Here is a 144,179-nt window from a genome sequence, read left to right on the forward strand (position 1 = left end):
TGTAAAGAGACTATCACAAACTGTTGAAACAACTCAGCCGTAGGTTATCCTTCGTTTATTCTCAACCAGAAACAAGCTTGATCTTCCTACTAATAACCTTCGTCGTTATATTTTTCTCAACAAAAAAAAAAAACTTTCGAAGTTCTATTAACAAGTACCTCTAAAACTTTATACATGCACCCAACTAAAGAAATAAGTTTATATTCATTTAACCGTTGTGGCTATCTTTATTAGGAATTAAAACCATGAATATTGTTCAATTGGACTCTCACCAATCTAGAATAATCATGAAACTCATTAGTAAACTACAAAAAATCAGCTTAAAACCCTTCCAAAATTCCTTCAAGAAACCAAAATCCCTCAACTTTTAAAATTCCTTCGAGAAAAAAAGGGAAAATCAACAAAATTGCACCATTACTTTCAGTCGTTTGAAATTGTAGATTTTCCGAACTTGGCGAGACAAAACTTTTAGATTGAAAATGCGATTTAAAATGTTGGAAAACTGTTGTTTTTGGATTTCCAAACTGTTGTATTTGGATTTCCAAATTCTATTATCTACCGAAGTTGTTACTAGGTTGAGTCACGACCAGGTCGCTCTCTTTAAAACGTTTCGTGGCACTACCCAAAATTGTGCAAGGTAGACTATCAACCACGCCGCCTCCAGGATAAAACAAGTCCAGTTACAACTGTGCGGTTAACTACTGCACCGTAGAAAACCGTTCGAGAATTACACCTTCAAATATGGTACTAAGACCACTCTTTAATACTGAAACCACTTTAATATGGTATTATTACCATTCTATTATGGTGCTAAGATCACTCAAATATGATGTTTCCACCATTCTAACCTTTAAGTTCTCCAAACTATCAATATGGTACTATGACCACTCAAATATGGTGTTACCACCATTTCTCCTCAAATAGAAAAATATTGTTATAATATTTATATACCGTTAAGATCATTCTTGATTCCGACGGGACATTATTATTCCAAATAGGGACTATGATCTTAAAAGTACTCTTTATTCCGAAGAGACATATATTACTTAAGGGACTATGTTTTTAAGACCATTCTTAATTCCGAAGGGACTTTAAACCGAAAAAGGGACTATGATCTTAATAACATTCTTAATTCCGAAGGGACAGAAAGGAGTAGAAAAAGGAGAAGAACTTGTTAAACAAGTCGAAGGAGGGAGAAGAGAGGAAAGACTCGTCAACACAAGTCAAGAAAGGGAGAAGAGAGAAAGAGTTCCCGACAACTCAATGAAACTCTTTGGGAACAAGTAATACATTACTTTGTCAATTCACAACTAATAAGTGAGAAACTTTGGGAACAAGTAATACATTACTGTCATTAAGTAATTCACATATTAGATCTAGTACAAAAATATCTCAATTGAGTACCAAAATATATTTCAGATCAAAGCACTAAAATATATTAGATTGCCTACCCAAATATTTCAGATTGTGTTCCAAAATATTCTAGATTGTGTTCCAAAAATATTTTAGAAAAACTTGGGGACTAAGAAAACACTTTATAATAATGATTAAATTAATTATTTAATTTATCATTTCCAAATAATAAAATATATATCAATATATATTTTTCTCTAGTGCTTAGGTACCCCATTAATTAGAGGTACACCCCCACTATATAAATACTACTAATGTGTGTGTTTCACCTGATGTGAGACTTCCACTTTTTTCAATTCACACAGCACTAGTTCTACCCAACATGAGAATTTGTGTTTAGTCTTTTTACTCAATTTCCACACATGTTCCAACAAAAACCATATCACATACTCCCTCCACTTTTTCAATTCTACCACCTCCACTTTGGATACCCATAGTCGAATAGTTCCTTCGTTTGAACGACACCACCCGATAGAAATACTTGGAATTAACTTCTCCTTCAACCAACAAACTTGAGTTTTTTTTTTCTTTTCCGGTTGAATGTTGCATTACAGTCATGATAGCGAAGAGAATTGTGCAGATGGTGTACATTCTGCAATTTCGGGTTCATTAGCAATTCGTGGCACTCCTATAATGAAGACTTCGTTCCTTCTAAACAAAACTGCCCCCACTCTGATAATTTTTTCAAAGAAAGATTCAATGCATTGAAAATACGCCCTCTATTTTTTGTTTTCAAAAAGCATTTTAATGTTCCAAAGTTCAGAACAAAATTGTTCAAAAACGAGTGATGATTTTAATGCAACGCAGTACTCCCTCCGTTTCAAAATACATGTCCATTTTTTGCAATGTGCACTATTCACTTGACTTACTTTAACCATATTTTTTAACTAATCTATAAATACAAATATTAGCGTGTGAGATGTTGTTTGATTTGTCTCGACAAATATTTTCAAAATATTTAATTTTTATAATTTTTTACTTTAGATAATTAAAGATATTAACATTCAAAATTGTGCATTGGCATGCGTGAAGTGGTTGACTTGGACATGTATTTTGAAACGGAGGGAGTATTTTTTATTGAATGGATTTTGGGTAAGGTTTTATAAAAAAATATTGGAAAAAAAAGGACTGTTGCTTTTCAGAATCGGGTGAAAAAATTATACTAGATGGGATATATTTTTTTTTTAATATTAAATAGTTTTCAAATAAACTTACATGTGTGACATGATAACCCTTAAAAAAATGTTTGACGTGATTTATAAAAGGCTCTTGTAAGCATTCTAAAAGAAGAAATTATTTCATAAAAAAAGTTAAAAATTTTAATTTCGAATGCCTTGATTACATTAATTTTCAAAAAAAATTTACTTCTTAAAGGTCTTAAAGAGTACCCGAGACATTCATTAACATTTCCCTTTATAAAATGCATCGTCAAACCAAACACCAAAACTCTTGAAAGGTACTTCCTCTATTTTACAATGAGTGTTAGCTAAACACCAAACACACTTTCCTTTTTTTAATACTCTCTCCGTTTTAAAATTACCGTTGTTTTATAAAAAAAGTTGTTTTAAAATGAATGTCACTTTAGATTTCTAATGTAATAGTAATATCTTTTTTTTCTTCAATTGTACCATTCAATTAATACGGTATACACTACTTTCAAAGTATTATTTTTATTTTAATGAAAAATAAACTAATACTCCCTCCGTCTCATAATACTTGACACAGTTGACCTTATTACGCATGCCAATGCATAATTTCGAGCTTAAATATCTTGAATAATATATTAGAAAAAATTATGAAAATTTGATATTTTGAAAATACTCATCGAGACAAATTTAACGACATCTTATATGATATTATTTATCTTTGTATATTAGTTGAAAAATATGATCAAAGTAAGTTAGGTCAAAATTATATATTTTCAAATGGATCATCTATTGCGGGACGGAGAGAATAGTTGAATATGATAAAGAAACAAACCCTAAATTCACTCATTGGTATGTTTTCATTTCATCAACCGAGAAAAACAAGCTCTAGGCATTGATAATGATGACCGTGAGGCTTTCTTTAGGGGTTCTACTCCCCATATAAGCTGGGAATAGTGAAATAAAAATTATACGTACAATGAATCGAATAGTATATTGAGAAATGATATTTTGATAACCACTTTTTGACAATTTTTGAACAACTTTCTCTCTCATACTCACATGATGTTGTTATTCTCTCTCTTCCTTTTTCTCTCTCCATTGTTTTTGACCAATAAGAAATGAGAAAAACAAGGTTGTCAACAAAATTGTCATCAAATGGATGTCAAAATATCATTACTCATAGTATATTCCATCAAGTATATTATTGGTAGAAGATATGATGTTCTTAATATTAAATATAATTGACAATATTTATATTCAATTGAACATTTTTATATGGATTCAAATTTGGACTTCACAGTTCATATTTGTGTGCGAAAATTTTAGTGTACTTGTTAATTTTTGTTTTTATCAAGTAGTTTAGTTGATAAAAATTCATCTTTTAAGTTAATATCTGAAGTGTTTGGAGTTTGGAAGCATTTGTAATCTTAATTGAGTTTTTTTTTTTTGTCAACTAGTCCGATGGCTAGAATTAACATTTTTCAAGGTCAATAAGTGAGGTGTTCGGGGTTCAATCATCGGCCCCTGCATACAACAATGTATGTCCATACCAATTGAGCGCTATGCTCACGGGGACCCTAATCTAGTATTATATTCATACTATCATAGTACTACTCAATTTGTAATATAAATTTGAAAAATATAAATGAATATTTTAAAAAGAAAACATTTTAAAAAGGATGAAAATCATTTTCTAAAAAGAGATGTGAGGTTTAAAAAAAGAGAGAGAAGGATTAATTTGCGCCCTTGTTTGTTTGTAACTCCAATGATAGCAAAGTCAAAATCTGTATTCTGTTCCCACTCTCACTCTCCGATGCATAAGAAATGGAATAACGAAAATCTTTTCATAATCTTCTCAGCTACTGAAATAGAACTGCAGTGTCGGATCAAAACTCCATTTGTCAGTCTTCATTAGTATCTCTCTCTGCCTGCAGAAGACAGATTCATCCAAAACTAGAAACACAAATTCAACCTTTTATTTCCTTTCAAAAAATAAAATAAAAACACACCAAAAGACAAATTTTAATTAAATACTCTATACTATACTGTGAAGCTGTTGCTATAGATAGAGTAGATGCTGCTGCTATAGCATTATTATTATATAAATAAAAAAGTTAGAAACCCCATGCCATGATGCTGGGTGCTGCTACTATTTCCCTGGAGAGTGGTATTTCCGAAGCAAAAGCAGAAAGACAAATACCGCAGGTTCTATCATCTCTCACTATTATTATATTATTATTATTTTTAAGGGTTAAGCTCTTCTTTTTTCACTCAACTGTCTTGTCTGACTGTCTTTTCTCAAGTGCTCTATCTAACCCTTCCTTCCCCACTTCCTTTAAAAACAAATTTTGCAGGCTTTTCTGTCAGAATCCTTTCTCTCTCTCTCTCTCTCTATCTCACCACCACTCCATTTCTTTTTCATTTGATGTTTGTTTATTACTCTTACACTACAGTATAATTAGTATTTTTTTTGTCTCTAGCCATTTAGAAATGAGTTAAAAATAAATTGATTTGGATTTCAAATCAATCTTTGAATAAGAGTTATATTTTTAAATATACGTAAATTTATTATGTTTTGGTTATAAAACATAAAAATGAGTTGCTTTCATCCTCCCAAAATTTGATCTAGTTTTTGGTCTTTAGTGACAAGTTTATATTCTTAATATATTTAAATTATCTCTATTTATTATGTTCAACTCATGTTTATCCACATCATGTTCAAGAAATATCAAGAAAATGTTCAAATTATATCTTTAGTAGAGGTCAAAATCGAAACAAAATATTTTGTGAATGTGAGAAAAGTCCGTTTTTATTTTAGGGATTTAAACAAAAGTTTGTATATTTTTAAGGACAAAAACTTATTTAATCCTAAAATTAAAAACTATAAATTATAGTTTCAAAGTAGAGTTAATTGTAAATGAACATTAATTACTCGAAAACAACCAAATATGCTAGAATCAATAACACGACTTAATTTTGACAATTCTAAAAGTAGAATAAAATATACACAAAGCACGGTAGTAATATTTATTTCCTTGTCATGGAAGTATCATATAATAAATAAAATTCTAAATAATTATATTTCCTTTAAAATATGCACCGTGAATCATTGAGATTTTTTTTATTTCTTACATTGTTCAACTTGACACATAAACACAAAACAACTTCATTGAGTGATAGAGGAAACATATGAAATTTTAAAAAAGAATACTAATGAGTGTCTTAGAGATGTTGTTTAAGCAGTTGCTAAAAGTGTTTAATTATTACGTAATCAAAAGTAAAAACTTTATATTTCGAAGACGAAATTACGTATTTTGTAGCCAAGGTCTTGAAGGTATCAGTTAGCAAACTCAATTTTAAAAACCGAAAAATAATGTATTCTAATTTAGAAATAAAATGTCTAAAACCACAAATAAAAGAAAATACAGTAGATGTCAAAAAATGATTTAAACATTAATTTCTGTCTTACAGGTATCTGCCAAAGATATAAAGGAACCTACAGAGCTTCTGTACAAAAAGGAGGTTTTCCCATACACAGTACTTGGTTTTTACACATCCACCACAGTCACCTAACCAAGTACTAGTACTAGTAATTTACACTTTACAAAAAGCATCACCACCAATCTTAATACCTGCACTTCACTGCACTATCTCTCTCCATGGACTTTGATACGAAACAATGGAGAAACCAACAGCATGAGTCAGAGAAACAACATTCCACAAAGATGCCAAAACTTCTTCACCCTGCTCATCAACACCACCAACAATCACCTGCACTTCCTTTGTTTGTACCTCAACCCAACACCAAAGTCACCAACTTGTCAGATTCAGCATTAGCTTCCAACAACAGATTTCCTAGTAAGTTATTTTGAGTTAGCTTAACGCATTAGTTACTTACTTACTACAAGTACTTTTTTGTTTCAAGTGTGCTTTCAAAGTTACTACTACTACATCTTTCTTCTTTTGGATCCAACACTTTAACAAGTTCTTACATTATTAGGAATGGGAATGGGAAGCCATTTCAGCTTATCTCAGTGGCAAGAACTTGAGTTACAGGCTTTGATATTTAGATACATGTTGGTTGGTGCTTCTGTTCCTCCTGAACTTCTTCAACCTATCAAGAAAAGTCTTCTTCATTCATCTCCTTATTTTCTTCATCATTATCAACCTACAGCATGTAAGTTTCATTCTACTTGGTTTCTTACACGGTTTTCCATATCACATACTCCAAAACAAAACCAAAAAACACACTTTCTTTTCTTCGTGTTTTGGGATATGATATAATTGAATATTCCCCCAGTAACATTATTTTTACTTGGATGAGATAAAAACAACAAAGTGTAGTACATTATTTTAAAAATGTTTTTGTTGTTGTTTTTATTAGTGTTGCAAAGTGGGTACTGGGGAAGAGGAGCAATGGATCCAGAGCCAGGTCGTTGCCGGAGAACAGACGGTAAAAAGTGGCGGTGTGCGAGGGATGTGGTGGCTGGACAAAAGTACTGTGAAAGACACATGCATCGTGGTAGAAACCGTTCAAGAAAGCCTGTGGAACTTCCCACACCAACTAGTAATGGCGGTGGATCTTCATCTTTCTCTGCTTTGTCTTCTATTTCTTCACAGCCTCTTGTTACTTCCTCCTCATTCAAATCTCCTTTTGATCTTCACTTTAATCAACGGTAATCTTCTTCTCTTCTCTTCTCTCTCTTAATTTACTAATTAAATGACAATGGTTTGCTAGTAGTAGCCTAATGAGTAATTACTTGTAGTATTTTTTTATTTTTGATTTGAAGTTTAATAATGACTTGTAACAAAATACTACTAGTAGCTTTGGGTACCGACGGTTCAATTATTTGCACCCGTATCCGTCCGTTTTTACCCGTGAAAACCGATTTTTTAACTATATTTAGACCCGTTGACCAAACCGGCCCTCCCGTTTGCATCTCGGTTTCTACGGATTGTTCGGTTTCCGGGCGGGTCGGGAAATCTTGTCATACTATTGTTTAGGTTGCCACTTGGTTCAAGTTTGAAATTATGCCGTTAGTAGATTATACATAAATTTCATTTAAATCTTTAATAAGATCGGTGGTTCTTCTTCAACTTGCATCTAATTATGTTGATTTGATATAAGCTTTGTTTTTGAGAAGATTGAGTCATTGTAATTTGTGTATGAAGATCATTTAATCCAGTGGGACATCATTTGCCAGAACAACTTTTTTTTCTGTCTTTTGTCATCTTTTTAAGATGGGTTCATTGACCTTCAAAAAGTAAGTTTGAATTTGATGCATAACCAAATAATGGAAGGTGTAATTAGTTCAACATTGTGACAGGACTTGACTGATACCAAACTGAGATACGGACCCCCAATGAGGGAGCATGGCCAATATGTTTCATACTTGGCAAATAATGAAGCCTTTGGATTTGGTTCAAATAATCCCCAACCGTTTCTTTCTAAAACTAAATTTAGAAATCATCAATCATGCCGTCCATATGATTTTTAATCTTTATGGACACTCTTGATTGAAACTTAAGTCCAATGTCGTACTACAATAGTATGAAGTACTAGTAGTAATTATAAGTGGGTCATACATAATTAACTTTAAGGCTTAAATGCACTTTTGACCCCTATGTTTCAAATAGTTGCGATTTTGACCCCCTAAGAAAAAAAATGGATATTTTGACCCCCTATGTTTTGGCCCTCTTTTGATTTGCTGATTTTGACCATCAACGTCCATGTGTCAAGTCACTTAGCTGAGGTGGCATCAGGGGCGGATCCAGACTTTAGATACATGTGGAGCTAAAATTTCAAAAAAAACAATAATGCAAAATTTATTCACGTCGAGTTATACTAAAACCGTACCACTCGCGGATAAAACAAAAAGGAACAAAAATCCGGTGCCGTATATAGGCGGAACACCGTAAATAATCAAAAGGCTAAATTAATTCAATGGTCCCTCAACTAAATTCCAGTTTTCATTTTAGTCCCATAAGTCTTAAAATCATCAATTTGGTCCCCCAACTTTTGCTCCGTTATTCAATTTGGTCCCGGAAGAGCAAAATTCCAAACCAAAACAACCCACCTCTCCCAACTAGACCTGAAGCTAAATTATATTTGGTGGTTAATTAAAATACAGCAGCAACCAAAAAAGCTTTGGCAGTACACTAAAACCCAACCAATTATGATGCAAGGATATAAAAAGGCAGTCTGTTAGATTAAAACAAAAGCTTAACAGCTGGTCCCTTAGAAACTAAAACCATGCATACCCCTGCCTCACAAAAATGCACCAACGCAATTCCTAAAAACACCAACAGAGCTGCCACACACACAACATATCAGCTCTCTGCTAAAAAACCAGGAACTCCACCAAAGTAGCAACAGCCTTGTATTGTAACAGTACCGAACCATCATTATGGGGAAAAGCATGTGGAGCTATAGTCCCACATAGCTCTCATATACATCCGCCCCTGGGTGGCATACATGTGTGTAATTATTATTTAAAAATTAAAAGAAAATAATTCTGAAAATTAAAAAAAAAAATAAAAAAAGGATGGCAAAAATAGAGAAAGCACGTGACCCTCTTTCTCTTCTTCTCCAACGGTAGGATCTTCGCCAAACATCCTCCGCCACCTTCTTTGGTTTACCATGTAACAATACAAAATTCTCCCACCTTCTTTGGTACCAACAGTATGCAATTTTCTTTTGATCTTTTGTTTCTTCAAAGTTAATAAAATTTGCTTTCGATCACTAGCCGGCATTCTCGCCACTTTTTTCAAGAAACTAACAGAATGTTTACATGCTGCTCTCTTCTTCCTCTTAACTTGCGGTTGTGTAGAAGATTCATCATGTTGAGCCTCTTCCGATCTCTGCACACTAGCAGCACCATGAATAGAGTTGGATGTAAACACCTTCCCGCTGTGATAACCAATCTAAGCTCCATGGTCCAGGTTTAGTATGCTCCACCAGAACAGCCTCGGTTTCCTGAAGCTTGCTGGCCAACTGAATCGGAACTTCATCATCAGCATGATTCACGGATTTCTGAGCTTCACCCTCAAACTGCTGTTCTTCAATCACATGCGGACCAAATACCTTCCCACCACATTTTGACGCAACCAAATCCTCTTCCAGCAGTGAAACAACCTTCTTTCCTCCATGCTCACTCCATTATTTGTGCAAATCTGTAACCAAATCATCCAATTTGTAACCAAATAGTCACGTGATGTTTCTATATATTCCATCCTTTTTTTATTTTTTTAATTGCCAGAATTATTTTCTTTTAATTTTTAAATAATAATTACACACATGTATGCCACCTCAGCTTAGTGACTTGACACATGGGCGTTGACTGGTCAAAATCAGCAAATCAAAAGAGGGCCAAAACATAGGGGGTCAAAATATCCATTTTTTTTCTTAGGGGGCCAAAATCGCAACTATTTGAAACATAGAGGGCCAAAAGTGCATTTAAGCCTAACTTTAATTATAAGTGGGTCATAATTCACCATACAAATTGGTTTTATTTTTATAGAATTGAGGCTTAAATTAATTTTTATGATGGTACAAAGTGTGTCTTAAATTTGCTGGACGCCCATTATTAGTACTTTTCAACAACTCTAACCATGCAAGTCCTTTTTATAGAGTTGAGTTATTATCGTATTAAGATGGTTTACACATGATAGAAAAATTCTATTAAGATACTCCCTCCGGTCACATTTATAAACAAAAAAACACTTTTTAGATTCATTCAATTCTTAATGTATTTGGCCAATATATAGGTCAAATACGTTATGTATTCAATGAATCTAAAAAGTGCATTTTTGCTTATAAATGTGACCGGAATACTAAAATCAAATTTCAAGAGGCACATTTGTTTTTATTATAGTATAATTTGTTGGACACTGTTTTCATATGATGTCCTTGGCCTTGCTTGATATTTATGCTGTCTCATTACTGGGCCCCATGCAGCTCCACTGGGACCAAAATTGAAGAGAAGAGCTTATCTGAAAGCGATGATCATGTGGATGGGGATGGAAGACCAGGTGGGCAAATGCTAAGGCATTTTTTTGACGATTGGCCACGATCACTGCAAGAGTCTGACAATGCTGAAAACAATGGTGGGTCATCCTCCACATGTCTCTCAATTTCAATGCCAGGAAATAACAACATTTCTTCTTCAGATGTGTCATTGAAACTGTCCACTGGCTATGCAGAAGAACCATGTCCAAGAAATGAGAATGTGGGCCTAGTACAAACTGAGCAGCAACAGCAACAACAACAGCAACAACAACAACTTCAATTGAATTGGATCGGAGGATGGAATTCAGGTAATCAAGTGTCTTCAATGGGAGGACCACTTGCTGAGGCACTTAGATCATCTACTTCAACTTCTTCACCTACTAGTGTTTTACATCAGTTGCCACGTTGTTCTGGTTCTGAAACCAGCTACATTAGCACCTAAGTTTAGTAATTGGTGCTTTAATTAACTTGTGTTGTTTTGGGGGTTTGTTTCCACTTTTGGAGAAATGTTGGACCACTGGCACGTTTTGTATCAATCTTTTGAACTGTGTTTCTTGACTAGTTGTTGGGAAGGAAAAGGATAATGGATGGCTTTGTTCATCAACATTTCATTATGATTGTAGTTAATTTAATTTAATTCATTTCTCAAAGGACAGTGGTACATACCCCAAACCTAGCTAGTGAGCACGCCACACAATATCTAAAAAAATGTCACAACATCCTTGTTTTATTAAACTTAAAATCCACCCCTTAATTTCATTCTCATGTCCTAAGACTTAAATCCTACAATATATGTTTTTGATTAAGACAATAACGTGACTAAAATAAATACACATTGTTGTTTCACATAGATTTAGTAATGCTAGTGTCCGGTCTCTGTGAGCTTAACAAGTAATGCTAGTGTCCAAAAAGAGACTCGAACCAACCAATTTAGACCTAATTTAGAACCGTCAACCCCGGAAATTCAAATATTCCAATCAGAGAGTTGAATCCTCTGCATCACACTTTCCATACACTCTACTCTATCTTCCTGTACCTTTCTCGAATTTTACTCTTTGACGCTACTCTCACTCCTACCTCCCTTTGTATTGTGCAAGAAAGCATCCAAATTCCAACAACAGTGGCCTATATTTTTGGAAAATTGCTTTCTCCATTTCAAAACTGTCCATTCCCTTATCTTAGCGGGAGTTAACTCATGTTTGACATTTTTCACGCGGACACTTTTAAGACCAGTTAACCCGACTTAAAAAGTGATCGAGCCGATCTTAAACATGTCAGCTTAAGTTAACTCACGTTGTAAAATGCCTGGCGTTTAAAAGAGAGAAGAACATTTTTCATATTTTTGTCAACAATGCAGTGTCAAGCAGTCGAATGAATGAAGACCGATTGTTTTCTCTTTTGCATAGACTTCATCAGCAGAGACCTGTCTATGCAAATTTCAAAAACATGTCTAATCCTAACATCAGTTTTAGTATATTTCAATAACATAAAATAGTTTTATTTCAATATTAAATTGTACATATAAGTTTAATTAAAAAAAATAAATAGTGCCTACGCTCATACAGTAGTAATTTGAATTTGATAAAGGATAATTAAAAAGAGGCTAAAATATGGTATTGGTCCCTGCAAAATGGGCCAGTTTTGGTTTTAGTCCCTGCAAATTTTTTTTTTATAGTTTTTGGTCGCTGCAAAAATAGGCCAGTTTTGGTTTTAGTCCCTGCAATTTTTTTTTTTATAGTTTTTGGTCCCTGCAAAAATAGGCCAGTTTTGGTTTTAGTCCCTGCAAATTTTTTTTTATAGTTTTTGGTCCCTGCAAAAATTTTTGTTTTTGGAAATAGTCTCTGACCCCAATTATGTGATGATTTGTCACTTTTGTGCATATGTGGCATATGTGTTTACTTAATAAAAAGAATATTATTTTTTATAATTTATATAACAATAATTATTTTTTTATTTATAAAAGTGACAAATCATCACATAACTGGGGTCAGGGACTATTTCCAAAAACAAATTTTTTTGCAAGGACCAAAAACTATAAAAAAAAATTGCAGGGACTAAAACCAAAACTGACCTATTTTTGCAGGGACCAAAAACTATAAAAAAAATTTGCAGGGACTAAAACCAAAACTGACCTATTTTGCAGGGACCAATACCATATTTTAGCCTTAAAAAGATAAACAAAATCCTGAAAGTGTTTATTGTTTTAGTCTAAAAGTAAGGACTTGTAACTCCTCCGATTTTATTTAACTTGACATGTGAAGTTATTTTAATGGTCTTACTTTTATATACAAATGAGTTATAATTACTAGAATATCCTTTACTACAATAATTATCCCATTAAATTTGTATTGAAATTATGCACTCAACTGGAAAAATACTTTACTTATTTTTTTTTTTTTTAAATGAGAATTGTTTTTTCTTTTCAATAAGACATGAGGAAGTACAGAAATGAATGAATTTATTTATCATTATTCAGTGCGCTGCTGCTACACCCGTGGCAAATGGCAAAGGTTCCACCATTTAGACTAAGGCAACTATTTTCACCGTGTACAATTACTTCATTATCACGGCTCCATTGCCATAATTCAACTTTTAACTCTGAACGGAGATATCATATATAAGGCCTTCAGCAAAATTTTCTAGGGTAAATTAAGGTCAATGCACTTATGCAGATCACATTATTATGTGCACAGAAACGGTAGATCTGAAGTTTTGTACCGTACTTTTGATGTTTCACATTCTTCACACGCCATGCAACTTGTGCATGTTAAACCCTAAAATGTGTAAACAGAAAAGCCTTGTGTGCTATACATAATTTACCTAGCAAGGCATACACATGCACAAACACTTGGACGTTGGTCTGCTGCACCACTAAAGATTAAGTTAACTAGCGCTCCACACATTTTGGTTGAGTTCTGCTTTAGAGCTTCAGAGCCTGTTAATCACCATAAGTTGGTTGGCTAGTTTTCATTGACTGCATCAATGCCATTATGCATTTCTTATACTTATCAAAGAATTGTTATCAGGGTTCAACTTCAACTGACTGTTGAATTGTCTCTGATTCAACTCCAACTGACAGTTCAACTGGCTCTGATTCAACCCCATCTACAAGAGCATATACCACTGCTGTTCTACAAGGTGCATAAACGAGGAAGGAACGAGGCCGGTCATCATACCATCCTTCCTGTAAAATCATCCAAGAGAATCCAAAGAGTTTGTTAATTCCACCGGGAGAACCCAAAATGGTAAAACCATGTCCCCAAGAATGTAAAAAAAAGATACTCCCTCCGTTTCAAAATGAGTGTCGCTTTAGCCAATTGCACACAAATTAAGAAATGGAATGAAATAATCACTAGACATAACACTTTTACTAAACTGCCCTTACTTTATAAGAAAAAGACAAACTTAAAGTTGCATTGAAAATTGTGAGAGAAAAGTTGGAGAGGGTAAATTGGAAGAATAAAAATAAAGTTGTATTGGAAATGTAAAGCGACATTCATTTTGAAACAAATTTTTTTGGCTAAAGTGACACTCATTTTGAAACGGAGGGAGTAACAAAATAGAAACACAAACAATACAAGCACGCTTGTGTGTCCACACCTTGAACATTTTCACAAAGAAACAAGTTTAGAGAAGTCCCTTACCGAAGTGAAGTACTCAGCAGTATGATTGAGCCTATTGAAGCCACCAAACAAGGACTCATCTGAATCCAAGACAATCTGTGAAAAGGAAAGGCATAATCCACCAATAAGAGGTTAAACATATTCCCAAATATTGGAACAGAAAAGTAAAGTATAATCAGTATTGATTATCTCATGTTGCACACATTAACATTCACCGTCAGTAGAAGTCTCGTATCAAAAGATGAAAAGAACATATGCTCTCTAAAGCAAATGAATTCAATAATAATATACTTCCACAATAAGAAAGAAGATTAAAATTGGTTCACTTGAGGGTTTAGTAATTGGAAATTACTTGATCCAAATATCACACTTTCCTGGATCAGGGTATGGGTTAGGAGACTAATCAGACACGTGATGAAAATGATGTTTCTTAGGATAAAATTGCGTATCATAGCTTTGCATAATTGTAAAGGACTTTTATTGTTACTACTTTAGTCTTGCCAGAGTAATAATACATAGATAGTACCTTATATTTCCCTGGCTTTAAACAGCCAACTTTGTAATCTGAATAACTGTTGGTCCAGTGAAAATTGAATACAAAGACCAGGTTGTCCCTTTCGAAGATTATAACTCTGTCGCCTTCATTTTTCCTTGAAATATATTGGTGCTCAGAAATCATGAACTGCACCAAAGGTAGGCACACTTAATTTTCCTTAACTGCTTAGTTATTAAAAACCAAAAAATAATATTAACCCCTATCTCATTTGTGAGAAAAAAACCTAGGTTGAATACTATCTGCAAAATAAAAAAAATAAAAAAATAAGTTGCATAACACTGCAGATAGAGCTTGTCTTGAAATGAGTAGAAATCAAGACTGATTTCACAAAGTGTGTATTATTGTTATTCAAAACCAACTTCCTACAAGTTATCTCTAAATCAATGATGAGCAACAAACTTCAAATGACAAGCAGATAGGCATTTCATTGACATATAAAATAGTAGATAACAAAATTTGAAAACTTACACCATATCTTTCTTCTAGGTGCTGCATAGCTCGATCAAATTCTTGCATTCCATGATATCTTAGATATTCTGCATCACCCTGATTAAGAAACATAGATGATCATTTTTGTAGCCTTTGAACTAATGCCTTGGTAAGTTTTTCATTTATTTTTTCCTAGAAGCCTTAGAAATTCTGATGGCTTATGATGTATACATGTACCTCACTGCTGAATGTCAAAGCAATGCAGATAATAAACAACATAGTTTAATAGCTATGATGCATAGGTACGGGTGCGGTACCCGGTACGGGTACTGGTACGTAATACGGCAAATTTGAAAAAATGAAGGTACGGGTACGTTGGTATAAAACATCAAAAAAAAGATTTTTCAAGTGAATTACTACACTTCTATCATCATGTTACTTGAGAGTTTTATTTTTTTCATGCATCCCCTTTACTATTTTCATCAAAAGCAAGATAATTTTGGTTATTTTTTCAAAGCCCTTACGTTTTTGTTGCACAAACTACGACGAAATAACTAAGTAAAAATAGGTACGGTTCGGTACTAAGTTACGAGTACCATACGCGTACCCGGTACGGGTGCGTACCCGGTACCAGTACTTCTCCATGTTTGGAGTACCCATGCTTCAGAGTTTAATAGTTTCATCCTATATCTCTCAGATTTTATCAGGCAAAAGCTCGTCATAATCATTTTGTATTTTTAGTTCTATATTCAAGCATCTTGTCATACATTGTGTTGTATGCTAGTTTCCATCTGTCTCACTCCACATGTCCATATGCTAGCAAGTAGCAACTTCATTTGAGTTTCATGGCATGTGAAACTTTTCAACATTTCATCTGTCCAGTCATCTAAATTACAGACACCACAAACTTAAATGCATCTGCAATACCTAGTCATATGTGCTATAGTTTCCATGTTTGGAGTACCCATGCTTCAGAGTTTAATAGTTTCATCCTATATCTCTCAGATTTTATCAGGCAAAAGCTCGTCATAATCATTTTGTATTTTTAGTTCTATATTCAAGCATCTTGTCATACATTGTGTTGTATGCTAGTTTCCATCTGTCTCACTCCACATGTCCATATGCTAGCAAGTAGCAACTTCATTTGAGTTTCATGGCATGTGAAACTTTTCAACATTTCATCTGTCCAGTCATCTAAATTACAGACACCACAAACTTAAATGCATCTGCAATACCTAGTCATATGTGCTATAGTTTGTTTGTTACTCTGTATTTCAACAATTCATATATCATCTTTCTTTAGTAACTCCAAACTAAAATTGCAAAGTGAATTTCTGGAAATATGAAACATGCATATATTGCAATAACAATGAAATCCATGCTGATTTGGTAATTTAGGTAAGATAACAAGAGCAACCAACATCATCAACCATGCTGCAGAAAGAGATCACACTTTTGCTTATTCTCAACAGAAAGGCTAATCCTTGTGGTAATATATGTTTACTCAATATATATCATAGTCTACATCTAGCTCAGAGAAATTAAATTAGTGCAATCATATTCAGAAAGACGAAGGAGTTGGCGAGGGATTTCTTTTGAATAAACAATTATTTGCAAAAAAAGATTCTTTTTGGTGTAAAATGTCAGGGTGTGCAGTCCATTTTAAACGGTTACATATCCATGTCAAAACAAAATCAGGTTAATTAAAATAGGTTTTGTAAACCAGTCCATTTTAAACGGATGGGTATTTAGTTGGGTTATTGTCTTACATACGGATAGATATCTATATCCTCTGTCACTCTCAACTTAGCTTCTTTTTTTGATCGTTCCATTTTCCTCTACCGTTCACAACATCGATTGTCACAGCAATAAATCTCTGCCACGTTCTGTAGTGGTGCTACTGAAGTGGTTCATAGAGAGCAACAGAGATCGGGGATGCTGGAAAATAGAAATCTGACATAGTCTTGGAATTTTTTGAAGCTCAGGTAGCCACGTTGTGGCGGCCGTCAACCAGATCTGCGACTGCGGCTTCGTGGTGGCTCATGGTGCTCCTCATGGTTCGGATATGGATGATGTGGGTTCACAGATCTGCAATGATTTACTATCACTGCCCTTTGAAATGGCTGCAAAAGACTGCCATAAACGACGATCAGTTCGTATGGGTGCTGTGGCAATGATTAGCAATGAGCCTGGAATTCCTTTTGTTGAGCTTAACAGTAGAATTCCATCTGTTTTCATAGCAGTAAGCCACTAACTATCAAATAGCACTAGACATGATTTTCATTGTGTTTGATGTATCTTTGATGAATAGGACTTAGCCTCTTCATGTTGACATTCATTCTGATGGCAGAACAAACTTGATCTCATATTTTGTATTGGTTAAAAACCAGATTTGGAACTGGAACCGGATTCAGCACTGGTTTGAACCCAAATTGAGATGAGAAATGTGTTATTGGTTTAAAAATCCAATCCACCAAGTGGCTATCAAATGGATATGGATAGGTTTTTATGAAATTAGTTATTTTGCACAGCCCTATAAAAAATTGTCTTCAATAGTAAGGGATTGGGTTATATAAAGGGTCAATCACAGTTACATGCATGTTAAATGGCCAGGGAGAATATTGACTTAATTTACAACACAAAACTGGAAAACCTATTACACATTCTCTGGTTCCTTTGAGACACTTTTGTTTGATGATTTTACCATTATATCCTCCGAATAAGGATCGGAAAAATGTTAGTATATGGCACTCATTCTTCAAATCTACTTGAATCATGTATGCAAATGATATCTACAGTAAGCTTTATAATCAATCAGCAGTAAGATCAAACGTGTTTCACCACCAAGTAGTTCTCAACTAACTGAAACCCCATGACAACAAACGTTGGATATAAAGTAGTACTTGCACAAGTTGTGAATGAAGGAACCAGAAACTTACCAAGTCAAATCTACGCCTGCATTTATCATAACTGTTGTTATTCCCAGGAACTACTGTGCCATTAGGAAGATGTTGATCACCCCTTGGAAAATCGATCCACTCTGAACAGAACAATAATAAATTATCAAACTTAATTTATCATTGATTTGGTAACAGCAAATCCAACAACTTCTCAAATTGTCAAATAATTATGATTTTTCTAATAAATAATAAAAAGAATTAAGTCAAATAAACTTACCAGGATGGCCGAATTCATTCCCCATAAAATTTAAATACCCTTCACCACCAAGGCCCATAGTAATAAGCCTAATCATTTTGTGTAATGCAATTCCACGATCAATTAGAGGAGTAGATGGTCTGTCTAAAGCCATGAAGTCATACATATCCTGAAGCAGCCAACAGAGCATAAGTAAAATGTAAATGTCCAATGACAAACTACAGCAATTACCATTTATTAAACAAAAGCAATAATCCTTAATGATTTCACAGAAGCTAAAGAACCTAACGAATTCAAGAAACAGCGAGAGAATCAATGGATGCCTAAGTTCAACAACACTCATCTACATACTTAGAGGCTGATTGCAAATGCGTACGAGAAGTTTCCACAAGATTTATAGAAGTCAAGAAAATTTGATTTATATGCTACAAAAAATAACTTCACTGCAACATAAGTTCCCAATCTCTTCTTAAAAAAAAAAAGAGAGATAGCTATGATCCAGAATAAGTTCTTCTAGCATAATTGAAACACACAATATATTCAAGAGCTACGCACCTTGTCCATCAACCAAAATGCTAGTGTCTTGTCACCAACCAAGGCTTGGTCATGACTTTCAGCATAAACCACACATTTTTCTAGCCACCTTCTGTTTGTCAGTGTGTGGACTATATCACCCATTCTCCAATCTTCATCTTTTTTCCTACATAAAAAACGATATGGCTGAAATTACGGCAAGAGTTTTGAACGGATATAGGATTTGATTTGCATAATAGTTTCCAACAAAAAGACATAATTCGATGCAGGCTTCAATTGATGGTTGCAACGTTGAGATACAGAAAATGTTGTATCTCCGGATGCAAAAAATTAGATAACACACTACCAAGCTCTGTGCATTGAAGGAATACTTACATGCAATATATTCAAACAGAATTATTCTTCATTTACATTTGGACGTCACCTTAAACTTTGGAGGTTATGTTATATAAGAATATTCACCATTAGGCATATAAGAGCCCAAACTTCTTAGCAATAACATATTCTATATGTATGCTCGTAACCAACAAAACAAAAACCCATGCTATATCTGATTTGCTTATACTAAGGGCAGCCCGGCACTAAAGCTCCCGCATACGCAGGGTTCGGGAAGGGGTCCCACCACTTTAGTGTAATGTACGCAGTGTTACCCTGTTTTTTTACACGAGGCTGTTTCCAGCCTTTCAGTCACGTGACAACAACTTTACCGTTGTGCCAAGGCCTCCCCTTTTGAACATATATAATATTTCTGGGCTCATCAATGCAGATTGGAAAGACATTAGAACTTCATATCTAATTATGATTTATCTGAGATTCTAAACTTGATGCAAATTGATAAAAAAAAATGAACGTAATGTACTCCTTTAGGTTAGAGTACTTCAGTGATTTAGTTTTCTGATTCTCTTGCAATAAATGAACAATTCAATACTACAAACTATGCAAGAAGGTTTAATATCTTAAGACACCAAAAGAGAATCTAATATTTGTAATCCAAAGATGATAAAAGACCCTAGATAAACTATAAGTCTAATAAAAAATATAATTCTAGCAAATCATAAATACATATAAAAAACTAGATAAATCCTAATAAAAAATAATCTAATAATATGTTTTTCTATTCTGCATTGCCCATTCACAAATGTTTTAGCATTAACATTATTTGTAGTCCAATGGCAATGAAGGATCAAATAAATACGAGCCCATCTCTAGTCTTTCTTTTGGGTTACTTTTTTAATTTTTATTTCTATCATTTTGTTGCACCATGTCGTGGTTCGTTCATGTTTTGATATAACGATAGAAAAATCGATAGCTAGAAATTCCATTTTACACAAATGCACTATATTTGTAATCATAAGACATCCCACGGACAGGATTATTTGAAAGAAACCATGATATGATGTATTCGCACTGCAGAATAAGAATAAAAGATTACTTAAGAAGCTCAATCCACTTGTCGGCAACGGCCATATGCAAGCGATAGTTAAAGCCAATCCCACCATCTTGAGTCGGAAGGCAGAATGTTGGCATTCCACTCACCTGGAAATGGAAAGAAAATTGTAACATCAACTGCTAATTTTAATTGAGTCAAGTAGAGGGTGTTCAAACACCATACTATCAGGTAAGGATGGAGAGACAATAACATTTATGAGATCACAATTAATCAACTCCTAATACAGTTTAAATGAAGTATAACTTAATTAGCGTAAAACTTGAGAGAACGACATACATCTTCACCAATTGAAACAGCTTCAGGATAGAGCCCATGAATGAGATCATTAACAAGCATCAGGTAAACCACAGCTTCAACATCAGTTGCAAAACCAAAATACTCATTGTAATTTCCAGTAAAAGATACCTGCAGCAAGGTTCAAGAATCTTTTTAAGGAAAAAAAGTTAACGATAGAAAAACAGAAATAATCCTATATCTGATTGAAATGAGAACCCTTTTCTTCAAAGGACAACCGCAACTATAATATATTTCAACAGTTATTTTGAAATTGTTTCCTTTTTTTTATTTTTTTATATATCAACTTCTCTTTGTCCTCTCAAATCTGATTATCTGGGTTGAGGTATCTCTCTGTATCAGAGATCGCATTGTTGTCCTATAGTAAACTGACTATATGTTATTATAAAAATTGTAAAAATCATCCACAATGCAAAACGATCCCTGTTTAAAATCTATAGCATTCAATAATCCTGATTGGTGCTATTGTCCTTTACAGAATCATATACTTATACTATATTTCTATCCAACTCATTAACCTCTTGATCTTTCTTAACAGTTTCTCTTAATAAGTTTTTCTAGGTCTTCCTATGCCTCCCTTTGTTCTCCTATTCATATATATATATATATTTACTTACTAAAAAAAATGTAGGCTACTTAGATCCTTGTTTCAGTGCTCTACTTAACGCGAAGAGTGGGGAGGAAGCTAGTAGGGGAGAACCTAAATTGTCCACTCCACTATTGAACAATTTTTCAATTATTAAGCAGGTTATGTCCATGCATTGGTGTATGTATGTATGTAGACCCATCAAGCTGTAAAACTATCATTCAGAGAAGAAAAAAAATTTGCATGAAGGAAGAAGATTTAGAGAGGAAAGAAGTAAAAGAGGAGGACATATCTACAACAAAAGAACGTAAGAAAACAAACAGGACCATAAAACAATAAGGTTACCCAATTCTCTGCACTGTTCTGACAATAATACAAAATGTTATTTAAAATTTCAACCCTTTTTTCTTCACTTGGAAATACTATAATCCATGATTACCAAGTAAGAATGCAGCCAGGTTATCTTAGAATACCATAAATTTAAAGACCAGACACAAAAACCAACTAGAATGTACCTGCAGTCCATGATGAGTGTACATCATTGATGTGACACCATCAAATCGAAACCCATCAAACTTATATTCATCCAGCCACCATCTAGCATTTGAAAGTAGATACCTTAGGACCTAATTAAGAAAATAAGTCACTATCGACCAGAAGGGCATAGAAGAATCATGATTGAAGTCTATATTCATAACAATGTCAATGAACTCTGGGAATAGCACTTACTTCCCAGCTTCCATAGTTAAAAAGGCGAGAATCCCACATCCAATGATAACCCCGTGAACCAGAATGGAAATAATGAGCATCAGTTCCATCAAACATGTTGAGGCCATCCAATGTATTACTTGATGCATGGCTACAGTCATCAGATATTGGTAATCAGGTCTAAGAAGCAGATTAAATACCATCAATAAGATCTTGCACTATCATTCATGTAGTGATAGACAATGATACAATTGAAAAATAAGAACTAGAGATATTTTAGTAATAAGACTCCGATTGTGAAGATTTATTCTAGGAGGAAGCCCACACACAAATTTATATGGGCCTGGTGTAGAACTTGTTAATTAAGTAAAATTATAAATTAGAGAGGAAGTGAAAGTAGTGTACATTCGGTTACCATTTTCCTATCCTCTCTACTCTAATTATTTTATTTTCTATTTCCCTGTAAATATTTCTCTGTTGGGAAAGCATTCCCAGAGCTGGTTGTCGGTGGGTTGGAAAGAAGGGCTACATATGGAGGGACTGACAGGAAAGACTGAGTAAAGTGTCGTAGAGTGCATCTTCCGGGACCTTGACTCCCAGGGTCGGTGCTATGATAGGGACTTGGATATTTAAGAGTGCCTAAGTCCCACATCGAGTAGTATGAGATGTTTAATTGCTTGGTTCTTCCCCCTTGACAGCTAGCTTTTAAGGGAGGGTCTCCAAGTTCTTACATGCTTGTCAAGATATTTCCAGAAAAATGAAAATAATATATAGCGTGTAAGGTATAAAGATTACCTATGTACAATATCCATCAGAACAAGCAGGCCTAGTTCATGGGCTCTGTCTATCAGAGACTTAAGATCTTCTGGAGTTCCAAACCGACTGCTAGGTGCAAAGAAGTTAGTAACATGGTACCTGCATCACGCAGAACAATATTTTTAAAGTCAGGCCATCAATTTTAGGAGGGAGACACTAATGCGCTAAGAAACAAGAAATATAGAACACAAAACGGCCTGTTATTCTTTGAATCGCATTGGAACCATCAGCATTTTGGGATGGGGAAAAATCAATGATTAATGAAAACAATGGATAGGGACTCTAGAAGAGTTACCCAAAGCTAGCATAGTAAGAATGTTCTTGGATAGCCATAATCTGAACAGCATTATAGCCAAGCTTTTTAATGCGAGGCAGTACATCATCTCTAAAATTGGCATATGTGTTGATTTTTGGCTCCTGCACCACATGGTTCAAAGCATTATTAATAACAGAAATAACACTACCTCTAAATAGACACTCCATTGAACTTTATAGATGAACTCTCTTTTATTAAGCAAACTATTCTGTATTTAAATCTGAAAGACACTGATTGTATGAATGATACCAATGTCTTCATTACAAGGAAATAATTCAATGAAGAAATTTATTTTACAAAAATCTAAAGCCTTGTTGCATGTAACAAATAATGCCTTTCAATTAGCATTTAGTGGAAGTGTAAGGAATCAGTTTAACTAGCCTTACTTTTATGAACAGTAAGATCATTTCACTTTAATGTAAAGATAAATGTTGTAATTTCAAAACAAGTAACTATTTGCAGCAATGAACCATGATGTTGCTTGGGTTGGCAAAAAAACAATTTTAGTCCTTGACATTTTGCCATTGATGATACACAACAACAATACTTTCTGATGTAATAGAGAGTATAAAGTACGCACCGGGCTACTCATCCCAACGTGTGCCTCATATATCCTAATTGATTGTGGTCGCTTTGGCTGTGGATGTTTGAAGACATATTTTTCCTGTAAAAAGAGAAAAATATAAACCACTTAACACAATAGTGCATGACAGAAAAATCAGAAGTCAACAATTAAGTAACCGACACATATTATATTGAATAGCACCTAAGGCCTGTACTTTGTAGTTGTACATATAGCCGGTAAACTGTTACTGATAAATAATTATATTAATTTATATACATATATCTTAACAGAACTACTTCCATAATGTTCTGCAATCTGGCACTTGCAAAACGTAGTTACAAAAATGTTGCAGCTTTGTCTAGTTTTTTGGGTCATTAATAATAATTAAGTAATAAGGAGAGATTAGTACAAATTTTCTTTTAGGCTTTGTTTGGGAGTTTGGAGGGGAGGGGAAGGAAGGGTTTTGGGGGGTGGGAAGTATAGAGAGAAATGGAGAAATCTTTCACATTTTTTTGAAAGAGTGTTTTTTTAGAGAATGATAAACTAATGCTTATGATTCATATATTTTTAATATTAAGAATATTTTAACAACATCAAATAAATTTGAAAAATTCATATAAACCCTCCTAAACCCCCCAAAACCCTCTTCCAATACAACTTTTTAGTTCCCCAAATGAGGAGAGTTGTGTTATGAAGAAAAATTAACCCCCCAAAACCCTCCTCTCCCAATGTACTCTATTTCTTCCACTTGCTCCTTCCTTTTTTCCAAAACTCTCCCCTCCCTTCCCCTCTAAACTCGCAAACAAAGCATTAAGGGGAAAATTAATGAACCCTCATAATATAAAAATGGGTTAATAAAGTAAACGGTCCCTATAGATATCCAAACTTTCGTTTCTAGTCCCTAAAAAAAAATCGCACTTTTTAGTCCTTGTAGCATTTTCAGGGACCAAAAATGCTAACGGAAAATTTTACAAGGACTAAAAAGGCTGATGGAAAATTTTATAGGGACTAAAATTGCTGACGCAAAATTTTACAGGGACTAAAAAATGCGATTTTTTTTGTAGGCACTAAAAACAAAATTCTGAATATTTATAGGGACCACTTAAGTAATTAACCCTATAAAAATTTAAAGTAAAAAAGCTCAGAGTGGCTGATTGCTTTAAATACTATAAAGCAATCAACCTCATTGTAGTGTATGTCATTGATATAAAAGTCCCCTTGAAACCCCCACAAATAGATCACCAAAGAAAGGTCATAAATATGAGTAGATACAATTCTATCCCATGAAAAATGTAAGGGGGAAACAGATATTTAGATTGATAATCTCTTTTTCTATGCTTAGCCTGCATGGAAGAAATGTAGAATCTTACCTCCTCTGGGGGATCATAGTATATTCCATTATATGGAATTTCACCAGGAGCCTGTACAGAGAATTTGATCCAAGCAGGAATTGAGTCCTTGATTCCAGAGGGTGTATCCATGTGGATCTACAAATATATATTTACGAAATATTTAGTTTACATTTCATAAAAATACCCGTAGGCTTAGTTCAAGACAAGAAGAAACGTTTGACATGTATGGTCCTGGCTAAATTGCTGTCATATTTACTTTTTTAGGATAAAAAAACATATAATAAGAGAGAAATTTGCAATCTACATCAGACAAGAATAAGATATGTCCTAGTAAAAGAAACATAAAACCATAGTCACATAATTCGTTGACTTTCTAGGGAACCGCGTACCAATACGTACGCACCAGTTCGCCATTCGTTTGCGTATTGGTACGCCAAAATTCGCTCATGAATTCTCTGAAAAGAGCGTACCGAGGCAAACTATACATCCCACAGAAAAAATTTAGACTAATTTAATTCAATGCTACTTTGAAAGTAGAAAGAAATTAGTAATTACTACTTTCAAAAAATCCAAACGCCAATGGCCCACTCTTTCATTTTAGTGTACTGCAGTACACATGGCAGTGGATAGCTGTGGTAGTGGATGGATGTGTTGGGGACTGTATTTATAAACTTACTCACCTCTCAATGTTAGAAAATCTTTCGATGTGGGACATGTTAGTAAAACACATGCTATTTTTCTATGTTAGATAAACCTCTCCATGAAACATCACAGGTCCATCTTCCTTAGGTAGGAAAGAATAAAAAATGTACGACGAACCCATAACGTACCGGCTATGTATACCCCCCACGTACCGAATTCTTTGAAAGTTACGAACCACGTACCCGAACCCGTACCACGTACCGAAGCGAATTGCGAACCGTGTGACTATGCATAAAACCAAATATGAAGAAGAAACATTTAACACTTAAAAACCAAATATGAACACAAAAATAGATCAACTAGCCTAGCTTGCCAATCTCCTTCAAAACTAGCGTGGTTTGCAAAAAAGTATGGTCATTTCAAAATAACAGCCATACTTGTATTGGACTATCTGTGTTGAACACTTCACATACTCCTAGCTAAATTCTAGAATATTTATTTTGTGAATTCGTATACCGATACAAATGAGAGTACCATAACAATTGCATAAATGATACCATTTAGTCATTTATACACACTTCAATGACTCATGCAAAGTTTTAAAATATCGATCTCTCATTTAAGTTGTATTTACAAAAAAAAAAAAATTGTTTCCAGAAAAATTGTAAAATCAATTTTAATGAGCTTGTATGATTAGGCTCCCCTCCAGGGTGCTGAGCTTCCCATGCACAATTCCTTAAGATAACATCTTTTCAACTCATCCTTAAAAAATCTAAAAGGAAGAAATAATACAAAATAAAAATAAAAATTATGGAACATAGAGATGGATAATTTCAGAAGACAATCTAACCATCGAATAATATTTTCCTTTTCTTGTTAGTGTTATAAGAGACGTCATTCTTCTTGATACATGCAAGGAATTTCATGTTCTTTCTCAAAGCAATTCTTGATAAAAAGTAAAAATATCTGAAAAAATTATGTGGAACCAGTTCACATATTTGGAAAAATCTTCATAATTTTTAATACGAGATTCATTATCCAAAAAATATTCAAAATACCAACAATAAAGGAAATAAAAAGAAAGACCATAACCCAGTGTTGTTAAATAGTGGCGGAATTTGATCAAATCGTTATTGTTCCGCAATACGCTATTCAGTACTAAATATTGTCAAATAGCGGCGCTATAGCCATGTTGCATAGTGGAATTTGAACAAACTGCTATTTTTTGCGGTCCGCAATCGACAACATTGCTATAACCAATGACTATATGAAACATATGTGAAGATCATCAAACTCCTAAAAAAAATCTTTTCAGGAGAAAATTACCTTGACTCGAGAACCATGAGGAATTGGTGATGAACCATCGGCATTATTTGGCAAGAAGATCTCCCACACACCAAAATCGTCCTGTTTGACAAAACAAGAGCATTTTAAAAATTTCAAAATCAATACAATTGTCAACTAAATCTAAGTAAGGATGTCCAATATGCAGGGCTAGGAGTCTGCAAGATTTGTTATATCATTACATCTATCCATCCATACAGGGTATGACTTCTCTTAGCATTTGGTTGGGTTGTAACAATCACATTTACATTCCTCCATGAATCATAGGTCTCAAACAAATACAGATTCCAGGTCATAATAAATGAAGTACATTGATCCAATTCAATTTTACAAAGAATGAGTAGGACAGAACAAGAGGGGAACGGAAGTGAGATTCTAGGTCAAAGTTAAACGGATGGAGAAAAAATAAGAAGATGAAAGCAAAAGACTTTTTAATGAACATATTTAAACAACAAAGAGAAATTAAGAATTACATACCCGGGTCATTACATCTGCATTTGGATTCCAATTGTTGAAATCTCCAACTAATGCTGCTGACTGAAGAGGCAACCGATAATATCCAGAATGGTTGCAGAGGAAATAAAATTCAGTTATACTTTGACTGATTAAAATGAATTGTATTGAAGTTTAAAGACAAGTTACATGCACGGTATTCAAAACCATATTGTCTCCGAGTTTTGTTTGAAAATATATAATGATAGAATTGAAAAAGGAAGCTGAGGGAAGAGATACAGACAGCTACTTAAAAAAAATACGCTAATGTCTCCTCATGTAGATCTGGACTTGATCTTTCCAATAGAATGCCTTTTTGTTTTCTACCCAAATAAACTGATTTCATGTACTTTGGAATTACTACAATCATTATATAGACAATAGGACAGTAACTACAGTCTATAAGTGCAGCTGTAAATCAAGTAAATGTATGAGTTTGACCACGTAAACAAGACAAAGTTCAATAGAGCATATTTCCTTTAAGCTACTAAGAGCCTTTAAGCTACTAAGAGAACTCCATTAAATTCTAAATAACTATAAGATACATGTAAACATTGAACTACAAGGCACTTTGATTGAAGCAGAATTGAGAATTTATATCTAAATTAAAAACCCTCGTGACTTTGCCAAGAAAGCATAGATATTGCAAAATAGTAGTCATAACGTGTTGGACACTTAATGGACACTTCAAATACTCCCAGTTTCATTTTATATCTCTGTACTTCAAATTTTTGAACTCATACAATCAGCAATACAAATGGCGAAATGGGAGCAAAGGCAAATGTGTGTTATACAGTTCCCGCCATAGCAGTTGAGGTCCAAGGCAGGGTCGGATCTATTGCAAATCATGCCTACGATTTTAAAATGTTTTTATCGCCATATTTCGTGTTGTATCTGTGCTTTTAAAACTCTACAAAGTAATTTGAACACAAACTAGAACAGGGGTTTATACCAATAATTAAAATGAAGTATACCTTAGCTCCAGGTGCCCACTCTCTGTAAGTAATGCCTGTAGCACTGCAAACAAAAGCTTGTAGTCATCAAAGACCATATCAATCAAGTGGAAATTAGGCATGCAATAATTTCCTTTTTAAGCACATTTACTGTTTGACTATCAAACCTTACACTATGAAATTACTTAAATTATAAATAAAAGCTTGTATTAAGTTTTAAGCTTGTTAATGATGGTTTAAAAACCTGAGTATGTTTTGTGGAGCAGTATTATAAAAAGGGCAACCCGGTGCACTGAAGCTCCCGCATATGCAGGGTCCGGGAAGGGTCCCACCATTTGGTGTATTGTACGCAGCCTTACCCTGTTTTTACACAAGAGGCTGTTTCCAGGACTTGAACCCGTGACCTTACGGTCACATGACAACAACTTTACCAGTTGCGCCAAGGTTACCCCTCGTGGAGCAGTATTATATGGTTCAAAATTTTTCCTTCATCATTAACAAGCTTAAAACTTAATACAATTTAGTTTTAATTTAAGTGTTAAAATATCTATGTAATATCTCACAATCATGATTACATTATTCGTGTATTCCCTGTATTCCAGAAACCTAAAATTCAATAAAGTTTACTCTAGCTGCCATTTTGATTTCTTCTTGTAATTGGATTAGTGCGTATGAGTTGCAGCATTAGTGCATTGTACAAGGCTTAGTCCAAGAATGTTTCCAATCTAGAGCATGTTCTTTGATTGACCGGCATTAGATATGTTTAATAGACTTTGCAAAAATCATCTTAACAAAAAGTTATTAGTAACTTATGACACAGAAGGGAGGGGGGGAGGGGGATTGACTGACCAAAATAAGTGCAACATAATACCTGCGTGTGAAGCCTAACTTTTCGTACCCACGAGAAAATGCATCAAGACCACCTTCATACTTGTCAATTTCCTCCCGAATTTTTTTGTACTGTCCATAGCTGTGATTTGAGAAAAATATATATATTTCAGCGAAAATCAGGCTTTGGTTTCACACATGGTATGTTGAGAATTAAAAGCACAAAATTAGTAGGGGGAAACACGAAAATTAACATGCTGAACAGTATGTTAATCAAATAATTGTGAGGCAAAAAATTGAACAACTAATTTGTTTTCTGGATTTTGGATTGGTAAGGTATACATCATATTAAATTATTATGCTAGCATTGATAACAGTAGCTTAAATATATATACCCACTATAACCAGGAATTCCGATACACCTTTTTATTTGTCCATTGCCAATTAATTACTTCAAGCCATTCAAATGATACTCAAGTGAGCACCATTGCATAACTGACAACAATAAATCTGTCTTATCCACCTAAGTGAAGTGAGCTACATGATGGACCAACAGTGTAACTCGGTTCTGTCCAATTACATAGCTCATGCAATGAATGAAAACAGTTCTTTGAATATATGATTTGATGGAACATTGCTGCTATGCTTTTTGGCAGAACTATACAACACATGAAACAATACAAACACACACACACACACACACACACACACACACACACACACACACACACACACACACACACACACACACACACATTATGAGCCACATGTAATGAACTACACTCTCATTTTAGTCATACTCTTAAATTGAACATTAAAATGACAGATCTCTGTAAAAGAAGTCCAAGACAGCGGACAACTCATCTGAAAGCAGTATCCCACTATTACCTCTTAGCTAACCACCAAGAGCACATACAACAAGCTAATTGTCATTCTCCCCCCAATATAACAGCATGAAATATGAAACTTCAATTACATGATAATTATAGCCCCGCAACATTCAAAACTTTGCATTCGTTATTTCATTCAGAAAATCGAGTACTTGCTTCACCTATATTGGAGTTAGCTTACCGGAAATCAAGATGCTGACGGTGAGCTTGTAAAAATGTATCAATCTCATATATTTTCTGTCCAGCACCAGGTGGAGGAATGACCTTAGGTTTATCTGTTTTTACTTTCTTGTCTGAATGAACCGATGTCTTCTTGGCTTGAGCGTCAGTGTTAACATCCACAAGTGATGATGACATAACAGAACCTTTGTCATCCCCGACCTCTCTATAACTGCTAGCTGCTTCATCAACATTGTACTTATTCTCATCTTTCATGGTTAAATCCTCCAAGTTCTGAAAAGACTAAAATATGCATTCGGCTAAGAACATTGAAAGAAATTTATGAGTTCTACAAAATACCTATTCTAAGATCAGTAATAACTAATAAACAGAAATCGCAATCAAATTAACAAACCAAATGCATTTATAGGCATGCTACTAACCTATAGAAATACAGAGTAGAATTAAGAAAGAAGACCAAGTGCATGCTGCCTACACACAATGGCTATATAGTAATGATATTTGTACAACCATTTTGTGACAACCTTCTTCTTCTCTCTTCTTATTGGTCAAAAACAATAGAGAAAGAGAAAAAGGAAATGAGAGAGTAACAACAAAATGAGTATGAGAGTTGTCCAAAAATTGTCACAAAATGGTTGTACAAATATCATTTCTCATATATATGACTACCAGCAAAACAGTGGCAACTTATTCTGAAGATGCCTAAGTTGGGAAAGATTGATAAAGTTTGGAATGTCAATGAAAATGTATCGGTCAAAGTTGAAATAACATTCTAATTTTCTAAATAGATTTCACATATCGGAATTCATTTGAACCAAAGATCAAAATTATGCGTACAAATCTGCAGTGATGACGGAAAAACAACTGTCAAACTTTCATTTGTACTCTCATATTTTGGGTGCTATATAGCAATAAACACTCTTCATATGTTTTTTCTCTATCCACTAGAATCTTTATTTGCTCATAGATACATACATACAATCAACTAATAAAAACTATGCTGAAACTCAAGTATACTGCACAACTTTAGCATTTAAAATACCTCACAGTTTCATAAATTCCTCAAATGAATACTACAATCCCTATGAGGTGAAAGACATGCAACAAACAGCATATGGATTATATATATAAACATATTCGACATGGAGAAGAAGAAAGCACCTGTGCATCCTCTGAGGTTATATCAGGATTTTCTAGTTGATCTGTCACGGATGCTGAGTTATCTTGATCTTCAGGAATAAGTACTTTATCAGATTCAGCAATTGTGGAAGATTTGGTTTCAGAATCATGAGAAAATTTTGCATATAGGGAAGTCTCTGAAAGAAACCATATATTATATCAGCGAGGTTTCACAACTATGTTGAACATGCGCAAACTAGATTGTACTTTATGTTCATCCAGAGTAAAAGTTACATATCACAGTCTTTGCCATTTCTATTTTCAGCATTACTGCATACGTGAAATGTAAACTGATAATTTCACATTGTTTTTTAGTATAATGTTTTATTCAAAGATTGCCAGTCAGATTATATACTATTTCCCTTTCAATATCAAATCGCAGACAATTAAGAATCAATCAATCAATTGATATTCTCAATAAACAGTAAAAGAGTGAAGTAACATCATTCAACTACAAACTTTTTGCAAAAAATCTTGCAACGAATATTCCAAGAACATTCTCCCAACTCATTCATTCATAGCCAATACAAATATCAAAGCAGAAACTGCATATATGTTAAAAATAAAAGAATCAGATTCTACAGGTGTACTCCATTACTGTAGTCAATAAAGTACTGGTGCTGAATTTTAAATGCTCGGTTTATCACTCGTGCTAAAACACACATACACATCAAGCATCCCAATCCATAACAAACTCAGAACGCGTAAAAAACAGCGCTACGCCAAAGTCCTTACCTCAAAAAATCATGAAATCGAGCAAATCACCAGAATCTCATAGTTCAGTTTCCTAATCCCTACTAAAATAGAATCAAAACCAGTCCTACCTAGTCAATTCAACAGCATCAACAGAATCTCTGCTTCAAATGATCTTAAATTAAAAATCAGTATTAAAACAGGATCAAAACGTAGTTCTACCTACGAAATTGAACATTATCAACCAAATTTCACAATTGAGCTTCGCTCAAACGAAAATCAAAACGAAGTCAAACAAGTTTCAACCAATGCATGTTTTAAACGATCAAAATAGCATTAATCCGAATTAGCATAATGTAACGGAAATGAAAACGCATTAAGACAAAAAACGAGGTAGATTCATTACTCGAGAATGATGAGGAATTCTTCTTGAGAAAGAAGGAGTGAGAAGAAGAAGTTCTGCGATCGCCACCGCGTAAGCTGGACTTATTCAGAGAAGGAACAACGGGAAATCGAATTCCTGAAATGGTATAAACCATCTTCTTCTATTCTACCAGCTTAGGGTTTATATATTGTGAAGAAGAATAAGAAGAAGAAGCGCGTTGTTTAAGAACGGATCCAAAGTTTGTAAAAAGTGTTAAGAGAAATGTGACATGATATGATAGTGAAAATGAGTTGCATTAATTTCTTGAAAGAATAAACGATTTGATATTTAATTTAATTTAATGATGATGGTAAGAAAATGATTTGATTAATGTACGGTGAAGAATGGCGTTATCTGGGTGGAGAAGTGAGGAGTGATGTTGCTACGTGTGAGTATAAGAGTTGAGTTTAGCATGGTGATTGGGGTTGTGGGACCCACTTGGCTCTGTTTACGAATTAATTCTGACCGTTTATTGTTTTCCCAAACATACAATTAGGGCCCGCTTTGGATATGAAATGACTGGCTATTGGTGTGAGTTTCCTTTCTTAGGGTACTGTACTGTGTAGTGAGTGTTGAGTATTTTTGTTGGAAAGCAATGGGGAAAGGGGGTGCTAGTAAAAAGGATCTTTTGGCTTGTGAGTGTACTAGGAGTATATCCCTTTTGAATCTTCTTTGACTTTCTTTCAAATTCTTACACTAATTATGATTTTTTTTCTGTGGTGGTCGAAGTTTGAACTCAGAAACTTATATATATATTATGCATTGTCTATATCAATTGAGCTAAACTCACGAGGACACGTTAATTATGATCCTTTTCAAGTTTAGATGCTTTCAATTTGTAATAAACTTAATCTTGTTTGGATGATTAGGTTACTCCAACGCTTTTACTTTAATTTACTCCCCTTTTTTTCCCATAACAAGTGATCCATTTATATAAAAAATAATCCTAAAATGAATGGTCAATTTTCATTTTCAATGTAATATTAATTTTTCCAATTATACATTGTAATAATACTAATCACTCTCATTTAATTTTGTCAAAAAAAAAATCACTCTCATTTAATCATCACTCATTTAATCAATATCTTTCAATTCGCATTTATGTTAATTATGAAACCACCAATATTTGACAAGAGCACTTAGAATCATTCTTTTCTCTATTTCACTTATACATTTTTCTTAATATGTGTAAAACGATCAAATGATGCACTTATTTTGGAATGAATGGAATACTTAGGAGCATTTATTAAAAAAACACAATCAATTTTCATAATCAATTTGAGTCATTGATATAAAAATGTATCCGGATATAAATCATTAGTATGATACCCGTGTCAAGTACAGAGAATTAATATACTTGTTTAAATTTAATAAAAAACTATTATTTTAAATTGAATTGAAAATTAATGTGCGCGCGCTTGCGTGCATGCTTGTGTATGTGGGGGTGGGGGTATGATATTTAAGCTATATACATTTCAAATCATGTTTAAGCTGAATAAAGATCTATTGCCATCTCATCCAAGTGCTATTGAGGGTATGATATTGTCTTGTAGAGAGAAGAGAAAAATTATCTTGCATTAAACACAAGATAAAAAGAGGTAGTGTTTGTCCTTTTAAAAAAAAAATTGATCATGATTTGATGATATTTGATGGTAGTATTTGATAATTTTTTAGGAATTAGTTTTTCTTTTTTAATAAATACAAAAATTACTCTTTCCATATATGTTTTTTTGAAAAAGGATATTATTATCTTCAGTAGATTGAACGTCTTTCAACCTCAATTTAATGTACGTTTGATATTATAGTGAATTTGTCGAAATCATTAAATACCAAACATACATTTAAATATTGTTGTTGAAACTCAATTATTTTTATCATAAAGTTCCCTTTGAGAAAAATATCGAAAATGAACAAAGATCAATATTAAGATATTAAGCGTTCGAAGAATACAATAATAAGTTTGTTATACTTTTTTATGTGAATGTATGTATCAGCTGTGCGTAACTACGAAGATTTATTTCTTGAATCTTATGCCCCATATGACAATAACACTGTTTAAAATTTTAACATTGTCGCATGTGTAACACCCCGTTTTCCCAACATGAAAATTTCATTTAAAATCAGAGTATTTTGATCACAACGGAATGTCACATACTTCAATTAAATCATAAAAATAATAATAATTATCCTTCAAATTCAACATCATGAAAAATCTTAAACTATTGCAGCGGAAAATAGTTCAACATTTAAAAGTCTTGGCACGCAGGCCTTATTGAAAAATCTCATAAATTAGTTCATAAAAGAGACACGTAAGGAATAGAAGTAAAAGCAAGCCCCCATCCCGTTACGTATCAGAGCACCTAGACACCAACTGAGAGTCCACTCATGAACGCCTCTAATCTTTATTACCTGCACATTACCCACGGTCGAGGCAACATATACGCAGAAGGGGTGAGATTTCATAATCAATACATTAAGCATATAATCCAATAAAATGCATTTAACAACTTAAACATTAATAACATATCAACAATTAACAATTAGCATAATTTTTCATTACATAACAAATACAATCATCAATACCATTACTAATTCTCATCACAAATCATAATCAACTTAACACTCAACTTGACGACACAACTCATCCTTGACCATGCAACTCTATCAACTCGACAACATCTTGACAACTTAAACATCATGAACCTCTTGATATGCAAATGCATTTGGTACCAATACAGAGCATCAAACTCCCAACCAACTTATATGAGCGTAATTAGGCTCTTCAGGGCATCAAGCCCCCAACATAGTGAGCAAAAGCTCCAGGGCATCAAGCCCTCACCAATCATGTGAATGACTAAGCATTCCAGGGCATCAAGCCCTCAACCAACTTATATGAGTATGCAAAGGACTCAACTTCCAACAACTTAGACAACGACGTGTACAACTCATACGACTCATAATCATGGACAACTTCTTAAATTCCAACAACATAGACCGACTCATGCAACCTCAAGACACTAACAGTCGACAACAGAAAACAGCAGCAACATACAACAATTAACAACGCTTGAATGTGTTAACATTCACATAAGGAATTAATTACATCAATATAAATATCATAAAACATCATTATAGCATTCATGCAGCAACACTTCTAATTTTCAGTCACCATAACAGACTTCTGGAGCTTATGAAAGCATCCTAAACAGCTCTCTAACTTACTTCTAAGGTCATCTCAAGACTACACGTGCGAAAGGATCGCATCGGGACAATTTTGGGCAACTAACAGCTTAACTCGCAGTGGCGAGTAACTTCACTCGCACTGGCGAGCAAAGTGTGCATTCTGGGTTCCTACGTATTTACTCGCAGTGGCGAGTTATTCTGCTCGCAGTTGCAAGCTCACAGGTCACTCGCAGTTGCGAGTTCTGGGTTCTAGCTCGCAGATGCGAGTGTTCTTGCTCGCAGGTGCGAGCGATGAATGTCAGTACGGCCAGAAACCTAAAAATCACAACTTTTCACCTATATTCATGATTCCTTCATCCAAATAGCATCTAATTATCATCTTAAGTCATATCTAAGGTCTGTATACTAATTTTGCATCAATCTAACATCTGTTCTTGATTTATTCATCAAAATTGATCCTAAACCTAATTCTCAATTCTCACCAAAACTTAACCTAATCATGCTAAATTCATCCTATAGAATTATACCCTTAATAATATTGAAAATTAGTCTCACCCTTACCTTAGATTAATTCCTGAATCAGCAGCAACGTTCTTCTTTCCTAAGGTATTCTCCTCTTCTCTTGACTTTTCTCTTCTCTTCTCTTATTTCTTGTTCTCCTCTTTTCCAAAAAGCGGTTTAAGGTAAACTCTTTCTAACCTAAGCTTCTCTATTTATAATACTAAACGCTCTTCCTAAATCTATTTTGGCCCAACAACTTATTCTTCTTTCTATTCTAACCCCCTTCTTATTTCGCTTACACCTCAAAACTACTATATTCCTCATAATCTTATTTATTTCTAAATTAAATATATCTCTCCCCCACTTAATAATAATAATACACCAATAACAAATATATCTCTAACAAATAACAAATATATTTCTACACCAAATAACAAATATATCTATAACAAATAACAAATATATTTCTACACCAAATAACATATATATTTCTACACAAAATAACAAATATATCTCTTCATCAAATAACAAATATATTTCTACACAAAATAACCCCACAACTTAATATTTATTTTATTTTCGAATCTTATTTTATTAAACAATAAAATAAGTTACAACGTCTCATAAATTTCCCTAAAATCATATAAATCACATAAATCTTATAAATCACACTAATCATATAAATATATTCTAAAACTTATTTAAAATAATTAAATAAAAAGGAGGGCGTTACAGCATGTCCAAGCTATAGTTGTTCAAATTTGAGAATTGAGACTGTATCATCTCATTAAAAACAATAAAAAATAAACTTTACTATATTTTTGTTGTTTAGCAACATTGGCTTATATAAAGATCTCATATATGCTTGATAGGAAATACCCTGATACCATGGAAGAAACGGGAAACCACATCTTAATTCCTTACAATTATTTACCGTAAAAAAATCCATACAATTATTATAATGGGTATTCATCACATCATATTTATAGGTTTTCTCCATCGGATGTAATCCTATTTAAGGCAATTCAGACGGTAAATATTATACATCTTTTAGTCATAATTTGAATATTGGTTCGTCACATTGTGGAAGTTGAGCATTTTCTCTTAGATCAAATTCCTATTAGTATTTCCCTGAATTAATTTGGAAACAATGTTTTAGAAAGATATGTTTGATCGTCTAGTCTTAGTTGTCATGATATATAATAATATACCGTGACCATTGACTCCACCGACCTTACATTTTTTCTAAAGGAAAAGATGATTGTATTAATAAGGCTTATAGTTTTTCATTATGATCTTTTAAACGGTTTTCATAAAAAAGAGGCAAACATATTTTATTTGAATCATTTTTTTATGTGAGCACTCTTGGATATAATCTCAGCGCTGATTCAAACAACGTAATACCACTCATAGTTATCTCAAGGAAAACAAATACATTAACCATGTACTGGATGTAATTAGAGGGTAGTCAATTTGAGTACTTGAGGCTTTTTATCAGAATATATGGACACTTATAAATTAAAGTTTGTAAAAGATATTATTTATGTAAAAAAATTAAAGCTTTTATAAGAGTTGACTGAATTATTTAAACAAGTTTATTTTGGTAAATGAAGTAAATGGAGAAACAAAGTAGTACAAAAATGAAACTACATGGCCAAGGGAAAGCAAAGCATCTCTTAGTACCTATGTTGGTTGGTGCCAGGTGGTTGTTTATTTTAGAGTAGTGATATTTAAACATCCTAATTCGAACAACTTATAAGACAATTTATAAAACTATACTAAAAACAACTCATAAGATTTTTATAACAATTGTTTCTATCTTTTTTGGAAGTTTAAGAATTTCATGGCATAGGCAAACACAAAGAGGAAAAGAAGAACCCAACCCACATGAGCAATGGCAACCACAGGTAGGAAGTGATATTCAAAACCATAAGTTTGTTTGAGATATTCCTTAAGCCCCATGTATCCAACTCCTGGGATTTCAATTTGTGCAATTTTGTCTCCTAGTTGAGAGGTGATTATGCCATAGACTGCCCAAGCATTAGGAGAAGCCCAATAGTACCATCTCCACCATATAGGGATTTTCTGTAACATATATATTACACAAATTAAATATTAGTTTTAACATGTAAAATAATTAGGAACCTTGATACTAAGCACCAATTAATTACTGGTAAAAAACATCATTTGATTAACTTACCATCCTAGGAATGATAAAGCCAGAAAACAAGTTCCAGATACTCATCAAGACAGGACCGAAAATGCAAGCAAGTTGGTAACTTGGGGTTAAAGCAACTGTCATCATCCCATATAAGGTGAGGAAGATTAAGCACATCGACAAAAAATAGTACAAAAATAAGAATTTTGTTGCATTCCATGCAAACCCCATCATGAAATAAATTAGAGTAGTGTACACAGCTGTTTGAATTAAGTTATAAATAATCTCTATTGCCACCTGCAAAATCATTTAAGCACATTTTAGTTTGATTATGTAATATTTTCAATATATGATATCTATCAACAAAATCTGTCACAATATTTGAAACGTTAGTTCATCATACCTGACCAAATGCATAAGCCAATTCAGAATACATCCTTGCAGCACTTTCACGATATAAAACAATTCGTTCCATTGCAACAACTGGTTGCACTCCCATCACATTAATGGTTCCAAGGATCATTACAACAGCATACATGGCTCCCACAAGATTAGATAAATCTTGTTCTTTTTGACTACCAATGAAAATTTATTTAACAATCATCAATGCATATACAATGAGGATACTAGTTATTGCTGTAATAAGACTTTATAACAAAACCATCTTATAAATTGAAAGATTATAGAAATGTTGAAGAAATATATAGATAAGTAAAATGACTTACAATTGTTCGCCTTTATTCCAAAAGATTAGGCCGAACAATAATCCAATGGATATTGTGAAGATGAACCGAGCACAATTATATGGAGGATTTCTCCAGTATGACCAATATTGTTTCCAGAAACAAGCTTTGAATTGCATAAAAAATGGTTGGGAATATTTTGTTGGGAAGAATAAATCCTCGGAACCTGCTGTTGGAGTACTTATTTCTTGGATAAGCTCTTGATTCCTTCTGAAGAATGTAAAAATTAAGAGAACCTAGTTATACAACTATACGATTTTTTTTGCCAAATAATCATCCATAGCAATATCAAGAGTCTCAAAAGAAAAAATCACCGGTAAAGTGTAGAATTGGCATAAATCTCTGCAAAATCTACATTAAGTTGGGCCTCAGTCGAAGAACTGCTGATCTCAAGCATCCATGTGGCAGGATTATATCCAACCTTGATTCTTGGAACCCCCTCAATAGCCTAAATCATATATAACAATGCTCAAAGTATGAAGCTGACATATCTAAGAAAATTTTACCATTAAATTTGTAAGTTATAATAACATAATAATGCTCAAAGTATGAAGCTGACATATCCAGAACTCTTGTGATGAATGAGAAAAGTAAAGTTTCAATACTCACTTCAAAATATTTTACGAGCTTATGTGATTGTTCACCAAGAGGTCCTGCATAGATAATTTGTCCTCCCCTTTTCATCAACAATAACTGCATTAATATGAATTTATTTCAATAAATAATCAAATAATGAAATAGCACATTAGACTCATAAGTCATGAATTGTAAAGATTTCAAATTCCAAATTAACTTGCCTCATCAAAAGCTTCAAAAATATCAATGCTTGGTTGGTGAATTGTGCACACAACAGTTCTCCCTGTGTCTACTGTGTTTCTCACAGTTCGCATCACAATGGCAGCGGCTCTAGCATCAAGGCCTGATGTTGGTTCATCCATAAAGATGATTGAAGGGTTAGCAACCAATTCCACAGCAATAGTAAGCCTTTTCCTTTGTTCTGTTGATAAACCATTCACTCTCGTAAAGCCTACAAGTGCGTCTCTGATTGGTATAAGCTCGATTAATTCCATGACTTCTTCAACAAACATCTGCATCACCATCATCATCAACAATTAACAAAACAACATCATGACCCACCCGTACGATATTAGCATTACAAACTTAGCTAATAACTCATAATGATCAATATAAATCAAATTGCAGTCATGATTGCAGTTACTCTGCAAACCTTAACATAGCAAACAAATGTGACTGATACAACTGCAATTGCGTTGGTTAATATCGTTGTAGAGACCTCTAAAATATCTATGTTACAAACACAATTGAAGTTACAGACTGAAATTTATAACTTGCCTAATACAACATGAAAAAGTTTTGATTCACAAACTTTACTCACCTTTCTTGTCTGTTTGTTAACGTCTGAAGGAAGGCGAAGCCATGCAGAAAATAGTAAAGATTCATAGACAGTAACATAGGGAGAATGAATATCATTTTGCTCACAATAACCACTGACTCGAGCAAATGTTGTTTGGTTCTTTGGGTAACCAGAGATGTTAATACTTCCTTCAATGTATCCACCTGTTTTTCTTCCGGCTAATACATCCATGAGGGTTGTCTTTCCAGCACCACTGACACCCATAAGCGCTGTTAATATTCCTGGTCTGAAAGCACCACTAACATCATGTAGTAGTTTAAGTCTATCTTCATCGATTCCCTGACTCTTCATTTCCTGACATTATAAACAATAAAATACATTACTTTGATGAATAAACAAACAAACTATTACTAAAGTTCCATGACACAAAATATTAAATGTTTTCATTACAAGTCTAGTCCACCTTCTTATTGATATACTTTAGAAGTATGAGAAAAAACTTATGCATAATGTGATAAAGCTGAGAATGAAAGTAAAATTAAATACAACGAAAGCAAACATATTTGTAGGAATTCAACATTTCTTAGTAACGAAAAAGGACATAAATTGATTGACTTACATCAGGCATATCAACATAATAGTTCACATGATTGAATGCAAGTGAAAGAGGTCGAAACGGTAAAACCATTCCGGTTCTTCGTTCTTGATTGAAAGAACAAGTAGTTTCTGAAGAATTAGGAAACCATTACTATAAATATCAATGAAAACACTTAGAATCACAAAAATAAATAATGGAATATTAAGAACAAAGTACTAAAACCTTTATTTGTAATTTGTATGACGGTTGAATTTTCATTATTCTCGTCACCTTCATCCTTGATGAACGCATTTGAACCACCTATAGCTGAAATTTGATTTGATGTTAAAAATGTTCAGCAGTGCAGAATTTCATTTCAATTAAATGTTTAAAACCAAAAGGACACTTACGATTCAAATAAGTTAATGCGAGAATGAAGAGAAGGTTGAAAAGAAGAGAAAACCCAAACAATGCTCCAATGCATATCCAAAACCAATAGCCTTGTGTATAAAATCCTCTAGCTTTAAGAAGTACTTGCCCAACAGTAGTAGCATCAATTCTAGGATCTGTATTTGGCTGCAAAATATTTGAAACATATATATCTAGTTATGGTAACTATTTAGGCTTATTGAAAACTTATCTCTGTATTGTAGACATATATAGTGAAAAACAAGAATGAGAAAAATATTTTCTTACTTTGCTCCATCTTTCATCTAAAAATTCATTTATTACGATGGCATTCTGACCATATGCCATAGGAGAAACATAATATCCCCATAACATCCATGGCTTAATATCATCTGTATGTAAAACAAAATAATATGAAAGTGAGAATTTGATAAAATCATAAGATATTACAACAAAAAGGTAGAAAATTAACATGCTATATTAAGAAAATTTGGAGTTCCCTTAAACTATAGGATCCCTAAATGATGGAAATTAAAATGATGTATTTTACCTCTAGAGACGATAAATCCTCCAAGAACAAATATAATTTGATAGGCCATACCAGCTAGAATGTTTGAAACAACTTGTGTTCTACCAATTGCACCAACAAGTCGGAATAGAGCAACAGCCATATTGTGAACGCTAACACATAACAGATAATGTCGAAAAAACCTGCACAAAGGAAAATAGTATAAGTATAAATTAAAGAACAAACTATTATCACAATCAAAGCCTACAAAAAAATAAATCAAAAAAGTAATTTTATTAGGTTTCTCACAAAAATCAACACTGCTAAAAAAATGTTGAATAAAAAAGGTGTCCATCCTTGCGACGAAATTATTAATTTTCCTGACTCTAATTTTTATCGGAAATTAAACCTTTTTTTAGTAGTGATTTCGTGTGATAAAATGAAGTACTACCTGCTAGGTGATGGAGCGAATCCAATTGTATAGTATGTAAGCAGAACCCAAATGGTTGGTTCAATAAATGAAATTGGGATCCTAATAAGCCATTGAGGCAAACCGAAGGCCCATGCAGGAAAGAACATGAAATCCCTTTGTTTGTAAAAAACAGGAAGTTTGTCAACAATCATGGCTTGTTCACAATGCCCATTAAACATCATAGTCATTAGAGTAAAAAACAATGCTCCAAAGTATTTTTGTCCATCTTCAATACTTCCATAAGGCATGTCAGTCCTAAGAAACAAAGTAGCTACCAAAATCGCCACCACTGCTAATTGTGTAAATCTGAACAAGAAAACAACATGTTCACGTTTCATAAGTAACCATTCTCTTGAAATACATGCCTTCAATATTTCCCACTTTGATATTCCAAACTTTTCTTTCACTAATGCAGCTGGGTGAGTTTGTCTCTTATCATACGGAACCATAAGCTCCGTCACAAGCTGCTCTCCAATGTGAAATGAGTTAAAGGAATCAACAAATTCAGAAACTGAAACATATTTATAAGGTTTATCTCTTCTAAACCAATATTGTTGTTGGTCTTTTTTGGATGTTACTTCTTGTAAAAAATCAGCTACTCCTTTTCTTGGAGGACATTTGAAACCGATGGTTTCAAAAAACTCTAACACGTTTTCGCGTGGTCCTTGGTATACAATTTGACCTTCTGAAAGTAGGATAATGTCATCAAAGAGTTCAAATGTCTCTGGTGCTGGTTGTAGAAGAGAAATCACCATTGTTACATCTAATATGTGAACCATTTGTTTCATGAACTTGGTTATTTGAAAAGTGGTTGAACTATCCAATCCTGTTGATATTTCATCCATGAACAGTACTTTTGCTGGTCCTACCAGCATCTCCCCTACAAATATTTACAACTATAGCAATTAGCTTTTATTCTTATAATATTTTTTTTCTACTTCTGATCCTTTTAATAAGAGACAGTAATTAACCTGTTGTGACTCGCTTTCTTTGTCCACCAGAGATACCCCTTCTCATGTCATCACCAACCTTAGTGTCAGCACAAATATCCAGTCCAAGCAACTATACAAGCATATAATAGAAGATTAGAATTTAGAAATGAATGTAAATAAATTTCTGGAATATTGATACCAAAACTTTATTTTACGGATATACAAGCATCTAATATGTCAGTGTCATGTCAGATACCAAACACGTCTTCTACATGCTTTACAAACCTTGAGAACGTAATCTGTTATCAAACTGGCTTCCTGGCCGGATAGTGATGTTGCCTTCATGAATGCATCAATCTGAGGGTCTGGCTTAATTCTTGCTCCTTTCTCCCTTCTTAAAAGTTCCTCCAACATTTCATACCTTGTTCCAACGCCTAAACAGCGTCCTGAAAAATCTAATGTCTCTCTCACCGTCATTTCTCCATAATGAAGGTCATGTTCACCAATATAGGCACATGTTCTTCTAGCAACAAATTCATCTAGGTCATGCCCACAATAAGTAATTTTCCCACTAACCTGTTTACAAACATAAATTTTTCATGAAAAAATAATATAAATTAATATAATGATACGGAGTAAGAATAAATTAATTAGTATTTTATAAGTGATTTTAAAAAAAATTCCCAGAATTTTAAGAGTAAATTGATTGGAACCAAAAGGTAAATAAATTAGATATGAAGAATCATCGGACAAACCCTTAAATCACGATCAAGAGTCTCTGCAAGTGCCTTGAGCAATGTTGTTTTCCCAGAACCCGGAGGACCCAAAAGTAGGGTCATCCTGAAGGTAATTCCATGTTAAAAAAGATTTAGTTTAAAATATCATTAATCAGATAATAAAATTATTAAAGAAAAATGAGATAAGTTGCAACAAATTAAAGGAAGTAGTTCACTAGGAGCCATGGCCTAACTCATTGTTCACAACAACAATGTTTTCATTTAGCAGAATGATTAAAATTTATGAATCTAAAACAGTGATAAGCCAAATGGACACTTGAATATTGTTCATCTCTAATTATACAACAAAACTTGTGGTTCACATAGTCATAAAGTGTAACATAAGGACTACAATACAACAAGAATATAACTTAAAGGCTAACAGCGCAAATAAAAATGTATAATAAAGGACCAATTTTTTTAAAAAATAACGTATAAAGGGCCAATCCAAAATAAACATTAAAATTAAATGACCGCATGTACAATTTTGCGTATAATTTATCAATGGAAGTGAAAATAATGTGTTCTGCTAATATTTGCATGGTATATATTTATACCTTGACGGTTTGATGATTCCACTAACGTCTTTAAGAATACGGATGATTTTCTTTTTGGATGGTGCGAGGGGAAACAATCCCAGAATATTCTGTTAACAAATAATTTAAATGATACTATGTGTATTAGAAATAATTATCAAAAACAACATCAATACTTTGCTTAAAAATAAAGATCAGCACTCATTTCATCAATAAAATATAAAATATGAGTTGAAACCAGTATATATTAAAAGCATTCTTGCTTTATATCAAGAAAAAAATAATTATTGATTAAAAGATAGTATATTAGAGAAATAAAAAGAAGTACCTCAAAAGCATTCAGAGTAGCATTAAGTAGGGTAGGAAGTGATCTAGTACCAACATGCACATTTCCCTCCACCGATACATTTTCGAACCGTACTTCAATTTTTGGAATTTCAATCCCCACCCTGTATTTTTGCACAGATCAGTAAAAAATAAAAGTGGATTAATATTTTTTAAGTGGAGGAATTGAGTAAAAAGAAAACATGGATAGGTAAAAACCTGTTAACTCTATCTTGCAGACCGCGTAGAAATTTCTCATTGTCATCCTCAACACACTTTATCATACTCTCAAGCAGTAGCTTCTTGTCTTCCACCCCTAGATCAGTAACATCAATTGGGCATTGCACAATCTTTCCATTATCATGGATTAGATTCAACACCCCTTTTCTCATGCGATCGAACGTAGGTAAACGTTCAATTGCAGCCCATATAAGTTCCTCCTCCTTTTTCTCTTGAGTATCTCCAGCCATTGTGTTGAAAACATGTGATTCCCACACTTGACTGAAACTCATCGAAGGCCAACTTCTATGTTGTCCATATCTCCTGCTTCGCCCCATGGACACATTCCATGAATATGACCTTGATGCCATGTCAAAACAATTCACTTGAAATAAAATGAAATAACTTCAAGAGTAATGTATGTAATGTACTCAAGTTTGTAATGAGAGAAGGCGATGGTTATTTGTAATGTTTATGTGTCATATATATAGCATTGTTTCTAAATAGATGGCTGTTTTCTTTTATGTCAAATTAAGAGCATTCCTTTTATTCAACAACTGTTTGACCGGTGCTTTGGGAATTGGAAGCTTGACTAAAAAGTAGTCAAAATTATATAGTACCTTTTCATTTTATACCTAAGATAGATATAAATGTATTTTTAATATTGAATGTACGTAGAGAAGTCACACAAACTTATCATCATCATCCTTACTACCAAGGAAACTCTAAGCCTGTGGTTTGGAATGAATGGTTTAGGGAAGAAAGTAGGAAATTGACAAATCTTTTTTCTTTTTCCCATCAATGCCCTATTATAAAAATGATTTAATTATGTGGGACAACCCTTTTTTCATGTGAGATTTTTTATCTCAAGAGCATTTTTGTATAATACATTATTTTTTCACGTAATCTTATTATTAAATTTCATTTTCGTCGTATGTTGGTTTCATCATGTATATGTGTCAAAAATAAGTTTCATTATGTGCACTTACCTAAATTTCTTAATAGTCACCAAATGGAGTATTAATAGTCACGAAATGGAGTATTAAGAAATTTAGTTAAGTGCACATAATGAAACTTAATAGTCATGATGCACCACTTAAGTGAGGCGTCTCCTCACTTTTGGCAGCAATGGAAATTTTTTTTGAATCAATTCTAAACCTATTTGGTATTTTCTCATCAAGTGCCATGGATTTGTCTCCAGATAAAACCAATGTCCATACAGAAAAACTTGGTGTAGATGATACGACTTTAATTAGTCTTGCTCTCAATCATCTCCAATCACTTCCTTTCTTTCTATGTAAACTATCATTAACGCTTCATTGTAAATATGATATGAAAACTATATAAATAGAACTCCAAAATATCATGAAGGGAGTTAGCTATTATATCCTATTGTATTAAGGATATAAATAAACTTAATATGGACACAAGGTTTGGAGTCTTCCACACTCTCTTGAATTCTTTCATCTTCTTTGTTCTTAGTTTCTTTAGCAACTTCACCATATTTTGCTAACAAATACACCACCAGCCTTGTTCCCTTTTAAAATGGTTAAAGTAAACACAAAACACCCAATATATGTTGTAGTAAATAAAATATAAACAAATGAGACGATTTTTGTAGCAATTCGATCAAATTAATATTTGTTGTTCTATTTAGAAAATAAATGAGCACTCTCTATTTAACTGTTAAATAAGTATAGCATAAAAACAATAGTGTTGGTGATTTCACATGAGACATACAGCTACTTCTTCATCTATTTATTTATTTATCTACTCAACTACTATATGTTGGATTTGCTCCAAAAAGTGATTCCTAGAGTTTTATGTATTGAATAAGTGCATTCCTATACCAATAAAAAAAAATATAATACATATGTAGTAATTTTTCAGATGATATATATACAGTCTTGTTCATATACTATCTTTTCTGGAAGTTGATGAACTTGATGCCAAAAGCAAACACAAATGCGAATAAGAGAACCCAGCCTAAGTGAGCAACAACAACTTGTGGAAGGAAATCATGATCATAACCCCAATTTTGTTTCAAGAATTCCTTTACTTCCATGCTTCCAGCTCCTGGTATCACTATTTCTGTATTTTTGTCACCTAACTGTGAGGTTATAAGGCCATATAGTGTCCATGCAACAGGAGAAGCCCAATAGTACCATCTCCACCATATAGGTATTTGCTGCATATCATACAGTAGAAAAATGAGATATATGTATGTTTTGATATTAAAAAGATTTAAATGCACTTTTAGTCAATCTCTTTTCAGCCATTCATGATTTTAGTTCCTCTCTTTTGAAATAAAAAAATATAGTCCTCAAATTTTTCACGCGGTTGAATTTGAGATTGAAAATGCATTTAGGCCTCTTAAAAAAAGAAAGACATAATGAAAATAAAAATTAAACATCAGGGTAGTCACTTACCATCCTAGGAATGACAAAACCAGAGAACAAGTTCCAAAAACTCAAAAAGAAGGCCATACAAATGCCAGCAACAATGTGGTCCGGTGTTAGTGCAACAAACATCATTCCATAAAATGTGAAGTAGATAAAACTCATTAGCATGTAGTAGAAGAACCATAAGTAGTTTGCTGCCTTCCATTCAAACCCAATCATGGAGTAAACAATTAGTGTGTAAAGGGCTGTTTGAATCGCGTTATAAATTATCTCCACTGCCACCTGCATTATCCATTAAGTGCTTTTAGTTTAACTTCAATAAATAAAACAAAATGGAATGCGTTAGGCATTGTTAAGATTGAGAAAAAGAATTGTGTTTTCATTTCCGGGTTTTAAGGATTCGTACAGGAACTCTTCCCTGTATAAATCTTTAAAAACAAGAAATAGAGTGAAAAACGACTGCAATTTTAGATTAAAATTGAAAAACGGGAAGAAAATAATAATAGACAATACCTTCTCCAACCATATAGATTTTTTATTTTGTTTAATACATTAAAAATATGTCACTGTTCCTTTTTTTGTTTTTATACCTGACCAAATGCATAAGGTAATGCAGAATACATCCCTGCTGCTCTTTCCCGATAGAAGACCGTTCTTGCAATGGAAACAACTGGTTGCACGGTTGCGGAATTCGTCGTGCCAAGAAAAAGCACAGCAGAGTACATGGCTCCCATCAGATTTAGTAAATCTTGTTGTGTTTTGCTGCCAAATAATTTTTTTTAAGCACAAATAAAAGTGCATATTAATGACGTTCAATATGACTTGTTGGAATACTAAACACCATTAATAAGGAAAAATTGAATGAATATGCATTTTTATGAATTACGTCTTTTTGGCTTGCTTCCAAAATATTAAACCAAACAATACTCCAATGATTATGGTCATCAAGAATCGGATGGCATTATATTGAGAATCTCTCCAATAGGAAAAATGTTGTTTCCAGAAGTTAGCTTTGCATTGAACAAAAAATGATTGAGAATATTTGGTTGGGAAGTACAAGTCCTTCGAATCTGGTGCAGGAGTACTGAGCACCTTTATAAGTTCTTGGTTCCTCCTAAAGAAAGTACATAGAAAACAAGAGTTAAAAAGCTTGAATTTTTGTTGCTTGTAACTTAAGAAAACATAGTTAAAAAGAAAAGAAAGCTTACTGGTAAATGGTAGAATTGTTATAAATCTCTGCAAAATCTACATCTAATTGAGCCTCAATTGAAACAGAGCTGACCTCAAGCATCCATGTGGCCGGATTATAACCATCCTTGATTTTTTGAACCCCTGAGATAGCCTGAAGTTTGGATACACTAGATGAAGTTATTTAGACCTATAATAAAGATTTCAAAGATCGCAGACATGTAAAAACTTCGAAATTTCAATGCTCACTTCAAAATATTCTACAAGCTTATGTGAGTGGCGTCCTAGAGGTCCAGCGTAGATAACTTGTCCTCCTCTTTTCATTAATAATAGCTATAGTAACAAAGAAAACAAATTTCAAGGTACACAATAATAATCAACCTGGAAAATAAACAGGATAGAAAGTCTGAACTATAGACTTGCCTCATCAAAAGCTTCAAAAATGTCTATGCTTGGCTGATGAATTGTGCAAACAACAGTTCTCCCTGTATCTACTGTATTTCTCACGGTTCGCATAACGATAGCAGCAGCTCTAGCATCAAGGCCCGATGTTGGTTCATCCATGAAGATGATTGAAGGGTTGGCAACAAGCTCAACAGCGATAGTGAGCCTCTTCCTTTGTTCTGTTGATAGACCATCCACACCTGGAAGGCCCACGAGAGCATCTCTAAGAGGTTGAAGTTCTACCAACTCCATCACTTCTTCAACAAACATCTACATCAACAATAGAAATCGAAATCTAAATAAAAATTGAATTGAAGAAGAATTGTATGAGACTTAAGATGACAGCCTGTACAAACAAACCTTTCGAGTTTGTGCATTAACATCAGAAGGAAGACGAAGCCATGATGAAAACAATAGTGATTCATAGACAGTGACATGTGGAGAATGAATGTCATTCTGTTCGCAGTAACCGCTTATTCGAGCGAATGTTGCTTGGTTCTTTTGGTAACCAGATATGCTGATATTTCCTTCAATGTATCCACCAGTTTTTCTTCCGGCTAATACATCCATGAGGGTTGTCTTTCCGGCACCACTAACACCGACAAGTGCTGTTAATATTCCCGGTTTAAAAGAACCACTAACATCTTGTAGTAATTTAAGTTTATCATTATTATTTCCTTGACTCTTCATTTCCTGATGCGAGGAAAGTCAAATAATAAAAGCTCATGTATTCAACGAAAAATCCAATAATTTTGATGAGCACATAAATTATAAGAACATATGCTCTAAGTGAAAAAGAAGAAAATTCATTTATATATGTACTCACAAATGCTAAGCTCCTAATGAGTTTAAAAATGCCCTTCTTAAGATTGAGTAACTTACGGCTGGCATGTCTACATAGTAGCTAATATGATTGAATGCCATTGAAAGAGGTTGAAATGGTAGAACCATTCCTCTTCTCGATTTACTGTTCGATGAACTCATGGTTTCTGAAGTGTTTCTCACTTCCATGTCAGTACCTGTTCTTAATCAGAACTAGTTAGCAGTGTCAAATGAGGTATTGTCATTAAATACATGAGAACTACGTGCAGCTAAAATTTCCTGAAAATATTGCAGCAAAATGAAGAAATATGACTTGTATTTAAAGTTTTGGAACACTCAAACCTATCTCGAATTGTTGCAGCTAAACTAAAACATGTTTATGAATCAAAATTAAAGCTGCTTATTAGTTATAACACGCATTTCTATAAATAGCAATGAAATACACTTAGAATCACCAAGAAATAAGGGGTAATATATATTAGTATAGACGCAAACTGTTGTGAATTCGGACAAAATCACACCAATGAATAACAAAGATGTGTGGAGCAAAGGAAGTGGTAATCAATAGATAAAGTGTCTCCAAGCAACAACAACAAAAACAGATCTAAATCTAAGTGTAGAGCAACACCACAAGCATAATCAAAGCAATAAAGATAAGCAATGAAAGAAAGGAACAAACACACCAAGATGGTAACCCAGTTCGGTCCAATATGACCTACTCTGGGGGAGAGAGCAGCCCTCCAATCCACTAAGATGAAAGTGATACAAATGGGTTACAAGAAATTAGCTTAAAAGCTCACAAAAGAACAAGACCTAATTTCTACCCATTTTCATGTCACACACACTCACAATGAATCCTAAGAGAAAACACAAAAGGAAGCTTTTGATCCTTCCAATGGTGAAATCTCACTACCCAAGGTGTTTACAATGTTTCCCAACCCAAGAGATCCTCACTACAAAGACACTCAACCCTAAAGTTACCTCCTTTGTAATCCAAGTTTCTCTCTCTTCAAGCTCTCCTTCAAAATCTGCAAAGAAACACTTATATAGCAGTCTTCAGCTGTCAAAATCGTGTCACGTTTGTCCAAATCGTGACACGTTTGATACGTACGACCCAAGGTACGACCAACCTTATCCTGAAAACGTGCCCAGCAAGCCGAAAATCGTGTCACGTTTTCCCAAAAATCGTGCCACGATTATACACCAGCAAAACATGCTTTCGGCATAGCCAAAATCGTGACACGTTGATGAAATCGTGTCACGATTTCTCCGTTTCTCAAAACCACAAATTTGAAGCCAAAACAACATTCTCCACCTTGACTTCTAATTTGGTGATGATGTCAGTTTAACCATCAACCACCATGCTGCTCTCTCCAAAAGGGAATTACTCTTCAACAAACTTGATCAAGTCCAAGCAATGCTTGAACCTTGATCTAGGCAATGACTTGGTAAACACATCCGCCGGATTCTCTTCCGATGCCACTTTTTCCACCACAATCTCTTTTGATTCAATCATGTCTCTAACAAAGTGCAAGCGAATGTCAATGTGCTTTGTCCTCTCATGATACACTTGATGATTCGCCAAGTGAATGGCGCTTTGGCTATCACAATGTATCTTCACACATTCTTGAGTAATTCCTAACTCACCAATCATCCCTTTCAACCATATGGCCTCTTTCACCCCTTCAACAAGGGCAATGTACTCCGCTTGAGTGGTAGATAATGCCACCACGGATTGTTGATTTGCCTTCCAACTAATAGCCGTGCCATAAAGAGTAAACACAAAACCCGATAGAGATTTTCTTGTGTCCACATTGCCCGCATAGTCCGCATCAACATACCCCTCCAAAGCATCTTCATCTTGAGCTGCTCTTGTGTATTTCAAACCGCACTTCAAAGACCCGTTTAAATACCTCAACACCCACTTCAAAGCTTGCCAATGCACAATACCCGGATTTGCCATAAACCGACTCACAATGCTAACCGCATAAGCTAAGTCCGGCCTACTACAAACCATTCCATACATGATGCTTCCAACCCCACTTGCATAGGGAGTACTTTCCATCGCTTGCTTCTCATCCTCGGATTGAGGACATTGTTTTATGGACAACTTTGTGTGGTGACCCAAGGGAGTGCTCACGGTTTTAGAGTTTGTCATTCTAAAACGCTCCACCACCTTCTTCAAATAACTAAGTTGAGATAAGAAAAGTTCACCTTTGTCACGATTCCTCAAGATATCAATTCCAAGAACTCTCTTTGCCGGACCAAGATCTTTCATCTCAAATTCACCATTTAACTTTTCTTTGAGCTTCACAATCTCATCCTTGCTAGAGCTTGCCATCAAGATATCATCCACATATAGAAGGAGATAGAGAATGACTTTCTCACCTCTCTTCAACATGTACACACAAGAATCATACCCGCTTCTCACAAAGCCGGTCTTCAAAAGAAATTCATCAAACCGACGATACCATTGCCTTGGGCTTTGCTTCAACCCATACAAAGATTTCTTCAAAAGACATACCTTAGACTTGTCCTCCACAAAACCTTCCGGTTGCTCCATGTAGATTGTCTCTTCAAGGTCACCATGTAAGAAAGCGGTCTTTACATCCATTTGTTCCAACTCAAGATTGAATTGATTCACAATAGCCATAAGTATCCTTATGGAACAATGTTTCACCACCGGTGAGAAGATCTCATTGTAGTCGATCCCCTCCACTTGAGTAAAACCCTTGGCCACAAGTCTTGCTTTGTACCTAGGACCTTCAACTCCCGGAATACCTTCCTTTTTCTTGAAGATCCACTTGCATCCAACTACCCTTTGGTGTTTAGGTAGCTTCACAAGTTTCCAAGTTTGGTTCTTTTCCAATGAATCCATCTCTTCATTCACCGCCTTCAACCAATACTTGCTTTCTTTGCTCTCAAATGCCTCCTTGAAGTTTCTAGGCTCCGAGTCTTGCACATCTTCAGCCGCATTTAGAGCAAAACACACCAAGTCCGCATAACCATATCTTCTAGGTGCCGTAATGGTCCTCCTTTCTCTATCTCTAGCCAAAAGATAATCGGGATCCACTACCGGTTGAGTTCCACTTGTATCCGATGTTGAAGCTTCATCTTCCACATCATCTTTCTCTTCATTTGGAAGCTCCACCTCAAACTGAGTTTCCTCCACCATTGTTTCCGGTTCTAAAGTCTCTAGGTCTTTACACTTCATCCCCATACGGGTCTCATCAAAGGTAACATCCCTACTAATCAAGACTTTTGATCCTCCACTAGAGTCCAATTTCCACAACTTGTAACCCTTCACACCTTCCGGATAACCAATGAAGACACATTTCAAAGCTCTAGGCTCAAGCTTGTCTTGCTTGATATGCGCATATGCCAAAGCTCCGAAAACCTTCAAAGAGGAGTAATCTGCCGGTTTCCCACTCCATACCTCCATAGGTGTCTTGAAGTCTATTCCCGTTGATGGACATCTATTGATCAAATAAGCAGCAGTTGTCACTGCTTCACCCCAGAAACTCTTAGGTAACCCAGCTCCTAGAAGCATGCACCTCACCCGCTCCAAAAGGGTCCTATTCATCCGTTCAGCAAGACCATTTTGTTGCGGTGTTCTCGGTACGGTTCTATGCCTCTTGATTCCTTTTAACCTGCAAAACTCATTAAATTGCTCTGAAACAAACTCCAGGCCATTGTCAGTTCTCAAACCTTTTAGTTTAGTTCCCATTTGATTTTCTATGAGAGTGTGCCATTCCTTAAACTTCTCAAAGGTGTCACTTTTGTTTTTCAAAACAAAGACCCACACTCTCCTAGAATAATCATCAATGATGGAAAGAAAATAGGAACCCCCTCCATGAGTAAGAGTCTTGGAAGGACCCCAAAGGTCCGAATGCACATACTCAAAAGGTCTACTAGAATGATGCATACCACTACCAAACTTCACTCTATGTTGCTTGCCTAGTATGCAATGCTCACAAAATTCTAGCTTGTCCAATTTATCTTTTCCTAGCAAACCTTGTTTAGCTAGTTCAACTAAACCTCTTTCACTAACATGCCCCAATCTCAAATGCCACAATTCGGAATTATTATGAGGTACTACACTAGCTACCGATGCATTACCAATTACTATGGAACCATCTAAAATGTATAAGCCATTCATTTTAGACCCTTTAACCGTAATCAATGCACCATGCGAAATTTTACAAACCCCATGCTCAATTCTAGTGCTATAACCTAGACTATCAAACATGCTAAGGGAAATTAAATTTCGCTTAAGTTCGGGAACAAACCTCACATCCTTTAAAAGGAATTCACGGCCATCAAACATCTTTAGACGAACGGTGCCCATGCCTTGGACTTTGCACGCTTTGTTATTTCCGAGTCGAACAACTCCTCCTTCTTTTAGAGCCAAAGTCTCAAAATATTCCTTCCTAGGACACATGTGATAAGAGCATCCCGAGTCCAAAACCCAACTCTTCTCCGGTTCCCAACTTGTGACCACTAGTGCACCCGCACTCTCATAACCATCTTCATCGGACGCCACCGCAACTTGAACGGAAGAACTACCATTGCCCCCTTTATCCGGGCAATCCTTCTTGTAGTGACCTTGCTTATGACAAAGAAAGCATTTATACTTTGATTTGTCAAAGCCCTTGGACTTAGACTTGGACCTCGACTTCCCCTTGCCTTTTCCTCTTTGCTCACTTCTCCCTCTTGTAACATTCAAGCCTTCACCACCATCATCAACCTTCAAGTCCTTGAACTTGGTCAATTCCTTGGTTCTCAAAGCCGATTGGACCTCCTCCAAAGTAGTGGTGCCCTCCTTACCATAAAGGATGGTATCCTTGAAATGCTCAAAAGACTTTGGTAATGAACAAAGTAACAACAAAGCCTTATCCTCATCTTCCATATTAACTTCAATGTTGGCCAAATCATCAAGAATTTTGTTAAATTCCGCCAATTGCTCCGAGATTGATTTAGACTCCACCATCCTAAATGAATAGAGTTGTTGTTTCAAGAGTTGCCTATGAGCCAACGATTTCGTCATGTACAATGACTCCAACTTAGCCCACATCGACGCCGCGGTAGCCTCCCTCGCGACATCCCTTAAAACCTTATCTCCGAGACATAAAACAATGGCACTCTTTGCCTTGTCTATCATCTCACGCTTCTCCGCTTGTGTCAAATGTGCCGGCATCGCCGCTTCACCCTTCAATGCTTCTACACACTTTTGTTGTGTCAAAACCGCTTGCATCTTAACCTTCCACAACCCGAAATCATTACTTCCGGTGAACTTCTCGATGTCCCACTTTGAACCCATGATACCAACTTTACCAATTCACGCCTATGCCCCACGGTGGGCGCCAATTGTTGTGAATTCGGACAAAATCACACCAATGAATAACAAAGATGTGTGGAGCAAAGGAAGTGGTAATCAATAGATAAAGTGTCTCCAAGCAACAACAACAAAAACAGATCTAAATCTAAGTGTAGAGCAACACCACAAGCATAATCAAAGCAATAAAGATAAGCAATGAAAGAAAGGAACAAACACACCAAGATGGTAACCCAGTTCGGTCCAATATGACCTACTCTGGGGGAGAGAGCAGCCCTCCAATCCACTAAGATGAAAGTGATACAAATGGGTTACAAGAAATTAGCTTAAAAGCTCACAAAAGAACAAGACCTAATTTCTACCCATTTTCATGTCACACACACTCACAATGAATCCTAAGAGAAAACACAAAAGGAAGCTTTTGATCCTTCCAATGGTGAAATCTCACTACCCAAGGTGTTTACAATGTTTCCCAACCCAAGAGATCCTCACTACAAAGACACTCAACCCTAAAGTTACCTCCTTTGTAATCCAAGTTTCTCTCTCTTCAAGCTCTCCTTCAAAATCTGCAAAGAAACACTTATATAGCAGTCTTCAGCTGTCAAAATCGTGTCACGTTTGTCCAAATCGTGACACGTTTGATACGTACGACCCAAGGTACGACCAACCTTATCCTGAAAACGTGCCCAGCAAGCCGAAAATCGTGTCACGTTTTCCCAAAAATCGTGCCACGATTATACACCAGCAAAACATGCTTTCGGCATAGCCAAAATCGTGACACGTTGATGAAATCGTGTCACGATTTCTCCGTTTCTCAAAACCACAAATTTGAAGCCAAAACAACACAAACCTTCAAGGGGATGGTCTCTAGAGGGTGGATTTCCATTCTTCTTGTCATCTTCATCCACAGTGACTGCTTTCGAATCAGCTAACGCTGAAATTTTGATTTAAGATTAAAAGTGTTTAGCAACCATGAAAAAATTATTCAACTACAGACAATAAACATCAAAAGAATATAACTTACGGTTCAAATAAGTTAATGCAAGAATGAAGAGAAGGTTGTAGAGAAGAGAAAACCCAATCAAGGCTCCAATGCAGATCCAATACCAATAATCTTCTGTATACAAGCCTCTGGCTTTGAGAAGGACTCTTCCTACTGTTGGTTCATCAATTCTTGTGTCTGTATTTGGCTGCAAAAGATTAAAAAAGGGATGTTTAACAATGCTTAAAGTTCATATCATTAATAGCAGTATCTATTTAACTAACATTGGACATAAATGCCTTTGTTGTTTGTAAGTACATTAAGGTAGTGACAAACAAGAATGGCGAAATAAGATTCTTACTGCACTCCATCTTTTGTCTAAGAATTCATTAATTGTTATGGCATTCTGGCCATACATTATAGGAGATATATAATAGCCCCATATCATCCATGGCTTAATGTCATCTACAAGAACAAAATAAAATATGTTGCTATTAGTATTAGTTTGAACTACTGAACACACCACTCGGTGAATACAAGTGGTCAGCGCGCAGTGTGTCGAATGTTCTAAATGACGTGATCAATCAGTGTTCAATTATTTACCTTTAGCAACAATGAAACCTCCTAGCACAAATAACACTAGCAAGGTCAAGGTACCCAATGAATTAGCAACAACTAGTGTTCTACCAACTGCAGCGATGAACCGAAATAAAGCAAGAGCCATCTGATGAATGCCAAACAATGCCAAGAATTGTCGAAAAAATCTGATCAAATAAACAACAAAATTATCATTCTATTTTAATTTCTAAAACTTGTTCAAGCCAAAACTCACTAATGCACTAACATAGACAGCAAACGGGTAATAATTTGAAAATAGCAAACTCATATTACCTGATAGCAGAAGGAGCAAACCCAACCGTAAAATATGTAAGTACAATCCATATCAATGATTCCAAAAAGGAGATAGGGATCCTAAGAATCCATATAGGTAATCCAAATGCCCATGCAGGGTAAAACATTAAATCCCTTTGTTTGTAGAACACAGGAAGCCTAGTAACTGTCATGTGTACTTCTGCCAACCCATTAAACATCACATTCATCAGTGTAAAGAATAATGCACCATGGAATTTTTGTCCATCTTGAACAGTACCAACCGGCATTTTTGTTTTGAAGAACACAGTAAAAGTAATAATAGACATGATTGTTATCTGTGTTGTTTTGAACACATAAACAAAAGCATTCCTCTTCATAAGAAGCCATTCTTTTGAAAAGCATGCCTTAAATAGTTCCCATTTTGAAATGCCATATTTTTTTTTCACTAATGCAGCTGGGTGAGTTTGACTCTTATTATAAGGAACCTTAAGCTCCTTCGCAATTTCCTCTCCAATATGGAATGAGTGAAAGGATTCAACAAATTTAGGAACTGAAACATATTTATAAGGGTCATCTCTTTTAAACCAGTATTGTTGCTGATCTTTCTTCGATGTTACTTCCTGTAAGAAATCAGCAACACCTTTTCTCTCTGGACACCTAAAACCCATGCATTCGAAGAACTCCAGTACGTTTTCACGCGGACCTTGATAAACAATTTGACCTTCTGAAAGTAGAATAATGTCGTCAAAAAGTTCAAATGTCTCTGGTGCTGGTTGTAAAAGCGAAATGACGACAGTTACATCCAGTATATGAACCACTTGTCTCATGAACTTGCATATTTGAAAAGTAGTTGAACTGTCCAAACCAGTTGATATTTCATCCATAAAGAGTGCTTGTGCCTGTCCTACCAGCATCTCCCCTATACCCGGTTACAACAGAAGCAATTAGTACAAATTGATAGAAGAAAGTGTGTTCAGAAGGAAATTGTGTATGTAATTTCATGAGTAAAAATATTATTATAACCTGTTGTTACTCGCTTCTTTTGTCCTCCAGAGATACCCCTTCTCATTTCATCACCAACCATAATGTCAGCACAAATATCCAATCCAAGCATCTGTTAACATGTTAAACTCCAACTTTTAACGATATAGGATAAATTTGGATATACAACTTAATTGAGGGCTAAAAATAGCGTAAGTGTTTATAATATGAACTGTTTTTATAAGCAACGAAAATAAGCTGAAAAGAGTTTATAGACATGTCATAAGTTGTTTCTATATGTTTTCACAAACATTTTCACAAGTTCTTAAGTCAGTAGATAAGTTCAAACAAGTCAATCCAAACATGCCGAAAATAGAGGCAGATGCACAAACCTTAAGAACATAATCTGTTACCAAACTGCTCTTTTGGCCTGATAATGTAATAGCCTTCATGAAAGCATCAATCTCAGGGTCTGGTTTAATTCCAGCTTCTTTCTCCTTTCTTGAGAGTTCCATCAACATTTCATACCTACTGCCAACACCTAAACAACGTGATGAAAAATCCAAAGTCTCTCTTACTGTAATTTCTCCATAGTGAATGTCATGCTGACTAATATATGCAGAGGTTTTTGTAGCCACAAATTCATTTAGCTCATGACCACAATAAGTTATTTTCCCAGAAGCCTAATCACATATAAAAAATAAAGCTCATTTATTTAATCAAACGAAATTTACAAGTTACTAATAAAAGAGTAATGAAAGGGTCATTATAAAAAAAAAACAGAGGGTCATTATGAAAAAAATAAATAATGAAAGGGTCTTATTTAATTAAACTAATTTAGTAAAGAAAAGAAAATGAAATGGGAACAAACCCTTAAATCACGATCAAGTTTTCCTACAAGTGCTAGAAGCAATGTTGTTTTCCCAGAACTTGGAGGCCCTAGAAGGAGTGTCAGCCTGAAATTTTACCACACCAAATCAAATAAATATAATTTTCTGTGTCATAAATTAAATTACATAAGAATGCATCTCACGCTACCTTGATGGTTTAACAATTCCACTAACATGTTTGAGAATCTGAATCTCTCTCTTCTTGGATGGTGCAAGACGAAACATTCCAAGAACACTCTACCATGCAAACAAACAAGTTAATCATATAAAACATTAGCACCACACTTATAACACTCTCAAATTACATAAACAATTAAATTTGATTGTCTTATTATATATATGAGAAAATAACCTGCAAAGTGTTGATGGTAACATTAAGTAAAGTAGGAAGCGCTCTGCTACCAACATACACATCTCCTTCCGCAGATAAATTCTCATAACGGACTTCAATTTTTGGAATTTCAATCCCCACCCTATATTGTATTGCATTGCAGTCACAAATATAAACACATTCAAATCAAAAATTAAACATTAAAAACGCAATAGCTAGCGGTAGAGGATCCAAATTTGACAAAAGATTATCAGATTCTCTCTTGTGATCCATTTGTACATCCACATTGTTCAATAATGGCCAACAAACGGATCAAGAAAATTCAAAACACCAACCATCAATTATAAACATTAAGAGACAGACCTGTCCTGTCTGTCTCTAAGTGTTCTGAGAAACTTCTCATTATCTTCTTCGACAAACTTAAGGATTCTTTCAAACAATAGTTTTTTGCCTTGTAAATCAAGTTTCGTAACATCAACTTCATCATGCACAACTTTTCCATTTTCATCAACGTGTTTTATTACACCTTTTCTCATTCTCTCAAAACTAGGCAACCGCTCAATGGCTGCCCAAGCGAGAGGATACTCGTCATCCTCTTGAGTGTGCCGATCACTCCGCTCGAACACGTCTTGGAAACTCCGTTGACTGCTCGTTGATATTCTGACGTCAACCCCTGCCAATGCCATTTACTAACTAATTTCTCATTCTTAACTACCAACAAGTAGGAAGATATGAACAATGTTTGTAATTGTAACCACAAAAACAACTCAGATGAAAAAAATAGAAAAAAGTTTAATATATGTTTTAGACAATTCACATTGGATTTGACCATATAGATCCGAAATAGTAGTGCTATTATTATTATTCTCTATTATTATATGTTACAATCACATATCCGCATGAATTCAAGGAAGGCGTGTATATTTCCTGTTGCTGCTGTTAATTTTTATTTTAACTATTTTAATAAGGGTCATATTAAGGGTAAAAAATATAGATTTTGAGTTAAAAGAATCTATAGATTTTTTTTAGAGTTTTTTCAAAAAATCTAAAGCTATTGTTTGTTTACTATCATAAAAATCATTTTTTTTAAGATTTGAAACTCTTACACTTGAGTTCCTTATATTTAGAAAAAAAATAGATTTTAGAAATTCATTTTGAGGCTAAAAATGATTTTTTTAACAAAATGGATTTTTAAAAAATCTAAAACAAACACTACATAAATAAAAAAGTAATTTTTTTTAGATCAAAAAATGGATTTTTTTCAAAAAAATCCAAAACAAACGGACCCTAAAAATGGCCTTAAAAATAGATTAAAAAAATGTTAAATGTAATTTTAACTATTTTAATGATTTTAAAAAATGAAATAATTTATAAGTTTACTGTACAAAAAATTGTTTTTAAAGTTTCAATATATTGAATACACAAATCGCAATAAAAAAATTATTCTTTAAGCTTATTCTTAAAGACACTTATTGTTAACAATTCCCTTTTGATAATTAGAATAAAAGGTAAACTAAAATAAGTGAAAGAGTTATACTATATTTTTCAGTACTTACAAAATATATTGAATTTTTTTGTAAGGCGTGCCTGAATACTTTTGGGGAGCATGTCGTTCATTGTAAGGAGTTTCCCGACTTTTAGTACATACATGACTTTGTTATAGATGTACTTTTTGATATATTTAGGCGGACGGGAGTATCAATGAAGAAGGAGGCGCCTATGAAATTTCCGACTAATCCACTAGACAGAAGATGACACTTAGGCATGCAGATGTTTTGGTGTACATGGATAGGAGGAAAACATGTATATGTGTGGACTTGACTGGGGTTTCACCACTTGTGGGATTAGGGGATGAGGCTTTTATGGCAGGACAGAAAGCCCTAAAAGTTGCGTCAAGCAAAGTGGGCAAACACGAGAAAGGTTGACAATTAAGATGCTTTTATACTATTTGCTTTCGACAATTTCGGCTTCCAAATACCAGAGGTTGTTGACCTTTTACATAAAGTACAAAGGGTCATGCATAACAATGTCATGTCTCCTAGGTCCATGAATGTTGTGTTTACGAGGTTTGATTTTGCCATCCAAAAAGGCCTCGCGACGCAGATTATTGTCTGTTTGCCTTTTATACATGTGTAAGTAATCCTCAACATATACTTAATTTTTCAGTTAAAAAAATATTCTATTGAAATTTAGTGTTTAGAATTGTTTTAATGCATGTTTGAAATTATCGTGGGTTTGATAAAATCATGGTGATTTAACTCGACGGAGGCCAATCCCGTCCACCATCCACTGGAGCCATAAAATTGCACGACGGAGTTTTTAGCTCGTATCGGGGGAAACTCATTTTGCTGGTGGCTTCTATGACCCTTGATGGTTTTGTGATTTTAATCGCGACGACGGGAACAAAATATGTTTATGAGCTACCGACTGTGGACCATCTGATTTTGCATGTGCGAGTCTCATTTTTCTTGTTATTGCTTTCTATGTTCTTACTCTCTTAGTTTTTTTTCTCTTTTTTCTATGTTTTTTTTTTCTTTTTCTGATTGCTCCTCATATTTGGTCCGGTAATGAAGATGGTTGGGATGATTGCTGGTGAAAATGGTAAATGTAATGCACATTGTATATTCAGAGATGGCCCTATGATACAGCTTCCCCTTTTTCTAATATGGATTTTGTAACACCCCGTTTTCCCAACGTAAAAATTTCATAATTAAAAATCAGAGTAATTCAACTTTAAACGGAATGCTACACTTCTTAAAAATTCATAAACTGAATAAATAACAATTTATTCTTCAAAATCATTTAACATAAGTAATTCAAAACTTCGCAGCGGAACTAGTTCATTCATCATAAAAAGTCTTTGGCACGCAGGCCTCATTAGAAAATCTCATAAGTCTTAGTTCAATATTTATTCATAAAAGTTCATAAACAATACGTAAGGAATAGAAGTAAAGTCAAGTCCCATCCCGTTACGTATCAGAGCACCTAGACACACATGTGAGGAGTCCACTCACGACGCCTCTAATCTTGATTACCTGCAAGTTACCCATACGAAGAGCAACATTTCCAAGCAGAGGGGTGAGATTTCTCAAAACAAAAATATTAAACATATAAATCATATAAAGTACATTCAACAACTTAAACATCTTATAACTCATTAATCATATCTAACAACTTAAACTTCCTTAACTAGTATCATTATTCTTCCTATATTAGTCATATACTTCGTATTATATCATCATATAAATATCATCACATATCTACAAATATTAGTCATAAGCATTATCATATATCCTTTTAATCATAGCATCTTAATCATATACATAAACAACATCATATAACATCAAGTACTAATCATAACCATCTCATAACATTATATATCAACCATAAACATAATCACAAACAATCCATCTTAAATATAATCACGAGGAATCATCATACATCATCATTAGTAAACGTATAACATCTTATCATATTCACATGTCAGCATATCATAAATCACATAGCATCTTATCATAACAACTTCATATTCAACCATCATAAACAAATCATAATCAACATCATCATCAATCCTAAACAACATCATCGTCAAACATGAACAACATCATCGTCAAACATCATCATCATTAAATCATAATCATCAAATCACAATCAAACCTCACTTAACTCGACAATGCGACTCAACTCGACTATGTAACTCTTAACATCTCAAATCATCTTAGCATCTTGACAACTTAACAACTTGACAACTCGACAACTTCACATCTTAAATCATCTTAAAACTTCTTGATATGCAAATGCATGTGGTACCATTCAACAACATAAATGAGCGTAATTAGGCTCTTCAACATGTGAGCATAAAGCTGCCGGGCTTAAAGCCCCCAACGTAGTTTGAGCACAAAGGCTGCCGGGCCTAAAGCCCCCAACTTTAATGAGCACAAGGCTGCCGGGCCTAAAGCCCCCAACTTTAATGAGCACAAGGCTGCCGGGCTTAAAGCCCCCAACGTAGTTTGAGCACAAAGGCTGCCGGGCCTAAAGCCCCAAACTTTAATGAGTATGCAATGGACTCAACTTCCTACAACTTAGACAACTTCATGAACATCTATGACATCCTAACATCTTGATATCTTGACAACATAACATCTTAATAACTTGATGACTTCATAACGACTTGACGACTTAACAACTCTTATCAGCTTAACGTCTTAACATCTTAACATCTTGACAACATATGGATCACATAAATAATTCATGTCATATCATAATATAACAATATCAAATGATAATAAACAACATCTTAAAACATCATATTCATCAATCATAAACAACTTCATATAACATCGTATTTAAACATCAACAATAATTCACTATGTATCTTTGTAAAAACATAATAAATTAACCACAACATATTTTCATGTCAAACCAAAACTATTGGAAAGATATCACAAATATCAACAACTTTCATGTTTACAACAAAGATCAATTCAAAACAGAAACATATGAACAAAATGCAAAAACATGAAACAGAGAATGCTGTCACCGTACAATTTCGCTAAGACCTCCCTGTAGTATTTTAATCATAACTCAAAGACCAAACATCATTTTCACGTCAAACCAAAGCCACTAGAAAGCTAACAAAATTATCTAAAACTTTCATGTTTACTCCTAAGACCAATTCTGTACCGATCAATACCAGTTTTTATTTTAAATTTGGAAAAGTTGTGCTGAAAGTCCATAAAAATTCACTGTGACCTACGTGCAGTAATTTGACCATAACTCAAGTTCTATATATTGTTTTGACGTTAGACCAACGGCATTAGAAAGCTAACATCCATACCTACAACTTTCGTGTTTACACCTAAGACCAATTCGGCACCGATCAATTCCATTTTTAATATCAAAATACGGGCTGAATGCAGATTTTCTCCAAGTTTCACCTAATCTCATGGTTCTAACCTCAAAACTACTTCCAATAATCATCCTATGGATTATCTAAGGTCTGTACATAATTTCTACATCAATTCAATAAGTTTTCATCTTCTAATCATCAAATCTCTCTCAAAACCCTAATTCTCAAATTCTCACAAACTCTCCCCAACTTGTTAGATGTAATCTAATGATTTAACTGAAGGTGAGAAAAACACAAGAAGGGGGGTTGAATTGTGTTTTGAAAAATTCTTCGTTTCTCTAAATAACTGAATACACTGATCAGAAGCTAAGTGAGACAGCTTCTGAAGTGATGATCAGAATCTAAATGCAGCGGAATAAAACAGAGAGAGAGAAGAAGAACGACACAAAGCAATTATACTGGTTCCTTCCACAATCCGGAAGTAGTCCAGTCCCCCTTGCACTTCCAAGGAGATTTCACTATGAGTAATATCTGATTACAAATGCTCAAGCACACAAGCAAGAGACTTCCAATGCTCAAGCACACAAGCAAGAGACTTCCTTTGCTCAAGAACACAATCAAGAGACTTCCTGCTCAAGCACAACTGCAAGAGACTTCCTAACTAAACAAAATTACACAGAAAATTGTTTAAGGTTGAACACTTGATATACAATCAGAGGTGCTCACAATACAAATCAGATACAGACTCAATGGACTTAAGAATTTCTAAGATATGACTTTGAGACACAGAAATTCTAAGTGAATGCAGAACAATTTCAGCAGAGGTTTGGTACTTGTGAAAATCTTGTGAGTCTTTCGTTCAGCGTTCTTGCATTACCAATTCTCTAGGTCTTCACTCCTTTATATAGAGGTGTGAAAGAGACGTTGTGAAATTGCCAGCACACCAAAGAGTCGTTGTTGAAGCTTGATCTTTCACCAATGATCTTTTGCCTGATTTGGTTGTTGTCCTATGAAGAACAAATTTGAAATCCATTCCTTATCCAAAGGAACATCTATGCAGGCGAGACCGTATTCTGGAGCTGTTTTCTTGTCTTGAAGTGCAGACACAAAACAGAGTAGTGGAGAACGTGGTTGTACAATTCGTACAAAGTACAATGTCAACGCTTTCGTCCAAATTGCAAACACACACCTTCAAACACCTTTGAAATGACCGTTGCAAGCTCCACTAATCCTTTGTTTGTGTTTTCGAATCCAATAGACAGCTTTTGCATTGATGATTCTTCAATTCTTGATTCTTTGCAAATCCAGTTGATATTCAGCTTCTGGTGAAATGGCTTCTGATGAGGCAGCTTCTGATGATGCAGCTTCTGATGATGCAGCTTCTGATGATGTGACTTCTGGACCTCTTGTCTTCAGGAGCACTATTCTTCAGGAGCGCTATTTCTTCAGGAGCAGCTTGACTTCAGGAGCGCTTTTTCTTCAGGAGCAAGTTGCCTTCAGGAGCGTCCAAGCTTCAAATTTTTGTTGTTTCCATAGCTCTTTATTTGCTCATTCAGAACCAATGATGATGTAACTTTATAATTATGGTCCTGTACACTTGAACAAATATTAGCTAATCCAATTTACAATTTTTAATACCTTGTTATCATCAAAACTCTTTAAGGTTTATTGTTAAACACATTTTGTTCCAACAATCTCCCCCTTTTTGATGATGACAAACAAAAGTATTTAAAATTGATCAATTGTTGTTAATCTAATTAACAAGTTGACTTTGGGGTTCTGAGGTTTGTAAGCTCAGAATCTGAGGTTTGTAAGCTCAAACTCCCCCTGAGTCTGATAGTCTTTAAGGTGAGGTTTGTAAGCTCCCCCTAAGTTCTATCCAGGTTAATTAAATTCATTTTGCGCGCATTAATTATTATCAGAGCTTAAAAGCAAAATTGAATCATTGAAAGAATTTACTTATAGATAAGAAGAATGGTTCAATTAACTTTACTTGAAATTTTGATACTCCTTCGTTCATTCATAGCTTATACCAATAAGGTAAAAAGATAGAAGTTTTTCAAAAATTTCAAATGCCATTAATGGGGCTCAGAGCCTTTCCATTAATGGGGCTCAGAGCCTTTAAATACTTGTCACATATACTCCCCCTTTTGTCATTATCAAAAAAAATAAAATAAATCTAAGCACAAAAGACAAAAAGATATGAGAAAAACTCAAACGTGAGAGAGTATACTAAGCAATGAACTAAATAAATCAGAGCAAAAAAAACATGTATATTCAATTGTCAGAAGCAGCTAAACAGTCAGAATCAGTAAGCATTCAGAAGCAAAGAGAATTAAAACAGAATGGTTTCAGAAGCAAGGACTAGGAATTCAAAACAAACAACAAACAAAAAGAAAAACACAAGGGTGTGCAACTAAGTGTTGGTTTGATGTTGTTTCTTCATCTCCTCCATTTCTTCAATCTTCTTCTGCAACAGTTCTTCAAGCTGTTGTTGCCTCTGGAGAAGAGCCTGTTCCCTTTCCTTAGCTTCTTGCTGCTGCTGTGCCATCTGTTTCTTCAGAAGCTTACATAACCTTGCTTCTCTGGTCAAGTAATCCGTTTCTAAGAAGAAAGGCTGGTTTGCCAGGAGCAATGTAGAACTTCTTACTCTGAGATTCTGATTCAGATGCTCCATTAACTTCCTGACAGAAGCTTCCTTGCTTCTGATGCACTTAGCCCTTAAGCTTTCAATTAGCTCAGTTGCCCGGTTCTGAAGTGATGCCCAGGAGTCTTCATATGCACTTGTGAGATCAATTGTCCTTCGTTGATCCACAAGATTAAGCAATTGACTAAGGATTGTCTGAAGCTCAGAATTGATATATCCAGATTCCAGGATGTTTGTGGGTGGATGTTCAAGAATTTCAAGATCAGAATCACTGATTTCTAAGTCTTGAATAGGGTTAGGAACTGGAATGGTAAGGTGTGTTTGTGTGTTAGAAGATGAGGGCTGGTCAGGATCAATGTGTGTGGTGGAGGTTGAGGCTTGAACATTGACTAGAGAGATGTCAACATCCATGGGAGTTGGTTCAGGAGAGTGTTCAGGTAAAGGTTGAAATTCAGTTTCAGATGGTGGTTGTTGTGGTGAAGTTGATGTTTGAGTGTTGAGTTGGGGGTCAATGATGGCTGTTGGTGATTGTGGGGGTGTTGTGGGTTTTTGTGGTTCAGGTGTTTGTTGATGGGGGTTTTCTGAAACAACGTTTTCAGAAGCAGCTGCTTCTGGAGTTGCTTCAGAGGCTTTTTCTGAGGTGGACTCAACATTTTCAGGAGGAATCATGTTGAGAGGTTGAATGCAAAGGGGTTGAGGGTTAAGGCGAAAGATAGAATCAATGACTCTTTCTCTCTGCACAGCCAGTTCAGCTAACTTCTCATTAACTATGTGGCCAACTGGTTCATAAGAAGTTGACGAAGAGGGCTTATCGTTGGTTTTGGTTGATGTTGATTGGCTTTTTACTGGTTTTTGAAAAAGTTGAGCTAAGGGTACATCATCATCAGAATCATCAGAATCTGATAATGATGCGGATGCGGAATCTGAAGATATATTAATTACCTTTTCTGGTTCAGGATCAGAATCCTCTTTAGCAGATTCACTGGACACCTGCAACAGTTGCTTGGCTTCTGAAACTACAGACTCTCGTAGCTCAGCAGCAATTTCCAGAACCTTTTCAGCGGCTGCTTTCTTCTCTTGTAACTCTTTTAACTTCAAATCAGAAGCAGCTTGAGCTCTTAAGGTGATATGAGGAAAATCCTTGGTTCTCCTCAAGGCTGGCTTTCTCTTCCTCTTTGGTATAGCAGGTTGATCAAGAGGAATGTCAACACCCATGATCATCCTGGAGTCCATGTCTTCAATGGCTTCTTCAATAGAAGGTGCTGATGAACTACCAATCTTGAGCTTGTCAGCAGCAACTTTTGCCTTTTTAGTAGTTTGTTCAACCTCTAGATATTGCTCTGCAGTCATCTTCCTTTTTGACTTTCTGCCTCTGGCTCGTGGCAGAGCACCACCATACATTTCCTCTGGAATATCTTCCAATCTGATTTTCTCATTGGTTGCCTCAAAATGTTCCTTGATATAGTACAATTGCACTTCAATGGGATCCTTCTTGCAGATGGGTGGAAAGTCCTTCATAAGATCAGACATAACAAGTGATTCACTTAAATCAGTTTGAAGTTTGGTGACTTCACTGATTAGCTTCATATTCAATAGAGTATGAGCATTAATGAATTTTCCAGTTTTTGTGTCAAGTAGCTGATCTGTGAAGCCTTGAGATTGACTGAGACTGTTCAAGATACCTCCTTGATAGAATATCTCTGAGAGGAGTCTTCCATAAGGAACCCAGGGTTTATCCAGTAGCTGACTCTGCTTCAAACACTCTACCAAGTACTTGAACACGTATTTGGGCACATTCACCTTTTCCTTCTTGATGAAGTGCTGGAGAAGGACCTTCTGAGCTAGATTTGGTTTCACACAGTCACCACTTGGAAACAGGGTCTCATTCTGAATCTTCAGAAGCATCTTGGTTTCCATGCTCAATTCAGCATATTTCTTCTCCTTCTCAGAATTGTAAATCACCAAGTTGGCTTGCTTTTTCCAAATGCGTTTTTCAGCAGCATCTGAAAGATCAATTCCAGAGTAGTATCCAGAGGCTGCAGCCTTGAGAACATACTCTATGTGCCATTGTGCAATTCTTATTGGAATACCACAGATGCTGGATCTGATTTCATCTTCAACAAATGGCGCAAGACCCATTTCTTCTCTTGTTTTCCCTTCTAATTCAGGATACATTAGCACCATTTGACTTTCCTCAGATAAGGATGCCGCTTTGTTGTAAAATTTTGCTCTTACCCAGAAGTGTCTAACCAGAGCTTCATATGTTGGTCCATTCAACATTCTGAAATAATCCATGAGTCCTTGCTCTTCATAGTAGCTTCTGATAGAACACCTATGAAAATTCAGAGAATCAAAGTCCACTGGATTCTCTATTTGAACTTGCAAATCCCATTCTTCCAATTTCATGCTTCTTCCTCTGTAGTCATATTCAGGGACCATTCTTGAAGTAGATACTGAATCTTTTCGTTGCGAGCTTGATGATGCCATTTGATGATTGACGAAGATTTGAAGAAGATGAAGATTTTAGGGTTCTAAGGTTGAGAGAATGCGCTTACTTCGCAAACGGTTTGAGAGCAAATGTGTTTGTTGTGAGTGAGTAGTGTGTGAATTGACAAAGTGTTAAAAGTAAAACGATTGCAATTCAAAAGAGACAAACAAACATAACATTAATGACAAAATTGGGGGCGCGTGAAAAGTACTTTCAAAGCTTTTAAATCATCATTGCCCTTTTTAGTTATACACCAACACATACAGGCCACGTAAGAAGTTCACAGAGTAACTACCAAGTTAGTGGGCCAGAAGTTACTTTAAAAAGTAACTCCCAACGTTTCCACTTATTCAACTATTCAGAAGCAACAAATCCAGCTTCTGGACTTCAGATGCTGATGTCATCATCAGAAGCGAGTTTTCCTCAGAACCTCAATAAAGAGCTTCTGATGGACTACTGCTTCTGAACTAACTTCAGAACCTAAAATCCTATCCAGGAGCAAGCAAACATTTAATCAGACACGAAGTGCATGTTCAAATTTTTCTTTATAAAATCAAATCTTTCAACAGTTAAAGGCTTAGTAAATATATCAGCCCATTGATTTTCAGTATCAATGAATTGTATATCTAAAATTCCTTTTTGAACATAATCTCTGATAAAATGGTGTTTGATTTCAATGTGCTTAGCTCTTGAATGCAAAATTGGATTTTTAGACAAACAAATAGCAGCAGTATTATCACAATAAATGGGAATACTGTTAGCAGTTATCTGATAATCTTCCAACTGATGTTTCATCCAAAGTAGTTGTGTACAACAACTTGCAGCTGAAATGTATTCTGCTTCTGCTGTAGACATAGCAATAGTTGTTTGTCTTTTGCTAGCCCAGGATATAAGATTATCACCCAGAAATTGACAATTGCCACTGGTTGATTTTCTTTCAATCCTATCACCAGCATAATCAGCATCACAGAATCCAATTAGCTTATAATCTAGGGATTTCTTATAAAGGAGTCCAAGATTAGTTGTTCCCTTCAAATACCTGAAGATTCTCTTGACAGCAGTCATATGAGATTCTCTAGGATCTGATTGGAATCTTGCACACAAGCATACACTGAATAAAATATCTGGTCTAGATGCAGTGAGGTATAACAAAGAACCAATCATACCTCTATACAGCTTCTGATCTACTTTAGCTCCTTCATCTTCTTTGCTCAGGTTGCACGTAGGATGCATTGGAGTGTTCATCACTTTACAATCTTCAAGTTTGAACTTCTTCAGAAGCTCCTTTGTGTACTTTGATTGATGAACATAGACTCCATCTTTGCATTGATTGATTTGAATGCCAAGGAAGAACTTCAGCTCTCCCATCATGCTCATTTCAAATTCATCCTGCATTAACTCAGAAAATTCCTTGCGAAGAGATGCATTAGTAGAACCAAATATTATATCATCAACATATATTTGCACAACAAGAATATCTTTCCCAAGGGTCCTTCTGAAGAGTGTAGTGTCAACCTGTCCTCTCTTAAAATCATTTTTGATTAAGAAATTACTTAGTCTATCATACCAAGCTCTGGGAGCTTGTTTCAAGCCATATAGTGATTTCTTCAGTTTAAAAACATGGTCAGGATATTTAATATCCTCAAATCCAGGAGGTTGCTTAACATACACTTCTTCTTCTATGACACCATTGAGAAATGCACTCTTGACATCCATCTGATATAATATTATGCCATGATTAACTGCATAGGAAAGAAGTAACCTGATTGCTTCCAATCTTGCAACTGGAGCAAACGTTTCAGTGTAATCAATGCCTTCTTGTTGACTATACCCTTGTGCAACAAGTCTGGCTTTGTTTCTTGTTACTTCACCTTGCTCATTCAGCTTGTTTCTGAATACCCATTTTGTTCCAATAATGTTCTTGTGCTGAGGTTTGGGTACCAGATCCCACACATCATTTCTTTGAAATTGATTCAACTCTTCTTGCATAGCTAGGATCCATCCATCATCTGAAAGTGCTTCATCAACTGTTGTAGGTTCAATCATTGAGATTAGTCCAATCATTGACTCTTCTTGTCTGAAATGTGATCTTGTTCTTCTTGGACTATCTTTATTTCCAATGATTAGCTCCTCAGGATGTGAAGACTTGTGTTTGAATGTGTTTCTGGGAGGATCTTCTTGATGTGAGCCATCTTGTGCTTCATCAGAAGCAGTTTCATCTTGCGCTTCTGATGTGGGTTCAGCTTCTGGACTATCTTCAGACTCAGCTATCTGATCAGGTTCTGGAGTAGCTTCAGGAACCTGTATCTCTGCAAAACTTTCACCCTGCTTTGAAGTTTTATCTTCAAGCTCCTTGTCATCAAATTTAACGTGCATAGATTCTTCAACACAGAGTGTTTCTGAATTATACACTCTGTATGCCTTTGACCTTTCAGAGTAACCTAAAAAGATTCCTCTTTGGGCCTTGGCATCAAATTTCTTTAGGTAGAGCTTGTTGTTCAGAATGTAACAAGTACATCCAAATTGATGAAAGTAAGAGATATTGGGTTTTCTTCCTTTAAAGAGTTCATATGCCGTTTTCTCCAAAATAGGTCTAATATAGATCCTGTTTTGAACATAGCATGCTGTATTCACTGCTTCTGCCCAAAAATGTTTTGGTAAATTGTTTTCATGAATCATGGTTCTGGCCATTTCTTGTAAAGTTCTATTCTTTCTCTCTACAACTCCATTTTGTTGTGGTGTTCTAGGAGAAGAGAATTCATGGAAAATTCCATGTTTTTCACAAAAAAGCTTCAAATGGCTCATTTTCAAATTCTCCACCATGATCACTTCTGACTTTCAAAATTTTTGATTCTTTTTCAGATTGAATTTGAGTGCAGAAGCTACTGAATACATCACACGCAACATCTTTACTCTTTATGAATTTCACCCAAGTCCATCTGCTGTAATCATCAACAATGACTAATCCATATCTACTTCCATATAAGGATGCAGTACTCACTGGTCCAAATAAATCAATATGGAGTAATTCTAAAGGTCTTGAGGTTGAGACAATGTCTTTGGTTTTAAAAGATGATTTCACAATTTTCCCTCTCTGACATGCACCACAAAGTGCATCTGAATGATAGTCAATGTCTGGTAGCCCTTTCACAAGTTGTAACTTACTAAGCTTAGAGATTAACCTCCAGTTAGCATGTCCCAACCTTCTGTGCCACATCCATTTCTTATCATTCACTGATAGTAGGCAAATCACCTTCTGATCAGCCAGTTCAGAAAAATTGATTTTATAGACATTGTCAACTCTCTTTCCCTTGAACACAATGGATTTGTCTTTCTTGTTGATTACTGTACAGTTGGGTTTTTCAAAAAGCACATCATAACCATTATCACAAAATTGACTTATGCTCAAAAGGTTATGTTCAAGACCATCTACCAACCATACATTATTAATTGAGGTAGAGGAATTACCAATAGTTCCTGTACCTATGATCCTGCCTGACTGGTTGCCTCCAAATTTCACATTTCCTCCCTCTTTCATTGTTAGGCTGAGGAACATGGACTTGTCTCCTGTCATGTGTCTTGAGCAACCACTGTCTAGGTACCATGATCTTTGCTTTGGCACTGCTCTTAGACATACCTGCATCATTGACATTTTTAGATTTAGGTACCCATTGTTCTATGGGTCCTGGAAGGTTAGTACTTAAGGCTTTACTCTTCACTTCTTGTACCTTGTGCTGTGAGTTGGGTTGCTTCTGATTAACCATCACCTTAGGTTTTGGTACTTCAGAAGCAGTAACTGTCTTCTTCTGAAACTTAGACTTCAGAACCCCAGATTTTGGTTTCACCAGACTCTGAGGAATAGGTTCTGATCTTTTCAGGATCCTAACCTTTGAAGTTTTGGAATCAGATTTGATCATAGCCTTTGACTTAGAGTTCTTTGGCTTTGAAGTAATCTTAGCCTTAGAACTAGAAGCTTCAGGTTCTGATTGAACAACAGTTTCCAACTCAGCCCCTTCTGGTACAAAGAATGTTTTCAGACCTTCCTTGATGCATTCACAACAAGACTTTAGATTGGTTTTCTCCAGTTTCACTTCTGGAAAACCAATTCCTCTGCCATTGTTCTTGTAAATGCTATAAATCATAGAAGCCACTCTGCTTCTGTCAATGCCAGATATAATAAAATCTTCAAGAGCAATTTCATGGTTACTTAAAGGTTTTTCATTACACTTTTCTTGTAGCTTCTGACATAAGAACCTGAGCTGATCTTCATATGTTTTACACATGAAGTCAAAGCCCCTAAGTCCTTGTTCAGAAGCTTTCAGATCCAATAAAGTTGATTTTTGCTGTTGTACCAAATCAGCATATTTTTCTTTTAAATCCTTCAACTCATTGGTTCTTACTTCAAAATGTGTAAGAAGTTCTTTAAGTGACTCAACAAGTTCATCTCTGGGAATTTTGGAATATACCTCATTTTCATCTTCTGAGTCTGAATCTGATCCAGCTTCTGAAGTTGCTGTTGCTACCAACCCAACAGCTACCTTTGCATCTTCATCAGCTTCCTCTTTATCAGATCCAGATTCACTACCCAAATCATCCCAGGTTGCCATTAAACTCTGCTTAATCTGCTTCTTGAATTTGCTTGGTTTGAATGTAGACCTCTTTGACTTGTCCTTTGACTTTTCTCTTTGAAGATCAGGGCATTCAGCAATGAAGTGACCTGGCTTCTTACAGTTGAAGCATCCCTTCTGATCTTCTTTCCTTGAGCTTCTGGAGTTACCCCTTCTGGAGAGAAACTTTCTGTTCTTCTTGGCCAGATATTGAAGTCTGTTTGAGAGCATGGCCATTTCTGCAGCATCTGGTTCAGAATCTGAACTTGACTGTTCTTCCTCTTCAGATTCAACCACTTTGAGAGCTTTTGATGACTTGCCTTTGGATGGAAGAGCTATTGATTTACTCTTCTTAGTAGACTCATGTTCATTAAGACTTAACTCATGAACTTTGAGAGAACTAACAAGATCTTCGACACTTAAAGTGTTTAAATCTTTAGCTTCCTCAATGGCAGTCACCTTCGGTCTCCATCTGGCAGGTAAGCTTCTGAGAATCTTGCTTACATGATCAGAAGCAACATAGCTCTTCTTTAGAATCTGTAGACCAGAAACTAAGGTTTGAAACCTTGAGTACATCTCCTCAATAGTTTCATCATCTTTCATTTTGAATAACTCATACTGATGTACAAGCAGGAGAGCCTTTGCTTCTTTGACCTTCTTGCTCCCTTCATAATTTGAACAGAGAGAAGCAAACATAGCTTTAGCAGTGGATTTGTCACTCATCTTCATGTATTCTGCTTTGGGTATGGCAGTGACAAGAGCTCCTCTGATAATATGATGCTTCTTGTAAAGTTTCCTCAGTTCTGGAGTATGTTTCTTTCTATCCACAGCAGCTCCTTCTTCATCAAGGACTAAACCACCAACGCCGTCTTCCAGAATATCCCACAATTCTTCATCTAGGCTCATGATGTAACTGTAAAAATTGGTCTTCCACCAAGAGAACTCTTCAGCATCTCCATTGAACTTTGGAACTTTTCCAACACTGGTTTTCTTACTATCACTATAATCATGTGAGACATTTTTATAGCTAGTATCACCATCAGGAGGAGGAGTAGTCATGTTTTTCTCAGATCTTTGACTGTTGCACGGTTAAGTGATACACAACAGACCAAGGCTCTAGATACCAATTGAAGGTGAGAAAAACACAAGAAGGGGGGTTGAATTGTGTTTTGAAAAATTCTTCGTTTCTCTAAATAACTGAATACACTGATCAGAAGCTAAGTGAGACAGCTTCTGAAGTGATGATCAGAATCTAAATGCAGCGGAATAAAACAGAGAGAGAGAAGAAGAACGACACAAAGCAATTATACTGGTTCCTTCCACAATCCGGAAGTAGTCCAGTCCCCCTTGCACTTCCAAGGAGATTTCACTATGAGTAATATCTGATTACAAATGCTCAAGCACACAAGCAAGAGACTTCCAATGCTCAAGCACACAAGCAAGAGACTTCCTTTGCTCAAGAACACAATCAAGAGACTTCCTGCTCAAGCACAACTGCAAGAGACTTCCTAACTAAACAAAATTACACAGAAAATTGTTTAAGGTTGAACACTTGATATACAATCAGAGGTGCTCACAATACAAATCAGATACAGACTCAATGGACTTAAGAATTTCTAAGATATGACTTTGAGACACAGAAATTCTAAGTGAATGCAGAACAATTTCAGCAGAGGTTTGGTACTTGTGAAAATCTTGTGAGTCTTTCGTTCAGCGTTCTTGCATTACCAATTCTCTAGGTCTTCACTCCTTTATATAGAGGTGTGAAAGAGACGTTGTGAAATTGCCAGCACACCAAAGAGTCGTTGTTGAAGCTTGATCTTTCACCAATGATCTTTTGCCTGATTTGGTTGTTGTCCTATGAAGAACAAATTTGAAATCCATTCCTTATCCAAAGGAACATCTATGCAGGCGAGACCGTATTCTGGAGCTGTTTTCTTGTCTTGAAGTGCAGACACAAAACAGAGTAGTGGAGAACGTGGTTGTACAATTCGTACAAAGTACAATGTCAACGCTTTCGTCCAAATTGCAAACACACACCTTCAAACACCTTTGAAATGACCGTTGCAAGCTCCACTAATCCTTTGTTTGTGTTTTCGAATCCAATAGACAGCTTTTGCATTGATGATTCTTCAATTCTTGATTCTTTGCAAATCCAGTTGATATTCAGCTTCTGGTGAAATGGCTTCTGATGAGGCAGCTTCTGATGATGCAGCTTCTGATGATGCAGCTTCTGATGATGTGACTTCTGGACCTCTTGTCTTCAGGAGCACTATTCTTCAGGAGCGCTATTTCTTCAGGAGCAGCTTGACTTCATGAGCGCTTTTTCTTCAGGAGCAAGTTGCCTTCAGGAGCGTCCAAGCTTCAAATTTTTGTTGTTTCCATAGCTCTTTATTTGCTCATTCAGAACCAATGATGATGTAACTTTATAATTATGGTCCTGTACACTTGAACAAATATTAGCTAATCCAATTTACAATTTTTAATACCTTGTTATCATCAAAACTCTTTAAGGTTTATTGTTAAACACATTTTGTTCCAACATTAACAACTTAATATTAATGTAAGATAGTCTCACCCTCACCTTAGATTAATTCTTGAATCAGCAGCAGCGTTCTTCTTTCCTAAGGTCTTCTCCTCTTCTCTTGACTTCTCTCTTCTCTTCTCTTCTTTCCAAAAAGCGTTTTAAGGTAAACTCTTTCTAACATAAGCTTCTCTATTTATAATACTAAAATATTTTTCCCAAATCTATTTAGGCCCAACAACTTATTCTTCTTTCTATTCTAACCCCCAATTCCACTCACACTAATAATCCTCATAATCTTATTTATTTCTAAATTAAATATATCTCTCACAAATAACAAATATATTTCTACACCAAATAACAAATATATTTCTAACAAATAACAAATATATTTCTACACCAAATAACAAATAAATCTCTAACAAATAACAAATATAATTATACACCAAATAACAAATATATCTCTAACAAATAACAAATATATTTATACACCAAATAACAAATATATCTCTAACAAATAACAAATATATATTATTCTAGTAAATACCAACATATAACATAACAAAATATCACTCATCAAAATAAATCGACTAAATCATAAAAAGACATCTAATCTCAAAACTACCTCCAAATCTACTTACTCTAATAATTCTCATATTCTAATAAATAATAGAATAATGTCACATAATAAAATACTAACACCTCATATAAATAAATAAACCACATAAATAGACTCTAACATAATAAAAATAATTAAATAAAAAGGAGGGCGTTACAGATTTCCCCAACTTAAAAGAATTTCGTCCTCGAAATTCAAGCACAATAGAAAATAAATTTAGTCATTACTTCTTCAAACAAAACACAAAAACCACATCAAGTTAGTCAGTTAAACATGATCACATAAAAACAAAACTACTAACTAGAAAACATGACAACACGACACAACGACTCATCTACTTGGCCGGACGGACCGACCTGCTCTGATACCAATTGTAACACCCCGTTTTCCCAACGTAAAAATTTCATAATTAAAAATCAGAGTAATTCAACTTTAAACGGAATGCTACACTTCTTAAAAATTCATAGGAGTGTCGGACACCGTGACACGCCTATTCCCAGAGGTGTCCGTGCTTCATAGTAAAGAAAGAATTGACGATGTAAATAACTTAACTTTTGTTTTGAATAAAATTAATCAGGTGTCACAATATGACTAAAGATCGCCTAAAAATAAATAAATATATATGACTAAAGAACAATATCAATAGGACAATTGGTATTGTAAGTTTTCTCCTTTCAATTACCGCCTTCAATCTATTTGCATGTATTTTATAAACAACTTTATACATGCAGCCAATCAACGAGTTTATCTGGAATTCATTTAATTGTACTAGAATATCACACATAAATGTTAGGAATATAAAAGCACTATTCGATCCACGGACTAACCGACCATTGGTATGAAATTCTGCAAAAAATCTATGAAAATCACCTTTTATCAACTCTCAAAATTATTTTTTCTTTCTCTTTGCCTTGTAACCAAAAAACTCTCAAAATTTCATAATGAAGCCAAAGTTAACATCCAACGGTCCTGGACTCTCTGAGCTCTCATAATCTCAAACAACTCTTCTTACAAGTTCCTCTAAGAATTCTGCAACAAGCTCTGCATTATCATCCTCCCCATTTCTATTAAAATTAGAAAACTCCATTTAGGCACATTCATAATAACTTCCATGAACCTTGATTTAAAGTGATTTAACTCTTCATTTTTATCACTTCAGGCTATGAAAAGTTTCAATTATTTTCTTCAATGCAAGCTATTTCATTCACTCTTCTGCTATTATGCATACATCGATGAAATAACTTAGAATTGACATCTCCTTCTCTAAGCCACCTAATCTGTGATTTTTGCCATTAGATGCTACAATTTAGTTTGGAGAGGTTTGAACAATTTTGATGTTGTCTCTCTCTTGAACTTAATCTCATCATCAGAAAGTGATATGTTTTCTCCCTTTAATTCGAAAGTCATGACTGTCTTCATCAATTCCTCAATCTCCCCCGTCCAATTTTCACTATGATTCTTGTGCCGATTAGATGGCACTTGATTAGCTTAAAAAAAAAAGAAGTAAGTACACAGGCCCCTGTCCTTGTATTTTAAAGCTTTTCCACTTTTCTTTTTACAAATTTATGGTATCTCTCCATGTCACTGTAACACTTGAGCATTGTAAAAAGTTTCGGTCGCTATGACCTCACATAGTAAGATGAGCAACAATCTAATTTCGATCAAGTGAACCTCCTGCCTATCAAAGGTAGGTCGACCAATTCTGAATTTGAAATGAAAGAATCAAATTCAATCATCTGTTTCCTTCTGGTAAACTCGCCCACTCCCATCCTGTATACTTCATTTTAAATTGAGTTAAAATCCCGAAGCACACACACCACATAATCCATGGTCTTGTTGAAAACAAGTATGACAACTTCATCCACAGCAATCTCTTCCTCCCCACATCACAAGGAACATATACATTCACTATTGATACTAGAATGTCTTTGCTCACATTTACCTTTTAAACATATAAAATGTTTTTCTACCCATAAGCCTACACATTGTTTTTTTGTCCATCTCTGCTATTTTTGTTTCTTGCACATAAAGCATGCCTGAATTATTCTTCCTAAACAATTGGGACACATCCTTCTTTTTTGCTGCACCCCCTAAACCTCGTACATTATGGCTAATAATCTTCATATTCATCAACAATTCTCATTTTTTTCAACACCCCAACAAACGATCCCTAACACCCCTCATTTTTTGTTTTTCTCTTTGTTTTCCTTTTTTAATTTAAGATGAGGTGCCTTCTTTTTCTTTGTTCCTAGCTTCCTGATTTACTCCATCCACTTGTGTGTATAGATTTTCAATGACTATTGTCATTTCCTCTATCTAAAAAAAAATTGGAATAAAACATTCAGCCCAAAAATGTCCGCTTTATATATTGTTATAGATAAAACCAAACACTGTCAAGTGCTTCCGACTAGAGAGGAAGCTATCCAGCAGAAACTGAGTCAAGCTCATCAACCCAATTAAGCTAGCAATGATAGAAATCGAGGACTTCACCACTATGCACCTCATATTTTGGTGCAAACTAATCCGATTTCGGAAGGACAAAAACACCATTCTCATCTAATATAAGCTGTATGTTATTATATGGTGGTGTTAAGTGCGATGTCAACTTCTTGACATTTAAAACAGATCACCATACAAATGCAAGATTAAATCTCTATGGTTGTGTTTACTCATAAAGTGGCCTAAATCGGTCGGTCCACACATAAAACCAATGTCCATACAGAAAAACTTGATGTAGAAGTCATGAATTTACTCTTGCTCTTAGTCACCTCAAATCACTTCCTTTCCTTCTATGTGCCTAGAAAGAATTGAACTATAGTATTATGTAAACTATCATTAACGCTTCATTATAAATATGAAAACTACAAAAATAGAACCCCAAAATATCATGAAGGGAGTAGTATAAATTATAAACAATTGAGATGATTTTAGAATTAATTATATCAAATTAATATTTGTTGTTCTATTCAGAAGATAAATGAGCACACATATTTAACTGTTAAATAAGTATAGCATCAAAACAATAGTGTTTGTGTTTTCACATGAAACATATTACTACTTATTCATCTATTTGCTAAAAGAGGTGATTCCTGAAGCTTTATGTATTGAATAAGTGAATCCCTATGCCAATAAAAAATATAATACATGTAGTTATTCTTCAGATGATATATATAGTCTTGTTCATATACTATCTTTTCTGGAAGTTGAAGTATTTGATGCCAAACGCGAACACAAATGCAAAGAGGAGAACACAACCTAAATGAGCAACAGCAACTTGTGGAAGGAAATCATGATCATAACCCCAATTTTGTTTCAAGAATTCCTTCAGTTCCATGCTTCCAGCTCCTGGTATCACTATTTCTGTACTTTTGTCACCTAGCTGCGAGGTTATAAGACCATATAGTGTCCATGCAACAGGAGAAGCCCAATAGTACCATCTCCACCATATAGGAATTTGCTGTATATCATACAGTAGAAAAATGAAAGACATGTATGTTTCAATATTAGTAGAAAAATGAAATATGTGTATGTTTCAATATTAAAAAGATTTAAATGCACTTTTAGTCAAACTATTTTCAGCAGTTCATGATTTTAATTCGTCTATTTTGAAATAAAAAAAGTATAGCCCTCAAAATTTTTCACGCCGTTGAATTTGAGATTGAAAAAGAATTTACGCCTATCAAAAAATAAAAACAATCATTTCCATAAGGAAAATATAAATTAAACATCAAAAGGGTAATCACGTACCATCCTAGGAATGACAAAGCCAGAGAACAAGTTCCAAAAGCTCAAAAAGAAGAACATGCAAATGCCAGCAACAACATCGTCTGGTGTTAGTGAAACAACCATCATTCCATAAAATGTGAAGTAGATAAAACTCATTAGTATATAGTAGAAGAACCATACGAAGTTTGCTGCCTTCCATTCAAACCCAATCATGGAGTAAAGGATTAGTGCGTAAATGGTTGTTTGGATTGCATTATAAATTGTCTCAACTGCCATCTGCATTATCAATAAATTGCTTTTAGTTTATATTCAATAATAAAATTAAAAGGAATTCTTTAGGCACTGTTAAGTTTGAGAAAACATTTTTTTTTTCATTTCCTGCTTTTAAGGATTAGTACAGGAACTTTCCCTGTACAAATCTTTAAAACATGAAATGGAGTGAAAACCGAGTGCCATTTTTGATTAAAAGTAAAAAAAAAAAACAATATGAAAATACTTTCTCAAACCATATAGACTTTTTTTTGCTTAATACATAAAAAAAAGTCGATGGAATTTCCTTTCTTTTTATACCTGACCAAATGCATAAGGTAATGCAGAATACATTCCTGCTGCTCTTTCCCGATAGAAGATCGTTCTTGCAATCGAAACAACTGGTTGCACGGTCATAGAATTCGTAGTGCCAAGAAAAAACACAGTAGAGTACATGGCTCCCAAAAGATTCAGTAAATCTTGTTGTGTTTTGCTGCCAAATAATTTTTGTTAAGCACAAGTTAAAACTGAATATTAGAGCAGTGCAATATGACTTGTTGGGATACCAAACACCATTAATAAGGAAAAAATTGAGTAAATATGCATTTTTAAGACTTACGTCTTTTTGGCCTGCTTCCAAAATATTAGACCAAACAATACTCCTATGATTATGGTCATCAAGAATCGGACGGCATTATATTGAGAATGTCTCCAATAGGACAAATGTTGTTTCCAAAAGTTAGCTTTGCATTGAACAAAAAATGATTGAGAATATTTGGTTGGGAAGTACAAGTCATTCGAATCTGGTGCAGGAGTATTGAGCTCGTTTATAAGTTCTTGGTTCCTCCTAAAGAAAGTACAAAGAGAACAGGGGCTATAAAGCTAGAATTTTTGTTCCTTGTAACTTAAGAAAACATAGTTACAACATAAAATAGCTTACTGGTAAAGAGTAGAGGTTTTATAAATCTCTGCAAAATCTACTTCTAGTTGAGCCTCAATCGAAGCAGAGCTGACCTCAAGCATCCATGTGGCCGGATTATAACCATCCTTGATTTTTTGGACCCCTGAGATAGCCTGAAGTTTGGATACATTAGATGAAGTTATTTAGATCTATAATAAAGACTTCAAAGACGGTAGACATGCAAGAACTTCAAAATTTTCAATGCTCACTTCAAAATATTCTACAAGCTTATGCGAGTGGCGGCCGAGAGGTCCAGCGTAGATAACTTGTCCTCCTCTTTTCATCAACAATAGCTGTGGTAACAAATAAATAAAAGTTCAAGCTGCACAATAATAAACAACCAGGTAAAGAAATAGCAGAGAAACTTTGAACTCTAGACTTGCCTCATCAAAAGCTTCAAAAATGTCTATACTTGGTTGATGAATTGTGCAAACAACAGTTCTCCCTGTATCTACTGTATTTCTCACGGTTCGCATAACGATAGCAGCGGCTCTAGCATCGAGGCCTGATGTTGGTTCATCCATGAAGATGATTGAAGGGTTGGCAACAAGCTCAACAGCGATAGTAAGCCTCTTCCTTTGTTCTGTTGATAGACCATCCACACCTGGAAGGCCCACAAGAGCATCTCTAAGTGGTTTCAGCTCTACCAACTCCATAACTTCTTCAACAAACATCTACATTACAATATAAGTAGAAAACTAAATCAAAATTGTATTAAAAAATAATTGTATCAGGCTTAAGATGACAGCCTGTACCAACAAACCTTTCTAGTTTCTGCCTTAACATCCGAAGGAAGACGAAGCCAGGCTGAAAACAATAGTGATTCATAGACGGTGACATGTGGAGAATGAATGTCATTCTGTTCGCAGTAACCGCTTATTCGAGCGAATGTTGCTTGGTTCTTTGGGTAACCAGATATGCTGATATTTCCTTCAATGTATCCAGCTGTTTTTCTTCCAGCTAATACATCCATGAGGGTTGTCTTTCCAGCGCCACTAACACCTACAAGTGCTGTTAAAATTCCTGGTCTAAAAGAACCACTAACATCTTGTAGTAATTGAAGTTTATCCTTAATTATTCCTTGACTCTTCATTTCCTGATACGATAAAATTCATATAAGAAAAGATCATATATTCAATGAAAAATCCAATAATTTTGATGGAAACATAAATTATAAAGAACATATTTACATGATCCAAGTGAAATACAAGAAAACTTCATTTATATTATACACTCACAAATGCTAAGCTCCTAATGAGTTCAAAATGGAAGTATACATGATTGGTGTTACATAGTACAAAAGCATAGAAAAATGCACTTATAATTGAGTAACTTACGTCTGGCATGTCTACGTAGTAGCTAATATGATTGAATGCCATTGAAAGAGGTTGAAACGGTAGCACCATTCCTCTTCTCGGTTGGTTCGATGAACTCATTATTTCTGAAGAGTTTCTCACTTCCATGTTGGTACCTGTTAAAATATTGCCGCAAAATGAAGAAAAATGACTTGTATTTAAAGTTTTGGAACACTCATATCTATCTTTAATTATTGCAACTAAACTAAAACATGTTTATGAATCAAAGTTGAAGCTGCTAATTAGTAACACACATTTCTATAAATAACATAGAGATACACTTAGAATCACCGAGAAATAAGGGGTAAAAATATTAGTATAGATGCAAACCTTCAAGGGGATGGTGTCTAGAGGATGGATTTCCATTCTTCTTGTCATCTTCATCCACAGTGACTGCTTTCGAATCAGCTAATGCTGAAATTTTGATTTAAGATTAAAAGTGTTTAGCAACCGTGAAAAAATTATTCAATTACAGACAAAGAATATAAAAAAAATATAACTTACGGTTCAAATAAGTTAATGCAAGAAGGAAGAGAAGGTTGAAGAGAAGAGAAAACCCAATCAAGGCTCCAATGCAGATCCAATACCAATATTCTTCTGTATACAAGCCTCTGGCTTTGAGAAGTACTTTTCCAACTGTCGGTGCATCAATTCTTGTGTCTGTATTTGGCTGAAAAAGATTAAAAAAAGGGATAGTTCATATATCATTAATAGAAGTGACTATTTAACTAACATTAGACACAAATGTCTTTGCTGTTTGTAAGTACATTAAGGCAGTGACAAACAAGAATGGCGAAATAAAATTCTTACTGTACTCCATCTTTTGTCTAAGAATTCATTAATTGTTATGGCATTCTGGCCATACATTATAGGAGATATATAATAGCCCCATATCATCCATGGCCTAATGTCGTCTGGAAGAACAAAAGAAAATATGTTGCAATTAGTATTAGTTCGAACTATTGAACGCACCACTTGGTTAGCACAAGTTGTTAGTGTGCAGTGTGTTGAATGTTCTACATGAAGTGATCAATTAGTGTTCAATTATTTACCTTTAGCAACAATGAAACCTCCTAGCACAAATATCACTAGCAAGGTCAAGGTACCCAATGAATTTGCAACAACTAGTGTTCTACCAACTGCAGCGACGAATCGAAATAAAGAAAGAGCCATCTGATGAATGCCGAATAATGCCAAGAATTGTCGGAAAAATCTGATCAAATAGACAAGAAATTATCATTCTACTTTTTAAAACTTGTTGATGCCAAAACACACGAATGCACTAACACAGACAGCAAACCGGTAATAATTTGAAAAAATAAATGGGTTGAATGTATATAGTTGAAAAAAGTAAACTCATATTACCTGCTAGCAGAAGGAGCAAACCCAACTGTAAAATATGTAAGGACAATCCATATCAATGATTCCAAAAAGGAGATCGGGATCCTAAGAATCCATATAGGTAATCCAAATGCCCATGCAGGGTAAAACAAGAAATCCCTCTGTTTGTGGAACACAGGAAGCCTAGCAACTGTCATGAATACTTCTGCCAACCCATTAAACATCACATTTATCAGTGTGAAGAATAATGCACCGTAGAATTTTTGTCCATCTTGAACAGTACCAACCGGCATCTTTGTTCTAAAGAACACAGTAAAAGTTATAATAGACATGATTGCTATCTGTGTTGTTTTGAACACATAAACAAAAGCATTCCTCTTCATAAGAAGCCATTCTTTTGAAAAGCATGCCTTAAATAGTTCCCATTTTGAAATACCATATTTTTCTTTGACTAATGCTGCTGGGTGAGTTTGACTCTTATTATAAGGAACCTTAAGCTCTGCCGCAATTTCCTCTCCAATATGAAATGAATGAAAGAAATCAACAAATTCAGGAACTGAAACATATCTATAAGGTTCATCTCTTTTAAACCAGTATTGTTGTTGATCTTTTTTGGATGTTACTTCCTGTAAGAAATCAGCAACACCTTTTCTCTCTGGACACCTAAAGCCTGTGTATTTGAAGAACTCTAGCACATTTTCACGCGGACCTTGATATACTATTTGACCTTCTGAAAGAAGAATAATGTCGTCAAAGAGTTCAAATGTCTCTGGTGCTGGCTGTAAAAGCGAAACGATGACGGTTGCATCCAGTATATGAACCACTTGTCTCATAAACTTGCATATTTGAAAAGTGGTTGAACTATCCAATCCTGTTGATATTTCATCCATAAAGAGTGCTTGTGCTGGTCCTACTAGCATTTCCCCTACACTCAGTTACAACAAAAGCAATTAGTACAAATTGATAGAACTGAAAGAGTGTTCATAAAGAATGCTTGTGCTGGTCTAGTAAAAAAGATTATAACCTGTTGTTACTCTTTTCTTTTGTCCTCCGGAGATACCCCTTCTCATTTCATCACCAACCATAATGTCAGCACAAATATCCAATCCAAGCATCTGTTAACATGATAAATTCCAACTTTTAACAAAATAGGATAAATTTGGATAAACAACTTAATTAAGGGCTGATAATAGCATAAGTGTTTATCATATGAACTGTTTTTAAAAGCTACGAAAATAGCTGAAAAGAGTTTATAGACATGACATAAGTTATTCGCAAACATTTTCACAAGTGCTTAAGTCAGTATATAAACTTATAGTTCCATACAAACATGCTGGAGATAGAGGCAGAGGCACAAACCTTGAGAACATAATCAGTTACGAAACTGGTTTTTTGGCCTGATAATGCAATAGCCTTCATGAAAGCATCAATCTCAGGGTCTGGTTTAATTCCAGCTTCTCTCTCCCTTCTTGAGAGTTCTGTCAACATTTCATATCTACTGCCAACACCTAGACATCGTGATGAAAAATCCAAAGTCTCTCTCACTGTAATTTCTCCGTAGTGAATGTCATGCTGACTAATATAGGCGCAAGTTTTTGCAGCAACGAATTCATTTAGCTCATGACCGCAGTAAGTTATTTTCCCAGAAGCCTAATCACATCAAAAAATAAAGCTCATTATTTGATCAAATAGATTTACATGTTAGTAATAAAAAACAATGAAAGGGTCATTATTAAAAGAAAAAATAAAAGTGAAAGAGTCTTAAATTAGTTAAAATGATTTAGAAAAACAAAATAAAAAAATGAAAATGGGAACAAACCCGTAAATCACGATCAAGTTTTCCTGCAAGTGCTAGAAGCAATGTTGTTTTTCCAGAACCTGGAGGACCTAGAAGGAGTGTCATCCTGAAATTACCACAGCAAATAAAACAAATATAATTTTCAGTGTCATGAATTAAATTATATAAGAATGCACCAAATAAAACAAATATAATGTTGTTTATCTCAAGCTACCTTGATGGTTTAACAATTCCACTAACATGTTTGAGAATCTGAATCTCTCTCTTCTTGGATGGTGCAAGACGAAACAATCCAAGAACACTCTACAATGCAAACAAAGCATTAGTATCATCAAACTAATAATACTCTCAAAGGTGAAAAAATAAGTAGTACCTCCAAAGTGTTGATGGTAACATTAAGTAAAGTAGGAAGTGCTCTGCTACCAACATACACATCTCCTTCCACAGATAAATTCTCATAACGAACTTCAATTTTTGGAATTTCAATCCCCACCCTATATTATTTTGTATTGCATTACAGTCACAAATGTAAACACAATCGAATCAAATACATCATCATCATCATCATCACTACTAGAAAAAGTTGATATAACAACGGATATTAGAAACAGGAAAAAAAAAAATTAAATTGGCCACGAAATTTGGCATCTCTAACACTTAACAACAAAATTAGAGATACATTTGTCTTTTTTCTGTCTCTAAATTTACGTCGTTATTTCAACTTTTTCAAGCAATGATTATCATGGTTCATGAATGTCGTTGATATGATAATAGATCATCGACCTGGATTCTCTCTTTGTTCGCCCATCCAAAAAGTAATTAGCCCTTGGACATTGACCAACAACCAACCGTGGTTTGACGAACCACAACATATATGGTCCGTCCAACCACTGGTTGGTTGTTTGATATAAAATCCAACAACTAACTTGCGGTCAGATAGCTACAGCAAGAAGATCCAAATCTAGTAAAGATAAAGAGACAAACCTGTCTTGTCTATCTCTAAGTTTCCTAAGAAACTTCTCATTGTCTTCTTCAACAATCTTGAGGATACTATCCAACAAGATCTTCTTATCATGTAAACCAAGCTTAGCAACATCAACTTCATCATGCACAACTTTTCCATTTTCACCAACATGCTTCACTACACCTTTTCTCATACGCTCAAAAGTTGGCAACCGCTCAATGGCTGCCCAAGTGAGGTGATATTCATCATCCTCTTGTGTGTGTCGATCACTACGCTCAAACACGTCCGGAATGGCCGCTGCTGTTGCCGTCCATACGTCCCGGAAACTCGTCGAGGTCCAACTCCGACGACTGCTTGTTGATATTGTCACCTCATCACCTGCCAATACCGATGCCATTTTACTAAATAGTTTCTCAAACAGATAACATATATATCTTCTTACTATATATAGTATATTACTGTGTATATATATATTTTTCTTTCTGAAATGATTTTGTAAGTTAGAGAAGCATATGTCGTGTAATGGAGAGGAAATATATATAATGCTAGTTGTTCCTTGGGTTTGTTGCTTTCATTGAACTGAACGTGTTGCTATATGGTTTTGACTACTTGGAAATTTGGGTTAAAAAGGTTTAAAATGGATTTTCTCAATCTTAACTACCGACAAGTACGAAGATCTAGCTTCTAGAAATTCATCTTAGAAAAGCAATTAACTTAGGAATTAAAAAGTGAGTGATATTATCTTTTTTGGTTTGCTCATAATGATAGTGTACATTTTTTTTTTGAAGGGATATTTTTAGTATACATGTATGGTAAATTATTATTGCTAAAAAAATGTATAGTAAATTATTAATCGTTAGGAAACATGGCATCGATGAGAAAAGCTAACAAACCCTTTGTATTGATGGAAATGGAATATTACAAATGAGTGAAAAGTTAGTTACAATGTGACACCTTAAGCCTATTTATAGGAAGTAACTAACTAGTAATTATATGACTAACATATATCTCTAATATTAATGTTGAAGTATAATTTTTTTAATGTTGAGCTGGCTTGATTTGACAACTTTCAAATTTGGGTTAAAAAGGGTTAACAATTTTCTCAATCTTCCTTTCAACAAATTTTTTTGAGAAATGATATTTTGACAACCACTTTTTGACAACTTTTGGACAACTTTCTCTCTCATACTCACATGATGTTGTTATCCTCTCTCTTCCTTTTTCTCTCTCCATTGTTTTTGACCAATAAGAAGTGAAAAAAACAAAGTTGTCAACAAAGTTGTCATCAAATGGATGTCAAAATATCATTACTCAAATTTTTTTTTTTTTTGTCAAGTAGCTTATTGACTAGAGCTTACACAATTTAATTGTAGAGAAGTGGAGTGTCTGAGGTTCAAACCTCGACCCATGCGTATAAAATACAATATATATCAATTGAGCTTAGTTCATGGGGATACCTTTCAACATTTTTTATGTAGATAACTTCTAGACATTCAATTTAATAAATGTTGAATTTTTATTTCATTTTTTCAGTATTTTCTAGAGGAGTGCCATTCCAATTAAACATAACCGAGAGAGAGTATATTTTAGGAGTTGTGTTATTTGAACATCTATTTGTTTGATAACTTATGTGACAACTATTTTTTTATAAATAAATGTATGTATTGACACGAAAACTAAAGCAATAGAGAAAGAAAATTAAAATAGTTGTACAAATATCATTCTTTATATATAAAATAGTTGTGCAAATATCATTCTTTATATATAAAATAGTTGTGCAAATATCATTCTTTATATTTTAGTGAACATAATTTTTTTTTTATAGAAAATCCAGATCATTAAACTATTTTTTTAATACATGCGAAGTTAAATGATTTTGTTTTTACATAAGGTCGGAAGGAGTACCAATTTTTTCTTTTTGACAATGAAAGAGTACCAATTTAGGAAATGTTACTAAGAACTTGTTTAAAATTCGAAAGAAGAAATTTTAACCTATAAATTATGTATTTTGTATAAAAAAAACTATAATTTATGTATTGAACATGTTGAAATTTTATAAAGTATTTTTTTCACAAAACTTGTTAATTATTTTCATGTTTGAACGTTTACATGACCCTTAATTTTTTAAGGTTACACTAACAACAGCTCTAAGAGCACTTCTTAAGGAAACAAATAGTACTTCTAAAAAATTAAATTAATCACTTTTCACCATTTTTCAATACAATATTTCTATTTTTATCCTTTAAACTAATACTCCCTCCGGTCCTATATATAAGAAAAGATTCTTTTTTTAAATACATTTAATAATTAATGTATCTAGTCTTCATTGTGAACAAGATACATTAATTAGTCAATGTACCTAAAAAAAAATCTTTTCTTATATATAAGATCGAAGGGAGTAATATTTTAAGGACATTCTTTAACATTTCTAAATTTTGTATGATAATTTTATAACATAATTTGAGTTTTAGAATAAATTAAAGATCCGTTAAGTGTGGGTCCAAACCCTTAACTTGGTACGGTGCGGTGCCTTAGAAAATAAAAGATTTGTTTAGTTCATTCATAGTTTCACGTCAACTAGTAGGGTGTTCCCCACAGGCTGTTATAGGTTAGCATTATCTATTAAATTATTACTTGAAATGGATACGATTTTAACATTAAACAATTAATAATGTGACAATGACAACAAGCGTACCTTTTACAAGATATTCTCCCTCTCACGTAAGTATTATAATATGAACAAGTCATAATTATGATGGGTTATAATGCACTCCAATTTCATGTGCCAAACTGATCCTTTTGTCAGATTCCCCAAGAATAGGCAAAATGAGATTTTGCATGTCGATGCTTGATCTCAAACCATCTCTTATTTATTACTACTATGATACTTCTAATTATTGAAATGCTGGTTGGGAGCAATAGCATCATGAGACATTATTTATTATGTGACAGTATATGCATTTTCTATGTCCCGGACCTCCCGGTTTCATTTTCTAATTTTATCATTTTATATTTTTGGTTTATCTTGTCATTAAGTACAAGTATGATGTTTAACAATGAAAAATCGTCTATGTTTTCAATTTCCTCATACTCATGAGTCAGTAATCAAACTTTTGACAACTTGCTTAAAATGTTTAAGCTTTTATCAGAATCAATTTTCTTCTTCTTCTTCTTTTGACAATTTTTTTTCTGCTTTATATAATTCTTCTTTCATGATCTCTTCTTTCAAAAATATTTAATAGAATGTCAACATCTATTGTACAAATTAAAAAATAAAACACTTTTTCTCTTTCTTCTTGACAGAAAAAATAATATCAGCATCTTGATTATAAAGCCAAACATTCAACCATATTGATTCGGAGGAAAGAACAAGGAAGTACAACATGTGAATTAATTAAAATATATATATCACCTCAAAAAAAATATTTAAAACCATATAAGTAAAAAATAATCTTATACAATAATCTAAAAAAGAGTGAGTAAATTCCAACAATATGTCTGTCCTAATAAGTCTCTTACTAAAAAATCTCTTAAGTTCATGAATGTGTTTATAAAGATTCGTTTTATCATCCAAAAAGATATTTAGTTGTATGATTTGATGTTCATTTTCTTTCCAATCATTTTTCGTGATAAAATATAAACATACATCGCAATTAATTTAAAATTTAAGATTATATACTTTATTTTCATGAATCAATTTTTCATAAAAAAAATGAAGAGATAATAAAATGAACCTTTGTTTCATAAAAAAAAACAAAAAAAAAGTGTTATTTTGTTCCTAAATGTGTAATGAGCAGTCACAATAATCCTCAAATGTATCAAAATTCCAAAATAATCTTTGATTGTACATTCTAGTAATTAAAATAGTCTCTTGTGTTAAAATGGTCCGTTAATACTTCCATATCAATCCCTCAATATATGTACTTACTGTCATTTCAATCTATATAAGTGCTTATTTATTATCATATCAATCCCTATAAGAAAAAAAGTTATTGTCAATATTGAGGGACTATTTTAACATCATAGACTATTTTGACTAACGGAGTGAACAATCAAGAGCTATTTTAGAATTTCGATACAATGAAAGACGATTGTGTCTCGTTATACATCATTCAGGACGAAAGTGACTGTTACCCTAAAAAAAAATCCATCCATATATGAAAAACAGAAAAACTCACAAGATACAATTTTTTTTAGAGAAGAAGCCTTTGTTTTTTTTAAGAGAAGAAACCTTTGTTAAAATGCATTCCTTTTACTATCAACATCACATTGGTCTTTTTTTTTATTGAATCTGCAAATATTATTAAGCAATACTTGCGCAAGATGCACTAAGCCTGCGAGGAGGAAAAAGAGTACAAAGAGGGCCTAAAAATAGGCAACTCACAAAGAACAACTCGATAAAAAAACCTCCTAATTAAGGCAACTAGCCAAAACGCAACAGCTAGCCCAAAAAGCCTAAAAACACCAAAAGACAAGGTGACATTTCACATGGGAAGGTATAAAACCTTCCCACCATAGGAAAGTTTATTTTAGCCCCTAGATTAATTTTAAAACACAATCTTATCATACATTTGTAACACAAGATTATTTCTTTTACACCTTCCACCACCCTTCTCTCTCCTTTCTCCCCGCCACCACCAACATCAAACAACCTGTAATATCCCCAATCAGATATATGAATATCTCCCAATTCCCTTAGCAACACTATCATTGATCAACAAGTCCCACGCCCACCTCCCCAATAATGAATGATATTAAAAAAACTTTCATTTAGTTATCTTCACCGTTTTCTAATTTCTAATTAATTACAGCATATCTTTGTCTTGCCACCAAAATTCATCATTTTTCGTTGATCCATAATGCTTTTTGTAACGCCCACTTTTTTTAATTATTTGATTTATTCTTTGTTACTTGATTTATTTGGTTTATTTATTGAGCCTAGAAATATATTTATATATATTTATATGAATTATGTGATGAGATGTGAATATTGATATGACTTATATGTTTATATGAACTATGTGATGTGATGTGTATATTTATATGATTTTATATGATTTATATGATGTGGTGTGATTTTATGTGATTATATATGTGATGTGAATTTAGAATATATTTATATGATTTATGTGTTCTGAATAATTACGTAATGTGAGCCTGGAAATATATTTATATTTATGTGATGCATTTATGTGAATATATGTTATTCGGTGTATAATATACTTGTTATTTTGTGTGAAAATATATATATGTTATTTGGTTTATTATTTATTAGATTATATTTAGTAGGTAATTATAATTATTAGAAAGAGTAAATAGAATAGTTGGAGGGTTATAAATATGAGAGACTAGGTTGGAATAGCTATTACGTAGAAACTGTTTTGTGAGAAGAGTAGCCACCAAAAAGAAGAGAGAAAGCAATTTCCGTTTTTCTGAAACCTACCTCAGTAAAACAATGATATCTCACTCGTTAACCGTTGGATCGTGACGATTTTTGGACACAGCATTCACAACACCTGGGTCTACCTTTTCACCGTTCGGATCGTCGAAACAAGGTCTGAGTTGAGAGAAAACTATCGCGCACTGAAGCAGTATTTTTGGGTGTTTTCATCACTTTGTTTTTCGCAAGCTTTGTTCATCTGAATTAAGGTAAGGGTGAGACTAGCTTTCAATATAATTAAGGGTATGGTTCTGAGAATTGAATTTAACATGATTAGGTTGAGTTTTGGTGAGAATTGAGATTAGGGTTAAATGACCGATTTGATGATTAAACCATGAAAAGATGTTAGATTGATGCAAAATTAGTTTACAGACCTTAGATATTGTCTAGGGTGTTAATTAGATGCCATATGGATGAAAGAATCATGAAGATAGGTGAAAAGTTGTGATTTTTAGGTTTCTGGCCGTACTGACATTCATCGCTCGCAACTGCGAGTAGAAACACTCGCAACGGCGAGCTGCACCGCATCGCTCGCAACTGCGAGCAACGTTACTCGCAACTGCGAGTAGGACCTTCGAGCTCGCCATTGCGAGCAAATTACTCGCCACTGCGAGTTAGGCTGTTAGTTGCCCAAAATTGTCCCGATGCGATCCTTTCGCACGTGTAGTCATGAGTTGATCTTATAAGTAAGAAAAATGGTTGTTTAGGATACTTTCAGAAGTTCCAGAGGTCTGTTTAGGTAACTGAGATTAGTGGTGATGATGTATAAGAATTATTTAAGATGCGTTATGATTATAAGTTGTTATGATTCATTCCCTTTAATGTTGATATGTTATTTAGACGCTATTATATGTTGTATCTTGCTGCTGTTTTCTGTTGTCGACTGTTAGTGTCTTGAGGTTGCATGAGTCGGTCTATGTTGTTGGAATTTAAGAAGTTGTCCATGATTATGAGTCGTATGAGTTGTACACGTCGTTGTCTAAGTTGTTGGAAGTTGAGTCCATTGCATACTCGTATAAGTTGGTTGAGGGCTTGATGCCCTGGAATGCTTAGTCATTCACATGATTGGTGAGGGCTTGATGCCCTGGAGCTTTTGCTCACTATGTTGGGGGCTTGATGCCCTGAAGAGCCTAATTACGCTCATATAAGTTGGTTGGGAGCTTGATGCTCTGTATTGGTACCACATGCATGATGAAGTTGTCTAAGTTGTTGATGAAGTTGTCTAAGTTGTTGATGAGGTTGTCTAAGTTGTTGTTGAGGTTGTCTGAGTTGTTGTTGAAGTTGTCTGAGTTGTTGTTGAAGTTGTAGTTGCATTGTAGAGTCGTCATAACTTATATTTAATGATGATTTAACGATGATGTCTGACGATGATGCCTTTAATGATGATGTTTGATTATGTTTTGATGATGATGCTTTGATGATGACGTTTGATTATGATTTGATGATGATATTTTGATGATAATGTCTGTTTATGATTGATGATGATGATAATATGATACTAAATGATTATTAATGCTGATGTTTATGATGTCTTAAGTTGTTAAATATATGATGATACTTGATTATGACTTAATGATGATTTTTGCTTATGAATTAGAGATGATAATTGTTTACGAACTAATGATGATATTTGACAATGATAATTGAATATGATTTGATATAATGCTAAATGGTAAATGTTTTAAATGTAAATGATGATTTATGTTGTTAAAAGCATTTTGACGAATTATATGTTTAATTTATTGACTGTGAAATCTCACCCCTTCTGCGTATATGTTGCCTCGACCGTGGGTAATGTGCAGGTAATAAAGATTAGAAGTGTTCGTGAGAGGACTCCTCACTTGTGTCTAGGTGCTCTGATATGTAACGGGATGGGGCTTGCTTTCATGAACTTTTTATGAATAAACATTAACTAAAACTTATGAGATTTCTGATAAGGCCTGTGTGCCAAGACTTTATTATGTCGAATAATTTCCGCTGCATGATTATAGATTTTGACGTTGAATTTTGAAAGATAATTATTATTATCTATTTTGTGGTTTTAAGGAAGTATGTGACATTCCGTTTGTGATTTAAATACTCTGATTTATGATGAAATTTTCAAGTTGGGAAAACGGGGTGTTACAATTGGTATCAGAGCAGGTCGGTCCGTCCGGCCAAGTAGTAGAGTCGTGTCAAGCAACGTAGTGTTGTGTAATAATTTTACATTGTCTTTTGTTGTTCTGACTTGTTGTTTGATTGTATGTTGTTTAAAATTGTTGTTTGTGGTATAGACTAATCCAGAGTTGTTTGCAGGATGTTCAATTTTCGAGGACGAAAATTCTTTAAGTGGGGGAGAGTTGTAACGCCCACTTTTTTTAATTATTTGATTTATTCTTTGTTACTTGATTTATTTGGTTTATTTATTGAGCCTAGAAATATATTTATATATATTTATATGAATTATGTGATGAGATGTGAATATTGATATGACTTATATGTTTATATGAACTATGTGATGTGATGTGTATATTTATATGATTTTATATGATTTATATGATGTGGTGTGATTTTATGTGATTATATATGTGATGTGAATTTAGAATATATTTATATGATTTATGTGTTCTGAATAATTACGTAATGTGAGCCTGGAAATATATTTATATTTATGTGATGCATTTATGTGAATATATGTTATTCGGTGTATAATATACTTGTTATTTTGTGTGAAAATATATATATGTTATTTGGTTTATTATTTATTAGATTATATTTAGTAGGTAATTATAATTATTAGAAAGAGTAAATAGAATAGTTGGAGGGTTATAAATATGAGAGACTAGGTTGGAATAGCTATTACGTAGAAACTGTTTTGTGAGAAGAGTAGCCACCAAAAAGAAGAGAGAAAGCAATTTTCGTTTTTCTGAAACCTACCTCAGTAAAACAATGATATCTCACTCGTTAACCGTTGGATCGTGACGATTTTTGGACACAGCATTCACAACACCTGGGTCTACCTTTTCACCGTTCGGATCGTCGAAACAAGGTCTGAGTTGAGAGAAAACTATCGCGCACTGAAGCAGTATTTTTGGGTGTTTTCATCACTTTGTTTTTCGCAAGCTTTGTTCATCTGAATTAAGGTAAGGGTGAGACTAGCTTTCAATATAATTAAGGGTATGGTTCTGAGAATTGAATTTAACATGATTAGGTTGAGTTTTGGTGAGAATTGAGATTAGGGTTAAATGACCGATTTGATGATTAAACCATGAAAAAATGTTAGATTGATGCAAAATTAGTTTACAGACCTTAGATATTGTCTAGGGTGTTAATTAGATGCCATATGGATGAAAGAATCATGAAGATAGGTGAAAAGTTGTGATTTTTAGGTTTCTGGCCGTACTGACATTCATCGCTCGCAACTGCGAGTAGAAACACTCGCAACGGCGAGCTGCACCGCATCGCTCGCAACTGCGAGCAACGTTACTCGCAACTGCGAGTAGGACCTTCGAGCTCGCCATTGCGAGCAAATTACTCGCCACTGCGAGTTAGGCTGTTAGTTGCCCAAAATTGTCCCGATGCGATCCTTTCGCACGTGTAGTCATGAGTTGATCTTATAAGTAAGAAAAATGGTTGTTTAGGATACTTTCAGAAGTTCCAGAGGTCTGTTTAGGTAACTGAGATTAGTGGTGATGATGTATAAGAATTATTTAAGATGCGTTATGATTATAAGTTGTTATGATTCATTCCCTTTAATGTTGATATGTTATTTAGACGCTATTATATGTTGTATCTTGCTGCTGTTTTCTGTTGTCGACTGTTAGTGTCTTGAGGTTGCATGAGTCGGTCTATGTTGTTGGAATTTAAGAAGTTGTCCATGATTATGAGTCGTATGAGTTGTACACGTCGTTGTCTAAGTTGTTGGAAGTTGAGTCCATTGCATACTCGTATAAGTTGGTTGAGGGCTTGATGCCCTGGAATGCTTAGTCATTCACATGATTGGTGAGGGCTTGATGCCCTGGAGCTTTTGCTCACTATGTTGGGGGCTTGATGCCCTGAAGAGCCTAATTACGCTCATATAAGTTGGTTGGGAGCTTGATGCTCTGTATTGGTACCACATGCATGATGAAGTTGTCTAAGTTGTTGATGAAGTTGTCTAAGTTGTTGTTGAGGTTGTCTGAGTTGTTGTTGAAGTTGTCTGAGTTGTTGTTGAAGTTGTAGTTGCATTGTAGAGTCGTCATAACTTATATTTAATGATGATTTAACGATGATGTCTGACGATGATGCCTTTAATGATGATGTTTGATTATGTTTTGATGATGATGCTTTGATGATGACGTTTGATTATGATTTGATGATGATATTTTGATGATAATGTCTGTTTATGATTGATGATGATAATAATATGATACTAAATGATTATTAATGCTGATGTTTATGATGTCTTAAGTTGTTAAATATATGATGATACTTGATTATGACTTAATGATGATTTTTGCTTATGAATTAGAGATGATAATTGTTTACGAACTAATGATGATATTTGACAATGATAATTGAATATGATTTGATATAATGCTAAATGGTAAATGTTTTAAATGTAAATGATGATTTATGTTGTTAAAAGCATTTTGACGAATTATATGTTTAATTTATTGACTGTGAAATCTCACCCCTTCTGCGTATATGTTGCCTCGACCGTGGGTAATGTGCAGGTAATAAAGATTAGAAGTGTTCGTGAGAGGACTCCTCACTTGTGTCTAGGTGCTCTGATATGTAACGGGATGGGGCTTGCTTTCATGAACTTTTTATGAATAAACATTAACTAAAACTTATGAGATTTCTGATAAGGCCTGTGTGCCAAGACTTTATTATGTCGAATAATTTCCGCTGCATGATTATAGATTTTGACGTTGAATTTTGAAAGATAATTATTATTATCTATTTTGTGGTTTTAAGGAAGTATGTGACATTCCGTTTGTGATTTAAATACTCTGATTTATGATGAAATTTTCAAGTTGGGAAAACGGGGTGTTACACTTTTAAAAGCCGTCCTTTTGCAATTTCTTACCTCATACTCCAAATCTATCAACTGCCTTCTCCGACGCGGTTTTTGATGAAGCGGCAGCTGATAGAAACAAATAATTTCAACTTAATTTTTTTGATGAAGCGGCAGCAGATAGAAACAAATAATTTCAACTTAATGATCATGTAGGAATTTGAAAACGCACGTTTGAGTTAAGCGGAAAAAGCTAAAACATATGTGAACCTTGAATTTGGAACCTGAGAAGAAAGTATAGATCTAGACATCTAGTGAAATGGTGATAAGGAGTTTGGAACGTGAGAAGAAGGTACATATCTGATGGCGGTGGGGAGGAAGGAGAGAGAAGGGTGGTGGAAGGTGTAAAAGAAATAATCCAGTGTTGAAAGTGTACGATAAAATTGTGTTCTCAAATTAATCTAACAACTAAAATAAACTTTCCCATGTGAGAAGATTTTATACCTTCCCATGTGAAATGCCACCAAAAGACAAAGACAATACAACCTCCCTAACAAACACCAAGAGGCTATCAAAAACAGCAAGCCTGCTAACAGAAAAGATTAAAAACACTAAAATTAAAACTGAACTAAAATTCACTAAACTTGGTTGGGTTCAAATTTATGGATAGAAAAAATTGTTTTTAGGAGGAAAATACCACTAAAAATAGCCAGACAAAATTTTCGACAAAATTATTTTTGCTGAATCTTCGGCTGAAATTAGTCATAAACAAAACCAGCATATACTTCTCATTAAAATAGTAAAGCTAATTAAGCTTATTCAAGTAGAATTCGTATTCAAATATTATGAACCACAAAAGAAATTTTTTTCACTTTACTTTCCTCGGTCGGAAAGTATTACAAAGTTGTTTTTATTTATTTTTTTACAAATACAAAGGTGTTTTTATTATGACTTTGGTATTTGGACACTTTAATTCTTCAACACTTCATTTTGTTTAAATGGATCTATTTTATTATGACTTTGGATCACAAACGCCACCATTTCTATCACACCACTTTTTCTTTTTATTTCTCTCTTAAAGTGTAAAATAGTGTAAAACTATTTTACACATGTGAAGGAAAAAAAAAAAGTGTGAAGTGAATATATATGTATATCTAAATAAGTATCACTTTTCTTGAGCTAAAAAAAAAATATATCACTTTCCTTTTTTATTGTCGATAAAAAGCATTAATTAAGAAGGTACTCAATTTTTATTAGTTCATGCTGGTAGGATTGCAACAAATTAGCAATCATTATCATCAATATTGTCAGCTACGTACATAGGCACTAAAGTATTTCATCCCTTAAATTTATCCTGGGTTAATCTCCAGCAGTTGTTAAGTTCTTTTTCACTCAAACAATCATTGTTGAACGACTTATTTATGTTGGTCATGCTAACGAAAAGGTACTAGATAGTTAAAAGAAAGAACATAGATTCTTAAGGATTCTCTTTAACTTTTTTCCTTTTCGTTTTATAATTAGCAAGAGCCCTAAGAAACACCGTTGAAAAAATAAATTCCTACAAAGTCACAAGTCACAACAAAGAAATGAGATACAATCTTAAGAAGAGAATAAAATAACCGCAAATTCATCTATGTTCTTGGAATTTTTGTGAAGAAAATATGGAATTATCCTTGAGATCCTTTGTCTCTCTTTGGTAAAAATCGCTAGATAATTTATAGCGGTTGAACTTTATAACGGATAAACTAGATTGATTTTGTAATGTTTGATAAAATTTGCGAGTGAACCATCTTATAAGTATAGTATCATAACAACACTGTTGGTGATTCCTCGCGAGGCATGCAACCATCTTCATCTATTTATTTATCTACTCAACTCCTATAGGTTGAATTCACTCAAAGAGAAGATTCCTGAAACTTTATGTATTAAAATACAGAATTCATAAACAAATAAAAAAAAAAAGTTATACATGTAGTAATTTTTAAGCTGATATACATGATTTGGCTCATGTATATACTATCTTTTCTGGAAGTTGAGGAATTTGATGCTAAATGCAAACACAAATGCAAAGAGGAAAACCCAGCCTATATGAGCAACAGCAACTTGAGGAAGAAAATTATGATTATAACCCAAATTTTGTTTCAAGAATTCCTTTAGTTCCATGCTTCCAGCTCCTGGTATCACTATTTCTGTATTTTTGTCACCTAGTTGTGAGGTTATAAGGCCATATAGTGTCCATGCAATGGGAGAAGCCCAATAGTACCATCTCCACCATATAGGTATTTGCTGTATCATATATTCATATAGTTAGATATTAAATATATATAAGTTTTTATATTAAAAAGACTTGAATGCACTTTTAGTCTTTCAATTTTCATTGATTCATGATTTTAGTTTCTCTATTTTAAATAAAGAAAATATAGGCATCCAATTTTAAAAAAAGAAAGAGTATCATTTCCATAATGAAAATATAATTAAATATCAAAAGGGTAGATCACATACCGTCTTAGGAATGAGAAAGCCAGAGAACAAGTTCCAAAGAGTCATAAAGAAGGTCGTAGAAATGGCGGCAACATCGAGGCTTGGTGTTAGCGCAGCAAACATCATTCCAAACAATTTGAAGTACATAAAACTCATAAATATGTAGTAATAAAACCATAAGAAGTTCGCCGCCTTCCATTCAAACCCAATCATGGAGTAAAGGATTAGTGTGTAAATGGTTGTTTGAACTGCATTATAAATTGTCTCAACTGCCATCTGCATTATCAATAAATTGCTTTTAGTTTAGCTTCAATAAATAATAAAACAAAATGAAATTTGTTAGGACATGTTACGTTTGAGAAAATGAATTTTGTTTTCATTTCTTGTTGTTAAGGATTCATGCAGAAACTTGCTTGCGCAAATCTTTAAAAACATGAAGCCGAGTGAAAACCAGGTGCAATTTTACAATCAAGAGTGAAAAACGGAAAATAAAAATAGAAAATATTTTCTAAAATCATATAGATGTTTTTGTTTGATACATAAAAAAAAAGTATATGGATCACTCTTCAGTTTCTTTTATACCTGACCAAATGCATAGGATAATGCAGAATACATCCCTGCTGCTCTTTCCCGATAGAAAACCGTTCTTGCAATAGAAACAACTGGTTGCACGGTTGAAGAATTCATAAAGCCAAGAAAAAGCACAGCACAGTACATGGCTCCCAAAAGATTTAGTAGATCTTGTTGTTTTTTGCTGCCAAAAATTTGTTAAGCAAAAATTAAAAGTGAATATTAATGAAGTTCAATATGACTGGTTAAAATATCAAACACCATTGATAAGGAAAAATTGAACGAATATACATTTTGATGACTTACGTCTTTTTGGCTTGCTGCCAAAATATTAGACCGAATGATACTCCAATGGCTAAGGTCATGAGAAATCGGACGCCATTGTATTGAGAATGTCTCCAATAGGACAGATTTTGTTTCCAGAAGTTAGCTTTGTATTGAACCAAAAATGATTGAGAATATTTGGTTGGGAAGTACAACTCCTTCGAATTTGGTGCTGGAGTACTCAGCTCCTTAATAAGTTCTTGATTCCTCCTAAAGAAAGTACAGACAAAACAGAGTTCTTGTTGCATGTAACTTATAATAAGCAAGAAAAAAGTTGCATAATTACAACACAGGAAAAGCTTACTGGTAAAGGTTGGAGTTGGCATAAATTTCTGCAAAATCTACATCTAACTGAGTCTCAACTGAAGCAGAACTGACTTCAAGCATCCATGTGGCTGGATTATAACCATCCTTGATTTTTTGAACACCTGAGATAGCCTGAAGTTTGTGCACGTTAGATGATGTTATTCACATCTATAATAAAAACTTAAAAAATTGTTGACATGTTAAAACTTCAAATTTTTCAATTCTCACTTCAAAATATTCTACAAGCTTGTGTGAGTGGCGATCAAGAGGTCCGGCATAGATAACTTGTCCTCCTCTTTTCATCAGCAATAGCTGTAGTAACAAATAAATCGAAGTTGAAGATATGCAATAATCGACCAAGGAAATAAATAATACACAAACTCTAAAATCTAGAAAGTCTAGACTTGCCTCATCAAAAGCTTCAAAAATGTCTATACTTGGTTGATGAATTGTGCAAACAACAGTTCTCCCTGTATCTACTGTATTTCTCACGGTCCGCATAACGATAGCAGCGGCTCTAGCATCAAGGCCTGATGTTGGTTCATCCATGAAGATGATTGAAGGGTTAGCAACCAATTCCACAGCAATACTAAGTCTCTTCCTTTGTTCTGTTGATAGACCATCCACACCAGGAAGTCCCACAAGAGCATCTCTAAGTGCTTTAAGTTCTACCAACTCCATAACTTCTTCAACAAACATCTACATCAACAATAAAAATAGAACTAAATAAAACTTGTTATTGTAAATGAATTTCATCAAATATTTAAGATGAAAAAGCTTGTATCATCACACCTTTCGAGTTTGTTTCTTTACATCTGAAGGAAGACGAAGCCACGCCGAAAATAATAGTGATTCATAGACAGTAACATGAGGAGAGTGAATATCATTCTGTTCGCAGTAACCACTAATTCGGGCGAATGTTTCTTGATTCTTTTGGTAACCTGATATGCTAATATTTCCTTCAATGTATCCACCAGTTTTTCTTCCAGCTAATACATCCATGAGTGTTGTCTTCCCAGCACCACTAACACCTACAAGTGCTGTTAATATTCCTGGTCTGAAAGCACCACTAACATCATGTAGTAGTTGAAGTTTTTCCTTGTTCATTCCATGACTCTTCATTTCCTGATATGATAAAAGTCATAACAATAGGTCATATATTCCGTGAAATCTGAAAACTCAGACAATTTTGATAAACATATAATATAAGAACATATTTACATGATCTAAGTGAAAAACAAGAAAATTCATATTTATCACACCTACAAATGCTAAGCTCCTAATGAGTTCAATGGTAGGTGTCCATAGTTGGTGAAGTTACATACATACTACAGACCGTTTTATGGTGCATAATTGAACCAAATCTTGCATCATGCACAAATTAGTTTTTTCCCATTAGATTGATAAATCTCATCGTTAAATCAAATGAGATATGATGTGACTTATTAATCTAATGGTAAAAAATACACTTGTGCATGGTGCAAAATTATTTTACTTGTGTGTATTAGACAAAGCCACATAGTAAAATAACAGAATAATTATCTACTTAGAGTTGAGTGACTTACTGCTGGCATGTCTATGTAGTAGCTAATATGATTGAATGCCATTGAAAGTGGTTGAAACGGTAGAACCATTCCTCTTCTCGATTCATGGTTAGATGAACTGGTAATTTCTGATGAATTTCTCACTGCTAAGTCCATACCTGTTCTTAATCATAAATAATTAGTGGTGCTAATTGAAGTATATTGTCATTAAATACATGAGAACCATGTGCGACTATTTTTTTTCTTCAAAATATTGTAGCAAAATGAAGAAAAGTGACTTGTCTTGGAATTTTTGGAACACTTAAATTTATCTGGAATTATTGCAACTAAAGTACTAAAACATGTTTACGAGTCAAAATTAATGCTGCTGATTACATATAACACACATTTCTTTAAGTAACAATGAGATACATTTAGAATCACCGAAATATATTACAAAAGATACAAACCTTCAAGGGGGTGGTGTCTAGAGGATGGATTTCCATTGTTCTTGTCATCTTCATCCGCAGTGACTGCTTTCGAATCACCTAACGCTGAAATTTTGGTTTAATATTTAAGTGTTTAGAAAAAGTGAAAAGCTATTTAATGTAAATAAGAATATTTGTAATTATTTGTATTAGTAGTATTCAGCCTATTAATCTATCCCATTAGGTTTAGAATTGTCTATTTAAGCAAATTGGTGGTTGTCCTATTTTCATATCTTTGAAATATATCATATATTATTTTTTACATGGTATCACAAGCTCCCTTTTTTGGGGGCCTCGCTTCCGCAGCCTAGCTGTCATCGTTGTGGTTTCTTTTTCCTTTCTGTCTTCATCGCGGATTTTTGCTCCTTTACTACACCCTTTGCAGTTCTCTTTTTTTGTTTGGATCATCATTGTTCATTGTCGTCCGTTTGTTGTCAGTTAAATTACTGCTCACACGCATTTGGAAGCCTTCCACTACAGTTTTTTCTTTGGTAATCATACCATTAGAATCATCTCCTCAAGACCGGCCAGAACCTCGCCGCCATTCACCTGTGCACACGCTCTCGCACGCCACCAGCCTCCAAACGTCACCTTCCAATGGATTTTTGTCTTCGCACACTAAGATCAGAGCCTTCTGAGTCTGTTTTGGTGGTTAAAATTCATGTCAGAGATTTTTATTTCGCTAGAATTTTTGGATGTCGGACGATCTGTTTCACAACAGTTCTCCCTTTGTTGCTGTTTTTTTTCTTTCTCTGGTGCTCTATTCTTGTTTAGATGGCAGAAGTTGGTGACACTAATCCGATTTAGGAATGAGTGATAAAAGTTTTTTCTCCTGATCACTTAGTGCCTCTGCTACTATGCCCAAGGATGCTTGGATTCTTGACTCTAGAGCCACCGATCACATGACATTTCAGTGAGAAGCATTTTATTCGTATATCTCCCCTTCTAGAATTCATTACATTACTGTTGCTGATGGTTCTTGCACCCGTGTTGTTGGTTCTTTCGAACAACCTTATCTCTATTTGTAAGCTAACATAGGATCATGATTGTGCAATAATCTTTTTTCAGTGCCATTGTACTTTTCAGGATCTTGCAACAGAGAAGACGATTGGAGTTGCTGAGCAACATGAGGGTCATACTACATGTTTGTTGAACAAACTAGTTAGAAGGTGTTGTATTCTTCTGTACATCCGACCCTGTACGTTTGGAGTTGATTATAAGGAGCTCTAGGGCAAAGATGTATATTGTTTGGATGGGAATTGCACTAGTTTGATGTTAAGAATGTGCTATTGCATAGATACTTGGACGAATAGGTGTATATGGGGATTCTCTCAGGATTTGGTCTCACAAGTGGAGCCAACAAGGTTTGTTGATTGAAGAATACAAGGTAATGGCGTGTTTGGACAATAATCAAAAGCCAAAGAAATCACACTTTGTTCTTCAAACATTCACGAGGAGGAAAACCGTCTGTACTTCGTGTATATGTTGATGATATTATTGTCATAGGAGATAATTTGAGAGAGACAAGAAATTATCAACAGAGTTTGAGATGAAGAACTTTTGGCAACTCAAGTATTTCATGGGAGTTGAGGTGGCCTACTCAAAGCAAGGCCATTTTAATGTTCGAGGAAGTATATACTTGATCTTTTGCAGGAAATGAGCAATCTTAAATGAAAACCGGCAAGTGTTCCCGTTGAGCAAAATCAAGAGATGAACTATGCGGAGGAAAATGTCTAAGTGGACAAGGTAGAATATCATAGATTAGTGAGAAAGTTGATTTACTTGGCAGACACTAGGTCATATTTGGCTTATGCAGTTAGTGTGGTAAGTCAGTTCATGCATGATCCAAAGGCATATATACTGATGAGGCATCTAACTAAGAGACATAAGTTGACGTTGATTAAATAGGTTTAGTGTGTAATAGAAGATCTACTTCTACATATTGTACCTTCTTGTGTGGGAATCTTATTGTTTAGAGAAGAAAAAAGAAAATTGTAGAGAAGAAAGAAGAAAAGTGCAGTGGCTCGATCAAGTAGTGCTAAGGAAAAATTAATTTAGAGATATAGCACAAGAAATTCCATAACTATTATGGATGAAGGCCCTATTAAGTTGTTTGTGACAATATCAGTATTGCTCATAATCATGTTCATCGTGACATGACAAACACATTGAGATAGAGCAACATTTCATTAAAGAGAAACCTGATAGTATATTGGTAACTTCAACCTACGTTCCTTCTGGGAATCAGATGACAAATGTGTTAACAAATGGTTTACAAACTGAATGATTCAACCACCTTACTAGCAATCCTAGAATGATAGATATCCATTCACCAGATTGAGGGGGGGAGTGTTGTAAATAAGAATATTTTTAATTATTTCTTCAAAAAAGAATATTTTTAATTATCTGTATTAGTAGTATTCAGCCCATTAAGTTTAGAATAGTCTCATTAAATAAATAAGTGCTTGTATTACAAATATATCCGATATTAGTTTCTGCATTATTCAGTTACAGGCATAGGAAATCAGAAAATACTTATGACTTACGATTCAAATAAGTCAATGAGAGGATGAAGAGAAGGTTGAAGAGAAGAGAAAATCCAATCAAGGCTCCAATGCAGATCCAATACCAATAATCTTCTGTAAACAAGCCTCTGGCTTTGAGAAGTACTTTTCCAACTGTCGGTGCATCAATTCTTGTGTCTGTATTTGGCTGCAAAATATTAAAAATAAAATAAAATAAATAACAATGTTAAAAGTCCATATATCATATAACAACAGTAAATAATATTGGACAATCAAGTCTTTGTTGTTTGTATAAGTACATTAAGGCAGTGACAAACAAGAATAGGAAAATTGAATTCTTACTTTACTCCATCTTTTGTCTAAGAATTCATTAATTGCTATGGCATTCTGGCCATACATTATAGGAGATATATAATAGCCCCATATCATCCATGGCTTGATGTCATCTACAAGCACAAAAGATATATTATGTTGCAACAAGTACTTGTTCAAACTATAGAAGTGGTTGGTTTTCCGTGTAAGTGAGTGTTGTAAAAGAAGTGATCAATTAGGGTTCAGTTACAACATACCTTTGGCAATAATGAAACCTCCTAGCACAAATACCACTACAAAGATCAACATAGACAATGAATTTGAAACAACTGGTGTTCTACCAACTGCAGCAACGAACCGAAATAAAGAAAGAGCCATCTGATGAATGCCAAATAATGCCAAGAATTGTCGAAAAAATCTGATCGTACAGACAAGAAATAATTATAATTCTATTTTGTCTATATAAAGAAACTTATTGCCTGTATATATGTAGTTCGATAAAAGTACACTCATATTACCTGCTAGCAGAAGGAGCGAACCCAATTGTAAAATATGTAAGAACAATCCATATCGCTGATTCCAAAAAGGAAAGAGGGATCCTAAGAATCCATATGGGTAACGCAAATGCCCATGCAGGGTAAAACATGAAATCCCTTTGTTTGTAGAACACAGGTAGCCTAGAAACTGTCATGGATAGTTCTGCCATCCCATTGAACATCACATTTATCATTGTAAAGAATAATGCACCATGAAATTTTTGTCCATCTTGAACAGTACCAACCGGCATTTTTGTTCTAAAGAACACAGTAAAAGTAATAATAGACATGATTGCTATCTGTGTTGTTTTGAACACATAAACAAAAGCATTCCTCTTCATAAGAAGCCATTCCTTTGAAAAGCATGCCTTAAATAGTTTCCAATTTGAAATACCATATTTTTCTTTCACTAATGCAGCTGGGTGGGTTTGACTCTTATTATAAGGAACCTTAAGCTCTGCCGCAATTTCCTCTCCAATATGAAATGAATGAAAGAAATCAACAAATTCAGGAACTGAAACATATCTATAAGGTTCATCTCTTCTAAACCAGTATTGTTGTTGATCTTTCTTGGATGTTACTTCTTGTAAGAAATCAGCAACACATTTTCTCTCTGGGCACCTAAAGCCCGTGTATTCGAAGAACTCTAGCACGTTTTCACGCGGACCTTGATATACAATTTGACCTTCTGAAAGTAGAATAATGTCGTCAAAAAGTTCAAATGTCTCTGGTGCCGACTGTAAAAGGGAAATGACTACGGTTACATCCATTATATGAACCATTTGTCTCATGAACTTGCATATTTCAAAAGTGGTTGAGCTATCCAATCCTGTTGATATTTCATCCATGAACAGTACTTTTGCTGGTCCTACCAGCATCTCCCCTACATCAAGTTACAATTGAAGCAATTAATACAACTTAATAAATAACTAAAAGTTCTGAAACTCTGAGATTAAATGTTTAATATGTTAAATTGTTGGTTAAGAATGTAGCAGAAAAGAATATAACCTGTTGTTAATCGCTTCTTTTGTCCTCCGGAGATACCTCTTCTCATTTCATCACCTACCATAATGTCAGCACAAATATCCAATCCAAGCACCTGTTAACAATATAAAATCCAACTTTTACAAATGTGGTTATGTTTGGATAAACAACTTATTTAAGCGCTTAAAACATAAGTGCTATATATAAACTATTTCATACAAGTTATAAATTGTTTTCATAAGTTGTCTTAAAGAGTATCAAAATAAGAAGAAAACAACTTAAAGACATGTCACAAGTTGTTTCATAAGCTCCCCGAAACGGTCTTGCAAGTTCTTATGCCAGGAGATAAGCTCAATTAAGTCAATACAAACAACCCTAAAATAGAAGCATATAGATTAATACTAATATAGTAATAGGAAATCTGAAATTATAAACAACATATAGACATAAACCTTGAGAACATAATCAGTTACAAAACTGGTTTTTTGGCCTGATAATGCAATAGCCTTCATGAAAGCATCAATCTCAGGGTCTGGTTTAATTCCAGCTTCTCTCTCCCTTCTTGAGAGTTCCATCAACAGTTCATACCTTGTGCCAACACCTAGACAACATGATGAAAAATCCAACGTCTCTCTCACTGTATTTTCTCCATAGTGAATGTCATGCTGACTAATATAGGCACATGTTTTTGTAGCAACGAATTCATTTAACTCATGACCGCAGTAAGTTATTTTCCCAGAAACCTATTCACATCCAAAAACAAACATCACTTGTCACAAGATTTACAATTTAAAATAAAATAAAATAAAACTAAAGTGATTTAAAACAACAACAACAATCAAACTCTATCCCACTAAGTGGATCGATCATAGATCAAACGATGTCATAATGTTCGATCATATACCATATTTCTATGAAACTCATTTTTCTCCAGAACTTTCTTAATAGGTTCTCTTATAGGTTTTCTACGTCTTCCTCTACCTCTAATGATTTGACTAAACTTCATTTTATCTAGTCTCCTTACTACATAATGCACAAGTCTTCTCTCTAAATGATCAAACCACCTAAGCCTAGTTTTCACCATCTTTTTAACTATAGGTGATACCCCAACTCTCACTCTAATATTTTCCTTTCTAATCATATCATCTACAGTCTTACGACACATCCAACGCAACATATTCATCTTTATTACGCTTAATTTATTTCGTGTTGGTTCTTTATAGTCCAACACTTTGTCCCATACAACATTTCTTTTCATTTTCGTGTCGGTCTTATAGTTGTCTGATAAAATTTCCCTTCATCTTGAAGAATACTTTCGTTTCGCATAAAGAAGTTAAAACCCTCCTCCAATTCAAGTACTCAACTTGAATTTGATGGTTTACATCTTCTGTTATTTTCTGTCATTTATCATTGTGGACCTAAGATATAAAAGTGGTTTAAAAAATATATAAAAGTGAAAATAGGAACAAACCCTTAAATCACGATCAAGTTTTCCTGCAAGTGCCAGAAGCAGTGTTGTTTTCCCTGAACCTGGAGGACCTAGAAGGAGTGTCATCCTGAAATTACCACACCAAATTAAACAAATATAATTTTCAGTGTCATAAATTAAAGTATATAAGAATGGCATCAATTCAAATTAATTTTATCTACCTTGATGGTTTAACAATTCCACTAACATGTTTGAGAATATGAATCTCTCTCTTCTTGGATGGTGCAAGACGAAACAATCCAAGAACACTCTACAATGCAAACAAATCAATCGTATCATCAAACTAATTACACTCTCAAATGTGAAAATAAGATATAATTTTACAATATATATGAGAAAATAAGTAGTACCTCCAAAGTAGTGATGGTAACATTAAGAAGAGTAGGAAGAGCTCTGCTACCAACATACACATCTCCTTCCACAGATAAATTCTCATAACGAACTTCAATTTTTGGAATTTCAATCCCCACCCTATATTGTATTGCATTGCAGTTACAAATGTAAACATAATCAAATTTAAAAATATCATCATATCATGACCTTGATATTTATTTATGATAATAATAGAGAACATTGATTCTTAAGCTCCAATATATATATATATATATATATATATATATATATATATGTGTGTGTGTGTGTGTGTGTGTGTTGCTATTTTTATAAAGGATCCAACTACCGGTGGTGAGAATATGATAGGTCGAGTTAATGCTAGTCTTTGCCAGACTTAAGTCTAGTCTACCAAATTAATTGACAACTGCCCCCTCAAATTGGTCTGCCCCTGACAATAAGCCGATCGGGCTTTATAACCGGATAAAAAAAATGATCGAGTCGTAACTCTCGATAGATTCATGTTTATGTGTCTTGAGCCGGATGGATTGTGGTACACTATGTGTCTTTAGGATTATTTTTGGTTTTATTTTTATTTGAATTAATGTAGGCTCCGAATAAATGAATACAAATCAGTATTTTTTGATGGAAAATAATTCAGTATTTCAAAAAAGAGGAACATGTAGACCGCAATCTCTTTAAAGAAAGACTTTTCTCATGATAAATTTAAATAAATAATTTAACGTATGTTTAAAAAGACGAGCAACATTATATATCCTAGAGCGGATGGAGGCTAGTACATGGAGGGCTCAAGCCCCCATTTATTTATCGTAAGCAAAATACTATTTAGTCCCATAAAACAAACTAGACATACCAACTTATACATACACTCATCACAAGTTCAAATCTCATGGTTTCGGTTTTGATTTTAGCTATATTAATTGGTGGTTGAATATTTTGTTATGTGTTCATTTTCTTGAGCATGTTCTTTTGGTTTTCCTTCCTAATTTTTATGTAGGTTCACCCACCCTTCAATCAAATTTTTATGTATGTAGGCTTGAACATAAGGGTAGACCATTAACTGATTGTTGGATAATAGTCCACGGCCAACAAAGTGGTTTAACAGGTTGTTGAATGCAAATAATCAAACTATGTATGTGGGTTGACATATCAAATAGATCCAAAAATATATGATACTAGATTACAAAGATAAATATGTGTTCGGATCCCAAAGAGCTGCTGCACCATAAAACAGTTATAGATAGGGGTGTTCGTGGTCCGGTTTGGATCAGTTTTGAGGTAAAAACTTAACTGATCCAAAGATAGAATTATATGCGGTTCGGTTCGATTTTGGATGATTAACTTTAAAAAACCGATCCGATCCGATCCAATTTAATGCAGTTTAATTTGGATCGATTTTTGGATATCCAAATTACAAATTGTAACTTTTTTAATTAATAATAATCTTTTAAAAATATGATAGAGTAATAAGTTTGATACAAAATATAACATAGGATTTATAAAAAAAAATTAATAGTGCGAAATAACAATGAACGATTATGTTTGAAACATATGAAATAGAAACAAAATTGATTAAATTAAACTCATACGTAGTATTAAAATAATTAAAAAAATAATAGCTTAATATAATATATTAAACCTATAAAAATGGAAATATGTATTAAAATATACATACGCTGTTTGGTTCGGTTCCGAAAAATCAATCCAAAATCCGATCCAATTCGAGCGGTTTTCACAAAATGTCATCTAATCCAATTCGAGCGGTTTTCACAAAATGTCATCCAAACACATCTAATAATATTTAGTTTTGTGCGGTTTTCGGTTTTTTTCATTGGTTTGCAGTTTTAATTTAGATCGGTTGGGATTTGAACCCCCTTAATTATAGATAATCAGATAAAACAAACCAAACCTGTCTTGTCTGTCTGTAAGTTTCCTAAGAAACTTCTCATTGTCTTCTTCAACAATCTTGAGGATACTATCCAACAAGATCTTCTTGTCATGTAAACCAAGTTTAGCAACATCAACTTCATCATGCACAACTTTTCCATTTTCGTCAACGTGTTTCATTACACCTTTTCTCATTCTCTCTACAGTAGGCAACCGCTCAATGGCTGCCCATGTGAGTTGATACTCGTCATCCTCCTGTGTGTGTCGATCACTCCGCTCGAACACGTCCGGAACCGCCCCTGCTGTTGCTGTCCATATGTCCTGGAAACTCATCGACTTCCAACTCCGACTACGACTACTACTTGTTGATATTGTCACCTCATCCCCTGCCAATACGGATGCCATTTTACTAACTAACTAGTTTCTCAAACAGAAAATATATGCATATCTCACAGTATATAGTATAGTAATAGTATATATTTTCTGAATTGATTAAAGTTTCTCTATAAGGAGGAGGAGAATGTGTCATATTGTTAGAGAGGAAATACATTGTGTGTACATATATATTGGTGAGAAGTGAAAAATATGAAGCTTGTTCCTTGGGTTTGTCTAATTTCATTGAACGGGTTGCCACGTAAATTTGACTGGTTGGGAATTTAGTTAAAAAGGCTGGGTAAATTTTCGTAGATATATACCCCATCTATATGGGAGTATATTCATTTTATACTAAAAAAAATTATTTAATTAATACTACTAACCTTAGGTCATTTTTCAACAAAAATAAATACTAGTGTTCAGTTAGCCCGTTCTTTTTATTGCGTTAATGTCAATCAATTACGAACAGTAGTTTTTATAAAATTTTGTTTAAAGTTATTTAGGTTTCGATTAAAAGTATAGATATAGATATTTTCTACTTTTATATTATAACAAACTATACTTATCTTTTTTTTCAATGACACCAACAATATAACAAATATAATAAATTTTTATCTTTTTAAATGACACAAAACAATATAACATTCTTATAGAAAAATTTGTTTAAGGATATAGTAAATGACACAAAACAATATAACATTCTTATAGAAAAATTTGTTTAAGGATATAGTTGGAGTGGAAAAAGTCAATCCAAAATTATGTACTACCTCTGTCTCTAATTATAAGACCATTTTGACAAAATCACGGGAATTAAGAAAGTACATCCTCTTATCACTATTATAAGCAAAATTCTACATTTGAGATTCATTCAATTAATGATGCATATGGTCTTTATTATAGACCACATACATCATTTAATGAATGAATCCAAAATGTTGATTTTTTATTATAATGATCAGAGGGTGTACATATTTGTATTAAAGTTGTTTGCAGTCACTATTGTTTTTACAATTTTATGCTTTAAGATAGTAAAGAACTAGTTTATGTTTTCAACGTACTATTTATTGTTGATTAAAGAAAAACGTATAATAAATAAGGATATATAGGTAAAGAAATAATTAATGTAGTTGAAAATAACAAAGGGTCGTATATTCTTCAACAACAAAAAATAAGTCTTACTAGAAGGGAAAAAAAAAATCTCAAAAAGATTTTATAGTGGACGGAGGTAGTACTTTCTTTCTGTTATCTCGCCTAACTTTGGAAAATCACACTTAAATGAATTCCCTAATTGAAATGGCACTCCCCTAGATAAATGCTTAATAAATGTGAAAAAGTCAAAAAAAAAAAAAAATCAACATTCATAATTTACTTCCTTAAAAAATAACATTCATAATTTACCTTTAAAAAAATCATAATTTACTAATGCATACATAAAAATGAGTCCTATTATTACAAACAAAAGAAGAAAAATTTCTATGGTTTAGTCAAAAGAACAAGGGACGGTTCATAATTATTTTACTTCTTAAAAATTGATGTAAAAACTAAGGGCATGCTAAAAGAACACTAAATATTTTTTCAATACTTTTTTTTAATCTACTAAGTACACTGTAACTAAAACATAGAAATTAAGCAAAAATTAAAATAATTGAAAAATACATAGATTTTTTTTTTTACTTATAGAAAAATAAACAGATGAAAAAAGACTTTAAGAACAACACAGTCTCTCTCCCTACATAAAATATTGTCAGTTTAAATTCTCAAGTGAATTTCCAAAATGAAAATGTTTGGTAGACATCCAAACACTTTAAGAGATCAGAAAAAAAATAGAAATAGTGGTTTCCTCAAAAAAAGAAATAGAAATGGTGGTGTAACAAATATGATACGTTGTTGATGTGATGGAAAAAAAAAGTTTGAGAGAAAACGACGTGTTGTTTGGGTGTTGGAAAATCATGTGGGTTCACGTATTTTTGTTATTTCTAAGATAAATTTGTTGAAGTTGGATATTCCTATTCGAGTAGTCCACATGTGTAGACTACAAGTGTGACTTCATTAATTTGACACTCCACCATTGATACCGTAGTCGGAGGCCGGAAGAGCTCCGATTGTCGGTGGATGACAAAGTTCCAATGACCCATGATGGTTTGCAAATCCAGAAGTATGAGAATTTTGATCACTTTAATTTAAATGAATAAATTGATAAGTACCAGGAAGTAGTACTTTTAATGTTTATTTACGGCACATTTGTTACTTGTTTCACAAGTTATCCAGGGAAAAGCCGAGAGAAAAGTGAATTTTGACCTATTACGCTTTAGTCATCTTACTCTACCCATTTGTGCAGGAATTGAGTGTCCAAACATCAAGCAAGTGCAAAAACAACAAATTTGGGCAAAGGCCAGCTCGCCATGTGTAACAGCCCGGGGCCCACCCGGTCTCACTATTACTCACAAGCTTAATCACTACCCCCCTCTCTAGTAGTGTTTTTGCCTCCCGTGCGAATCGAACCTAGTACCTGGGGATAAGTACTACTTCAATGCATTCCCACTACCAATTGAGCTACTAGCTCAATTGGTAGTGGGAATGCATTGAAGTAGTACTTATCCCCAGGTACTAGGTTCGATTCCCACGGGAGGCAAAAACACTACTAGAGAGGGGGGTAGTGATTAAGCTTGTGAGTAATAGTGAGACCGGGTGGGCCCCGGGCTATTGGTAGTGGGAATGCATTTTTTTATTGTAACAGCCCGGTGGGCCCCTCGCAAGGCACTGCACCCACCGCACTGCACTGTTACTCACAAGCTTAATCACTATCCCCCTGATAGTGTTTTTGCCTCCCGTGGGAATCGAACCTAGTACCTGGGGTTAAGTACTACTTCAATGCATTCCCACTACCAATTGAGCTACTAGCTCAATTGGTAGTGGGAATGCATTGAAGTAGTACTTAACCCCAGGTACTAGGTTCGATTCCCACGGGAGGCAAAAACACTATCAGGGGGATAGTGATTAAGCTTGTGAGTAACAGTGCAGTGCGGTGGGTGCAGTGCCTTGCGAGGGGCCCACCGGGCTGTTACACCATGGCGAGCCAAAGGCGAGCTAAATAGCGAGGACTTCCAGAGAGCACCAGGCCACTTCGCCACTGAGATGGCCATGGCGAGAAATTTCGCCAGGCGAACCAATGGCGAGCTGAAAGGCGAAAGTTAGGCGGTTTGATCAATTTTTGATGACGTGGCAGAATTCCATTGGTGAAGAAGACTGAGCTCGCCATGGCGAGCTTAATTCTGCCAGGCGAAATGTGACTTTTGCAGATTTGTATAAAAACTCATTTTCTCTCATTTTTTAATATTAAGTTAGTTCTTATCTTAGTTTTTCTCATAGTTTTCATAGGTAGATATTTCTTAGGGAGAAATAAGGTAGATCATATAGAGTGAGAGTGATTTTGGAAGTTGGATCTTTATTTCTTTGTTGAGACATCACAAGTGTAATGAATCCTTCCTTTTCAATCCATCCTTGCAAGTAGGGGTGGCAAAACGGGCCCGGCCCGTCGGGCCAACCCGTTTAACCCGCCATTTTAGGCGGGTTGGGGTGAGATTTTGAGCCCATCGCACTAGTTGGCCCCGCCCCTGTTAAGCCCGCCAAAAAAGCGGGTCATAGCAGGGTGGGGCGTGTAACGCCCGTCTTAACTATTTAATTAATTCAATGAAGTTTAGAATATATTTATAAATATATGCTTATATGATTTATAATTTGTGTAATTTATGTGATTTATGATTTGAGTAAGTTATATGATTTATGAATGAATTATGTGGAGTATTTGATGTTGTGAAGTTGTTATGTTGGTGTGACTTATTTTATTATTAAATAAAATAAGATATTAGAAATAAAATAAAAATATTAGAAGTTGGGCTGTGAGGTGGAAAGAGTAAGTTTATAGGTGAGATGAGTAATAAGAGTAAATAAATAATACAGACATAAGTGGGAAACGTTTTTACGTGAAACGCTTTTGGAGAAAAGAGAGAAAGAGTCAGAAGAGGAGAACCAGAGGGAGAGGCTATCGATTCTGCAATTACAAGGTAAGGGTGAGACTAATTCTCAATATTATTAAGAGTATGATTCTATAGGATAAATTTAGCATGGTTAGATTAAGTTTTGGTGAGAATTGGGAATTAGGTTTAAGACCGAATTTGATGATTGATTCATGAAAGGATGTTAGGTTGATGTTAAATTAGTGTACAGAACTTAGATACACCATAAGATGATAATTAGATGTTGAATTGAGGATAAAATTAGGAGATTAAGTGAAAAGTTGGAATTTTTAGGTTTCTGGCCGTACTGACATTCATCGCTCGCACCTGCGAGCAAGAACACTCGCATCTGCGAGCTAGAACCCAGAACTCGCAACTGCGAGCAGCACAACTCGCAACTGCGAGTGACCGGTGAGCTCGCAACTGCGAGCAGAATAACTCGCCACTGCGAGTAAATACGTAGGAACCCAGAATGCACACTTTGCTCGCCATTGCGAGTGGAGTTACTCGCCACTGCGAGTTAGGCTGTTAGTTGCCCAAAATTGTCCCGATGCGATCCTTTCGCACGTGTAGTCTTGAGATGACCTTAGAAGTAAGTTAGAGAGCTGTTTAGGATGCTTTCATAAGCTCCAGAAGTCTGTTATGGTAACTGAAATTAGAAGTGTTGCAGCATGAATGCTATAATGATGTTTTATGATATTTATATTGATGTAATTAATTCTTTATGTGAATGTTAACACATTCAAGCGTTGTTAATTGTTGTATGTTGCTGCTGTTTTCTGTTGTCGACTGTTAGTGTCTTGAGGTTGCATGAGTCGGTCTATGTTGTTGGAATTTAAGAAGTTGTCCATGATTATGAGTCGTATGAGTTGTACACGTCGTTGTCTAAGTTGTTGGAAGTCGAGTTCATTGCATGCTCATTAAAGTTGGGGGCTTTAGGCCCGGCAGCCTTTGTGCTCATTAAAGTTGGGGGCTTTAGGCCCGGCAGCCTTTGTGCTCATTAAAGTTGGGGGCTTTAGGCCCGGCAGCCTTTGTGCTCATTAAAGTTGGGGGCTTTAGGCCCGGCAGCCTTTGTGCTCACACGTTGAAGAGCCTGTTATGCTCATTTTGTTGTTGAATGGTACCACATGCATTTGCATATCAAGAGGTTCATGATGTTTAAGTTGTCAAGATGTTGTCGAGTTGATAGAGTTGCATGGTCAAAGATGAGTCGTGTTGTTAAGTTGTTGTTGAGTTGATAGAGTTGCATGGTCAAGGATGATTTGTGATGAAAATTAGTAATGGTATTTGATGATTGTATTTGTTATGTAATGAAAAATGTGCTAATTGTTAATTGTTGATATGTTATTAATGTTTAAGTTGTTAAATGCATTTTATTGGATTATATGCTTAATGTATTGATTATGAAATCTCACCCCTTCTGCGTATATGTTGCCTCGACCGTGGGTAATGTGCAGGTAATAAAGATTAGAGGCGTTCATGAGTGGACTCTTTGTTGGTGTCTAGGTGCTCTGATACGTAACGGGATGGGGGCTTGCTTTTACTTCTATTCCTTACGTGTCTCTTTTATGAACTAATTTATGAGATTTTCCAATAAGGCCTGCGTGCCAAGACTTTTAGATGTTGAACTATTTTCCGCTGCAACAATTTTAAGATTTTCATGATGTTGAATTTGAAGGATAATTATTATTATCCGTTTTATGATTTAATTGAAGTATGTGACATTCCGTTGTGATCAAAATACTCTGATTTTAAATGAAATTTTTATGTTGGGAAAACGGGGTGTTACAGGGCGGGCTGGCCCGCGGGCTTATTAAACTTTCTTTTTTTACTACCAGTGACCGAATTTTAATTTACACACCCCATAAACAATTGGGCCAAATGATACCCAACCCAACCTCAATTCACCACTAGTCTACTACCTCTAGAAAAAAAAACTTATTCGCCACCACTGCATTATAAAACTTTCATCCCAGACACAAACTCGTCCTCTCTCTCTTTCGCTCTCTACTCGGTCTGAGTCTGATTTGCTCTGATTCAATTGAGTCTCTTTTTACTATTATTGTTTTTATAATAGCAGCGTATTTGTTAATAACAATGACAAAAAAATATTTTAAAAAATAGACGGGCCAGCCCGCCAACCCGCTTGTCCGCCTTTAGGCGGGGCGGGGTGTGAGTTTGAGCCCACCCCCTCAAGTTGGCCCGCCCCGCCCCACCCCGTTTTTGGCGGGCTAATAGCGGGCTGGGCCTAAACGGGGCGGGCTGGCCCGTATTGCCATCCCTACTTGCAAGGCTTCCATGATGATGTGTAGCTAAATACCCTTTGTTGGGATGTGAGGTACTTGATCCTTGCAAACATGTAATCTTTTGATCTTGCAATATATGGTTCTATCAATTTATATTCAATATTGTTGTTGTTCTTGTTCTTAATGCTTTCAATGAGATTCAAGATGCTTTGGACACAAACTCTTGAATCTAGAGCTAGAATAGCAATATATCTTAGGTTAACTTCTTTGACAACTTTGTTAATCTTGTGATAATCACCATAATCAAGAGTTTAATGCTTTCGGATGCTTAATCAGGCTGGACACGGTCGATTAAGTTATCCGATCGACTTTGTTATCGTTTAAGGGATTTGGACACGAATGTTTAAACGATACCTTAGAAATAATTATATCACTTTGGACACGAAGGGTAGTTTAGAATTGATTGTGATAATGTTGTTTATAAAGCTAGAATTCGTATGGATCATTAGGTTACGTGTGACGCTTGGTTAAGGAAAGCTACTCCTAACAAGTTTCAATCCTTATTTATCTCATTTTTACTTTTCGCAATTAGTTTAGCTAGTTACATTTCATTTCAAACAAACAAGTACTCTTAATACTTGGAATGATAATTGATGTTAAACTGTCATTGATAACGCACTATTCCCTGTGGAGACGATACAAAAATACTTATCTTGTTTGATGCTAAGAACGACTTTCATCATAAATATCGTTTGTTCTAGTAAAAGAAATAAAAACAAATCTTATGACTATCCTTTCATAAACTATTCAATTCTCTCAAAAGTAGGTGCTATTATTTAGGGTTGGCATGGTGATGGCTGCTTATTCAAAAAACTGGCTGTCTTAGCGTTAATATTCCAAGTCTGACTTATTGTTCATTGATTTCTGAAAATAAAATATGACTTGAAGATCATTTGAGACATGAAATGATAAGCAACAGGATACGATATAACGTTTTTTTTTTTTTTTGTCGCAGGATACATATATAACATACGGGGATAATTGGGTGTTTAAAATAGAACAAATCCAATAGAAAAACCGCAAACCAAAACTACAAAAAAAACTGCATTTAGTTTGTATGTATTTGGATCACTTTTTTACTCAACTGCATAGTTTAATTCAGTTTGCGGTTTTTATTTTACCAACCGACTCAAACCGCAACATAAGAAAAATGGTAAATAAACTTATGTCACATAAATCAATACTCACATAAACTTGTAAAAATTGATATATTAGTTTCTTTTTTGTTTTTTATTTCAAAAATATATTTATGCACTACTTGAAATTTATATAATGATAAAATCTTATTGTTTTACATTTCTTATATAATAGAATTAATTTTTGTTCATGTTTTTAATTTCGTTTATATTGTTTGGTGAAAATAAAACTGTAATGTTGGATTTCAGTTTTAACGTTAGAAACAAAAAATTGCATTGTCTCACAAAAAAAACGAACCAGCAGATGCAACCCAAACCACATTGGTTTGGTTTGGTACGAATTTTATTTAAAGACAACCGAACCAAACCAAACCGCATGTTTTTTTTTATCTTACGATTTGGATGACTTTTAACCTCAAAATCGAATCAAACCGCACCACAAACACCCCTAAGTGATATGGTAGACATGTACTCCCTCCGGTCACTATTATAAGCAAATTTCTACTTTTTAGATTCATTCAATAAATGATGTATGTGGTCTACAATATAGACCACATACATCATTTATTGAATGAATCTAAAAAGTCAAAATTTGCTTATAATAGTGACCGGAGGGAGTACTTTGTTATATATTTTTTTTGAAGGACTTTATTATGTATTTGTTTGTTGTTAATGCTCTAGTTTTCAAGAGAAATTAGTATTGATAGTCTGGAGTTCGGCTGAGAGAAAATAGTAAAGCCTGATAAAAACTTGTTCCATTAAAGAACAAAACTCAAGTTCTCTTGAACAATTCGTCCTTGGTGAAGCTCATTAACCGCATGAGTCCAATCAGTAACATAATAAGGTATATATTTATTCAAATTATAAAATCACCCTTGTAAAACAATTACATGTATTTTTTTTTTGAAGGAATTACATGTATTTTTTGAAACTAAGTTTAATATTTACAATATTTTTAAATTTAATACGTTAACAAAAAAGACTAAAACATTTAAAAATGTAATTAAATAATTTTATATTAGAAAAAAATTTAAAAATCCATTGAGTAATTTCGAATTTTAAATAAAAATTCATGAGTGAGTAAGTAATTCTATTATATATTTTTTGAAGCAATTATATATGTTACACACACACTCTCTCACACACACACATATTATGTAAATGACAAAACTACCATTGCAAGAAAATTATATATAAATTTTAACAAAAATTTGAATTGATATTTTTATTTTTGAAGTTTTAAACAACAATTTTCTTTTTAAATATTCAATTTCGATAAATTAATTATTATCACCCGTTTGGGGTCGACTTACACGCTTGTGTGGTTTTTCTGGGTTAGGTTTATGTCCTCCCATTTTTTGTGTAATTTTTCCTTGTTATTGATGAGCAACTGACAAAAGATTAGAGTTGGGTACCAACTTAGTTGGAATTCACTCTTTTTTATGTCATTTTCTCTTGCCTTATCAAAAAAAAATTAATTAATTATTAGTTGTTAATTTTTTATTTAATATCAAATTCCTTATTGTTTTTTTTTGGGTTAATTATTGAAATTGACCCTGTAATATATGCGAAGTCTAAAAAATGACCGTGTAAAATAAAACACTCATGTTCTAACCCTGTAATTTGATATTCTTATTATTTTTTTCTCCTGTAATATAGTTGAAGTCCAAAAATGCTTCTTAGAGGTTGAATATTTTCATGATTTTTTCTAGACACGTTTAGGATTTTAAAATATGAATTTACACAAAAAAATTAGAATTTTTCAACTAAGGACGAATCAATTACGAATTTTTAAAGCGCAAAAAACTCAAAAAACTAAATAATGAAAACCCCAACTTAAAAATCGAATTTTGAGCTGATTGTTTGCAGAGGCATCTATTTACTAAAAAGGATCTACAACAAAATTTCATAGTATTTCAAAGATGATTCGATTTCTTTTTATTTTTCAACCAAAACGTGCGAAATTGCAATTTTGCTCCGAGTAAGCGTATATTCATGGGTCAAATTCCGTTCTTTAATTTTGTAGGCATTGTTAGAACATCATAAGAACTTTCACCGTGCAAATTGTTAAAATTTCGTTCTCTAATTTTACATGATTTTATGTTAAAATTGTGTTGATCTCTCTTATCATATAGAGAAGCGACTCATCATTACAAGTGTTTTACTTCTTCCTTCAACTGAACCACTAGTAAAACCAATTCTTCTAGATATGCATCCACTAAAGCCTTTCCTTCACCACTGTTCTAGTGAGATTTTCGCTGTTCCACACAAGCACCAGTGTTTCTACATGCACCGATCGTCTACGAGTCCCTGGAGGGGGGACTGGGAGATTAAATGCACATCTTTGAGATTTGCATTTTGCTATCTTCAAGGTACTCAAAAAGTATCTATCGGCATACTGCAACAGAAATAAAAACATCAAAATTCAAAGCCTGTAGACAACGTGAAACAGAACAACAGACAAATCACATCAGAGTACACCCAGTGGTAGGACTAAAACCCTCCCAAAAAACCAAGGCTTATGCGCATGAAATAGATTCATACATGCTGTTGACTATTTTGCAACGATACTTTATCAGTACATCTTCAACAAGGACATAAGCAGAGATCATCGAGTGGGGGTGCCATGTTCAAATAAATGCCCCACTTGATTTAACATGTTACTCCCCCGATATATTTTGGAGGAGGAAATTTTAAGAAAAATATTAAAAAAAATTGCGGAAGAGGGAAATTTTTATTAACTAAAATGGAACTAATGCCCATTTTACAACCATCTCTGAGGGAATTTGAACTCAGTGCCTTGAGGTTACAAGACTAAGCTCTTGCCACTGAGCTAACACCTCAAGTGTACTTTGGAGGAGTAAGTGTCCCCTGATTCAACTAAAGGTTTAAACATCTCTTACATTCCATGGTGTCCTAGAAGATGTGCTAATGTTTAATAGCTAACATACCAATTTTACCACAGATTACAAACATGTCACGATCGGATGTAAAAGCAAAGGAAAGAGGGTAAATATAGTCTTGCACATGCAAATTTATAATAATTCTACATAAATTGGGATGACAACTCAAAGGTGAAAACAGTCAAGATAACTAATACCGAAGAAAGATAGTACTGCCCTAACTTACATTTGGAATGTCAAAACCACCTTCAATTGCATCACATATATCCAGTGACAATTTTCGAAGCAATGGCAACTGTTAGTTACAACAGAAGATATAACAGAAAATAAGTTTTTAAACATTTTACAAAACAAAAAACAAAATAAAGAAACACAAGCAAGATATAACCTCTGAAGCAGCATGTAAAACGAAGTTTCTTTGTAGCCCAAGGCCCTGCGTATGGAAAGGTCAAATGAATTGTAATGATAATCCTGGCAAAGGAGAAAATACTAACATAACAAATTAACATACTAACATTTACCATTCAAAAATAAAATAAAATAGCAATGATGTAGTTTCAACTTATGATTCAAAAATCAAGAGGACGCCACAGAAAATGTTAGCGTCTCACTTTTATGAAGCTCTTTTTTTTTTCTGATGGGTGGGGATATAATAGAGAGCATAACAGAATTTGTCGAAATAACTACACAAAAGTTGCCAAATATAGAAGAATGACAGCTATTTGTTAATTGTAGGTTAAGGATCCTTATTTGATCATGAGAATCAAGCTCCTACATAATCATCTAATGAAATGTTTGTCTTTAAAATTAAATTAAATTGAAGAAGATGCGACAATAACTTGTATGCCAATCAATAAATTCACAACAGAGCTTAAATATCATGTCTTGCACTTAGAATCATCTAGCGACATCAAGAAGAATAGCAACAATATCATATTTTCTTGGCAAAATACCTCTTTTGGTCCTTTAAGTTTGACAAAAATATCGGGTTAGTCCTTTAAGTTTCTTGGCAAAATAGCTCTTTTGGCCCTTTAAGTTCTTCATAAATTTTTATCTATAGTAATAAACTTAGAACAGTAATTCAAATCATGAATTTCAGTAACAATGCAACAAAAAGATGCTATGCTAATCTAAACAATCACTGGATAATATATGACGAGCTGAAAATCAATTATCAAGACAGAAGCAACCCAAAAGAATCTGACTAGAAAACATGCATGAATAATTTATCATGTGACCACTGACCATCATTCATGATTTAGATTTTACAATTATAATGTGAGGGAGTATGATAGAACCCCGAAATTCAATATAAGGAAATTGTATTATTGAATGTAAGTGGATGAGCTTAAGGGCTCTACAATGGTGATAAAACAGAAAAAGAAATGACAAACCAGAGTTCAGAGAACTCCTACCAGAGCTAAGCTCCTAGACCAGAGAGAAACTCTCCTAACAAATACTTAACAATAATTCTCAATGCCTGATTCACTCCCCCCTTTCCTCTCTTTAATAATCCCATTCACATGACAATCAATGTCACCTTATTAAAGAATTCTGAATGGATGATTTAATTCCCCTTTCATCTCCCCATTCACATGACAATTAGTGCCACCTTATTGACTAACTTTAACTCTCCACCCCTGAACCCACTTCAATCTTTCAGGTTCCTATCAATGCCACCCTCTTATAATAACCTTGTCCTCAAGGTTGGAAGTTGTTTCCATTACTCTTCTTAATGCGAGGAGGTCTTTTAATTTAGTTGAGAGACAAATAGGAAGTGGTTTGCTCTGCACACTAAAGTTGGACAGCAGCTGCACCCAGATCTTTCCCCTATCATATACAAAGTTAAGCAACCTGTAGAAAGTGGTAAAAATTCTGCAGCAACATCCATGATCAGCCACTACAAAAGGAGTATTGAATTTCCTTGGTTGTCGTGGTTTGATCAGAACTGATGAATACAATGACATCATTTTCACATTGACTACATCAAACAATCCCTCAAGATAAAAATAATTGAAACCTCGGTTACAACTTAACAACTCCATAGCGTGTATCTTTACTGAATGATTTTGATATGCCAATATAGAAACATTTTGCACCATATTATGAATATCAAGAGCTAAACTTGTACTTTTCACCAATCCTTGGTCACATGTCTTCATATACACTGGTAGTAATGTGGTAATCCAATCATATGTTATCAATTTTCCATTTCCATTGCCAACATCATCACTTGGTACATGCCAAGGGATTTCAAACCCACCACTGGTCACTACGATGGTACTGGCCAAGTGACTACTCATAACAGGGCTTCCATGATGTCCAACTTTTATACCAAATTCTTCATTATCAAGAATTTGGAGTGGTTCTGAAATTAATGCAGCTACATTGTCCCCAATTTCAAAACCTCTTCTAAGGACTTTGAATGCATGAGCATTCAAGCAAAAACTATGCACATGTACCTTCTTCCATGTCTCCCATTGGACTACCTCCTTTATCTCTATTTCAGCCCATATTCTAAAATCATCTTCCAACAAATTAATAGTTTGGGCCTGACCCACTAGGTTAAGGAAGATACTCGACTCATAAATTGACCCTTTTACCCCTTTGGATTTGTTTCTCATCCACACCAGATCTTTAAATTTCTTCACACAAAGAGAGTCTTTGACGGCAATCACTATTGACGGCATCCCGGCCGCTGTTGGTGGCGGTTCAACATCTGGTGGTTTTGGTGGTGGTGTGATTGTAACAGAAAGACGCATCACTTGCCTCTTTCGCAATCTTCCCTCCTCCTTCAACAGAGTCGGATTTCGTGATGCCTTCTTCATCCCCAAAGTTACAACTGAACCTCCTTCGTCCTGTTTTGTTGTATTCTTCGTTAATACTTCTGCTCCTGGCTGTAAAACGTGGTTCATGACTTTTATCTTCTCTGGCATCGATGTTGCGATGTACGAACCAGACACGGCCATTCCTTCGGTTCTTGCCACAACAGTACAGAGAGTTTGAACATCAAACCCAATTCCATCGTGATCTGTTTCATTCTTCTTTATCACCATCTGAGATCCAGAAACCGAATCTTCAATGGAAAAGAGTGAGCGAACACCTTCTCGCAATTTAGCAAACTCTGTAAACACAGATTTGCTAAATTTCTCAAATGCTTGATTCCAAACATTTTCCAGCGCCTCCAATTCCCACAGATCGAGACGTTTGGACATTTTCAGATCGTCACTAGCTCCTCTCGATAATCCGGTAGGTCGGACCATTGATAGAACCCCGAAATTCAATATAAGGAAATTGTATTATTGAATGTAAGTGGATGAGCTTAAGGGCTCTACAATGGTGATAAAACAGAAAAAGAAATGACAAACCAGAGTTCAGAGAACTCCTACCAGAGCTAAGCTCCTAGACCAGAGAGAAACTCTCCTAACAAATACTTAACAATAATTCTCAATGCCTGATTCACTCCCCCCTTTCCTCTCTTTTATAATCCCATTCACATGACAATCAATGTCACCTTATTAAATAATTCTGAATGGATGATTTAATTCCCCTTTCATCTCCCCATTCACATGACAATTAGTGCCACCTTATTGACTAACTTTAACTCTCCACCCCTGAACCCACTTCAATCTTTCAGGTTCCTATCAGAGTAGACTTTAGAAATTAAAGTGTTTTATCATGTGACCATTGACCATCATTCATGATTTAGATTTTACAATTCTAATGTGAGGGAGTAGACTTTAGAAATTAAAGTGTTGTGTTGTAGCTGTTAAGTGTAACTGTTCATCACACGATATATACCAAACTCAAAAACTTGTTGAACCTGAAAAATACATAAACTTATTTGCAGAAAAAAGGGACGACAAATAGCTCACATTATGACGCAACAAAAGATCTTCTAGAGCTCTGCAGTCAAGAAGAGCAGAGACACCATTTGCTGTTATTTCTCCACATTCCTAAACAATAGGCATCAATGTTTAGTGCAGTTGCAAGCAAAAGTAAGGATCCACTCTCCATGACCCTTCTATCTCATTAACACATTAGCAGTGAAAGAACTATGACCCACATATGCATAATCTAAACTATAATCATTGTCATGTTAAAATGACTTAAAAAGAACTGAATAGCCATTATTCACGGAGAGGTACCCATGTCTCATCCCTCCCCAGTAGAAAAATTATATTCTATAAAACTTCTCATGACCAGAAGATGACAGTTGCAAGACACAAAATATTGCTCAGTTTCAGCCTTTGAGGTAAACAACACACTAAGGCAGCATATTCATGATACATAGAAGACAGCCTCTCGGTATGACTATAAATGATTATATATCATGTTATAAACAATATCATGTTATAAACATGAATAAGGTAATTTCATTAGTTTACAAGGGGGGATGGGAAAAATATTAACAAACCTCAAGATGCATAGCGACCAAGCCTGGCCATGCACGTGAAATTATCTGTTGAGAATCTGCAATTGAAAAAATACATTGTCACGTAAATTTTCAGCATTTGATAAGGTGGTCAGCAATCAATCACTGTAAGGTAATTCTACACAAGAAAATTGACCATATTGCAACCCCACCCCCTGTTACTTTTTCTCTTTGTTGCTAGTATTTGTTACCGAGGAGTACTAAGTAGCAGTAGAGGACAAAACAATTATCAAAATGGCGTATATTGGCGGTTTGGTGCTTATTGATATTCTGATCATATGGAAGGTTACACTTAATCAAATTGCAGGCTTTGATTACAAAGTCATGTCCAAGGAATTAAATTAATTGCAAATGATCACATTTCCAACTATTTGATCCTAACCTGAGTTAAGAAGAGGACAGCCCAGCAATGAAAGCTCAACCAAATTTCTACAGTTTTGAGACAAAATAACCAAATCATCATTTGTCATCCATGGGGTTACTCTTTCAAGCCTCAACTTTCTTAGATTTTGCATGGGGAATTTGAAGCTTGACATGGATATATCACCAAAACAATAGCACATAGCTAATACTTGTAAGTTCATCAAGGACGTAACTAATTTCCTCACAATGATGTCAGATATTACCTGGAGAAAACCGTAACAAAGATAAGCAACAAACAAAATTTTAGAAATGTGTTGAGAATATCTGAGAACTGAAAAACAGAAGCACACACAGAGCAGAAGACCAAGGAATAACTTAAAATTTGAATCATGCATCTCATATACAAGAATAATAAGAAACACTTCAGCTATAATTGATAAGAGTGATAGAAGTATAAGCATTGACATGGATTGTTTTTTCAATAAGCCTTGACATGTATTGTTAAATAGGTTGATTGGGAAAATAATGATATTAGATGTTACCTGTAGAAAACCATAACAACAAACCAAAGTTTAGAAATGTGATAAAAACATCTGAGCTGAAAAACAGAAGCACACACAGAAAGCAAAATAACAGAAGACCAACGAACAGCTGGAAAATTGGAAGCATACATCTCATATGCATAGGTACAAGAATAATAAGAAACACTTCAGCTATAATTGATATTAGAAGTTAAGCCTTGACTTGTCTTGTTAAATAGGACGATTGGGAAAATTCAAAACTGGTCTTAACCGACCAACAGCTCTTGCATAGCTCTTCAGACTAATGTCTTTGAAAAGATTTAATGATGTCTTGGCTTAGCCCAAAGAAGGAAATAATGATGGAACTTAATGGATTGCAGATGAGGAATGGCATTTCCGGGAAAATAATTGACTGGAATTGTTTTATTAAAAAAATAAAGTGTTAAATACGTTTCTAGTCGATGTAAATATCTCAAATTTTGGTTTTACTCCCTATACCCAACACGAGAATAAAGTAAGCGTAGCAGAGATGATGAATGTTGTGTTGGATGTGTAGTAAGACTAGATGGGATATATTAGAAATGACAGCATTAGAAAGAGAGTTGGGGTAGCACCTATAGTAGAAAAGATGGTGGAAAATAGGCTTAGGAAGTTTGGGAATGTAGAGAGAAGACCTGTAGATTATGTAGCAAGGACAGTAGATGTGGAGGAAGACCTAAAAAAACTATAAGATAAACTATTAGGAAATATTTAGAGATTAATTAGTTGTATCCAAATATGGATTATGATAGAACATTTATTGCGTAATTTGATCCATGTAGCTGGCCCCACTTAGTGGGATAAGCCTTTGTTGTTGTACCTACTTTATCGGTCCCTACAAATTACAAAACAATATACTTATCTTTAGGGACTAAAAACATGTAGTTTTGTATTTTGCTAGGATTAAAAAGTGGATACATGCACTAAAAACAAAATATGTAAATATACAACTTAAATAACAATATTTTCTCCATAACTTGTTCCAAAAGTGTTTTACTGCCAACTTTCCGATGGTCTTAGGACTATTATAACAATGTCATGATGTCCACGATTATTTTCTTTTTGTCAATGGCCATGAATTTAGGCTGCCTTCTCGCTTCATGTTCTCTTTTTAGTTGGTTCTTATCTAGTACTTCCACAACCTATATCAGAATTCATAGATTCATTTGTCTCACTTTCATGTAATTCTAGAAGCCTTCAACCATCCCAGAGAAGCATCTTTCCCCCACGACAGTCCCAAGAAACGGCCTGGCCAGACAGCAGCACCCCCAAAAAAAAAAATGCAAAAATGTCTTGTATATCTGAATTGTATCTTAGAGTAAGTTAGGGTAACTTAGATTAGTGCTTTATCTTTTGTAGTTAGATCCAAAATATCACTCACGTCACTATCAATATAATTTTATTATTTTGGGCATTACTTATCTTCCTTCTATTGTCAGTACCTAAAGACCAATAAGAGTTTCTCTAGTGTTTTCTATACGGTCATTAATAGAAACAATTTTTTTATATTCCCTTAGCGACCAATAAGAAGCTCCAATCCACATGGGAAATAATTATTACCTGAAAATGAAGGATTATTGTTTCTAGCAAGGGACAGATTGCTGGTAATTGTCTCAATGCATCTTCACCTAACATTCCACCTAAACCTACATTGATGGTCTTTAATGACGTCAATGCAGGTTCCAAAGCACTTAGAGAGAAGGAAGGAAAACCCCAACCAAATTCAATTTCTTCCAATCTACACTTCTTTCCTAACTCAGCATGCAGTTCTTCATGTAAGGAGGAAAAGCAAGGTTCTCTCTTTTCAATAGAACTATCTCCTTTTAACAAATTTTTACAACCTCTGATTTTCAGACTCTTCAAACTTGGATTTCCATGAATAACAAAACTTAATGCAGCTTCAGAAATCTGCAATTGCACAAGTTAATAAAATTGAAAGGGAAAAAAAAAGTTAACAAATAACCTATTGCACTTTGAAAATGCATACATGCACAGAATCCCTGTCCTCATTATGTCAAACCATAATGTTAACTAAAAGTATATGTTCTTTCTTTTCCCTTCTTTCTTCATCTATAACCTTATAACTTCCAACCGAATGTAAACAAACATTCCAACCCCACTTCCTTAAAACTCTAACCAATATTAAAATTTCAACAAAATAACAACTAACAAGCCATTAACATCTTCTATTAAAAGTATAAAGATACAAAAACATGCCAAACTTCACAAATATGACAACAAACCTTGGTGTCTGACACATCAAGCATTTCCAAGGAAGAGCCATTGAAATTATATAGTGCCTGGTCAACCAGGTATGTCCCTCTCAGGCATAGATTCTTCAAAACTTGTGTTTGAGACATAAGCTCTTGTAGAGATAACTCAGAAATACCTGTGAAGCAACTAATTTATCATATATTTTTCAATTAAGCTGTAAATTGTATCCCTTTTTTAAAAAAAAATGGGGAAGATGGAAATTATCATTAAATAAAGGGGCACTAATTACCATTTACAACTGTCCTTGAGGGGATTTGAACACCATCCCTTGAGGTTACCACTGAGTTGTCCCCACAAGGACAAAAAGTAGCTCTAGACCCTAAAGAATAACTTGGTCCCTTATTATGCTTGAACAATAATTAATCTAATAGGTTATTACTCGCATGACTTCTTTCACCTCAAGAGTGAGAGAAAGTTTTGAAAATTAAACCCAAAAAACTGGTGATTAGAACTACTAGTTCTCCATAGTATCAATATTTGAAGGCCAAACATGTCAAGGGATCACAAGGATGATCCAAAGCAACAGTAGCATCATATCAAAAGAAAATATATGCAGCAGCGAAATCTAGATTTTTCAATATACTACACAAAACTAGGTAAACCAAACCATCTTCATGTATCACTCCTTTGTTTTATTTAAACCATCTTTATGAAACATGAAGATGGTATTCAAACCTTCTATTAAAAATTTATACGAGGCCAGGATTTACAAATTCATTTTGACAACTCAGCCAAACAAACTAATAGAAAGAAAAACATTTTACCCATGCAGCCACCCATATGCAGAGCTTGAAGATTAGACACCACAGAATTCAAATGCATATCTCTAGAATGTAAAGAGGGAAAGTTGCCACCATCAGAAATAGCTGAGCAAAGAGCTTGAACTGAATTTATCCCAAATGAAGTATCACAGACCACAATCGAATTAAGTTTGTTACATCTGTGTATGAGATCTGATATGCCAATATCAGTGACACAAACACATCCTTTAATATTCAGGTGACACAATGAAACAAAGAATTTGGAGATGTACCGGAGGCTCAAATCTGCCATGGATAATATGAAGAAATTGTGGTTATTAGCAGAGAAAAATATAAAAAAAAAAAAAAGATAAAACAAAAATGTTTAGATTGAACGTGAATTATTTCACCATGAAAACACCTACCACTGACATCAGTTCTTCCCTCCAAGGTGAGTTTCGTAACATAAGAAATTTGAGGTCTAGATTCATGAAATGACAAGGTTTCCACTGCTTTATATTCAAGACTTGGGGTCTTCTCTGGTACCGGTGGTATCACAACAGGGCTAGAGGATAAAACTGTAACTGATGCTGGAATTAGAGGTGTAACATCGACAGTCAAGTCAACTTCGTTGACCAGAGAGCACTTCTCCAATAACCGAAGGAAACTGATTGTCCTGATATTTAAAAGATAAGCTGCTTTTAAGATTCTTAAGGAAGGAAAGGACCGGCTGAAGCAATTAACAGCATGTTCAATAAACAGTCTTCGACACTTCGAGATATCCACCTCCTGAACTGCTTCAAAGATAAAGGTTTCTAACATTTTTTGTGGGAATTCATACTTCTCTTGTATGGGATGTCCAGAATTAATAAAGAACTGTTCTATAATCCTCCTTTGCATGGGATCCGTTAGATATGATGCAGGTATGAGTGACAGAAGCAGTATTGCAGATGTTATTTGCGGACAATTGGAAAGGTCTATTTTCTGCATGCAATGGGAAGTTTACACAAGAATTAAATTATTCCTAATGGACAATCACAATCTACTAGCAGACAAATGAAAGACAAGTTGGCTGAGAGTCTAACACATGTATACCAAATGATGTGCTTGAATAGCAGTAGGCATATATCAAAACCAAAAACCAGAAGGACCAATAGATACATTCAAAAAACTTTGATTTCTTGGTGTTAAATACCAAAGACATGAAAGTTAAACAGCTAGAATAATATAAAAACCTTATCACCCATAGGTTTTTTTGGATCTCTTGACATTACTACATTTTATTTAGGCAAAGATTGGAAGTGCAGAGGCATCATTATGGAAAACTGACATCCCAAATATGTTGGCACCCCAGCCTCCCAAAAATCAAATGCAGCACCCCAATAACAAAAGTGAAATAAGACCTCACAGTGTTTGTATTATATTTTTGTCCCTCTCATCAAAAGAAATAATAGATAGTATTTTCTGACATTATGGAAAGCTACGAAGGAAGACCGTCTATTCATTTTGCGCAGACACTACATATTGTTGGGGATCCACTTACTCTGAGAGTAAGTCTTGAACACTTACTCCACGTAATAACTTCCTTGTACATGAATTTAACAAATCTAACTAACCAATGAAGCATTAACATGATTATCATGCATACCAAATTTAGGTATACTACAAACTCATAGGTGTGCAATCTAATAGTTTATAGTATTATATGAATTTTTGTACACTTGACCAACTTAATAAAAAAATTCAATTTGTTGGATCAATAAAATAAATGTTAATAAAAAGTTATTGTGTAGAACAAGTGTGAGAAAAGCTTAAACTTGCTCCTGGAGTAAGTGGATTCTTACTCGACCTAAATATACACACATAATTATGTTGTTAATGAATATTTAATGAAAGGAAATTAATGAAAGGCAATAATCAATTTTTTTTCCTCTCTGGAGAAAGCAAGCAATACTAAAATACTAATTGATAAGCTTTGAAGGCTCCTTGTCAAGCAAACAAGCATATAAATAATGGTTAAATCAATTTGGTGTCTTCCAAGTAGTAAAATTTAAAAGTACCTTTGAATATTCTGTAACTCGAATCCTGAGATGTTGCAAGTCACTATACCCAGAAATATCAAGTGAACCAATAGGGAGAATATTCAGTGCTCTGAAAATTGAACCAAGGCTTTCCTCAGCCAGCTGCCTAAAATAAAAAGAGTTTCTTTTTCCTGTTAACACAAAAGTTACCTTACATCATCTAGGAATTTGTGGATGAAGAATAAATACTTTGCAATGCTTCAGGTAAAAGCTCTAGAAAATGATTTACCTGCAGCAAACCACAAAGGCAAAAGTTCCACATGAATCTGTTAAGAACCAATAATAAAAGGTTATGCAATTTTTAAGTATAAATGACATGTTAAGTTGGTAACACATAGAAAACTTGCCATCAATGAGGACAGAGCCAGAATTTAATGGAAAAATTTGAACAAAGTTAAATAGCTTGATTACTCTACATTTGTTTCTCGAAATAAATAGACGTCATAGTTACATTTACATCATGTTGATCAAAATATAATTAGATGTAGAACAATGCAAACAATTTTATCAACATGCTTATGAAAAATGAGTACAAAACTTTGAAGTGGTATTAGAAGGGTAGAAGGAGATTGGGGCATTAGGGCATCATTAAACATGTAACTATTCGAATACTTTTCTCTTCTTTTGTTTTTGTAAGATCCTGTGTCCATTAGATGCAAAGTTTATGAGGATTGCGAGTTAAGAAGTAGGCAAACTCCCTGCCATATCCAACCACATATGACAACATAATGCATGCTCCACCAAAGTCTTGTGGTAACTGTGAGGCTCGGCTCTCTTTTTAAAATAGGCCCCAGTAAAATAAAAACGCAATTTTTTTTGTGTAGCTAAGCTTCATTAAAAAATCATAATCAGAAGAACTTCTAAACATGAAACGAAATAAAAAAAAATAAAAATGAAAGAGAGGTGAAATTTACCTAACAGTGTCGTTTGGATTTGTCACTCCTCCGTTGTGGAAAAGGGGAAAACGAATGGTTTATGCGAAAAAGAAATGATTGTTGTGATTCTTTCAATGAAATAGCTTTTCAAATTGAATGATTAAGTGATTATACAAATTGAGGGTGGTTTGATAGCATCAGATTTATGTCCAAAAAGGAGAACTTGAGTCTAAAAAAAAACTCAAACGTGTACTGAAGAAAGAAAACGAAGTAACATATAGTTTTATTTATTTAAGTGGGGGGTGGGTATTAGACTTAATTTTTTTTAGGCCCATAGCTTTTGGAGGCCCGGCTTGGTTGAGCACCTTGCACTCCCCCAAGGCCAGGCCTGACTGTCAGACAGTTGAATATTAGGATTTTTAATGATTTAAGAATCTTATTTTTAATGTTAATAATAATATTGCTCTTGGGATAAGCTTGTTCTAGTTGTGCTAAACTAGTATTTGAGGAAGATTATAATATAGAACTATGGTTGTAATTTTCTTATCACAACATCATTACTTTATAACTTCTCACAATTTCTAAAAAAAGAAAATCTGTTCCATCTGTGCCATATGCTTTCGAAGAGTAACATTGCCTATAAATAACACATCACTGATGGCAGTTAGGTTTCGGTAATATGGTGGAGTGATATCCTGTTGTTTAGAGATGCAAGAGAATAAAAAGGGGCTTCATAGGATAGGATTCTTTCTCCCTGTATATCCTTTCTACGCAAGATTCAGCTAAACAATGGATTCAAGACTTCAATATCAGTAATGAGACATATAAACTCACTTGTTTTAAAATTCCATTGCAGTTGTCTTCTGCTTCGCTCCGCGTCTCCAAATTTTCCATGTTACTTTCAAGCCAAAGAAGAAGTGCATCAGAGAGATGCATCTCACTGTGAAGATAGTAGATTATAAGATTAAAATCTTTAAACATGCAAAGTAAAATACAACGGATTAAATGAAGTCATTTCATAAATAACCTGTCAACAGTCAAATGAGGGTGCTTTACTGAAGATAACAGTAAGTTATATGGAACTTCTCCAAAAAAATTGCTCTGCTTTGCCCACATCTATAACAGAAAGAAAAATCATAAACAAAGTACTTTTTTAAAAAAATGAAAAAAATAGTGTTGTTTGTCTGCATGAAAGTTAATCCACAGACAAGCATAATTGTGCATAAATAACAATTATACAGCCATTTTAAAAAGGCGGAAATTCATAACTAAGGAGAAACGTGAAATTTCAGTTCATTGCTCAAGCTATAGTGAAAGAAGTTGATTACATACAAAATTCCTTGCTAGGTAGCCGATACATAAGTGAAGAATGAAATCACTTGCTGCAAAATGTGTTAAAAAACAGTTAGAATGAACTTGGTACTATTGTAGCCAAAAGTGAAAAGAAAAAAAAAAAAAAGATGGACTCTCAAGTAGCAAGATGATCATATTTTACACAAAAATGTAAAATAATAAATGTGTATGTACCATGATCGGAGGCAAATTTCCAAATTTGGATGAAATCCTCCATTTGTATTTGCGTTAATGGAAATTGGTTGGGTGAGAATACCTCAGAAAACCAATCCTCACATTTTACGATAAGTGTATCCACTCCAAAATAAAGTGCTCCCTAAGAGCGACATAGAGAGCAACAGTTAAATGACGAATATAGTTCTAACTTTGGAATTTAAACTCCTTGGATAAAAGTGAAAATCAGAACACTACGTTAATGGATTTCTTGATCAATGTTACAGCTTGTTGTATACCAAGAGAATTAATTAGACTAGAATAAAGGAAACGTTGAATATGCGTAAATGTGAACAATTAATTAATTAATTTACTACCTCGTAAAGGGGGAGGACATTTTGAGTGGTAATATCCAAAGAACAGCGATATATATGCTTAAGAATTTGCATAAACACAGGCAGATTCCAATTGACAGTGATGGAGGCGGAGCATGATTCACTACATACACAAGTAATAAAGTTAATAAGCATGTTATGCAATCTTTCTATTAAAGAAAGAGAGAATGAAAATTGACATGTTGTCTTACCTGAAGCTTCCACTGAGAAGGCCTCGGAAATACAAAGAGTGGTGAATGAGCCTGTTGCGGTGTGCGTGAAGTTTGATGGTGTGAAAATTGAGAAATGTTGATAAATCAGAAACGATGACATCGGTGATTGAAAGAAGAATCTCATTCTCTTCTTCAATTGGATGATGATCCGAGCTGTTGGTGCAAACGAGGAGGATAAGTTGATCGTCTGAGAGTGAAACCTCCATGGATGGAATGGAATGGAATGGACTATTTGCTTTACTAGAGTCTGAGCTAGTTTGCCAAGTTTTGCGTTGTTTCGATCGATCTGGCGCATGGATACCGGTATTCAATTTAATTATCATCTGAATCTCTCCCCCAAACTACGCTAATTTCCTCCATAAACTAACTATCCACCTAAATTCTTATGTAAGAATGAATTTTAGTAGTATGATTTTATTTTACTCAAACCAACTTTTTATTTTTTATTTTTTATAAAGCTTTTGGAGATTTCTATTTTATAAGTTTACTCGAACTAACTTAAACGTGCTTCTTTGTTTGTTTGAGAAGTATAAATATTTTTGGATAAATATAATTATTTATTTTTTCCCTCAAGAAAAATTAAGTTATTTCTTTTTAATAAAATAAATAATAATTTCAAGTGAAAGAAAAAAAAAAAACTCAACCGAAACAAATTGGTCCATCATGAGATAATGACACATCTCGAGTAAGATTCCCTTGAATCAAATGAACCTATATTAATTAAGATTTATATCTTAATTATGTGTACATATCATAATAATTGGAATAAGCTTTAAATAAATCACCCCCTCAACTTAAAAAAAAAAAAAAAAAAAAAACACTCCCTCTTACCAACTTGAAAAAGATTACTTAAAATTTCTATCCTATAATAATTTCATAAGTATATGATTTTGATTATAGTTTTGATTGTTTAAATCAACTTTATATCATTTTTAGATTGAAACGTGTTATCTCGTTGTTAATGATCCATTTGATTGCCTAAAAATGAATTTTTGATGTAAAGATAACATGAATTTCCATGGATTTAATTTATAAAAAATAAATGGAAGATGCAATTTGGAGAGAGATAGAAACAAAAAATGGGTGATGGGTCCCACCAAAATTAATTATTTTTTTTATGAGGGTTAATTATGTTTCTAGTCCCTATAAAATAGCGACCTTGTAAATTTAGTCCTTACTTAATTTTAATAGCATTTTTAGTCCCTATAAAAAAAAATTTACTTATAATTTTAGTCCCTGGTAAAACAAAGTTTGATTAATTATCATTAAACTCTTAAATTTTTGAACGATTTTTTTAAGACAAGATTAGAACACTATGAAAGGTTCGTTTACTAAAATTTAGAATTTTCTGACATGAAATGAATTAAATATGAATTTTTTAAAACGACAAAAGTTAAAGATAAAAAGTAATAAAATCTAGATGTAGAAATCAAATTTTGCGATAATTTTTTGCGGAGGAACTTTTAGTAATGTTCTAAACATGTCTGCAACAAATTGTTCAAAAATTTAAGAGTTTAAGCATAAATTAAACAAATTTGAATTGAGTAGGGACTAATACTCGGTGCAGAAAAACAAAATTAGGGACTAAAAATGCTATTAAAATTAAGTAAGGACTAAACTCACAAGGTCGCTATTTTATAGGGACTAGAAACATAATTAACCCTTTTACTTTTTATGTGTTTTTATCTCTTTAAATGGAGGAAATGAAGAGGGAAATAAATGGAGAGCATCTTGACTCGTGCAATTCACTCTAAAAGATAACAAAGTAAATGAATCATAAACATTGGACCAGCCACTACTCCAAAACTCATTCACTCCCCACCCAAACACTACTATCCTCCATAACCATTCCCAATCTGCATTACAACAACACTACCAGACTCATAAACATCATGAACTAACAACTTAAAATCGCCCACTCCATCTCTTACCACAAATCATCTTCTTTATCCAAAACATTAGAAATCGTCCTCAACTGCTTTCAATCATCTTACTAATATTTTCCATAATAATTAGCACTCATAACCTTAATAAAATGAATTACATTTGAGTAACCATTGTTGTCACTCGTCGATATGGCCAATATCTTGTTCTGCCCTCTGGACATGAGCAGGCACGTTTAAAGGAATTTTTTAAAGGAATTTTTTATCGTTGGGAAATTTTGTTATTATTAACTTCAAAGTTGTTGTAGACCTTAAATTCCTAGTTTTTACGTGTACATAAAAGTTACATCTCCAATATATGGAGCAGGGAGCCACAAATGTGGGAATCGGTTAACAAAGTGTCGCTCTCAACCAAGAGCAATGTCTTTAAAACAACTCGAATTCCACGTGCTGTCCTACATTACATTCTAAATACTTTGCACCCTTGCCTTGTGATGCCATGTCTAAAACTCCAAAATCACAAAACTCTGGAAGTTCTGGTGGGATAGCGCAACGAATTAAGGCCCAGTTAAGGCCCTCGAAGAAGGGATGTTGTTTAATCTCGGCAGCCCCTTTCTGTGAACCCAAACGGTTTTCAGGTTCTTTAACTAACAACCCTCTAATCAGATCCCTTGCTTCGAAACTGACAAATGGGTCATCAGGGAATCCAAGACTTTGCAACACCACGTTTGCTAATGTTTCTTCGTTGTTAGAACCTTTAAAGGGTGTTCTTCCATATAAAAGCTCATAAAGAAAAACACCAAATGTCCACCAGTCAACTGCAGCACCATGTCCCTCTTCTTTGATGATCTCGGGCGCTAAGTATTCATGTGTACCAACAAATGAGTTTGACCTTGCATCAGTGGGCTCAGCCACAAGCTGCGGAAGTGATTTGATCTGGGCTAGAGGGTCGACTTTTAATTTTCTTGCTTTTGCAGCAGCAGGTAGGAATCTGGGACTGAAGCATGAAACTTGACAAGTTGGTTGAATGCACAATGGCTCAATGCAACTTGATTGTGCACCAAGCCCAGAAACTTTTGCAGGGTCAATATTAGAAGATGATTTCAGAAGTGTTGGGCTAACAGCACACCTCAACGACAGATCAAAATCAGTGAGCATAATGTGGCCGTCTTCTCGAACAAGAATGTTTTCAGGTTTCAAATCACGGTAAACAACTCCAAGCATGTGCAAGTACTCCAGAGCAAGGAGGACTTCAGCAACATAAAACCTGCATGATAAATGTATGGAAGTTTCAGACACAGCAAATTGATTCCCACAATAAACTGTGCAAGAAATAATTACAAAAATTAATCCATAATTGAAACAGTGCATCCTTTGTCAATGCTAGAAGAAGTGCAGCCAATAGCAGAGGTCAAGATAAACATTGTAGACCAGTAACCAGAGTAACTGATAGAGTTTGTTATCTAACCATTCTAACTCTAAAATTTAAAGGAACACAGTTACTATCAACAATGAATGGATAACCCGTAAGTAATCAAAGTGAAACTAACTGCTGACTTTATTTAGATTCTTCAGGTGGAACAAATTGCAACAGTGGAAAAGTATTAATACTCAATGTAGCAGCCTATGATTCACAGAACCATATCAATATAGTTAAGCAATAAAGCATATATTATACAGAAACACAGGAAAAAAAAATGCCAAAAACCACTTGAATGCGCTGGATAATTTAGATTCTTCAGGTGGAACAAATTGCAACAGTGGAAAAGTATTAATACTCAATGTAGCAGCCTATGATTCACAGAACCATATCAATATAGTTAAGCAATAAAGCATATATTATACAGAAACACAGGAAAAAAAAAATGCCAAAAACCACTTGAATGCGCTGGATAAAATAGATCTACGTGATACAGGATGAGAATGAGCAGGAGCATACTAAGCAAGAACAGTTATGTGAATCAATATATTTGTGTTTGTTGTGTATCAGGAAATAGTTAAGCCATCTTATCTTTTGTTGCACAACACAAATTTAACAGTTTGAGCTTAAAGAAAATAGAATGATAATATATTAATAGTTTCCTACCTTGCTGCTAGCTCTGAAAAACATCTACCAAGCTGCTTCTGCCGTAGAACATGAAGATCTCCACCTGGACAATACTCCATGACCAAACATGAAAGATTATCTGATGTAAATTGCACATACAATGTAGGAAGAAACGGATGGTCCAGCATCCTTAAGATTTCTCTTTCAGTTTGAGCCCTAGGCATCTTCTTCCTTCGTGCCAAAAATTCGATGTCCATGACCTTAATAGCAAACAAACAACTTGTGCCAATTAGTTCGGCAAGATATACAGTCCCAATGTCTCCGCAACCAAGTTTCTTCAAAAGATTGAAATGTCTCAAACCCAAAACTCCGTGCTGCATTTGAGCATGTCGAATGGCTTCCCACCTAACATCCTTTGACATGTGAGGCCTACTGCCGCAACTTGAGCCACTCATGTTGCTCTCATCACTGGTACTGGTACTACTACTGTACTCACCTTGACTACTCTTTGAGCTTTGTGAGAACTCGAGTTGCTCTTTCAACTTGGTGTTCTTCTGAATCTTCTCCACCTTTGCAACTGCTTTGCCTATATTACCACTATTTGATGCCGAATAAGGTTTATATGAACTAGAGTGCACGTTACCGAAGTTCACTCCGTTTCCAGGACTAGTAGATTCCAAGGCCATTACCTCTTGGTTTTTTTCTTCCTTTGTATCTTCTAAAGCGCACCTACATCTTTCACAAACCAGCTGAGCTGTGCCAGGAACAGACTTGCTAACTTCATTTGATGTAGGATCACATGATGCAGAAACTGAATCCTCCTTCACTTTCTTCTTACTCGGATTTTTGTTCTTGATGACCATTTTAATTGTGCGAGGGGTATGGTGTGGTTGTTTGTTAACCCTGCTGCCATTAACAGAAGTAGATGAAGAAGATGCTGTCTGCAACCTACCTTTCCGTCCAGAATTTGACACAGCCACTTTATTACCTAACTTTTTAGGTGAAGAAGCATTTACAGACAACTCTAATTTGCTTTCAGCTGTATTAGAAAGAGATGGAGAAGATGCAGGGGTTTGCTTTTCTGGTTGAACAGGTACCACACGCTGTGATTGAGACCCAACTCTACTTGATGAACATGCTGCATCACTTCGCGACGATGAAGTCCCGGAATGAAGTTGATTAGTTGCAACAGCAATTTCCCAAGCAGAATTAATGGCTTGACTCGATGATGTGATTTGGGTAGTTTGATGAGATTGAGATGTTTTATTGAATGAGAGTGACTGGCTTTTTTCTGGCACTAGAGATATTTCCATTCTTCGCCCTTTACTCTCAGCAATGTGAGGCCCAGAATGACTGGCTTCATCTACCACCGTACTGTACAATGTCTGTATCCTCCCAACCTCTGATATTCTTGGAGAAGCTATTGACTTCGATAGCCGTTTCATGGAAGCCACTTCTGATGCCTTAGATATACAAAGGTCTCTTAGTGCCTGCTTCAAATTAACAGCCTCAGAATTTCCAACTTGTGGAGACCGCGGAACACCCATTGTCATCGGCTTTTTTAAGGTGTTTTTCAGCTTATGACTTGTACCATCTTGTGAAATGCCCAAATCCCTTGACGAAGATTTACGAGCAATTGATTCAAACAGCTTGTTAATTTCATCATCGATTTTATCCTTGTATCCCAAGTTCGGCGCCAAAGGCTTCTTATTTTTTTTCTCAGACATTTTGTTCTGAGACTTGGACTGGCAAATCTGTATAGCGCCTTTCCCTATACTTCGGTCCTCCCTTACTTCAACTATTTCACAAGTGCCAGATAATGAACCCATTATAAGAAAAATTATGGGCTCACTCAACTTATTCAAAGTACAGAATAACACAAACACTTCTACTCTCAAGGCCCAACTCACTAATTTTACTACATAGAGTATATGCGTGTCACCATAAAATCAAGACACAAGGAAGACGAACGTGAAATCCAACTTCCACAATGAATCCAAAGTCCAAACCATTCTTGAGGTTATATTCACTCTTTTACTTGCTACATGACACTTCAAACCCTGATACGATTATTGACATTTGAAAACATTAGCAAAACCAAAGCATAAATATATATATATATATATATATATATTAATTAATAGGCTTGAGATCAAGCACAAGACATGCTAGAGAAGTGCAAAAGGTACATCTAACTTCCAAGGTACATGCATGCTCCAATACATACAAATAAATATGTTCATTATGATCACCACATGCTGACAAGCTCTAAGAACTACAAACAACTGCTTTCATTAAAGAAAACATCTAACACCAAAACAAAAGAGTTGACAGATAATGTGTGACAATTTTCTGTTGTCCGTCACTATCCAACTGTTTTTTGAAACGGCAAGTATTAGTAATTGTTGGTATTATAGTGGGAGTGGGGATCAAACTCTCAAACTCCTTATCACTCCACTCCTTAACTTCCCCGCCCCAACCACCAAGACAACCTTAAAATTTTATATGTCACTATCCAATTAATTCTGAAATCTTAGCTTAACTTGAAGATTATACCCAAAAATAAAATTAAAAAAATACACCTAAAAAAAATCATACTAAATCAAATTTCATCTAAACAGATCAGGAGATATATGAATCCAGATTAACAAAAACTCAAAAAAAAAAAAATAAAGCTTTACATAAAAAAAAATATCTAGACACAAATAGAAACAGAATTAGAAATCCAATTTTTATTATCTAAATTTGAAGAATCCAACAACTACTACTCATTTTTCATAACAAATCAAACCGCAAAAGCAAAAGGGTCGAAATAAATAAATCTAAGTTCAAAATTGCATAGGGAGTAGAGCGTATAGTATAAGCAAAAACTGTTAATCAGGAACATAATCAATACCAAAAAGTGGAAGAAAACGTTGAAGATGGTGTTTGAACTGAAGGAATATGTTGAAACGGGAAATAGAAAGAAACCCTAATCGAGCATTGAAGACTCGGAATGAAGAAGCTTGTCTCGTAGGAAGTGTTTTTCTGTTCCGTTTTCAGCAATGGCCATGATGCCACTGATAATTGTTTTGTTTCTTGCAAACGGGTGGGTCCCATTATTGTCACACATTTAAATCAAATTTCAAATGAAATACTACCTATAGATATAGATAGATACACCCTCCAGTCACTATACTATAAGCAAAAATTCATATTGTAGGTTCATTCAATAAACGATGTATAAACCACATACATCATTTATTGAATGAACCTAAAATATGAATTTTTGCTTATAGTAGTGATCGGAGGTGTAGATAGATACAATTGGAATGGAATTATGTATTGTCAAAGTGTCAAACTGTGTGATGTATAAGTGTATCTTTGATTTTTAGTCATGTAGTATTGACTAGTATTTGATAATGATGGTTTGGCGTGCATGTTTAGGCTAAGACATAGGAGTATACATGATCTTTAATTAATTTGTTGATCGGATTAAAAAGTGTCACCTACTTTAATTAATTTAAAAATAAAGGCAATCTTAGATTTGTCTTTGCTTGATGGAGATATAAGATAAGATGTAGTTAAGTTAAATAAACTCATATTATCCATTTTAATGCAGCCATTGCTATAGTAATTCATACATACGTGTCACGTATAATTGTTAAGCTCGCTCTTCATAAAAAGATGTTACTTTCAAAAATAGTTATAATTTACTTTTTTGAAGGAATAATTTACTATATTTCTTAAAAAATATTACAGTATATTATTTCCTAAACATAAAGCATACCCATACTGTAACGGCATAGGACACTACAATTTGTTCACTTGAGCGGAAAGAGGTCGTCATTTTGTTCTTGTCTTCTAATATGGTTGGATTCGGTTGCTTTTGGCAGAAAATAATGCAAACCGATTAATTAAATTTGTAAGCATATGTGTCTGAATTCATTGCCGTCTACTTGTAGGGAAGCACTTCAGTGCCATAGTGATATGGCGGTTTGTGCAGTAACATGTTTCAAAAATCAGACCGAATTGTTGGTTCAATAAGTTCTTCATTTTTAAGGATGTTGGTTCGATAAGTTGAATTAATAACAAATTGGATGCTTTGTAGGGAGCACTGCTTTTTAATAACAAATTTGCTAATGCAATCTACATTCATCGTGAAGAGATGTTTCACATGTGTCCGCGGTTCGGTTTGGATACACGTGTCCGCGGTTTGGTTTGGATCGATT

The 144,179-nt window shown here is 34.4% G+C and overlaps 9 protein-coding genes across 17 annotated transcripts; 1 reads left to right on the forward strand and 8 right to left on the reverse strand.

The window, feature by feature from the left end:
* Positions 1 to 4,703: 4,703 nt before the first annotated feature.
* On the forward strand, positions 4,704 to 11,173 carry GRF3 (growth-regulating factor 3). Of its 2 annotated transcripts, XM_085724888.1 has the most exons (6): positions 4,704 to 4,766; positions 6,033 to 6,419; positions 6,562 to 6,738; positions 6,946 to 7,237; positions 10,519 to 10,667; positions 10,731 to 11,173. In XM_085724888.1, the coding sequence occupies exons 2-6, from the start codon at positions 6,221 to 6,223 to the stop codon at positions 11,009 to 11,011; spliced, it is 1,098 nt and encodes a 365-aa protein (XP_085581014.1). In that variant the 5' UTR covers positions 4,704 to 4,766; positions 6,033 to 6,220; the 3' UTR covers positions 11,012 to 11,173. The 2 variants fall into 2 exon arrangements, with proteins under 2 accessions (XP_085581014.1, XP_085581013.1); XM_085724887.1 differs by having other exon boundaries at positions 10,519 to 11,173.
* Positions 11,174 to 13,159: 1,986 nt separating this feature from the next.
* SBE2.1 (starch branching enzyme 2.1) lies at positions 13,160 to 32,845 on the reverse strand. Of its 2 annotated transcripts, none has more exons than XM_085725840.1 (22): positions 32,562 to 32,845; positions 31,445 to 31,599; positions 30,285 to 30,556; positions 29,257 to 29,355; positions 28,407 to 28,449; positions 27,418 to 27,477; positions 26,923 to 27,003; positions 24,973 to 25,089; positions 23,618 to 23,701; positions 23,017 to 23,138; positions 22,701 to 22,820; positions 21,927 to 22,056; positions 21,713 to 21,823; positions 20,594 to 20,722; positions 20,300 to 20,403; positions 18,889 to 19,033; positions 18,355 to 18,502; positions 18,117 to 18,217; positions 15,217 to 15,294; positions 14,719 to 14,874; positions 14,214 to 14,288; positions 13,160 to 13,753 (listed from the first exon to the last, which is right to left on the reverse strand). In XM_085725840.1, the coding sequence occupies exons 1-22, from the start codon at positions 32,692 to 32,694 to the stop codon at positions 13,592 to 13,594; spliced, it is 2,625 nt and encodes an 874-aa protein (XP_085581966.1). In that variant the 5' UTR covers positions 32,695 to 32,845; the 3' UTR covers positions 13,160 to 13,591. The 2 variants fall into 2 exon arrangements, with proteins under 2 accessions (XP_085581966.1, XP_085581964.1); XM_085725838.1 differs by having other exon boundaries at positions 30,285 to 30,565.
* A 5,171-nt stretch (positions 32,846 to 38,016) lies between these two features.
* Positions 38,017 to 44,737, reverse strand: LOC146910702 (ABC transporter G family member 39-like). Its single transcript, XM_085730576.1, has 17 exons — positions 44,192 to 44,737; positions 43,722 to 44,012; positions 43,476 to 43,566; positions 42,484 to 43,384; positions 42,075 to 42,235; positions 41,813 to 41,916; positions 41,527 to 41,692; positions 41,340 to 41,443; positions 41,159 to 41,278; positions 40,561 to 40,893; positions 39,962 to 40,252; positions 39,774 to 39,857; positions 39,479 to 39,612; positions 39,147 to 39,374; positions 38,825 to 38,996; positions 38,464 to 38,718; positions 38,017 to 38,348 (listed from the first exon to the last, which is right to left on the reverse strand). The coding sequence occupies exons 1-17, from the start codon at positions 44,273 to 44,275 to the stop codon at positions 38,079 to 38,081; spliced, it is 3,789 nt and encodes a 1,262-aa protein (XP_085586702.1). The 5' UTR covers positions 44,276 to 44,737; the 3' UTR covers positions 38,017 to 38,078.
* LOC146910703 (pleiotropic drug resistance protein 2-like) lies at positions 44,431 to 45,766 on the reverse strand. Its single transcript, XM_085729456.1, has 4 exons — positions 45,292 to 45,766; positions 45,077 to 45,197; positions 44,770 to 44,858; positions 44,431 to 44,560 (listed from the first exon to the last, which is right to left on the reverse strand). The coding sequence occupies exons 1-4, from the start codon at positions 45,660 to 45,662 to the stop codon at positions 44,431 to 44,433; spliced, it is 711 nt and encodes a 236-aa protein (XP_085585582.1). The 5' UTR covers positions 45,663 to 45,766.
* A 1,203-nt stretch (positions 45,767 to 46,969) lies between these two features.
* LOC146910704 (ABC transporter G family member 39-like) lies at positions 46,970 to 60,290 on the reverse strand. Its single transcript, XM_085730574.1, has 20 exons — positions 59,903 to 60,290; positions 59,561 to 59,681; positions 59,357 to 59,445; positions 59,190 to 59,274; positions 58,711 to 59,001; positions 58,361 to 58,451; positions 57,356 to 58,256; positions 57,068 to 57,228; positions 56,826 to 56,929; positions 56,507 to 56,672; positions 56,333 to 56,416; positions 50,208 to 50,344; positions 49,686 to 50,018; positions 49,305 to 49,595; positions 49,131 to 49,214; positions 48,902 to 49,035; positions 48,580 to 48,807; positions 48,284 to 48,455; positions 47,721 to 47,975; positions 46,970 to 47,479 (listed from the first exon to the last, which is right to left on the reverse strand). The coding sequence occupies exons 1-20, from the start codon at positions 60,223 to 60,225 to the stop codon at positions 47,210 to 47,212; spliced, it is 4,320 nt and encodes a 1,439-aa protein (XP_085586700.1). The 5' UTR covers positions 60,226 to 60,290; the 3' UTR covers positions 46,970 to 47,209.
* Positions 60,291 to 80,198: 19,908 nt separating this feature from the next.
* On the reverse strand, positions 80,199 to 88,215 carry LOC146910705 (ABC transporter G family member 39-like). Its single transcript, XM_085730573.1, has 20 exons — positions 87,688 to 88,215; positions 87,077 to 87,197; positions 86,918 to 87,006; positions 86,725 to 86,809; positions 86,265 to 86,555; positions 85,930 to 86,020; positions 84,930 to 85,830; positions 84,617 to 84,777; positions 84,375 to 84,478; positions 84,069 to 84,234; positions 83,895 to 83,978; positions 83,547 to 83,680; positions 82,973 to 83,305; positions 82,593 to 82,883; positions 82,419 to 82,502; positions 82,189 to 82,322; positions 81,868 to 82,095; positions 81,570 to 81,741; positions 81,021 to 81,275; positions 80,199 to 80,730 (listed from the first exon to the last, which is right to left on the reverse strand). The coding sequence occupies exons 1-20, from the start codon at positions 88,062 to 88,064 to the stop codon at positions 80,461 to 80,463; spliced, it is 4,371 nt and encodes a 1,456-aa protein (XP_085586699.1). The 5' UTR covers positions 88,065 to 88,215; the 3' UTR covers positions 80,199 to 80,460.
* An 11,644-nt stretch (positions 88,216 to 99,859) lies between these two features.
* LOC146910706 (ABC transporter G family member 39-like) lies at positions 99,860 to 112,382 on the reverse strand. The gene is made up of 20 exons (XM_085730577.1): positions 111,884 to 112,382; positions 109,974 to 110,094; positions 109,785 to 109,873; positions 109,606 to 109,690; positions 108,587 to 108,877; positions 108,159 to 108,249; positions 107,133 to 108,033; positions 106,872 to 107,032; positions 106,645 to 106,748; positions 106,324 to 106,489; positions 103,760 to 103,843; positions 103,332 to 103,468; positions 102,559 to 102,891; positions 102,175 to 102,465; positions 101,995 to 102,078; positions 101,765 to 101,898; positions 101,443 to 101,670; positions 101,149 to 101,320; positions 100,588 to 100,842; positions 99,860 to 100,371 (listed from the first exon to the last, which is right to left on the reverse strand). Exons 1-20 carry the CDS (start codon positions 112,264 to 112,266, stop codon positions 100,102 to 100,104), a joined length of 4,380 nt encoding a protein of 1,459 aa, XP_085586703.1. The 5' UTR covers positions 112,267 to 112,382; the 3' UTR covers positions 99,860 to 100,101.
* A 9,304-nt stretch (positions 112,383 to 121,686) lies between these two features.
* On the reverse strand, positions 121,687 to 136,423 carry LOC146910707 (ubiquitin-protein ligase). Of its 7 annotated transcripts, XM_085729824.1 has the most exons (19): positions 136,018 to 136,423; positions 135,809 to 135,929; positions 135,453 to 135,594; positions 135,258 to 135,307; positions 134,953 to 135,041; positions 134,760 to 134,865; positions 133,280 to 133,316; positions 133,030 to 133,181; positions 131,395 to 131,953; positions 130,994 to 131,275; positions 130,459 to 130,548; positions 130,199 to 130,344; positions 129,516 to 129,863; positions 127,415 to 127,658; positions 127,015 to 127,070; positions 126,473 to 126,553; positions 122,986 to 123,030; positions 122,824 to 122,892; positions 121,687 to 122,092 (listed from the first exon to the last, which is right to left on the reverse strand). In XM_085729824.1, exons 1-19 carry the CDS (start codon positions 136,359 to 136,361, stop codon positions 121,913 to 121,915), a joined length of 3,141 nt encoding a protein of 1,046 aa, XP_085585950.1. In that variant the 5' UTR covers positions 136,362 to 136,423; the 3' UTR covers positions 121,687 to 121,912. The 7 variants fall into 7 exon arrangements, with proteins under 7 accessions (XP_085585950.1, XP_085585952.1, XP_085585954.1 ...); XM_085729826.1 differs by lacking the exon at positions 130,459 to 130,548; XM_085729828.1 differs by lacking the exon at positions 129,516 to 129,863.
* Positions 136,424 to 138,299: 1,876 nt separating this feature from the next.
* LOC146910708 (Protein kinase superfamily protein) lies at positions 138,300 to 143,011 on the reverse strand. The gene is made up of 3 exons (XM_085729832.1): positions 142,865 to 143,011; positions 140,008 to 142,028; positions 138,300 to 139,188 (listed from the first exon to the last, which is right to left on the reverse strand). Exons 2-3 carry the CDS (start codon positions 141,795 to 141,797, stop codon positions 138,348 to 138,350), a joined length of 2,631 nt encoding a protein of 876 aa, XP_085585958.1. The 5' UTR covers positions 141,798 to 142,028; positions 142,865 to 143,011; the 3' UTR covers positions 138,300 to 138,347.
* Positions 143,012 to 144,179: the final 1,168 nt, after the last annotated feature.

Source organism: Medicago sativa, chromosome 7 (genome assembly GCF_051527215.1).
Source record: "Medicago sativa cultivar Bolivia chromosome 7, Bolivia_mono, whole genome shotgun sequence".
NCBI classification, from domain to species: Eukaryota; Viridiplantae; Streptophyta; class Magnoliopsida; order Fabales; family Fabaceae; genus Medicago; species Medicago sativa.

Coding starts and splice junctions, on each gene's coding strand:
- LOC146910704 (XM_085730574.1), bottom strand. CDS start 60,225: ATGGCATTGGCAGGGGTTGACGTCAGAATATCAACGAGCAGTCAACGG. Junction 59,446..59,560: donor TTACCATCAACACTTTGCAG/GTTATTTTCTCA, acceptor TTTGCATGGTAG/AGTGTTCTTGGAATGTTTCG. Junction 57,229..57,355: donor TTTGCTCCTTCTGCTATCAG/GTAATATGAGTT, acceptor TTATTTGATCAG/ATTTTTTCGACAATTCTTGG.
- LOC146910706 (XM_085730577.1), bottom strand. CDS start 112,266: ATGGCATCCGTATTGGCAGGGGATGAGGTGACAATATCAACAAGTAGT. Junction 101,899..101,994: donor AGCTTGTAGAATATTTTGAA/GTGAGAATTGAA, acceptor CACAAACTTCAG/GCTATCTCAGGTGTTCAAAA. Junction 100,843..101,148: donor TATCCTATGCATTTGGTCAG/GTATAAAAGAAA, acceptor TTGATAATGCAG/ATGGCAGTTGAGACAATTTA.
- LOC146910705 (XM_085730573.1), bottom strand. CDS start 88,064: ATGGCATCGGTATTGGCAGGTGATGAGGTGACAATATCAACAAGCAGT. Junction 86,556..86,724: donor AACTTGATCGTGATTTACGG/GTTTGTTCCCAT, acceptor TGATGTGATTAG/GCTTCTGGGAAAATAACTTA. Junction 82,096..82,188: donor AAAACCTCTACTCTTTACCA/GTAAGCTATTTT, acceptor TACTTTCTTTAG/GAGGAACCAAGAACTTATAA.
- LOC146910708 (XM_085729832.1), bottom strand. CDS start 141,797: ATGGGTTCATTATCTGGCACTTGTGAAATAGTTGAAGTAAGGGAGGAC. Junction 139,189..140,007: donor TTTTCAGAGCTAGCAGCAAG/GTAGGAAACTAT, acceptor TTTATCATGCAG/GTTTTATGTTGCTGAAGTCC.
- GRF3 (XM_085724887.1), top strand. CDS start 6,221: ATGGACTTTGATACGAAACAATGGAGAAACCAACAGCATGAGTCAGAG. Junction 6,420..6,561: donor TTCCAACAACAGATTTCCTA/GTAAGTTATTTT, acceptor TTACATTATTAG/GAATGGGAATGGGAAGCCAT. Junction 6,739..6,945: donor TCATTATCAACCTACAGCAT/GTAAGTTTCATT, acceptor TGTTTTTATTAG/TGTTGCAAAGTGGGTACTGG.
- LOC146910702 (XM_085730576.1), bottom strand. CDS start 44,275: ATGACCCTACTTTTGGGTCCTCCGGGTTCTGGGAAAACAACATTGCTC. Junction 41,279..41,339: donor GTTTTAGTACTTTGTTCTTA/ATATTCCATTAT, acceptor TAGTAATGGTTT/CCTAATTCTTCAGAAACTAC. Junction 40,894..41,158: donor ATTATGTTGATATGCCTGAT/GTAAGTCAATCA, acceptor TTATAATGTCAG/GAAATGAAGAGTCAGGGAAT.
- SBE2.1 (XM_085725838.1), bottom strand. CDS start 32,694: ATGGTTTATACCATTTCAGGAATTCGATTTCCCGTTGTTCCTTCTCTG. Junction 20,404..20,593: donor CTGTTTCAATTGGTGAAGAT/GTATGTCGTTCT, acceptor TTCCATTTCCAG/GTGAGTGGAATGCCAACATT. Junction 18,503..18,888: donor CATTTTGGTTGATGGACAAG/GTGCGTAGCTCT, acceptor TGGCTGCTTCAG/GATATGTATGACTTCATGGC.
- LOC146910707 (XM_085729824.1), bottom strand. CDS start 136,361: ATGATAATTAAATTGAATACCGGTATCCATGCGCCAGATCGATCGAAA. Junction 135,930..136,017: donor CTTCTCAGTGGAAGCTTCAG/GTAAGACAACAT, acceptor TTGTGTATGTAG/TGAATCATGCTCCGCCTCCA. Junction 127,071..127,414: donor CTGTCCTCTTCTTAACTCAG/GTTAGGATCAAA, acceptor TTTCAATTGCAG/ATTCTCAACAGATAATTTCA.
- LOC146910703 (XM_085729456.1), bottom strand. CDS start 45,662: ATGGCATCAAGGTCATATTCATGGAATGTGTCCATGGGGCGAAGCAGG. Junction 45,198..45,291: donor CTGCAAGATAGAGTTAACAG/GTTTTTACCTAT, acceptor GCAAAAATACAG/GGTGGGGATTGAAATTCCAA. Junction 44,561..44,769: donor GGAATCATCAAACCGTCAAG/GTATAAATATAT, acceptor GTTGTATTGTAG/TCCTTATGTTACACTTTATG.